Source organism: Mytilus californianus, unplaced genomic scaffold (assembly GCF_021869535.1).
Source record: "Mytilus californianus isolate M0D057914Y unplaced genomic scaffold, xbMytCali1.0.p SCAF_1, whole genome shotgun sequence".
Lineage (NCBI taxonomy): Eukaryota > Metazoa > Mollusca > Bivalvia > Mytilida > Mytilidae > Mytilus > Mytilus californianus.
In genome coordinates this window covers 118,858,860-118,960,963 of record NW_026262581.1, presented here as the reverse complement: position 1 = coordinate 118,960,963, position 102,104 = coordinate 118,858,860, and the positions used below count along the sequence as shown (strand labels likewise).

Genomic DNA, 102,104 nt, shown 5'->3' with positions numbered 1-102,104 from the left:
CATTATTAATGGCATATAAAACATATATTACTAGTTTGACGATTTCCCTTTCCATTCTGTTCAATACCATTAAATTGCAAATATTTATAAAAAAAAAAAAAACTGACAGAGTCTAAAATTGAAATATCAATATATATATATCAATATTTGCATCAATATTGCGAAATTTCCTACCTTTTGACAAAAACATAGAAATTTTACAGTAAGATTGGAAATGAAAAGAGAAAAAAGTATTGAAAAAAGTATGGTCAGAAAGAATATCAGACTAGCTATGAATATGACTGGATCACAACATCGACGATGCTTTGATTTATTTTTGAGGCAAGTTGTTTAACATTTAAATATACTCATCAATGAAAAAATCTCTTATCTTTGGACAATAGAATAAAAACAAAAATAGAAAGATTATGGAAACGAAATTTACCCTATGCCACCATACAGCCATTCATCTTCAATGTCATAGATTTTTGTTTGTCATAATCAATGAGCAATTCTGAGTTCGAAAAATAGTAAACACATGATACATATCAGAAACTAAAATGATAACCGTTTTTAGAGGAATCTTTATTCGGTAATTTCTTGGGTTTCAAAAAATGCAAACTTGAAACTGAACATATTTGATAAAAATGGTAGATAGCAATTTGAAATGGCAAAGCAGCGTGCTAGACTTGAAAAAGAAAACGTTGATAGCCATTCCACATGAGTTAAAACTGTGAGATCCGTGATACAAATTAGAATTAAAAAAAACCTGAATGGGTCTATGAATACTCGTGCTACATCCAAATCATTTAATGTTGCTAAGCAACTGTCCTAGTTCCATGACAAATATGTTGTTCCCCCAGATAAAGTCCCGAACAACATCGTGTTTGTGTGAAAATCACATTATTAGCTGCTTCATAACGTATTGACAATTCACTTGGAAACCCACTACCCTGACAAAATTGGACATCCTGAACCATCATGGTCTATCTTGTGTTCCTTTGCAATTTCAACTATAGGTGAATAACTGGATCTTCCTTCATTGTACTGAATACCAAATTACATAAGTGTCCTTAAAAATAACGTTATAATGTTGTGTCTACCAAGTGCTCCATGAAACATCTTTCCACATTATTAAGAGTAATCACAGTCGTATTTCAGAATTACTGTGAAAGTACCTACTTTTGGGGCGGTGTAAATAAGATGCAGATACTAAACAATTTAAAAGATCCGTTAGAGCACATACAATTAAAGTCTCTTTCATCTTGCAATAGTATAAAAAAAAACCATCTGACTTCTACACATTACATATATATTCCCTATTTCAAACACAAAGACAAATTGAAAGAATTGGAATTATTTTGTTTCATAAGAAAGAATGGCCAACGCAAATACAAATATCTTGTTTAAGGGAGGCCAATCATACTTTGTATAATAACACTCTGATACAAATAAGACATAAAACATACTCTGAAACAGACATTATCAAGATGCATGATTTCTTGATTGACAACCATTTTTAAGATTGGAGGACGTTTTTTTTTCAACAAACAGTCGGTATTCCCATGGGAACCAATTATGTTCCGTGGGAATCGAATCCAGATTTTACTTCCCCACGGTACTGTTACACATTGTTCATTAATTGCTCCTCGGGATTCGGATAGGTTTTCTCGATTATTGCATACTTACTCGTATATGTTTGCGCCGGACCTCTTCGGTTATTCACAGTAGATGTATATGTCCGAATAAGGTCTGTATGATTTTACATTTGTGACTTAAATTCGTAAGCGTTAATCTTTGCTGCATGTTATTCAGTTTTTTTTAATAAATATAGCTAGTAGAAAAAAATGAGTCTGATTCTTTATGGCACTTTGTTCAAATCAAAACATTTGAAATGAAACACAAAATTGCTGCTTTTCTATTTTAAAGAAAGCGATAACATTACACTTGTTAAGTGAAAGCCATGCTTTCTGTTATTTGTTTCCATTATCACCCTTTACCAAAATGTGTTCTGGCAAATTTAACGTCTAATCCATTTGTAAAAAAAAATCTGCGGAGGCGGAAATCGAAGAGAGAGCAACAAAACCGTGAAAAAAAACGACCAAAGAAACAGTCTACAAACACTACATAAGAAACATCACTGATCAGCAAAAACCGGAGGGGTTCTCAAGTGTTCCGGTAGGAAAAAATTAAATTTATTGTAAATAATACGATAAAATATTTTTAATTTTAATACATCTTGCTAGTTTTCGTGTATCTAGCGGCCTCGGTGTCCAAATTGTCTTAGTAGTTCTTCTATTGTATCACTAGTCTGTCAATACTAAGATTGTGAGTTCGAACACCACACGTGGCAGGTGCGTTCTACTCCAGTCTAGTATTATTAGTTTTCCTCAACTAATAAAAACTTACCGCCAATAGTGCTGCAAACGGCGTTATATTTATATATATTTAAATGTGAAATGTTTTGTAGATATGTGTCTCATAAGCCAATCTTATGGCTGGGTACTGATTGTTTTAATGTATATTTTTATTATGTCATTGTATAATGTTCAATCAGTATGTGACACAATAATAAAATAAAATTTATTATATAGTTAAACACCAACAATCAATTAAACTATCAAAGTACCAATTAATTTTTTTTACAATATTTAAAATGTACCTTTTCTATGAAACATGTACGCAGAGACATATATATATATATATACATGAAGTATATATGTTTCTGATGTATGGAATATGTTCGTAACCCAATAATATAGAATAACCGAGGTGTCAGTCCGAAAATGTGGAACCAATTACTTTTAGTAGTCAAACTTGTTTAGCATGGGGGAAAGTCACGGCGAAAAAAATCAATCAAAGATCGCTAGGTATTATTCAAATTTCCGATCTTAGTATGAACTGCCTAAAACTACTTTGTGTATATTTTATTATTTTTTTTACTTTGGATGCCATCTACGAAGGAAACCTAGGTCGGTTGTAGAGGAACCATTTTATCATATGTAGAACAGGTGCTCTCTTTATATACAATGATATATATCGTATTGATATTGACAGCTACATTATCCATAAAATGACTCGGCAATCTGCGAAGACGGTAATAATTAAGGTGGCTATCGAATCTTTGATAGCTGATTTGGACAGTCAAACACAAAGTCGATTCGATAAACGTAGCAAATAAATAAACAGTATTCTAGTTAGAGAAACGTAACAATTCCGATCAGTACAACACCATAATACTTATACTAATTTTCGTGGATACAGTGGCGGATCCAGAGGGGGTGTTCCGGGGGTTGGAACCCCCCTTTTTTCTTGACGATTAATGCATTTGAATGGGGACATATAGTTGGAACCCCCCCCCTTTATCCTGGGTTGGGAACCCCCCTTTTAAAAAATGCTGGATCCGCCCCTGGAATACTACCATGCATACATTCGTAACCAACAAAGGAAATTCAAGGCCACTGTGACGTGAAATCACCACCAACAGAGACAATAAAGACTGTCGCGGCGTATTATAGAATTGATTTTACAACTTATTCACTTTACAGTTATACTATTTAGTTGAGTTTTTTTATAATTACCTTGAAATATTAGTTGCTAAAGTAAATAAGTAAGAAAGTAATTAAGTGATCTTTATTAAAACTCTGCCCGGGTTTTCATATATACAATCACAACATAGAACATGAGCTCTTTACAGCTTTTTAACCGACTGATATATATAATAATATAACCGGATCAATATTTAAATAGTAACATATACATTTACAGCACATACAAACAATTCAAGCAGCACATATGAATAAATACAGAGTACATGCACCATATAAAGCAAAGCAACATATATTTAACACACACGGGCATTAAAAGCATCAATACAGACAAAGCACATGTAATGTAAAGAGAAGATAATCATATTCACACTAAACACAAGCAATAAAAACATAAGATATCAACAGCCAGGGGCGGATTCAGCCATTTTTAAAAGGTGGTTCCAACTCGGGATAAAAAAGGGGGGTTCCAACTATATGTCCCCATTCAAAAACATTGATCGTAAAAAAAAGGGGTGTTTTGCCACTGAACAGCCATCACACATGCAAAAACAATAAAATAAAGCACTAGTAGAAACAGAAGCATATGAATGTAAGCAACTAAAGCACAGTTTAAGCATACGCACAATAAGACGGCTTATTATTTATAGCTAAAGACAGCAACCAATTTTATATCAAGTTAAAATATAAAAAGATAAATAAGTATAAATAAATCTCAAGCAGGTTTAAAAAAAATAGTTCTGAGGCAGCAAGAGATGTCATTACCTACATGAGCTACAGGTACAATTTTGAGAAAAAAAATCAAGTGGAAATAAAATTTTCAGTTGAACTGGCCAAAGGTTGATAGTTTGATCCGGACTGGATTTATTTACTATTTTATATGCCTCTAATGTTATGGTTGTCATCCTTCTGATGTTTAGTGCTGGTAGTTTAGACTGTTCCAGTAGAGTGTTATAAGAGTGGTATAAGAGCTTTTGTCATGTTTGTAGTCGTGAATAAATCTGAGTGCTCCTGCGTTCTTGTATTTTTTCGATTCTTTTCTGTATCTTTTGGTGTTTTGTTCACTGCAAAAGTGCCATGTAAGTGGACTATAGATAAGGTTTAAAAGGATGAGGGGGTGATAAATGGCAAGTTTAGATAGTCTAGTAGATGATTCCTAATTCAATGCTGAGATTTCCGGCATTTACTGTTCTTTCTAACTTTTGTAAAATACAATAAGCGGTTTGGTTTTAGTTGCATAATTAGAAATTCCTTATTTTAATATCTAAAAAAAATCCAGTACCCCATATTCCAACGATTTAGGTGATACGGTATGTCAAATAATAATTCCAAAGTATCAAAATTACGCCCGTTTTCTCTTATAAAAGATAAACTATTTTTACGGTATTTCGATCAACCAAAAATTCGTTGTCTCCCTTGGTCAGCTTCCGCCCATACTTTCCACAACCATGGCACTGTTTCGGCAAGTTTTTAGAAGTACAAACTTACTAAGGCAGTGTAGCAGAGTAGCTGCTGCCCATCAACAACACAGAGGATATGCTGAAATGGCATTAACTTTTGCATGTCCGTCTGAAGTAAGTATTCAATGAAATTGAGTGCTAAATTTTTAACCTTGAACCGGCTAAAGTAAATGTCAATAAATCTGATTTAATTAATTATATAAACAGTTGCCACCTATAAGTACATGTGAGTTAATTACAAGTGAGAAAATATATGTTTTTGCGTGCGAGATGATTTAAAGTACCATCCCGTGTCAAGAGCGATACCTAATCCCTTTAGTTTAGGGATTCTGTGTCGAGCGTTTTTCTGACTTAATTGGCTGCCCTATTATTATTAACTTTACTTGGGTAAAATTTTAATAAACTACCTCACCTTGATCCGGTGCATTTCACACCTATAGCACCATTCTGTACACCCAAAGCAGGTAAGAATTAAAAGAAGACATCAGCATTTCTGAATCAGTTTAAATTTTGAAAATACCTTACGTTAAACCAGGGTTTCCCCTGGGTCAATTTTCTTTTTAGCCACCTCTTTCGCCAAAAAAGTATATTTTATGCCACTTTCAATTTTTTTTCGCCAACTAACATGACTAACTTAAACATTTTTCGTTTAAAATTTTCCTTCTTTCTAACAAAAAATATCAGTTTGCAGCCTTGTTGTCTATTATATTTCTACATTTCTATTTTTTAATCTACATAAATTAAATAAACACTCAGTAATGACAAACATTTACTTTTTAAAAGTTACTGTAAATTGCAATATAAATCATGAAATCATCATTTTTGACTTTTGGAAACATGGGATTCATCTTCAATAAGTTGATCAGATACTTCCCATCTAGTTGGAGGATAAAGACTAAAGTTGAAATTTATCGTTGTAACAACAGTTCTTTCCCAGGCCATCGACATTGTTAAAAGAAAAAGAGGAGACGTAAAACTATGCTTTAAACACGTGCGTTGCTAAAACAGTTGTGAAGTATCCACTTCAAAACTATCATTCATAGTTGTAAAAAAAAAATCCTGAAAGTGACATGTGATGCCATTTAACCACATCATTTCATTATACAATACAATCAGCACCTTTGTAAATTGGTCCATTGTTGCCGATAGCTATAAAATGCAATCAGCTGATTATTGACTTTCTGTCAAAATCGTAACGAGTTCAAAGTGTTCTCCCAGTATTGTCTGATAAGGGATTAAGACAGAGAAAAAGTAAACAAGATGGACGAAGTTGAATGTTATATTTCTTTCGCCAATAAGGAATTTTAATCGCCACAATTTAAATTTTTTGCAAAATGCAAAAATGGCGACAGCCAGCAGAAACCCTGCCTTAAATGATAATTATCGATCCATTTTGTCAAAAATATAATTACATCATACCATAGACAGCCATATTGTTTTGTCTCTGACCTGTGATGTTTTATTGGTCGTATATTGGTATCACGTTGTCGTCGTCGTCAGCGTCGTCCGAAGACAGATGGTTTACGGATAATAACTTTAGTATAAGTAAATAGAAATCAATAAAATTTTAAGAGAAGGTTTATAACCACTAAAGGAAGGTTGGGATTGATTTTGGGGGTTATGGTCCCAACTGTTTAGGAATTAGGGGCCAAAAAAGGGGCCCAAATAAGCATTTTTGTAGTTTCCAGACAATAACTTGTGTTAAAGTGTATGAATCTCTCTGAAATTATACCACAAGTTTCCATACTACAAAGGGATGGTTAGGATTGACTTTGGGGGGTTATGGCTCAAACCATTTAGGAATTAGGGGCAAAAAAAGGGGAAAAACAAGGGTTTTTCTGGTTAAAGGACAATTGAGACGATTTAAAAGCAGTGTAAGGGAGGTAATCCAAATCAATTTAAATAACAACGTTTGATTACCTCCCTTACACTGCTTGTAAATTATGTAATAAGAAATGATGATTGTCTGAGATACTGACCATAACTTGAGGGAAAGCATTATTTTTTTGACCCCAACTTTTCAGGGTTGGACATCTGCAGTCGTATCCAGCTGCGCTCAGCAAAGTAATTTATTCTAATTTGTATACGAAGAAAACTAAATGAAAAATTGTAAAGGATTAAAGCAACACTTATAGATGGAGTTGTCTCTCCTTGTCCAAATCTAGCTGGATATCCTCAATATAAAAAAAAGAAATATATACACTAATGTTTACATTTTTTTTTCTTTCTATATTTTTAATGATTGAGTTAAAAGTGTGTTTTTTTCATACAATCAATACAATTATTACTCTAATGAACCATTATTGTTTAGTTTGTTTATTATGTTATGAATAATTACATTGTGATTAATCTGCCCTTCAAAGGGCACCTTTATTGTTTAGTTTGTTTATTATGTTATGAATAATTACATTGTGATTAATCTGCCCTTCAAAGGGCACCTTGATTGGTTAATAAAATTATCTGTATATGTATAGATAACAGATAACAAATCTTATTTTTAGCTCACCTGGCCAAAAAGGACCTAGTGAGCTTTTCTCATCTCTTGGTGTCCGTCGTCGTCCGTTAACCTTTACAAAAATCTTCTCCTCTGAAACAACTGGGCCAAATAAAACCAAACTTGGCCTAAATCATCCTTAGGGTATCTAGTTTAAGAAATGTATCCGATGACCCCGCCTATCAACCAAGATGGCCGCCATGGCTAAAAATAGAACATGGGGGTAAAATGCAGTTTTTGGCTTATATCTCTGAAACAAAAGCATTTAAAGCAAATCTGTCATGGGGTAAAAATATTCATCAGGTAAGGATCTATCTGCCCTGAAATTTTCAGACGCATCAGACAACCTGTTGTTGGGTTGATGCCCCTGAATTGGTAATTTTAAGGAAATTTTGCAGTGTTTGGTTATTATCTTGAATATTATAATAGATAGAGATAAACTGTCAACAGCAAAATTGTTCAGCAAAGTAAGATCTAAAAATAAGTCAACATGATCAAAATTGTCAATTGACCCCATAAGGAGTTATTGCCCTTGAAAGTCAATTTTTCGTAAATTTTTGTAATCTTTTACAAAAATCTTCTCCTCTGAAACTACTGGGCCAAATTAAACCAAACTTGGCCTAAATCATCCTTACGGTATCTAGTTTAAAAAATGTATCCGATGACCCCGCCCATTAACCAAGATGGCCACCATGGCTAAAAATAGAACATGGGGATCAAATGCAGTTTTTGGCTTATATCTCTGAAACTAAAGCATTTAGAGCAAATCTGACACGGTGAAAATGTTCATCAGGTCAAAATCTATCTGCCATGAAATTTTCAGACGCATCAGACAACCCGTTGTTGGGTTGCTGCCCTGAATTGGTAATTTAAAGGAAATTTTGCAGTTTTTGGTTATCTTGAATATTATACCTTGTTTTGTAATAGATAGAGATAAACTGTAGACAGCAAAATTGTTCAGCAAAGTAAGATCTAAAAATAAGTCAACATGATCAAAATTGTCAATTGACCCCATAAGGAGTTATTGTCCTTTAAAGTCAGTTTTTCACAATTTTTCGTAAATTTTTGTAATCTTTTACAAAAATCTTCTCCTCTGAAACTACTGGGCCAAATTAAACCAAACTTGGCCTAAATCATCCTTAGGGTATCTAGTTTAAAAAATGTATCTGATGACCCCGCACATCAATCAAGATGGCCGCCATGGCTAAAATTAGAACATAGGGGTTTACGATAAAAGTTTGTGGGAAAATTGTAAAAAAACAAATTTCAAATGGTCACAACTTGAAAATTAATTTAAATAATGATAAAGGGTCTTCAGTAACTATTGTAAGACTACAATGGGATGACCTGCTTTTAATTTAACTACTGGGATAAATTAAACCAAACTTGGTCTCAATCATTATTAGGGTATCTAATACTATTTATTATGATTTGAACCTTATTTTACATGATTTCCAAAACCACAAAAGATACAGGTGATCGACACAGGCTCTTGAGGGCCTTTAGTTTAAGATTGGAAGGAATTGAAAAATATTGCTGTGTTCACACCACAAAATTTACTCTGACTACAGACATACCTGTTCTCCTGAAAAAGTGTTAAGGCATGGCATGAACTAGATAAACAAGTTTGAAATGCATTTTATAAGGTGCCAAAATTAACAAATGCTCAATTTCATTTGATACGTCCTCTCATTTACACAGTTTTAATCACCTTTATATGGTTGTGCAGATATCCATTGTCCATCTATTGTACATATCAATCAAAACAACTAACTAATATTAATCCTTAGGGGAACATTTTTCAAAAGCATTTTTCAAAACTTAGTTTATTTTGGCACCTTCTGAGGGAACAAAAAATAAGGACATTAAAATGTCAATAAAGCTCATGAATGTCAGGCGCCGATCCAGCCATTTTTAAAAGGGGGTTCCAACACATGCAAGTCATATAAAAAGGGGGTGGTTCCAACCATATATGGTTACAAGAGCGCAATTATTTGTTTTCATTTTACCAGCAAGGTTTTTACCCCAAGATGGTACTCAGAATAGAATCCTGTACGGCTTCTCATTGGATGATACAGAATTGGAATTACTTTTAATCGAAAGCTAATCCAATTAGGTTTAAAAAATTCAGAAAATCAAATTCACATCTTGCAAAGTATAGAAAATATCTTCCATTTCTGCATGTCGGGGCCATTTAAAATATGCCTTTTTCATTAAGCGAAAAAAGTAGACGATCTTTTTCAACTGCATTTTAAGTCAATTTTTGCCGCATGACCATATATATTTTTTTGGTTGTAATGCAACACTGGCATTTCTAGTAACAGGAACTGCTACCTGTTTTTCCCTAGTTTGTGTAGCCTTCAAGAAAAAAAATACGGAACACCACTGGTACCCTGTGGAAAATGCATTACGAATAATTGCACTCAAGATTGTAACCTATAGGAAAATGACATTTTTTTTTAATAAGGCTTTGAAAAATGTTAAAAATAGTCATTTTGCTTGGAAAAAATGTGAAACGGTAATTAATGGGGTCAAATGGACTTTTCATCAATGTGCATTCAAGCTATAGTCTGTTTCCTATTTGTATAGAATTCCATATTTGAAACTATGGTGGGCTCAAATGTCGACACAGTATAAAGAGAATAGAACCTTTTTGTGATATCTACTGTTTTTATTGGGAAAAGCATGTATATATCTTGAATTTGGAGATACATTTTGGTTTTTAAACATAATGATCGTGGCTCAGTTGCTATTCTAGCAAAAAGCAAATTTGGTGAAAATTGGCAAAAAATGCCCCTAAGCAAACACCAACGATTTAGTTAAATTGTAAAGTAGAAAAATTAATCTTGGCATTGAATATTGAAGTTCAAGAATAGTTTTTCTTGCCAAAGTATTAATAATATCATATATTTGAAATCTGGAAAAACTATAGTCTGTTTCAAAAACGTATTTTTTCAAGAAATGATTTCATTTAAAGCCATTCTTCAAAATTCTATGTAGCTTTTCTATATCAGAACGGTTTTGTCGGCAATATGATAAGTGCTGGATGACCTTTGAAAAATTAGGGCAGTAAATAAACATTATCTTCATGTCTTTTTTAACAGTACCTTATTTGGTAAAAAAATCAGTTCAAATTTTTTGCACTTAATTTTAGAAAATTTTTTTGCATTACTGTATAGGTTACAAGAGCGCAATTATTTGTTTACATTTTACCAGCAAGTTTTTTACCCCAAGATGGTACTCAGAATAGAATCCTCTACGGCTTCTGATTGGATGATACAGAATTGGAATTACTTTTAATTGAAAGCTTATCCAATTAGGTTTCAAAAATCCAGAAAATCAAATTCACATTTTGCAAAGTATAGAAAATATCTTCCATTTCTGCATGTCAGGGCCATTTAAAATATGCCTTTTTCATTAAGCGAAAAAAATAGACGATCTTTTTCAACTGCATTTTAAGTCAATTTTTGCCGCATGACCATATATATTTTTTTGCTTGTAATGCAACACTGGCATTTCGAGTAACCATGGTAACAGGAACTGCTACTCGTTTTTCCCTAGTTTGTGTAGTCTTCGAGAAAAAAAATACAGAACACTGGTACCCTATGGAAAATGCATTACTAATAATTGCGCTCTTGTAACCATATCCCCATACAAAAGCATTAGTTGTCAAACAAAAAGGTGGGGTTTCAATTCCCGGAACACCCCCTGGATCCGCTACTGATATTGCATTTTTTGTGCTATTTCAATATGCTAAACAATGAAAATCCCAACCCCTAAACAAATTTATATTATAAATCACAATCTGCACTCAAAAACAAGAGTATTTCAACCTTTTCACCTCATTTTAAGTGGAATGGTAAAACCTATTATACCAAATATCACTCACCACCTCGGCCAGTTCCTAAGTATTAGTGATTATCATATATAAAATTGGGTTCAATTAAAATTTGAAAAAATAAAAAAATTTAATCAAAAAATCTGGATGCTAATGGAGAAAACTAAGATGGTTATCCTGATCAATGCATACTACTGATAAAACAACAAATCCAAATTATTGTTATCATTTATGTGTTTCAGTTGTACTATGCCAATGCCAATATACAACAAGTAGATGTACCAGCTACTAATCAAAGTTTTGGAATTCTTGCAAACCATGTACCAACAATAGCAGTGCTCCAACCAGGAGTTGTTATTGTCACTGAGGAAAATGGAGAGAAAAAGAAATTCTTTGGTTTGTTGATTTTTTTACTGGCATACAACTAACATTAAATCATATAAATTCCAAGTACATTTGCATGAAAGCAATATTAAAGTTGGAATATCTGGTTCTTGGTTCTATAAGTAAATTCTCACTTTTGGACAGATGCCTTGTCATCAAATGCTATGTGCGCTAAGATTCAATCTGAATATGTGTCTTAACTTTACATCATTTGGTGAAGATCTAGACATATTCAGCGTTTAGTGAAAGTTTCTTATATGGCTTATATTTGTTGCAGAATGTTAGAAATGGTCAAAAATAAATTCATCTGGGATGGATAATTAGTTAAAATTTCTTAGGTCAACTATACAAAAATATACAAGGGAAATAACTCAAACTCATATTACATAATATCGAAACCTATCTCTTAATTCCATTATTTTTATTTTTCAAAATCTTACTGGTGTTTGAATTACTAGAATTTGAAGCTTGTGTAAACATTTAAAAGCGTTACCAGTTCTTCCTGTAGAATTTAATTTAATTTTCTTGTCTTGAACAAAAAGTTATTTTAAGTTTATTCAGAAATTCAAAAATTCCTTAAATTCAAAAATATTTTGAAAGCTGATACAATTTTGGATAAAGGGTCAAGTGAGCTATTCTCATCACTTGGCCTCTGTTGTCTGTTGTCGTCTTTGAACTTTTAGAAAAATCTCCTCCTCTGAAACTACTGGGCCAATTGGAACCAAACTTGGCCACAATCATCATTGGGCATCTAAATTGAAAAAAAAATGTTTCTGATAATCATTATAAAAATAAGACGCTGTAGTATAATTAGAACAAGTTTTGTTTATTATCAAGAAAACCACTAAGGATAGAGAAAACCTGACAGGAGCAGAAATATACAGATTGTTGAAATCTACCTACATGTACTGTGCATTAACATCAAAACTGTGAGACAACTTCTAATAGGAGTAATTACCTTTAAATCATGAAATTTATCTTTGCCTGTTATCTTTCAAATTATACTCTTTAGAGCCTCTAGTTTATTTTTATAACAATTGCTCGTTACATGAGTTTTGATAGATTTTAGCAAAATCTTGTATTAATACTTTTGTTTAGAGTCTTGTTACTTAACATGTTTTTGTTATATTAACATTGAGTTGTGGTTGACATGTTTTTGTTATATTAACATTGAGTTGTGGTTGACATGTTTTTTGTTATATTAACATTGAGTTGTGGTTGACATGTTTTTTGTTATATTAACATTGAGTTGTGGTTGACATGTTTTGGTTATATTAACATTGAGTTGTGGTTGACATGTTTTGGTTATATTAACATTGAGTTGTGGTTGACATGTTTTTTGTTATATTAACATTGAGTTGTGGTTGACATGTTTTTTGTTATATTAACATTGAGTTGTGGTTGACATGTTTTTTGTTATATTAACATTGAGTTGTGGTTGACATGTTTTGGTTATATTAACATTGAGTTGTGGTTGACATGTTTTGGTTATATTAACATTGAGTTGTGGTTGACATGTTTTTGTTATATTAACATTGAGTTGTGGTTGACATGTTTTTGTTATATTAACATTGAGTTGTGGTTGACATGTTTTGGTTATATTAACATTGAGTTGTGGTTGACATGTTTTGGTTATATTAACATTGAGTTGTGGTTGACATGTTTTTGTTATATTAACATTGAGTTGTGGTTGACATGTTTTTGTTATATTAACATTGAGTTGTGGTTGACATGTTTTTGTTATATTAACATTGAGTTGTGGTTGACATGTTTTGGTTATATTAACATTGAGTTGTGGTTGACATGTTTTGGTTATATTAACATTGAGTTGTGGTTGACATGTTTTGGTTATATTAACATTGAGTTGTGGTTGACATGTTTTTGTTATATTAACATTGAGTTGTGGTTGACATGTTTTGGTTATATTAACATTGAGTTGTGGTTGACATGTTTTTGTTATATTAACATTGAGTTGTGGTTGACATGTTTTTTGTTATATTAACATTGAGTTGTGGTTGACATGTTTTTTTGTTATATTAACATTGAGTTGTGGTTGACATGTTTTTTTGTTATATTAACATTGAGTTGTGGTTGACATGTTTTTTTTTTGTTATATTAACATTGAGATGTGGTTGACATGTTTTGGTTATATTAACATTGAGTTGTGGTTGACATGTTTTTTTGTTATATTTACAGTGAGTAGTGGTTCAGTAACAGTAAACAAAGACTCATCAGTACAGGTTCTAGCAGAAGAAGCTCATCCTATAGACAGATTTGATAGAGACGTTAGTAATCTTTACCAACTGTGTTATATAAGACTTTTCTTGATTCATTTTTATTTTTGAATGCTCAGAACCCCAAAAAAATAATTCACAACATAGTTAATTTTCTTTATCATGAAAGGGACCTAAAAAGAGTAGCTAACTTGTTTTCACTACCAGTGATGTATATTTTGACATTTATCTTCTGTTTAAGATTGTAGGTTGGTCCATAAATATATTTTTTATTTGCCTCAAGAAAGTTGAAGAGGCTATTGGAGAACCCCTTGGGCAAATGTGCATGTCCAAACCACTTCTCAGAAACTAAAACCCATAAAACAATATTATTTGGTTTGAAGATGCATCTTTAAGAGACTAACCATGTGCTAAGATGAAGTTCACAACAATCATATTCATCATTCGTTGGCTTTAACATGTTATTAAGATTAAAACTTTCTTAAGTTTTATTTCTAAGGTCAGTTCTTAGTTTTGAAGAGAGATAATATAAGTAGGTTTATGATGAGAAGTATGACAGCTTTACATTTTAAAGTTGGTCATTCTGAACTATAATATACACTTAATTGACTCAATTGAAATTTTCGTCCAAGTTGAGATCTTGTAATACAAGGAATCATTTTGGGATATTTAGCAGCATTCACCAAATTAGATTACTCGCACTTGCATTTTATACCTCATTGACTAAGTTAAATACAAGTGTGGGACATGACATCCTTGATTTTGTTAAACTTACCATTTTCAATTGAAGCAGTATTTTAAAGGGGCACTAGCTGTCAAATTCATGTTCACCGATTGGACTCAAACTCTCACATTTGATTTATAACAACGTAAAACATTCATCCAAATTATAAAAAGTCTAAAAAAACAATTAACAGGGCATGGGCACAAGAATATGTAGCTTCGTTTCGTGTGTATTTTAGTCTAGACGCCATCTAATTAACTATCGATTTGTCCTCCGAAGACCTCTGATGGTCATATAAGTGATATAAACATAAATAAAGATATAAATAGATATAGCGAACTCGTGCAATTGGATTCTTCTAGGTCTGTTTAATTTCATATTATAGATTAAAAATATATGTTAATCATCGTTTTTACCTATATAAGAATGATTTTTTTTGGATCGAACCAGTCAATTAAATGATTTACCTTTGTTTCACTTTCAATGTTGACATTCTTTTCCTTTAAATAACTATACACGCACAATTCATGTGTTATTTATCTCTAGCTAAGGGGTTAAATTGAAGTTCACATGAATGCGGATTCAATGAGGTCAAATTATTCACTTGCAAGTGAATAATTCATCATCAATGTTTTTAGCTTATTGTGACAAAATTGAACCATACTGGCTGCTAAAAGCGAATTATTATTTCACTATTTCACTTTCATTAATGATTGAACAAAAAAAAATCATATTTTAGATTTTTTAGATATCTCATAGCTAGTGCCCCTTTAAGCTTGCAAATAATTCCATATTACTGCCAATACAATACTATCTAACTTGTTGATTTCAAGTAACTTGAGTTTTATTACAAGATCAAATCTATATAAACTGTTAACAGAGATATGTCTCGCCTTTTTGTTATTTTGATAGTAAAATGCAAGTGTTACAATAGCAATACTTGAACATGTAAGTTATGAAAAATATTCAAATTCAATGAACCATGACTGCGGGGGTAGGGCCAAATATATTCTATGGAAATAAGATGTGCCAATGCTTATACAACTGCATGCCAAATATCATTGACCTACCACAAGTGGTTCCCCATAAACTGACCTAATCACAAACTAATACATGTAAACTAAACAAAAGTTTAAAAGTCAAAAGACCATGACTGGAGGGGTGGGGCCAAATAATCTCCATGGAAATGAGATGTGCCAATGCTTATACAACTACATACTAAATATCATTGACGTACCACTAGTGGTTCCCAATAAACTGACCTAATCACAATCTAATACATGTAAACTAAGCAAAAGTTTCAAAGTCAGTAGACAATGACTGAGGGGGCATGGCCAAATAATCTCCATGGAAATGAGATATGCCAATGCTTATACAACTGCATACCAAATATCATTGACCTACCACTAGTGGTTCCCCTGAAACTGACCTAATCACAAACTAATACATGTAAACTAAGCAAAGGTTTGAAAGTCAATAGACCAAGACTGAGGGGGTTGGGCCAAATAATCTCCATACTAATGAGATGTGCCAATGCTAATATAACTGCATACCAAATATCATTGACCTACCACTGGTGGTTCACCATAAACTAGACCTAATCACAAACTGATGCATTGTTGACAGCGCCGCCTATGCCGGAAACAGCATACCTATGTCTCGTTTTTTGACTCCGTCAAGGAAAAGACAAAAAGAAAGAAGTTTTCTGAATTAATAACAACAGTATTTTGGATTCATTTGATGTACACAACTTTTACTTTTTGCTTTTGATATAAAAAATGTTCAATTGAAGTGGTGGACAATTTTGTCATGTAGTAAATAGATTGACAAGTGAGGATGACTGTTCCTTTTACCAATAAAATACCACAAAAATAGTCACACCAGTTACAGGCTTTCCTTGAAATTAAGAGGATTTGAAGATCAAGACAATGATGCTGAACCTAACATTTTGGAAACCATTCATATATGACAAAAATATTTCCATATAGAGTTTCTGTAAAACAGTATTGGAGAAAAAACTTAATTTTTTTTAGGTAACTGTTCATAGACCAGTAATTATTTAAAACATACAACTTCTTGAATATTTGTTTCTGTAATAGCTATAAAGCACTTTTAAATGTTTTCAAATTATGAAATTGAAGATGACTATTGTATATTTTGTAGGCTGTTAGAGATGGATTACATAAAGCTCAGGCAGATTTAGCAGCAGCTTCAACAGAGGTTGGTAAAGCTGAAGCCCAAGTTGCTATAGACTGTTACACAGCTGTACAGAAAGCAATGGAATAAGACATTTAAATTCATTGTTTATACTGGAGTGCTGTTTATAGATTATTAAATATGACCAATATTTCTGACTTCACTTCTTGTTCCTCAAAACCTTTATATAATTTTTCAAAGATTAGTCATTGTGGAGTGTGTGTATTTGAGTATTAAGCATATATATGTATATTATATTATTCTACACCCAATTACATTGTACGAGGTGTACTATATTCACCTTGTCTGTCAACCTGTCAGTATGGTGTTTCTTTCCAAACCTATTAAATCAGATTATATTTTAAAAGGAATTAATTGATACTATGTCTGGAACTTCCAATTGTTGAGTTTGCACCATGTAAGCAGTTCTCAGATCTTCCTAGTAGTCACTTTCGAATGGGGTATATATATCTTGCATAACATTGCATACATTGAATATAGAACAAGCTAAAAGTGAATTATTAATGTGATATCCAATTATAGTATGGAAGCAATTTAAAACAAGAAATGATTGTAACAGGATGCTGTTACGAAGTCTCCCAAACGAAGCTCCCATAATTCGTAATTCCCAGTGTCGCCTGACATTGGACAAAGTCCAGTGAAAATTGGTTTGGTCCTGTAAAGTTAATGCATTAGTGATGCCTGGGGACTAACCCTGTATATCATTCAAATCATCTTGGCATGACAACCCAGAATATATATGGTTTAGGGGTGGGGATCTCGACCATTTACAAGATACTAGAACATTGGGGGTGGGGGGAACCCCTGGGGACTGACCCTATACGTCATTCAAATGTTAGAGAAACGACGAACAGGAATATATATGGTCTAGGGGTGGGGATCTCAACCATTTGCAAGATATTAGAACATTGGGGGTGGGGGGAACCCAGTGGGGACTGACCGTACACATCATTCAAATGTTTGAGAAATGGTGAACAGGAATATATATGGTTTAGGGGTGGGGATCTCAACCATTTACAAGATATTAGAACTTTCTCAAATCGCAGGAGGTCGGGATGACTCCTGGGGACTAACCCTGTATATAATTCAAACCATCTTGGTATGACAAACCAGAATATATATGGTTTAGGGGTGGGGATCTTGACCACTTACAAGATATTAGAACTTTCTTAAATAGCAGGGGGTGGGGTGACCCCTGGGGACTAACCCTGTATATCATTCAAACCATCTTGGTATGACAAACCAGAATATATATGGTTTAGGGGTGGGGATCTTGACCACTTACAAGATATTAGAACTTTCTTAAATAGAAGGGGCTGGGGGTGACCCCTGGGGACTAACCCTGTATATCATTCAAACCAACTTCGCATGACAAACCAGAATATATATGGTTTAGGGGTGGGGATCTTGACCACTTACAAGATATTAGAACTTTCTTAAATGGCAGGGGGTGGGGGTGACCCCTGGGGACTAACCCTGTATTTCATTTGATGTGCTTTATCATGACAAACCAGAATATATATGGTTTAGGGGTGGGGATCTCGACCATTTACAAGATATTAGAACTTTCTCAAATGGCAGGAGGTCGGGATGACCCCTGGGGACTAACCCTGTATATCATTCAAACCATCTTGGTATGACAAACCAGAATATATATGGTTTAGGGGTGGGGATCTTGACCACTTACAAGATATTAGAACTTTCTTAAATAGCAGGGGGTGGGGGTGACCCCTGGGGACTAACCCTGTATATCATTCAAACCATCTTGGTATGACAAACCAGAATATATATGGTTTAGGGGTGGGGACCTTGACCACTTACAAGATATTAGAACTTTCTTAAATAGAAGGGGCTGGGGGTGACCCCTGGGGACTAACCCTGTATATCATTCAAACCATCTTCGCATGACAAACCAGAATATATATGGTTTAGGGGTGGGGATCTTGACCACTTTCAAGATATTAGAACTTTCTCAAATGGCAGGGGGTCGGGATGACCCCTGGGGACTAACCCTGTATATCATTCAAACCATCTTAGCATGACAAACCAGAATATATATGGTTTAGGGGTGGGGATCTTGACCACTTACAAGATATTAGAACTTTCTTAAATGGCATGGGGTGGGGGTGACCCCTGGGGACTAACCCTGTATTTCATTTCATGTGCTTTTATCATGACAAACCAGAATATATATGGTTTAGGGGTGGGGATCTCGACCATTTAAAGATATCAGAACTTTCTCAAATGGCAGGGGGTCGGGATGACCCCTGGGGACTAACCCTGTATATCATTCAAACCATCTTAGCATGACAAACCAGAATATATATGGTTTAGGGGTGGGGATCTTGACCACTTACAAGGTATTAGAACTTTCATTAATGGCAGGGGGTGGGGATGACCCCTGGGGACTAACCCTGTATTTCATTTAATGGGTTTTATCATTTAGAACATTTTCAATTAAAAAGATTGTGTCTATCACAAACGGTTTTCAATTTATAATCATTTGAAAATTTTAAAAAATAAAATCCCATAGGGTTCTATAGTAAAACCCTCTTTTCTTTTTGCCCCTCAAAGTACCCCTTTATAAACCCCATTGCACAAACAAAACCCTGATTGCACCACTAGACATGTTAGTCTAACATATTGTGAAACCCTAAGTTAATCTGACAAGCGGTTTTGGAGAACGGGTGCAGACAAGTTCAAATTTAAAAGCGGCGGAAGAGGAAGAGGAAGAGGAAGAAGAATAATAATAATAACAAGAAATGATTGTAACAGGATGCTGTTACGAAGTCTCCCAAACGAAGCTCCCATAATTCGTAATTCCCAGGGTCGCCTGACATTGGGCAAAGTCCAGTGAAAATTAGTTTGGTCCAGTAAAGTTATATGCATTAGTGATGCCTGGGGACTAACCCTGTATATCATTCAAATCATCTTGGCATGACAAACCAGAATATATATGGTTTAGGGGTGGGGATCTCGACCATTTACAAGATATAAGAACTTTTTCAAATGGCAGGGGGTCAGGATGACCCCTGGGGACTAACCCTGTATATCATTCAAACCATCTTAGCATGACAAACCAGAATATATATGGTTTAGGGGTGGGGATCTTGACCACTTACAAGATATTAGAACTTTCTTAAATGGCATAGGGTGGGGATGACCCCTGGGGACTAACCCTGTATTTAATTTGATTTGCTTTATCATGACAAACCAGAATATATATGGTTTAGGGGTGGGGATCTCGACCATTTACAAGATATTAGAACTTTCTCAAATGGCAGGGGGTCGGGATGACCCCTGGGGACTAACCCTGTATATCATTCAAATCATCTTAGCATGACAAACCAGAATATATATGATTTAGGGGTGGGGATCTTGACCACTTACAAGATATTAGAACTTTCTTAAATGGCATAGGGTGGGGATGACCCCTGGGGACTAACCCTGTATTTCATTTGATTTGCTTTATCATGACAAACAGAATATATATGGTTTAGGGGTGGGGATCTCAACCATTTACAAGATATTAGAACTTTCTCAAATGGCAGGGGGTCGGGATGACCCCTGGGGACTAACCCTGTATATCATTCAAATCATCTTAGCATGACAAACCAGAATATATATGGTTTAGGGGTGGGGATCTTGACCACTTACAAGATATTAGAACTTTCTTAAATGGCATGGGGTGGGGGTGACCCCTGGGGACTAACCCTGTATTTCATTTCATGTGCTTTGTCATGACAAACCAGAATATATATGGTTTAGGGGTTGGGATCTCGACCATTTACAAGATATTAGAACTTTCTCAAATGGCAGAGGGTCGGGATGACCCCTGGGGACTAACCCTGTATATCATTCAAACCATCTTAGCATGACAAACCAGAATATATATGGTTTAGGGGTGGGGATCTTGACCACTTACCAGATAATAGAACTTTCTCAAATGGCAGGGGGTCGGGATGACCCCTGGGGACTAACCCTGTATATCATTCAAACCATCTTCGCATGACAAACCAGAATATATATGGTTTAGGGGTGGGGATCTCGACCATTTACAAGATATTAGAACTTTCTCAAATGGCAGGGGGTCGGGATGACCCCTGGGGACTAACCCTGTATATCATTCAAACCATCTTAGCATGACAAACCAGAATATATATGGTTTAGGGGTGGGGATCTTGACCACTTACAAGGTATTAGAACTTTCTTAAATGGCAGGGGGTGGGGATGACCCCTGGGGACTAACCCTGTATTTCATTTAATGGGTTTTATCATTTAGAACATTTTCAATTAAAAAGATTGTGTCTATTACAAACGGTTTTCAATTTATAATCATTTGAAAATTTAAAAAAATAAAATCCCATAGGGTTCTATAGTAAAACCCTCTTTTCTTTTTGCCCCTCAAAGTACCCCTTAATAAACCCCATTGCACAAACAAAACCCTGATTGCACCACTAGACATGTTAGTCTAACATATTGTGAAACCCCAAGTTAATCTGACAAGCGGTTTTGGAGAACGGGTGCGGACAAGTTCAAATTTAAAAGCGGCGGAAGAGGAAGAGGAAGAGGAAGAAGAATAATAATAATAATAAGAACTGAGCAAAAACAATAAGTCTTCCCAAACTTCGTTTGGGAGACTTAATAAGAACTGAGCAAAAACAATAAGTCTTCCCAAACTTCGTTTGGGAGACTTAATTAGTCACATGGTTTTTCAGAATTTTATTTTAGAAACAATAGTGGCCATATTTGAAGGTGTTAAGGGTCATCAATGATAATTTTTAAAAAGGATCACAAATGTACATCCCATTGCAATCAACTGAACAATTTTAATTTATATAGCTTGTACTTTTCCGTCTTTACGATCAGGTATTCGTAGCTATGTTAAGGATTCAGTGAATTTTCAGTGACCTTATTCTCTATTTCTTAAAGTGAACTCTAACCTATACTGGTATATTTAAAAGTAATGGATATTTATGATGGTATATAAAGGACCTTATTAATGTTTTTATTGTTTATTAAATTGACACATTATATTTATGGGAATTAAGACATAAAGAACTGAATTCATTATTAGCGTGGGTACCAATTTTCATGGATATTTGATTTCATGGTTTTGCGAGAGTCTGTATAAAAGCCCATCAACATTTTGCACTTCGTTGGACATTAAAATTCATGGTTCACCTATAATCACAAAAGTAAATGAATCCACAGTGTATTTGATTTTGAATAACTTTAGTTTTAAATAAGTTTCTTAAAGGTTGTGATAACTTGGTGCTGTGGAATATTTTAACTAAGGGAAACTTACCATGTGTCAAACACTCAAATCTTTGTTTGTCCATCCCATTGGCAACCCAAAGACAGCCACACTTAAATGACAACTCAAATATCCAAATTGAAGTTATCTTAGGAATGTGTGTGTGAGGGTGATCCTTTTAAACTGGTTTACTACATATTTGATAAATATCTGAATTATGTCCACTTAATTATACACAAAACTAAAAGGGGCAACAAAAATGATTCAGCATATGCAATGTTTATATGAAAAGTTATTTTCCAGTGTATATACCCAAGTTGCCCACAAGACTTGACAGACCAACCAACAAAAAATGCATGTTTTATTAAATGACAAGATAAATTTCTATCCTTTTATTTTCTTAAGATTTTTTAGGTTTTATTACAACAATAGGATAACACATACAACAAAGCAACATCATATACATATATCCTGCACCAGACATTATAGCACTATCAAACATAAATATACAAACACTTTTGTTCTTAATATCTCTCTAACTCCTGAGATTGGAAAAAAATATGTTAATTTCAAAGGAAAAGATCTTAAAAGTATTGATGATTCTTAGTTTCTTATTGTTATACCTTTTTATGCAATTGACCTTTTGCTGTCATTAGGAAAAAGGTGTTGAATTGTGAATACATAGTGCAGTTACATAGACGTTTTGTACTTGCAAAATCATGAGGAAATTTGTGTGACTGAATTGAAAGTACATTTTCAAATGTGCTTTAAAATAATTTTAATCCCAAGAACTAACTATAGATTAAGATTAAAACATTATTTTTTAAATATTCTTTTTTTCTGGCCTTTCCAAATTGAAATTATAAATTAAATATCAACATTTTTGAATTGTTAAAATTCACATCTTGGTTAAAGCAGAAGAATACACTACACATTTCTTCTACCTGTTATCTTATGGCTTCAGGTATTACAGGACATGTATCACAAGTCAGATTTTAACATGTTCTTAGTTTGACTGATGGAATGAAAATATTTTTAAGCTCTTCCTGTGTTGCAATTGTCAATATAAACATCATCTGAGATTAAACTATTTTTTTTCCTGAACTAACATACACAAAATTCTTCTTTCCTACTACACCCAGGAGAACAAAACATGAGCTTTATGAATGATAAAACATAATGCAGAAGGAGATTGACTACCATAGAAACTAAGCTTCTATTGATTACCGTACATATGTTACTGGTAGTCTAAGTCTGTAAGAGTTGCCTAGCAACAAAATCTTAAGTAAAGTTTAAATAATGCCCTAAATTATTTCAACTTCAAGCTTCATTATTTTATTTCAATGATTATCTAATTATTAATTTCTAATAGTGCTTAATAAGACAAGTAAAAGTCTGTAGGTATATACATACTATAAAAAAGTATATTCATAAATATTTCCTTTTAGATCTTAAAATAGCATAGTTAATGGAAAAACTAATAAACCATTTTCCCAATATTTTATGTCCAATACTAACATAATTTTACTAATTGCTCCCTTTAGGAATTGCTTCACAATTATTTTACAAAATTTAGCTCGATCTTTTGATGAAGAAAACTTATATTAATCAAAAGTGCCTGCTTTTATGATTTACATGAATATTTGTAAAAAAAAATTGCTTATAAATAGCAAGGAATTTTATACATTTAAGAGCCTTGTACCTTGTTTTATTTTAAAATTCTATCACTGAATATTAAATATATGTTAAGACTCAGATCGACGTCTTATTTCTTATTATCTCTAATCATCAAATCCAAGTCTTATTTTAACATCATGTATGAATGAAGTCTGACACAGTCTAATCTTATCAACACCAAATTCATAAACATATGTTTAAAGTTCTGAATTGATTTTTTGTTATTGTTTTATTTTGCCTGAATAGACAACATGTAATATGGTGACTGAAGAAGACTCGTGAAAAAGACCCAGCAAAAATGAACAACAAAGTAAAATGACAAAATATGGGGTAAATAAACTCATCATAGATAACAGATAAATGACAACAAGACAAGAAGAATATATGGACCTTAAGATTATGCATATTGAAAAAGTTGATCCAGTCAACCTACAAAGTTGCACCATTCCATGAATATTCATAGTTTTGAAAATATGTCCTGTGTTTATGATGTCATTTTTGTTTCTACAATGTATTACATATCAATACCAGGTAGACACCTTATCCCGGTCAAAGCCTAGAGCTCAGATTACATATTAATACCAGGAAGACACCTTATCCAAGTCAAAGCCTAGAGCTCAGATTACATATTAATACCAGGTAGACACCTTATCCAAGTCAATGCCTAGAGCTCAGATTACATATCAATTCCAGGTAGACACCATATCCAAGTCAAAGCCTAGAGCTAAAGATTACATATAAATACCAGGTAGACACCTTATCCAAGTCAAAGTCTAGAGCTCAGATTACATATTAATACCAGGTAGACACCTTATCCAAGTCAAAGCCTAGAGCTCAGATTACATATCAATACCAGGTAGACACCTTATCCAAGTCAGAGTCTAGAGCTCAGATTACATATTAATACCAGGTAGACACCTTATCCCGGTCAAAGCCTAGAGCTCAGATTACATATCTATACTAGGTAGACACCTTATCCCAGTCAAAGCCTAGAGCTCAGATTACATATCTATACCAGGACGTAAGACACCTTATCCAAGTCAAAACCTAGAGCTCAGATTACATATCTATACCAGGTAGACACCTTATCCAAGTCAAAGCCTAGAGCTTATATTACATATTAATACCAGGTAGACACCTAATCCAAGTCGAAACCTAGAGCTCAGATTACATATTAATACAAAGTAGACACCTTATCCAAGTCAAAGGCTAGAGCTCAGATTACATATTAATACCAGGTAGACACCTTATCCAAGTCAAAACCTAGAGCTCAGATTACATATCTATACCAGGTAGACACCTTATCCAAGTCAAAGCCTAGAGCTCAGATTACATATTAATACCAGGTACACACCTTATCCAAGTCAAAACCTAGAGCTCAGATTACATATCTATACCAGGTAGACACCTTATCCAAGTCAAAGCCTAGAGCTCAGATTACATATCTATACCAGGTAAGACACCTTGTCCAAGTTAAAACCTAGAGCTCAGATTACATATCTATACCAGGTAACGTGAAGGTACCCAAATTGCACCTATTGTGACAGTTTTTTAGCCTACTTTTTTTATGATCCTGACAAAAGTTTCCATTTTATGTTTATTTTGAAGATGTATCCTTATTAATTATATAGTAACATCAATTTAATTTTGAAACCATATTGAATCATAGACAAATGGGTTTGAACCGACCTCCAAACGATCCAGGATTCCGTAATGAGGAGTACCCAAATTGCATCCATGCTTAAATTCACACCCTTAAAAATTGAATAACAAGATGTTTTGTTCCATTTCTTCAAATATTTAGAACAACTTGACATTAGTCCATGCTTACTATTCATTTATTAAGAAATGGATGCTTGTAACATATTTAATTTTCTAATTTTTAACAGATGACTTTTTGAGAACGTCGCATGGTGACGTTTCCGTAGATTTACTTTTTCAAGTGAATGCTTCATTTGTTGATATTAACTGTGAACGTTTTGTGTATATTTAAATATATTCAGCTATGTTGAAATACATGTAAAATGTCAACTCATAAAAATACAAATTGTTTAGTCTCAAAGAAATCTTGTAAGATTTCCGCAGCTATTTCTGTTGAATAGGTGCAATTTGGGTACTCGGTGCAATTTGGGTACTGTGACTTTAGACACCTTATCCAAGTCAAAACCTAGAGCTCAGATTACATATTAATACCAGATAGACAACTCATCCAAGTCAAAGCCTAGAGCTCAGATTACATATCTATACCAGGACGTAAGACACCTTATCCAAGTTAAAGCCTAGAGCTCAGATTACATATCTATACCAGGTAGACACCTTATCCAAGTCAAAACCTAGAGCTCAGATTACATATTAATACCAGGTAGACACCTTATCCAAGTCACAACCTAGAGCTCAGATTACATATCTATACCAGGTAAGACACCTCATCCAAGTCAAAGTCTAGAGTGCTGAGGATCATTGGTTGCTGCTTCTCTGCAAAATATGCAACATTAAGAAGTACCACCATAGACATGTCAGTTAAAAATATCATGTCTTAGTAAGGTAATAGGTTTTCTTTTTACAAAAAGTTAAACAAGTCAAAATTGAAAATCAACAAGCATTCTGTGTGTATTGCCTGGCAATACATAGTCCCCTACCGGTTAAAAATTTGTTGTACTGGAACAAAATGCTAACTTGATCTATAACTTGTCATGGTGTAAACTATATAACAAATATCAAATCAATATCTTCAAGCATGACAAAAAAAACAACTTAATCTGTAACTTGTCATGATTAAACAATAAATCAAATAAAATGCTTCGCTGAGTGGACAAAATATTCAAGCTTGATACTGTCTGAATTTGGATTGTGATCAAATTTTTGACATAATATAGGTTTCGGACACAAAATAAATGTGGTCAAAGATCTTAAAAATTTGAAATGGGACATTTAATTTACCTAGAATGGTCTGATATCCAAAATCTAACAACATGGTTAGATTCAGCATTTAAAGAACACCAGTAATTTAATTTTAGTTGAAATCAAACAAAGTTTAATTTGGGATCCTTCAAACCTTAATATGAACTAATTTGAAAACAGGGCCCAAAATAAAAATCTAAATGCACAATAAGATTCAGCAAATCATACAGCCGCAATAATTCAGTTTTTGATGAAATCAAACAAAGTTTAATTTTGGACCCTTTTGACCTCAATGTAGACTAATTTAAAAATGGAGCCCAATATCAAAAAAATTATTCAAGGTTAGAATCCCAAAAATTAAAGACTTAATTAATCCTATCGAAATTGGTTAAAACATTTGTATTTGTTTTCAATTGAAGATTTCTTGCTATTGTGCAATACTGTGCTAATGCCCAATACTATGTAATTGAAGATTTCTTGCTATTGCGCAATACTGTGCAATTGAAATTTTTTTTGCTATTTCGCAATACTGTGCAATTGCAGATTTCTTGCTATTGCGCAATACTGTGCAGTTGAAGATTTCTTGCTATTGTGCAATACTGTGCTATTGTGCAATTGAAGATTTCTTGCTATTGCGCAATACTGTGATATTGCACAATACTGTGCTATTGCGCAATACTGTGCAATTGAAAATTTCTTGCTTTTGCCCAATACTGTGCTATTGAGCAATACTATGCAATTGAATATTTCTTGCTATTGCGCAATACTGTGCAATTGAAGATTTCAAAAATGACCCCCCCCCCCCCCAAAATTGGAAAAAAAATCCCCCCAAATTTTGGCAATTAACCCCAAACTCAATCCCAGCCTTCCCTTTGTGGAACCTTATGGTACAATTTCAGAGAGGTCCATACACTTACACACAAATTATTGTCCGGAAACTGCAAAAATGCTTGTTTTTGGACCCTTTTCTGCCCCTAATTTCTAAACTGTTGGTACCATCACCCCCAAAATCAATCCCAACCTTCCTTTTGTGGTATTGAACCTTCTGGTAAAAATTCATAGAGATCCATTCACTTAAACTAAGTTATTGTCCGGAAACCAAATGTGTCTTCTGACAACAACGACATCATAGCATTATACGATTTTGCGGTCATATAAAAACCAAATTTTTATTGGACAAACAGACATAAGAGAAATCTTACTTCATAATGACTTCAGATTGGACAGATTTGAGGAATAGACATCAATTTCAGACTGGACATCGACCTTAGTCCAACATATATAAAGAAAAATAATAGAAAATGACCCTGTGAAAGAATGAACTATTAAAAAATGATTTACAAAATCAACATTTACTTCTAGCAATAAAACAACTTTCATTCACACTGACCATTACATAGAAAAGATTTTTATTCTTATAAAATGAATACAAACTGGTTGTGTGTATGTGGTAATATAACCGTTCTTACCCTCACGGAGGATAAATTGTCACAGCCCTATTAGTTCTCCGTAAGTATCATATATATCATTATCTTACTTCTTTAAAAAATATACAAAATATCAACAAATCATAATAAAATATAACTGTACTTTCAACAAATTAGGACATACATTTAATGTTTAACATACCTCTGCTTATTATGATACATACAGTTGATTAGAAATGTGCACATGAAAAAAAATATAAATTACAATACAATGTAGGCTATTATGTCAAACATTCAAATTATTTAACAAGAGTTGACACACTACCAGTTTATGTCTCACCTGCTTTTATTTTGAATAGTGTAATGGTAAATCAAGGTCTACAAAAAAATTTGAATAACAAATGATAGTTGGTATGAGAAAGGTATTTCCTGCCATATAGTACCATGAAAGTCTTGCTCCCTTTAACTATTACTATTGTGAGGGGAGAAGAAATTTAACTACGAAAATGATGATCACCAAATTCATTTATAAATGTTAGATTACAATGTATTGTATTTCAACAAATCAAATTCATCCCCAAAAAGAATAGAAACCCATTGAAACTTTAATGAGATAAAGATATGTCTACTAACTTTTCAAAGTATAAATAATTTGTTTATCATACCTTAACTAGGAACTGAGAAAGTAAGAAGAAGACAACATATAAAATGACTATGTTTGATAATTATTCTTTGACCCTTTATTGTGAAAATATGGAGAACTTTCATAAATCTGTCCAGTTCACTAACCTTTCTTAATCTAATGCCCCTAATTCTTAACACTATCAATTTATGCAGTTTTAGGATGAAGTAAATACCAAATATACTTTTATTCATTTGCTTTATGGATATATTATCATAATCTCATACTGAAACCCTTTTATATAGCTGTTGAAAGATCAAAATGAATGGTCTGTATATCAGTCTTAAATGTTAAATTTGACATGAACAGCATGTCTTTACCTCTACCTATCTCAACTGTTAACTACTAGATAAAATAATGCACTTTTAAATTCACCTATTTGAAACTGCAAAACAATGTTTCTTGAATAATTACAGTACCTGTTACAGGTTGAAATAACAGAAGGATTTTATAAGCTTTAAGTTCATTTACCTTAAACTTAACTGCTGCAAAAAAAAATTCAGACAAAATGGCTTCATTTTCCCTTTCTGATACATACAAGCTGGCAAGATTAAAACAAATGGTCTTTTGAATTCAGTTTTTTAAGTAAATGTAATTGATGTATCTGCACATACTGTCAGCCTATGTATCAAAAACATATATAAATATCTGCACATATACACCAAGAAAAATACATGTAATATTTGACTAGATATTTAAACCTTTAAAACAAAGTGCTATGTAAAACCTAAACACAGTAGGCAATGACTTCAATGGATGTGTGATGTAAACATTTGTGGCTGGGATATATTACAAGATTTGAGAATGAATTACATTATTTAAAATTTCAATATTATGTAAAAAAAATTTATTGCAATCAAATCAGTACAGTTTGTTACACAACTTAAAAAACCTGCCAACTGCTAATATTAATTTAAAAATCAGGATGTGTGGTCTGACCAAAGACCAAAGGATATCAAAACAAATATGATAATTTTTCCTTATCCAAGATCGTGCCACAGAAATATGATTTTAATAAGTATCATTTTTGTTTAAACGGCTGCTGAAAAGAACAAGGATTTGATCATAAGAAACATAGGTGTAAAGTTTATAGTTATCTCAATATTAAGCTAAAACGGAAGCTGCATTAATAATAAATTTTTGTAAAAGCCTCACTTCTAGTCATATATTAAATAGCAATAAAAAAAAAACAGAACTTATCGTGGAATGATTATACACAAATTACAAGACATACCATTGTATTACTCATTATTGCTTAAAATGTAACTGACTTGAAGCTTGGCTCCTTATTTAACCCTTTACATGTTAAAATTGATTAACTTTTTAAATTAATCACAATCTTGTATAAAATCTCGAAAAAACTGTTCATAACAAAGTTCATCTCATTGCTAAATAAATATTTACATATTTCATTCAATAAAAACTTTTTGGCATTTATTACAATAAATATTGTCTGTACAAAATATCACAATAATGAATTTGTCTCTTCATACAAATCTCCTGAAGATATCACAAAAAAAAATAACACACTGGCCTTCTAATAGAAACATTTCTTTAGATTTCCATGTTATACCAGCTTAAAGAGATATACAAACTATAAGTCTCCAAGTAACATAACTTTCCCTTTTAACATGTAACCTGGTTATACAGATTTAACACTGTAATGTATAAAAGATAAATTTTATGATGACAGACAACAATCATTCGTGATTGTATCCATTTTGTGGTGAAATTTATCTTTTGATATTCTAAATCTAAAATGACCACCAGTCCTGGTATTTTAAATTTTACATTAAATTGAGAATTTTTTTTGCAGGTTTTATTATGTTGAAAAAAATGCCAGAGAATGAGTATCGTATTGATTAGAGCTGACATTCTATATTTGAAAGCATTATCTGTATGTAGCATTTCCTGCAATTGCATTAACTAATCAAGTGCATTTTTCTCAACTTTTCAACAGTCCCAAAAAGTAAATGCACAGAATTATTTTTAAATTGAAGAACAAACTCTGAATTGTCAGGACAGTAATCAGTAGGTAATTCATAGCAATTGATTTGTAGTTTAAACATCTTTTTATCAGAGATTGTGGTGATTTCTTTGGTTAGTTTTATCTTGTAGTTCTGAAATATTTTCTCAGCCACTGTTTTCTTTTCACCATTCCTACTTGGTTCATGTAAATGTTTTAATTAGAAATCTTTTTCCCAAACACTATCCAAGTTTTCTTGTCTCCCAACTCTCCTTGGGTCATGTATTTCTGCATTTACACCAAGTATTGATTTAGCCTCTTGCAATATCTGCAAAGTTAATTTTAACTGCATGTCAAAATGTTATATCAATTAAAAAATATTAGTCAATAATGTTTCAAATATCTGTATCTGGAGTATTATAATTACAACAGACAAAATGCCCACAATATTCAAAAAAGATGAGAGATGTCTAATTGTCTTTCACCAACAACTTATTGTAAAAGAACAACACACAGATACAGTGAACAGACAATTGCTTTTAAAAAGTTAGTAGAGTAATACAGAGTTCAGATATCAATATTAAGATGTAGACACGAAGAAATGGGGTGGTAAACAGCACTTACAATGGAATCCCCTGTGTCCGCATGGCTGGTGATATCGCACATTACCTGATTTTGTCATATCCACAATGTAACACAAACAGAATCGTTCTTGTTATTGTTTTAGTCTTCCATAGGGCCAATTAAGATTAAAATTGATAAATTCAAGCATAAGTTTATAATTTCAATCACATGATTAACAATATTTAGCCATTTTCCATAAAAAAAATAACATTATCAGATAAAAATTGGTTTTACAAACAAATTTTGCTCCGCATCCTTGGCAGTCTGTTTGGTTCAAACTGAACTATACTTCGTAGTATAAAATCTTTCCTGTATTCAAAATTAGCTATTTTTAGAAAGCATGCACAAAATCACCGGACATTTGAAGAACTGTCAAAACAGGGGTTTCCCCTAATTTTGGAAACACATTACATTAAATCCTAAGGGTGAAACCATACATAAAGAAAAATTCATGAAATTAAAGTATGTCGTGAATTTGTTCACACAATATTATCCGATTATTGGTTTTATGAGATTACCAAAGTGAATCCAAAAGATTTCGGTGCACGAATACTTCAGACTGCACCGTATTCTATTTCAGAACATACCTGATCCATATCAAACTCATCAAACAATTCCTGTATAAATCTTCTGGCAGTCAATCTAAAAGAACAAGTTCCTAAAATGTGTATAACCTCTGAGAAGAAACATAAGTCCTGAAAAGCTTTCGGCACTTTCTGCTTTAACCTGAAATACAAAATTATATGATGAAAGAAAAACTTCAAAGTCATATGATAATTTGACAATTAAAGGTAAACAAGGGTGATGGCACCTTGATAGAAGGAGTCCTAGTATTCAAACTTACATGTAATTGTTCTTTCCTCTTAAATAAGAAGACTATTAACAATGTACTTATCAGAAAGAAGTCTAAACATCCTGCACATCTTTGTTGAATTTGATATACACAATTGCCACATGGTAATAGATGATCTACATTAAACTTACAAAGGTCAATTTAAACATTTAGTATAGAGAATTCTGTCTAAAGTTAAACATTAACGGTAGTATCCAATAAAATTTTCAAAAAGCTTTTAAGACAAAGAAATTAATAAATCAAAATATTTTTTATATCTTAAACATTTTAAAGTAAGTTTGATTATCATACTTACGTTAACAAACCCTGTTCTGAAGACTTGACATTGATAAAACTACTGAGACTGACAACAAACTTCTTCACTTCTTTACGTAACATTGTTCTGCCATTGACACTTTCAAAGTCTATCTTCTTAGTTGCTAAAATAATACATTTATTCTTAAAGTCTTCAAACTTAGTAGTAATTCAGCAGGTTGTACAACATTAAAATGTTTATGTTATATTCAAAACAAGAATATTTCCAGCTAAAACGATCACGTTTCAGTTCAGTGAACCAAGAGACCAGAGTCAAACCTTAACTAAGCATAAATTTCAAAAAGTCCCCATTATAAGGAACATTTGTACTGAGTTTCAAGCTGATGTGATCACAATTATATGGTTTACAACCTAACTTTAATCAAAATGTTAATATGATATGGGACTGACTAAAGGAAATAAAATGCTCCGCAGGGCGCAGCTTGATATGACCGCAGAGGTCGAACCCTGAACAGTTGGGGCAAGTATGGACACATCATTCAAGCTTGATACAGCTCTGAATTTGGATTGTGATTAAATATTTGACACAGCATAGGTTTCTGACACAGAATGAATGTGGTCTAAGAACTTAAAAATTTTAAATTGGACATTCACCTATTATGGTCCAATATCCAAAATCTAAATACATGGTTAGATTCAGCATATCAAAGAACCCCAAGAATTCAATTTTTGATGAAATCAAACAAAGTTTCATTTTGGACCCTTTTGACCTCAATGTGGACAAAGTTGATAACGGGGCCCAAAAATCAAAAATCTAAATACATGGTTAGATTCAGCATATCAAAGAACCCCATATATTCAATTTTTGTTGAAATCAAACAAAGTTTAATTTTGGACCCCGATTTGGACCAACTTGAAAAATGGGCCCATAATCAAAAATCTAAATACATGTTTAGATTCAGCATATCAAAGAACCCTAAGAATCCAATTTTTGTTAAAATCAAACTTAGTTTAATTTTGGACCCTTTGGACCTTAATGTAGACCAATTTGAAAACGGAACCAAAAATTAAGAATCTAAATACACGGTTAGATTCGGAATATCAAAGAACCCCAATAATTCAATTTTTGATGAAATCAAACAAAGTTTAATTTTGGACCCTTTGGACCTCAATGTGGACCAATTTAAAAACGGGGCCCAAAATCCAAAAACTTAATACACGGTTAGATTCAGCATATTAAAGAACCCAAAGAATTCAAGAATAAAACCCCATTGAAATTGGTCAAGAAATAAGCAATTTATACGAAGTATCTTCTTTTGCAAAATACTGTGCAATTGAATATTTCTTGCTATTGCGCAATACTGCACAATTGACAATTTCTTGCTATTGCGCAATATTGTGCTATTGGATATTTCTTGCTATTGTGCAATACTGTGCAATTGAAGATTTCTTGCTATTGCGCAATACTGTGCAATTGAAAATTTCTTGCTTTTGCACAATACTTATTATATAATAATTTACACATCCTGTTTAGTGTGTATCTCCTACCATATCATTATTATTTGCTTTTAAATATAAATCAGAAATAACCAACTTAAAATAGAAAATTTTAAAAGAAAAAAAAAAGGAAAAAAAAAAAAAATCCCCCCCCCCCCAAATTTTTTGAACCCCCTTATGATTCCATCACCCCCAAACTCAATCCCAGCCTTCCCTTTGTAATATGGTACTTTGCAGTACAATTTCAGAGAGATCCATACACTTGAACACAAATTATTGTCTGGAAACTAGAAAAATGTGTTTTTTGGCCCCTTTTTGGCCCCCAATTCCTAAACGTTATGGGCAATTACCCCCAAACTCAATTCCAGCTTTCCCTTTGTGATATGGAACCTTGTAGTACAATTTCAGAAATATCCAAACACTTACACACAAGTTATTGTCATGAAACTAGAAAAATGCTTGTTTTTTGCCCCTTTTTTGGCCCCTAATTCCTAAAATTTTGAGGCAATTACCCCCAAAATCAATCCCAGCATTCCCTGTGTGATAGGGAACCTTGTGGTACAATTTCAGAGAGATCCATACACTTGAACACAAGTTATTGTCTGGAAACTAGAAAAATGCTTATTTTTGGCCCCTTTTTGGCCCCTTATTCCTAAACGTTTCGGGGATTAATTACCCCCAAACTCAATTCCAGCTTTCCCTTTGAGATATGAAACCTTGTAGTACAATTTCAGAAAGATCCATACACTTTCACACAAGTTATTGTCATGAAACTAGAAAAATGCTTGTTTTTTGCCCCTTTTTTGGCCCCTAATTCCTAATATTTTGAAACAATTACCCCCAAAATCAATCCCAGCATTCCCTTTGTGATATGGAACCTTGTGGTACAATGTCAGAGAGATCCATACACTAACACACAAGTTATGTCTGGAAGTTACAAAAATGCTTATTTTTGGCCCCTTTTTGGCCCCTTATTCCTTAACTGTTGGTACCATAACCCCCAAAATCAATCCCAACCTTCCTTTTGTGGTATTGAACCTTATGGTAAAATTTCATAGAGATCCATTCACTTAAACTAAAGTTAGAGTGCGAAAACCAATGTGTCTTCGGACGACGCCGGACGACGAAGACGACGACGACGACGCCAACGTCATACCAATATACGACCGCAAATGCGGTCGTATAAAAAGGTGGAAAAATTGACAGAAAAATGAAAAGACTTGAAAACAATATCCTCTTTCTATAGTTAGTGGTGCATTAAAAACAAAATCAGAATTTTAGATATTTTTGCTGTGGAATGAAGTCTTACTTTCAACGCAAGTCTTTGAACCAGACATTGTCCCCTATTGGATCATAAAAAATATGAATAAAACAATCAAGTAACATATTTTCAAATAACCAGTATCCTCCTTTAATCTACTAAACATGGTGTAGAACTGCAGAGAAGTACTAAACACGATTTAGTAGCATTACAGAGGAGTTTCAAATGACCAGTATTGTCCTTAAATCTATCAACCATTGTGTAGCATTACAGAGAACTTACATGATTCATTACTTGTCATACTAGTAACACTACCAGGTGTCGCTGATGATGGCTCGTTACAACTGTCCAGCCTCGTTCTCGTTTGTTTGTAGATGGAGGATAAAGATTTTGTTTCGTCAACTTCAGCCCTTGCTGCTTCTATTTCTTCACCTACAGCTGGAATTAATTCAAATGATACTGACAATAATTTCACTTTGTGTGTGTAAATCTGATAATCTGATAATTTCAGAATATCAAAATAAACAGAATAAATTTTCAATTTTTTGTGAAAAAAATCTACTGTGTGTACCACCTACTTTAAAACATTAATTTTCATGAAAGTAAACATTTGTAATACTGCTGTACATATTAAAGTTAAAAAATTGTATGAATAACTCAAAAGGGCACAAATCTTCCAATTTCCAATGTTTGTACCTTTGTTTTTACATAAACTGTAATTAAAAATGTATATCTTACCATCATCTTGTTCTTTGAGAGCATTGTAATCGTGTCGTAACTGATGACAAACTATACATATAGCTGTCTCGTGTTCATCTGTGTCGTACGTTGTGACTGAAGAGTGACGTGATGCACTACCAAAACCTACAAAATTTATTTAAAAAAACTTTATAAATATACATTCTGTTACTCAAAATGGCCAAAGTCATTGTATGATAAAAGCTCACAGTTGTCTGCTTAATTGATTATAACTTAATAATGGATTGAGTCTCTTTCTAAATGCATCCAGAAAATACTACATAATCAATAAAAATATGAATGAGGTCTACCTTATAAAAATTCTACAAACCAATTATAGTGTAAAAATTATTTATCATGAAAACTTAAGTTGACACTAGTTAGTCACTGATATATGAAAATGAAGCCAAAGACCAGGGATGTACGTCAGATAAACTCTCTATGCAAAAATATGTGTTAGCTAGCTCTTCTATTGTTTGAAATGCTGTATATTCATGTACTTTTGTGTGAACCAATTTAGTGGAATAAGGAAAATTTCTAATAAATTCAGCATACAAGACTATAGGAAGTTATTATCTCTTTGAACATTTAAAATTGTTCAGATACCTATGAAAATGAGCACACCACAAATAATTATGAATATACAGTATTAAACTTCATAAAATCTGTTCAAGCAGTTACTGTCTCAGCCCTGGATAACAATTCCTATATTCTGATACTTTACTTGCAGGCAAGATAATATTTCAATGTTATCATTTATGAGAAATATAAAAAAAGCAGAGCTGATTATTACAATACATAAAATGTGATTTTGCATTAATATCCATATAGACCAGGTTTAATTAATTAGTGAATTAATTAAATTAACTAACCTGATGACTTTCTGCTTTCTACCCCAGAATGTGATCTTTTATCTTCTCCTTCGTGAACCTACATTATAAGGTATCAAAGTTCATATATTTTCACTAAAAATTAATCAATATATCTATTGACTTGATTCTTGTGAAAACAGCTGTTTGTTAAACCCAAAAGACTGAATTGTTTTGCAAAGTCAGAGGCTAAGTCTGAGGTCAACAGCTGTTGTTGAAGAACATTTTATTACTGTACAAGAAGCATTTGTATGTAGGCAATATAAGTTGATAAATTGCAAGAAGGTTTTCAAGGTATCGCTGGAACAAGTTAATAACTAATAAACTGTTTTAGATTACTGTAGATCCAACATTACAAAACTGTCACCCTGGAACAGTCCTTTTAAAACGACTGTGTGAGGGCTATATAGCCAGTCAAGGTCGTTAAACACACCCATCAGTCCTTTTAAAACAGCCATTTCAGCAATAATTTCTAAAACAGCTGAAACAATGTTGTATGATACAAATTTGAGAAGATGTTTATCATTCTACCTATCAGGTACACACACTTTCCTGAGCCTAATTTTATTCTAATTAAGAGTCTAAAAAAAAAAAAACCCAAAAAACAACTTGGAAACTGTAAAATAATATTACATTTAAAACACTATATAAAGCTTTGTCCACTTTAATCAAAGTAGTAAAAAAGTTAATACTGTCCTGAGTGGTTAATAATTTATACTGTAATAAAATGCTCCGCAGGGCGCAGCTTGATACGACCGCAGAGGTCGAACCCTGAACAGTTGGGGGAAGTATGGACACAACATTCAAGCTTGATACAGCTTTGGATTTGGATTGTGATTAAATATTTGACACAGCATAGGTTTCTAACACAGATTGAATGTGGTCTAAGAACTTAAAAATTTTAAATTGGACATTCACCTATTATGGTCCAATATCCAAAATCTAAATACATGGTTAGATTCAGCATATCAAAGAACCCCAAGAATTCAATTTTTGATGAAATCAAACAAAGATTAATTTCGGACCCTTTTGACCTCAATGTGGACAAAGTTGATAACGGGGCCCAAAAATCAAAAATCTAAATACATGGTTAGATTCAGCATATCAAAGAACCCCATATATTCAATTTTTGTTGAAATCAAACAAAGTTTAATTTTGGACCCCGATTTGGACCAACTTGAAAACTGGGCCCATAATCAAAAATCTAAATACATGTTTAGATTCAGCATATCAAAGAACCCTAAGAATTCAATTTTTGTTAAAATCAAACTAAGTTTAATTTTGAACCCTTTGGACCTTAATGTAGACCAATTTGAAAACGGAACCAAAAATTAAGAATCTAAATACACGGTTAGATTCGGCATATCAAAGAACCCCAATAATTCAATTTTTGATGAAATCAAACAAAGTTTAATTTTGGACCCTTTTGACCTCAATGTGGACAAAGTTGATAACGGGGCCCAAAAATCAAAAATCTAAATACATGGTTAGATTCAGCATATCAAAGAACCCCATATATTCAATTTTTGTTGAAATCAAACAAAGTTTAATTTTGGACCCCGATTTGGACCAACTTGAAAACTGGGCCCATAATCAAAAATCTAAATACATGTTTAGATTCAGCATATCAAAGAACCCTAAGAATTCAATTTTTGTAAAAAATCAAACTAAGTTTAATTTTGGACCCTTTGGACCTTAATGTAGACCAATTTGAAAACGGAACCAAAATTTAAGAATCTAAATACACAGTTAGATTCGGCATATCAAAGAACCCCAATAATTCAATTTTTGATGAAATCAAACAAAGTTTAATTTTGGACCCTTTGGACCTCAATGTGGACCAATTTAAAAACGGGGCCCAAAATCCAAAAACTAAATACACGGTTATATTCAGCATATTAAAGAACCCCATGAAATCAAGAATAAAACCCCATTGAAATTGGTCAAGAAATAAGCAATTTATAGGAAGTATCTTCTTTTGCACAATCCTGTGCTATTAAATATTTCTTGCTATTGCGCAATACTGTACAATTGACAATTTCTTGCTATTGCGCAATATTGTGCTATTGGAAATTTCTTGCTATTGCGCAATACTGTGCAATTGAAGATTTCTTGCTATTGCGCAATACTGTGCAATTGAAGATTTCTTGCTATTGTGCAATACTGTGCAATTGAAAATTTCTTGCTATTGCACAATACTTATTATATAATAATTTACACATCCTGTTTGGTGTGTATCTCCTACCATATCATTATTATTTGATTTTAAATATAAATCAGAAATAACCAACTTAAAATGGAAAATTTTAAAAGAAACAAAAAAGGAAAAAAAGAAAAAAAAAGGAAAAAAAAAATAAATCCCCCCCCAAAATTTTTTGAACCCCCATTATGATTCATCACCCCCAAACTCAATCCCAGCCTTCCCTTTGTGGTATGGTACCTTGCAGTACAATTTCAGAGAGATCCATACACTTGAACACAAGTTATTGTCTGGAAACTAGAAAAAAATGTGTTTTTTGGCCCCTTTTTGGCCCCAAATTCCTAAACGTTTAGGGCAATTACCCCCAAACTCAAACCCAGCTTTCCCTTTGTGATATGGAACCTTGTCGTACAATTTCAGAAAGATCCATACACTTAAACACAAGTTATTGTCATGAAACTAGAAAAATGCTTGTTTTTTGCCCCTTTTTTGGCCCCTAATTCCTAAAATTTGGAGGCAATTACCCCCAAAATCAATCCCAGCATTCCTTTAGTGATATGGAACCTTGTGGTACAATGTCAGAGAGATCCATACACTAACACACAAGTAATGTCTGGAAGTTACAAAAATGCTTATTTTTGGCCCCTTTTTGGCCCCTAATTCCTTTACTGTTATTACCATAACCCCCAAAATAAATCCCAACCTTCCTTTTGTGGTATTGAACCTTGTGGTAAAATTTCATAAAGATCCATTCACTTAAACTAAAGTTAGAGTGCGAAAACCAATGTGTCTTCGGACGACGCCGGACGACGACAACGACGACGACGACAACGCCGGACGACGACGACGCCAACGTCATACCAATATACGACCACAAAAATTTTTTTGCGGTCGTATAAAAAATGCTGGAAATTCATAATCTGTTTATCATATCAATTTGAGAGTTATTTTCAATCAAATGCATGTTTTTTTTTTTAGTGTTTTGAAAATTACTGTGACAAGTTCATGTCAAACTTATTATAGAAGGGTCAAACTGTTTCGTCTCACATGACATTACACAAACAATAGGAGCTACAATAAGTTCTCACCTCAAATATCATATTGATATCAACAGGTAATGTAAGACCTAGGAACTCTGCCTTTCCTGTATGGGGTTTACGTTGTAACAATATGGCCTTCGGTGAAACAGAAAATGGACTAGATGGTCGATCTTGATCTTGTAGTGATACAGTACTAGAGTTTCTTGGTATAGTTGCACTGTAAAATAACATTCATATATACCTTAGTAAACCTTGTTTGTTGAAAATTTCCATTATATTTACTGCTAAAAATTTACATACATCACAAGTCTAAACGAGCATAGCCTGTTTATAGTGTTATTGGTAATTTGATATAAAGAGAATGAAATAATAGACAAATATATACTAATTTACAATTTTTCGAAATAGATATATTATATAACAAAGCTAAAAATTAGAGATTGACAACAAACAAAAAGCTGTTATTTTGTTATGACATCTGTTTAAAACTTATTATGTGCTGTAATTTGTGAAGAAAACATATATCTAAGTAAATGAACATCTAAATCTATTCAATATAAGTACTTTGTTTGTTTGTTTTGATATACTAACATTTGTATCTGTTTGATGTGTATGACTCCAAGTTATTTTAGAGTTACATAGTGCCTTTAAAAACAGTTTTCATAGCTATACTACTGAAAATAGTCGGAGTAACTGATCATTTGATCAAAAGACTTTTGACAAATTAAGTATAGATGCTTATTTCTGAGTATTTCATGTGACTGTTTTACAATGGATGTTCCCCCAAAGTCTTTTAAGTTACCTTAATCCCTTGAGAGCTAAATGATCAAATGACATCTTTGATTCTATGCTTGATTGCCTGCTAAGTGTACTGGAAGGCACATCCTCTCCATATAACATTCCAATACCTAATTCTGATTCCATATCGGAACTGTATGTTCTTTGCCGCCGTAATGACCTCCATGTTGAATAGCCTAATGCATCCTGGGTAGTTGTATACATAACTGCATTTTCAGCAGATATATTTTCAGACATTCGAGATGAAGGTAAAATGCCATATGCAGGACTAGCTTGTGATTTTCTGAGACTAGGAATACGGTTCAAGTTTAATGATCTCCTTCTGTTAATGGACGGATGAATACTTGACTTTTCTTGAGAGCTTTGTCTCATTATATTTTCTAATGATGAAGAACTTGCTATAGGGCTTAATGAAGCTATTTCACTAGATGCACCACAATGAGCTCCTGATTCTAACGATCCTATTCCACTGGTTGTAGAGTCAGTATTAAAACTGTCTGTTCTACTTTTACTTGTTTTTGAACTATCACTGCTGTTGCCTTTTGATTCCTTTAAATAAGATGGCAAGTTAAAACTTGCTTCTTTTATATGGTCTTTTTTCCTTTCTGGGACTTTGTGGTCTTCATCCTCCTCCTCATCTGAACCAATTCTAAAATTGCATTTTTTTACTGAAACAACAGGTTTCTCTGGTTCTACAGATATATGAATGGTTGTTGGCGGTGAACGATTTATAACCACACTGTCCTGATGTTCTAAGTCAATACTAGGTAATTTAATCACAGGTATGACTGATACATTCACGTTAAATGATCCACTATGGCGGTGAATATTTTCAGCACTTTTACTGTTGCTATTGTTTACATTGTCTTGTTTAGTACTCTCACTTGGAGGCACTGAGCCAACAGTCGCACTACGACCTCTCATTACAGAATCAAGTCTTGACCCTTTTAAAATCCCAATAAGTTCTAAATTTGATTTTTCTTTACTCTCCGTAGCAACTTTATCTGGTTCAATTGTTGCCTGTTTTTCAGGAACAAGTTTTGTTTTTTGTTCTGATTGAACTTTTACCATCAAATCTTCCTGAGAATGCAAAGTGGCATGTTTTTTCTCCATAAATCGTTTATCTGTATCATCACTTGAACTTCGTAGCCTATCTGAACGGACAGCAACACTTCTAATTGACTGTGGACGTAATGGTAATGTATTAGCTCGTCTAGAATCATGTGGCAGTGTTCTGACACGATTGTTTATCTTATGAGGAATGTAGGCAGATGAGTCAAAGTTTGAGTTTTTATCACAGCTTTGTTTTGAATCACAACCATTCTTCCCTTCCTCTTCAATAAAAAACAGACTCGATGATAAAGCACTTGGGGAATGAATCTTATTAATATCTATATCTCGTATGCTACCAGCCATGCTATAATTACTTTCACTTTTAACATCCTGAATGTCATGTAAATGATTGAAATCTAATAATTCTGTCTTATCCTCAACTACCGGCCACATTTCCTCTCTGGTTCTCCAACAGGATTCATAACCTAACTCACTCAACAGTTGAGCACCCTCTCTTGTACTGGCTAATAAACCAAGTACATAAAATGCTGTTCTGTAATGTAAATAATTGTTAAATGTAAACATTTTTTTCATAATTCATGCTACCATGTGAAAACCATTTCCAGATATTACTATTGTAATAGTATGATCCTAATATTTAACTTTTATTGTCATGCATTTCACATCTACATAATTATGTAGACAAAGGAAGGCTATTTTATAATGTTTTTATAGCTAACAGTACATATTATTTTCTTGTATCTTCATACTGATTACAAGACCACAGTTTTAAGAAATTTCACAAACTAATTTACATGGTCATCTCTAATAATGTCCTACTATTTTTTTTTATAATACTCTATCTGTTCATATAACTTTTGTTTAAGCAGCAATGTTTGAAATAAATTAACTGTTAGAACTTATTTATTCATTCAAAAAGAAGGGTTTTTCTACAACCACAAGTAACATGAAAAAAACCTACAAAAATCAAGGAACAACCATTTCATTGGTGTTTTTCATTATGACGTGTGTATTCATAAGTAAAGTTTTCTTTAGTATTTCAATTGTTTTTGTCATTCTTCATTTCTTTTCATACCATTGTAAAATTGTATACATCTGACAGCAAACTTAAAGTCGAAATCATAAAATTTAATCCAAACCAGGAGATAAAACATATCAAATACATTGTCTATAACTTAAAATACTTTGTATAAATTACCCTCTTAAAGAGAAAACACCACACTCTTCTGCCAGCTTAATAATCTCAGGTAGTAAACATTCCTCCTCCAACCATTGTATACCCCATGTAGAAGTTCCTATGTGACCCTGAAAATAAAATCATCCAGTCTCTCAAAACGTTTTCAATAATCTAGTAAAGGACAGAATATTTCAAAACGTTACATGCTTTTCTGGATTCTAAATTTTAGTTTTGTTTATCATGGATAAAAGGAGAATGTACCCATAGGACACAGATGATTCCCCTCTGGAATATAGCAATATAAAGGGACATAACTAGAGAACTGTAAAAGTAATACCACCCATAATCAAACTTGATCTGCGTTTTGTGGTAATAAGCATTGTGTATAAGTTTCATAACATTTGATTGAGGCAAACTAAAGTTAGAGAATGGTAATGAAAAATTTCAGCATTTTTCCATTTATAAAGGGGCATACAACCAGAACGGTAAAAGTGACGCCACCCAAATTCAAACTATGTCTTGTGGTTATAAGCATTGTGTATAAGTTGCATAACATTTGGTTGAGGCAAACTAAAGTTGAGGAATGGAAACCAATTTCCAGACGTGGAGACGGACATACCAACAGACAGACAAGAATAAACCTTAATGCCCCCTCTACTATGGCGGGTGGGGGCATAAAAAAGTATAGGTATGATAAGGCAACTAAATTTCAGATCTTTAAATTAATTTTTATGTTTGAGAAACGGCTTTATCCAAAACCTATTTGGCACTAGATGTGTTATGCAAAGATTTTGTTGTCAGTCAAATATAATTTTGGGTGTAAGAGGCGATCGCTCATATTTAATTTATCAAAAACAAAATGTAAAATGGCTGTTTTTGTAAAATTTGATGTGAATTGTGAAGGAAGGCCATTTGGTGACCCGTAATTGCTCACATCTTTGTCCTTTAGTTTTTAATGAATAGTTGTCTCATTGGCAATTATACATTCTTTATGTGCCTGTCCTAAGTCAGGAGCATGTAGTACATTTGTTGTCCTTGGTTCATGCCTGTCATATTTGTTTTTCATAAATTGTTTTGTTATAAATTAAGCAGTTAGTTTTCTTGTTTGAATTGTTTCACATTTTTCATGTCAGGGCCTTTTATAGCCGAATATACGGTATAGGTTTTTCTCATTGTTGAAGGCTGTACAGTGGCCTATAATTACTTACTACCACTTCCTTTTAACTCTAGTGGATACTTGTCTCATTGGCAATCACACCACATCTCCTTATTTTTATATACATCTTTTTTTTTACTGTAGTGAAGTGACCAGACTAAATCATCCCATTTATTTATAGATATAAAATTTAACAAAGTTCTGAAAAGTATTGAAATATTTGACTATTCTTGCAATTTCTGGAAACAAGTAATGACTTTCCATTATTTATATCTATTTAAAAGATATAGTAGAATACTGATTTGACCATATGTAATCCATTATCAAAAACAGGATAGGATTTTCTACTTTATTTACATGTTATAAAAAAAAGCCAAAATGGCATTTTCATAGTATTAAATTTGTTCCTTGTATTACACACCAATATTTTTATAAAATTTAATGTTAAATAAAAAGAGTCAAGTCATCAAAGCATACAACATTCTATACTTACCACAACCCATAAAGCAGTCTTAAGTTTGGTCTCATCTTCGTCTGTTATTAAATACTGGCATTTAACACACTCAAAATATTCTTCAATGTACTCCTTAAAATAATTAAGAAAAATATTATATTCAATATCAAAGAGCCTGCAATTGATTTTTCGAAGAGGGGAAGAACATCATAAAAAGAATAACTTGAATTACCAGTATAAACTTCCTGAAATTTTAGTAGGCATTTCAACTTCAAATAAACAGCTGTATGCCAGTCCACAAAATCAAAGCATGTAGATTTGAAACAGAATATTGAAAGAACAAAAAATGTTAAGAAAGGCTCACAAACATGTTTGTGGAGAGTTGTCTCACTGGCAATCATACCACATCTTTTTTTTTATATTTAGCACTGTCACATTCTTTATACGCCTGTCCAAAGTCTGTTATTCAGTGGTTTTCATTGGTTGTGGTCAGTTTTTTTTGTTTTTCACCGTTTTAGCATAAATCAGGCCAATGGTTTTCTTGTATGAATTGTTTCACATCTTGTCCTTGACCAAGAGGAGATGACTCTGTGGAAAACTTTCATTTGGTTTGCAATAATTTGACTACCGTAATTGTATATATACAGACCATCAGACCACTATTTTTTATAATTTGGTGAAACTTGATTTATAGCATTTGGTAAAATCCACTAAGTTTTATTTTTATACAATACTGCAACTAAAGACCAACTTTACCTGTTGTTTCAGAAGTTCAAATCCATCTTTATGTTGTACTAACTCTCCATACAAATGTACAGGGAGGAAAGCATCCTTCTTTGGTCTTCTGTTAAACAAACAGGAATAATTAGGAAATTGCTTTCTTACATAACATGTATTAGAATAATTTCTGTGAATAATTTATTTGACAAAGAATATAGTTTTAAGGCACAATGTATTTCATTTTCTGGAAGTTTAATACATGAACTAATATTGTAACATATAAGAAATTGAACCAACCTATTGTCAATAGACTCAATGGTATAGCAATAGACATTTCACAGATTTTATCAATATTGTAAATTAAATAAGTTTGTTTTATCTTACAACTGAAATGATTTTTCTATTTCTTTTTCTAAATAACTGCTTACGATTGACTAGATCTCCTGGTAAATGATCCTTCATACGTTTTCTCATACGTTGTCAAAGCTTCATTTAGTCGTTCTTCTACTATGTTCACATATTTGGCATTATACGTCTGGAAAATGTGCAACATAAATCACTATACGAATACAAATGTTTCATTTTGTTAGTATAAAAACTTTTAATTGGTTGTTTGTGTATTCAGATAAAATTTATGTGTTTTGGCGGCTACAGTTTATAGATATTGTTGTTTTTAGTGTTAATTCTTCAGTTTTAAGACATTGTTGTTTTTAGTGTTAATTCTTCAGTTTATAGACACTTGTTTTAGTGTCAATTCTACAGTTTATAGACATTGTTGTTTTTAGTGTTATTTCTACAGTTTATAGACATTGTTGTTTTTAGTGTTATTTCTACAGTTTATAGACATTGTTGTTTTTAGTGTTAATTCTACAGTTTATAGACCTTGTTGTTTTCAGTGTTAATTCTACAGTTTATAGACAATGCTGTTTTCAGTGTTAATTCTACAGTTTATAGACAATGCTGTTTTCAGTGTTAATTCTACAGTTTAACCTTGTTGTTTTCAGTGTTAATTCAACAGTTTATAGACCTTTTTGTTTTCAGTGTTAATTCTACAGTTTATAGACAATGCTGTTTTCAGTGTTAATTCTACAGTTTATAGACATTGTTGTTTTTAGTGTTAATTCTAGTTTATAGACATTGTTGTTTTCAGTGTTAATTCTACAGTTTATAGACATTGTTGTTTTTAATGTTAATTCTACAGTTTATAGACATTGTTGTTTTCAGTGTCAATTCTATAGTCTATTTATAATTGTTTTCGTGTTAATTCTACAGTTATATACATTAGGGCTATTCCAGAAAAAAATGTATGGGAGGGTTGGACGGCAGTTTATCTTTTTTTGCATGGGTTGTGGTGGTTGGAGCATGGGTTGTGGTGGTTGGAGCAAATGTAATTTTGTGGGTAGTTGTTCTTCTCCACAATTTAATTAGATGGGTGGTTGTACATTAACTTATTAAGATTTGGAAGCTTTTGTATATAAATAAAATAAAATATAGCTTTATAAAAGGTGATGAAACAGTAATGAATCTCGGAAAATTTTTATGTTTTTTTATTTTTTATGTGGAGTTATTTCCCCTTAAAATGGATTTTCTTTAAAATCAGTTTTACTGATTATTGAAATACACAAAAAATTTATTCTACTTTTCAACTGCAAGAAAATGATGTTTTAATGAAAAGGATTCCAGCTTTGAATTTTTTGTTTTAAAAAACTTCATTTTATTGAAAAAAAATTTCATAATAGACCACTATTTTAGATTTGAATATTGTAATTATAAGAAATATACCATCTTGCTCAAAATTCTTGATATACTATTCCCTGCAATGCCTTTGTAAATTATTTCATGGAATTTTTGTTAATTTGGTGGAGGGGAATTTTTACACAAAAGTGGTGATTTCTGGATTTTTGACTTAGAAACTCCTAACCCTTTTTACAGTTGAAAAAGCCATACCACAGTTGGAATCTACCCTTTATATTTTGATATAGATTATATAAAAGAACAAAAGGAGATCTGAAGATTGAAATTTTTCAGCCTTAGTATCCTAATTCTACAATGGTTGTGTTGAAAGTCATTAAGACATACATACTTAAAAAATATACTAGTTTTTAAGTAGACCATATCAATTTCTTACACTGCTGTATTGACTTTCTTTTTTTTTTGTTTGAATTAGATGGGTGGTGGTATCAAACCTCTATTTAATTGTTTGGGTTATGGGTCGCCAAAAAAATCAAATTGTATGGGTCATGGGCATTAAAAAAAAGTGCCTTCCAACCCCCCCCATACATTTTTTTCTGGAATAGCCCTTATTGTTTTAGTGATAATTCTAGTTTAAAGACATTGTTGTTTTTAGTATTAATTCTACAGTTTATGTTTAGGGCCCAGCTGAAGCCCGCCTCCAGGTGCAGGATTTTCTCGCTGTGTTGAAGACCCATTGGTGGCCTTGGGCTGTTTTCTGCTCTTTGGTCGGGTTGTTGTCTCTTTGACACATTCCCCATTTCCATTGTCAATTTTATTGTTGTCTTCAGTGTTAATTCTACAGTTTATAGACATAATTGTTTTTAGTGTTATTTCTAGTTTATAGACATTGTTGTTTTAGTGTTTTAAATTCTATAGTTTATAGGCATTGTTGTTTTCAGTGTTTGTGAATTCTACTATATCAAACCTTTCTCCATTTCAGTAGTTCACTGGTTACATAGTTAGCAGCCAATAACGTCTTAAAGCCTTTTGGTGTAGATAACAGTCTACATAGTAACAACACTCCTTTATCACCAAGATGTAAACATGATGGACGTAGCTTTAGAAGTGAATTTAGACATGTCTGAAAAAGGTTAATTATTGAAACTTTTGTGTTTGTACATATATTTAAGTCATACCTATTTCAACATATTTCGTGAAAACAAAATTTTGTCACAAATATTTACACAGAAATGCATATAATTTCAGTTATGACAAGAGAGTTTTTATGTATAATGAAAAAAGTACACATAATCTTAACTGAATAAAATAAGAACAAAAGTCACATAATATATAGATATAATCTTTATAATACAGAGAACATAAAAATATATACGGATACTGGTAACTGTGAACTTATTCACTGGATGATTTGAGACCTTTGGTAAAGATTTTTCACCTCACATGGATAAACAATAAAGAGCATTCCTTAAAATTTATTAAACACACATTGCTTACTCTAACTTGACTAAAAGTAAATTTCTAATTGATATTTAATTACTGCTTTTAGTTGCTGCTTAATAGAGCTCACATATAAAATACAGTAACTTTTTCAAATGACTTTTTTTCAGTGACTATACTAACAAAATATGAAATGAAAATGCCGAACTTACATCAACTTCACATGCTTCTTCCAAAAGAGCTATAGCAGCCATTGCTGTGCTTGTTGACTTGTCATACAGCTGAGTGACTATTAACTCCATTCCCCAAGTACTAAACCCTGGAACACGCGATCTTAGTAATACTCGTAAAAAATTTGTAGTGTATAGCCTTGATGTCTGAAATAAAAATTGTGTTTATCATGTATATAGACAAAATGACATTACATTTATTGTAGTGTGCCTTTTTAAATGGTGATGACAGAAGTCAAGACTAAATTCTTACCATTTCTATATGACTGCCATACAAGTGAGAGGTTAAGCTAGCTATAAAACTAGGTTTGATCTACCATTTTCTACATAAGAAAATGCCTGTACCAAGTCAGGAATATGACAGTTGTTTTCCAGTCGTTTGATGTGTCTGAGCTTTTGATTTTGCTATTTGAGAATGGACTTTCTGTTTTGAATTTTCCTTGGAGTTCGGTATTTTTGTTATATTACTTTTTACATTGTTTTCAATTAATGGATTACATATGAGGTTTAAAATGATATTATTACCTCAATAAATGATCTATGAGGTTTGAATATGATATTAGTACCTCACTAAATGATCTATGAATTTGATAAAGATATAAACAAGATATGTTTACCGCTGTGAATGGTTGATGAACCCTGACTAAGATATCATTACCTCTGTTGATGAGATATGAGCCCTGATTAAGATATTATTACCTCTGTTGATGAGATATGAGCCGTGGTTAAGATATTATTACCTCTACGGCTGATACCTCTGTGGATGAAATATGAGCCCTGGTTAAGATATTATTAACTCTGTGGATGATACCTCTGTGGATGAGATATGAGCCCTGGTTAAGATATTATAACCTCTGTGGATGATACCTCTGTGGATGAGATATGAGCCCTGGTTAAGATATTATTACCTCTGTGGATGATACCTCTGTGGATGAGATATGAGCCCTGGTTAAGATATTATTACCTCTGTGGATGATACCTCTGTGGATGAGATATGAGCCCTGGTTAAGATAATATTACCTCTGTGGATGAGATATGAGCCCTGGTTAAAATATTATTACCTCTGTGGCTGATACCTCTTTGAATGAGATATGATCCCTGGTTAAGATATTATTACCTCTGTGGATGAAACCTCTGTGGATGAGATATGAGCCCTGGTTAAGATATTATTACCTCTGTGGATGAGATATGAGCCCTGGTTAAGATATTATTACCTCTGTGGCTGATACCTCTGTGGATGAGACATGAGCCCTGGTTAAGATATTATCACCTCTGTGGCTGATACCTCTGTGGATGAGATATGAGCCCTGGTTAAGATATTATTAACTCTGTGGATGAGATATGAGCCCTGGTTAAGATATTATTACCTCTGTGGATGAGATATGAGCCCTGGTTAAGATATTATTACCTCTGTGGCTGATACCTCTGTGGATGAGATATGAACCCTGATTAAGATATTATTACCTCTGTGGATGATCTATGAGGTTGTTTTTTATAATATTGCCTCTATAAATGATCTATGAGCCATGATTCAGAAATTATTACCTCAATAGAAGAACTAAGAGCCTTGGCTAACACATGTCTTGTATTGTTATCCCTGCTGTAATTAAGGCTTGATACTGTCAACTTTACATAACTGTCCTGATTCACAGATGAGACAATGTCCATTAAACTGAAATACACACAGATTTCATGTAGTAAAATTCATAGGACGTGAAATAGTTAACTATATAAATAGACTGTCAAGTTGTTGTTTTTCCCCCCATAAATTTGATGAAATGGATAGATATCTTTTTTACATACTAGCTCAAAATGTACCATTTCAGAAGAAGAAATACCACATGCTGAAACACTATCTCAACTTGGAGCTCACCAGTCTCAACAATTTTAAATACTACATGTTTAGAAAAGAAAGAGCATATATACCAATATTAGAGTCATGGGATTGATCAGCCTAGGATCTAAACCCAATATCTCTTACACTCAAAAACCAGCACACTACCATGTGACAACTGTGATGAAGTAAACTTATAATTAGTAAAAAATTGTACTATGGAAGAAAAATAGATTCTGTAATGTACTGAGTACAGAATATTTAATGGAAGCCACTTAAATATAAACCAAGATCTGAAATTTTGTCATAAAACCGTTGTTGCTTGATTGCCAAGATACATGTAATATGGTAACCTGAGGACTAACAACTTCTCACAGACTAATTATAATAAATGAAGCACTTACTACTGATATATGCAAGTCTTTTCCAACAATCTATCTCCTTTTACAGAGCAGCTAAATCTACCAACCATTAAAAAATAATACTGACTACAGGTCTTCTGAATGTTTGATGGACTGAGTACAGATTCTGGAGCTAGATAATGACTTGATATCTGTTATCAGAAATATAAAAACTACATGTTATCTGAATGTTTGATGGACTGAGTACAGATTCTGGAGCTAGATAATGACTTGATATCTGTTATCAGAAATATAAAAACTACATGTTATCTGAATGTTTGATGGACTGAGTACAGATTCTGGAGCTAGATAATGACTTGATATCTGTTATCAGAAATATAAAAACTACATGTTATCTGAATGTTTGATGGACTGAGTACAGATTCTGGAGCTAGATAATGACTTGATATCTGTTATTACAAATATAAAAACTTCATGTTATCTGAATGTTTGATGGACTGAGTACAGATTCTGGAGCTAGATAATGACTTGATATCTGTTATTACAAATATAAAAACTACATGTTATCTGAATGTTTGATAGACTGAGTACAGATTCTGGAGCTAGATAATGACTTGATATCTGTTATTAGAAATATAAAAACTTCATGTTATCTGAATGTTTGATGGACTGAGTACAGATTCTGGAGCTAGATAATGACTTGATATCTGTTATTACAAATATAAAAACTACATGTTATCTGAATGTTTGATGGACTGAGTACAGATTCTGGAGCTAGATAATGACTTGATATCTGTTATTACAAATATAAAAACTACATGTTTTCTCTTCATCTACAATTTACATTTACAATATATATAAACAACATGTCTTTCATTTAATAATTCAGTATAATTAAACAAAATATAAATGTTTTCTTTAATATGACATGCTTGATGCTGAATTCCATGACAATGAAATATGAGAAGACTAAATTCAATCAGATACATATATGTGCTTTACATACAGTATATTCTTCTGCTACTGACTCTAATCTTTATTGACGAGGATGACAGGTTTTTCCAGGCACTCTGGCTTCCTCCACAGATAAAAACTGGCTGCCACGATATAGCCTATAGTGCTGAAAGTGGCATTAAACACCAACAATCAATCAATCAATCAATCTACTGCTACTGTCAATGCAAGGAAAGCAATTTATATAGAATGTCTTATTCTCAGACCTTTAATGTAAGTAAATCAAAGTGTATTAGCAAAAATAAAGTCTTACCTCTGAGAGACACTGTCCTATGTCATTTAGAAAGTCTATAACCTGTTTCTGAGCCTCATCCTGTAACAACATAAAAACTGATCTTAGTGAATTAAAATTAATTTTATCATAAGGTTAATCGGTATATATTAGTTAAAGGTGAAGACTGTTTCATTCTAATGTTTGCATCTGTTAAATGTTAATGAAAGGGAAAAAAAACATTGTATCTAAACAATTAGTTTTGATTCTAGTAATGTTTGAAATGACTTCACTTGGTTCAGTATTTATCTAATACAATGTCTGATATAAATAGTCTATATGTATTAATAATTACTGACTCCCTAAAGAAGAAGATATTACATTAATAAATTTTTAATGAGTCAGTTCACAAAATATGTGAAGTCTACTCACCTGATCACAAGATATAAGGAAATCTATTAATAGACATCCTACATGTGCTATCTTTTTAGATTTCCCATTCTTCAGTTCTTGTCGTGAAAATATATGATTTGTTGGTTTAAAGAAGTATACAAGACGTTTGATAAACCTAAAAAAAGAAAATTTGGATTAAAGTTTTTATGCAGTTGTACACTGTAACAGCATAGTAACAAGGATATATCAATAAATATGAATAAAGCAGCAATTATGGTGTCAAACTAATATAAGAAGGGGCAATTCAATCCCATTGAGTACTATGGAAGAAAAATTTCCCATATGAGATTGTATGATTTTGAAAAAAATACACAGTTGTTATAAAGGAATATAGCCACAAAGGCCTTAAATTTGCCCTCACAATCAAACTTTGTAATACCATATGTAAGAACCTATATTTACGATTTTAAATATGCAAATTTAGAAAATAAAGACATTTTTGTTGTCTGCTGTTCGTTTTAACAATATTGACATAAGTATGATATCTTCATAGTTTTTAGCTAAATTGCTAACAATAAATTAAGGTGGTCCTTGTACTGTATGTGGCCAATGTTGATTCAAGCAAAAACTATAAAAATTTATATAAAAATCAGTCATAACTATGATTTTTCTTTATTATAGTGCAAAATTATGATGTCATAATGACATTATAATTGTTCTCATGCATGTGTCAAAGCTTGTTGAATTTGCATTCGTCAGATTTTTTTTTACATATTTTGTCTTCAAATTAATATTTTTTTTTTTATTCAAGTTGAATTTCATGGAATTTTAGGGCCAATATGAACCCTTCGTGAACCTACTCCTTACCTTGACTGAATCTGATCGTCAACCCTCTTCATCTTTTCTTCTGGCCACTATAAAGAAAAAATATAACCAATTACTATACATTTGTAATGAAATACTGCAGCCACAATGCATATTCCCCATGCAAGTATCATGTTGAGAGCATTACATTGTGATAAAAAAATCAATTAAATACCGTAGAAAGGCTTGTATAGTTCGCAGTGGTACATAGTCCGCACCCCCTTCTCCCCACGAAATTTTAGGTAAAAAAACTTTTTGTAACTGTTAGAAAAGGTCTAATGAAACTCCAGTAATTTCAAATCCTTTGCGGTATTTTCTTGGAAAAACCTGTTTTCCATCATCAAACAGAAGCTGAAACTGCTTGTTAATGATTCTAGAACGCTTCATGATTGTTAAAATAAGTTTAATTCACTTAAAAAACAATTTAGAAACTTGTGTATGGTTAAACAGGAAGTTTAAAAAGCACGTGTAAAAGAAGAAATTAACCGGTGAGAGTCGAAATCCGTACATAACAGATATCACTATAATACGACTTTGAAAGTAAAACAGTTCCATCCTTTTGTAAAACAGTCTTTAATATATCTATCACATTAATGTTTGAAGGGTCTTAAGCTAATACAAACCATATGAGTCAGTATGAAACACCAAAACGGAACGAACAATAACCGATTTCGTTTTGTAGTTTACAAATTCTAAGCTGGTTTACGGTTGTCTTTTTCACTATGTTTGTATTGTTTCAATCGAGCAGATACCAGTTTACTTCAACCAATGCATTGAAAAGAAACGAGAAATTTGTAATGAAAGGTTTAGTTTTTATATTTATCAGTATTAATTTGATATTGAATAGAAATAACTTATTAATATGGATGAGTTAAAATTATTAGTTTGAAAAATGATAAGAGCGCCCTCTACAATAGAAATAACAAAGATGGCGGAACGTAAACAAACCACCTCGACCGCGAAATTGAAATTTTTCTCTTATTTCTTGCTTATTGTACTCTATAGTCCGCACCCCGTCTGGAAGGTCCAATTTTGGAGAATAAAACCGCGGACAATACAAGCCTTTCTACGGTAGATGTCTTTCTATTCTTAGTTTGCAACTTGAACCTTTAAAGCTATTTTTGAACTTATGAACTTTGTTGTCTTCCTTTTAAGCATCTAACATTTATGAAAGCTATTTTAAGTATCTTACATGCATGACATGTATCAACATAAAGAATTTCTATACATTTGACATTATATAGAGAAATTATATTCATCACCAATACACAATTGAACCAGCATCCAGGATCTTACCTTCAATATAGATGATATAAGATCCCAGTTCCACATGTTATTATTCTTAGTGCCTACCACCATAGAATCTCTCATCGCTTGTGTGATTATATCATCTGATGGAAACTAAAGTAAATGTAAAAATATATTAAAATATAACATTTTGATCTTAAAATGAGAGTAAGTAAACCTAGATAATTTGTCTTTTGACTATATTTTTTCTTTAAGTTTTAATTTTACTCCATTTTACCATTCTTTTAACTGTTGGTAAAATTCTGCGAGAAAGTGTTCTTTTTATAAAATCTATTATGCCAATACAACAATTTTGGGGGTATATATTTTGCGGAAGCAGATTGTACTTGATGTCATTTGTATTCATAAAAATGAAGAAAATTGGTATGTTAAAAGTGAACAGTTGTATTTGAAAAAGGCAAAATACAGATCAAATGAGATACAAATGGATCTAAAAGTGGACCATAACTGAAGGTGTACAAGAATAAAATGTAGGTCATGGTGATCCAAATGTAACAGAATTATTTTTGAACTACACAAGAGAACTGTAGCTGTGAATACAATTTTTATACCATAATGGGTTTTTGAGATATGAGCCTACATGTGAAATTGTAACCATAATACAAATGTATAAAATATGGGTCATACACAAGATAACAATGTGTGTAGAACAATGACAGAGGTTTGTAGTTGATGAAATATCACAACTAAATATTATTAATGATTTCTATGAGATTTTAAGGTTGTAGGGACCATATTGTACTTTACTCAGAATTGTAAAATTAATTTTCACTGATATATTATAAATTTGTCCTGAAAAATGAACATACACAAAAATCTACTATACTCAAACATGAAATGGAGGTCGAGTCAAGTCAAATACTGTGGATTCATTATTATTCGTTAGATACCAATTTTCGTGGATTTCGTGGTTATAGGTTAACCACGAAATTAAATGTTCAACGAATGGCAAATTTACTATAGGCTTGTATGCAGACATTGTCAAAAACCACGAAATTAGATATCCACGAACATGTAAGTTTTCCTTAATCCACGAAAATTGGTACCCACGAAAATAAATGAATCCACAGTATATAACAAGATTGACTTAGTGAAATATCTTTGATAAACCTTCACTGGTCCAAAGAAATGGAAATTTTATTACCTTTGCCAAATATAAGTCATACAGCTTGTCTTTTTGTAAGTGGAACTGTTTTTTATGTCCAGCATTTTTTCCACTGCTGTACTGAATTAGCTGGTCAAGGTATAAACTACATGGAACCACACCTTTCTTCTTCAGTGAATGAAATCTATCTAGGTAATATACTGCTTTCTGAGCTTGGCTAAAATATATCAAAATAGTATTCAGTGTAGACTAATGGCAGAACAGAAGCTTTATACACCACTCATGAATGAGAAGAAAACATATTTATATTCCTCCTCCCACTTGACAATTGGCTTCGTACAAAAAAATACAAATCATTTTCTTTTTCTTTTCCTTTTTAATTTCTTAACCCCATCTGATGTTCCGTAACTAGTATTTTCTTCTTGTTATGACTTAGATAGTTATACTGTTAACAATTAAGTATTTGTTAAATCAGTGGAAACTTTTAATCCAAAATTACACTTTTTCGTTCTGTAATTCAAATCTTTAAATAAGTTGAACATTCTACTACAAAATATACATAAAAATGTATAAAATGCAGTTAGTTAAAAAATCAATTTAAGGAAATATTTGAACTGGCATATAAAACACCGCTGAAATAAAAGTTGAAAACTAAATTGAATAAATGCCCCGTGTACACTTACTTTCTTTGGTCAGCCTGTACATCCATTGATGAAGCTATAGACAACAGAGAGGGTAAACAATGGTTATGGTAGCTACATTCATGTGGTAATAATGTACTCGCCTGAAAATAAAGGGACAAAACTATATAAAGTTGCACATATTTTATCTATCCAAGGTACAACGTCTCTAACTAAAAAAGCACTTTTTTTTTGTTCTTTAAAACTTTTTTTTAATATCTTAACCCTTAGACTGCTGCATTCATTTCTATTGTACTTCTGTGTATTGCTGAATAAAATTTTAATCACTGATGAAATAAACATGTTTACTTACAATTGCAATATCTTTGTAAATATTGAATATTCATCAATAAAAGTTACATAAAAAAGTATTGTTATATTCTGTATTTTTTATTTATTTTATTTTTGTGTGAGTCTCTGGTCATTTATTACCTGTACAGGTGCAAATAGAGGTAAACAAAGGTATTTTTTTTTCATGTTTTATTAACGCGAATCCATCAATGTAAAAACTTTTCAAAGGTATCCATGACTTCAGAATTGAACCAATATTGTTAAAAATCTCTTTTAAGAACTAGTTCCATTGCGATTATCAAAAGAAAAAAGTTTCTTCTCGGACCAACGTTTTTTTTTATGCAACTATTTTCCGGTATTTTTCCTTCCGACTTTCGACTTTTACTTCCATGTACAAATATGTTTTAACAACAAGTTCATTGATATAACTTTCGTCAATAAATAATCTTGACAAACATAATGTTTGAATCTATCGATGTCCTTGATCAATATTGATTCACAGTTGAAAGGCGCAATGATAAACATCGCAAATCCTGTTTCATGTGATCCATTTCGAAAGTACATCGTCTGGGGAATAATCCCCGTGGTTCCCGCTTTAAAAGTCTTCTGTTCGCAGTTTTGCAAGAATGTTTCTATTTCCATCTATTATATCTTCTGTTCTCGTCCAAATCATTTAAATTGGCCGCCGTTGTTTCATCGTTATCATTGAAATACTTCTGAACGTGTTGGTCATCACTCCAAACAATTTCCGCCATTTTGTTACTTTTTTCACTTTCGGTTTCATCGCTTATACCTGATTTAAAGTCAAAAGAAACTCGAAAGTACGCCGAATTTTAACCAATCAGAATCCATACAAGTCTAAACTGCCGCAATCTCATAAATATTGACTCCGCCCATTCCATGGTAACTGTGTAAATAAATGAGATACGGAAACGACAATAGTCGCGCATAGCAGTAGCAGACTGCTTTATCAGAACGACAATAGTCGCACGTAGCAGTCTAAGGGTTAAGAGAAATGAAGGCTTCAGAGCAAATGCAATGTGATTTCCATTATAATTTATATTTCCAAGGGGCATAACTCGTTCAAAATATTTGATAAGAACTTATTTTCAAAAGGGTCAAAGTAACCTATGATATAAGTTTCATAAAATTCTGGCAGAATTGAACACATGAAAGCAATAACATTGCAATTTCCATATAATCAATTTTTTCAAGGGGCATAACTCTTTGAAAAAGAATTGATCGGCATTGATTTTTGAACTCTTCAAGTACATTGATGATATAAACCTTTAATATAAATTTCATAAAAATCTGGCAAGAATTGTACACATTAGAGTGCTCATAAGGCAATTTTTCATATAATTAATATTTTCAAGGGGCATAACTCTTTTACAAATTATTGATCAGCACTGATTTTCAAATTCATCTAAGACATTGCTAATATAAACCCATGATTTAAGTTTCATAAAAATCTGGCAAGAATTGAACACATGAGAGCGCTAACAATGCAATTTTCTATTAAATTGATGTTTCCAAGGGGCATAACTCTTTTAAAACTAATTGATCAGCACTGATTTTCAAACTCGTCCAAGACATTGCTAAATTAAACCTATGATATCAGTTTCATAAAATTCTGGCAAGAATTGTACACATGAGAGCACTAATGATGCAATTTTCCATAAAATTAATGTGTCCAAGGGGCATAACTCTTTCAAAAATAATTGATGGGCACTGATTTGCGAACTCGTCCAAGATATTGCTGATATAAACCTATGATATAAGTTTCAAAAAAAAATCTGGCAAGAATTGTACACGTGAGAGTGCTAACAAGACTGGACAGACGGACAGACGCGTTACACTGCGAACAAAAAGTAGAGGTGGTAATAATGTAAAGTAGAGTGTAATCCTATGTCAATTCTTATGCTCACTGCTCAATTCATATCTTATTTTTTTTGCTAGCAGAATCCGGTGTTGACAGCAGATCTCTGATTTTTTTCTGTTTAATTTATTCCCAACTTTTATAGACTTGGGCCAATTCAGAGATTGACAAATTGTATAGACACCTGTCAATTATTTGAATAATTTATGTTGCCCTAAAAATGTCTTTTGGAAGTTTTTGACATTAGGTTTCTGTCTCATTGACATATATACCCATACCTCTTTTTATTGATATATATATATATATATATATATATCAATGAAGCAGCAAGCCTAACGCATGATAAAACAAGAAAAAATAATCTGTAAAAAAAATCCATGCAAAATGGTTTATAATTATTTCATGTATTCAGCTGAGGAATTTTGCTTTCAACAACATTCATTTTTGAAATAATAAATTACTGCATTTGAACTGAACTGACAACATGCACATGATGCAAGAACATGTGGACTAGATTAAGACAGGGTATAACTAAATGTACAGCTGAAGATGGTCATGTATGAATACTTACCAAATGTAACAGTTCTCCTAACAATATTGTTGCCCTAATAGATAACTTTGTACTACTGCTGATTATAACTTCAACTAAAGCCTAAAATAGACAATTTATTATTACAATAGACAATTTATTACTATAGTAGACAATTCATTATTACAATAGACAATTTATTATCATAGTAGACAATTTATTATTACAATAGACAATTTATTATCATAGTAGATAATTCATTATTACAATAGACAATTTATTATCATAGGAGACAATTTATTATTTTAATATATCAAGATATATCAATCATTTACATCTATTTTCTTCCTCAACCAGGAGTGTATGATATTGGTATATACTTCCTGAAAAAAGGGGGTTAAAGATATGGAAGATACAATTAATCTATCAATATGTGATAGAGTTTGGGAAAGATTTGTCAAAGGACACAATATACCCTAGGCACTCTGGTTTACTCAAGATCAAATATTATGAATAAATTGAATTATGTTGAGTCAATTTCAGAAATTCAAACATACACAGCCACTATAACAATAAGGTATGATGCACTGACTCAGATATCATGCATGTATATCAATTTGAGAAAATAAAAAGACGTGAAAACATTTGAGTTTTGACATGTGGTATAGATACCTGTTCATTTTTTAAGACTATGTTGACCTTTAGATGATTTTTTTTTGTGTCATTGGGCATTCTCATACCTTTTTTTCATTTTAGAATTAGTATGCAAGTATCTCAGTCAGTAATATGGTTATAAAGTATAAAAAAAAGTTCTCATGTAAACTAATGTAGACTTATATCAATGATTTGTAATTTGTCCAAGCATGTACTGGGTGAAACTAGTGTATTATTTTCAATTATTTTTCAAATATTTCCATGTCCTCCCTGCATAATTTACCATAATAATGTGTACAAGATTTCTTTTTTCTAAGATCTTTCTACAAAGATTTAAGCAAACTAACCTCTAGAATGCCAGCTCCTATCCAGGCAAATAGTATCAATGCTAAATGGTTTTCTACTAAATTAGGTCTGCAAAATAAACACAAATGTTAAAATTTATTAAATCCATTCAAGTGATATTGAAATATGGTGTAACATTCATCCTTCCAATATTTAATCCATCAATTGTAGTAAAAATGTCCCTTACTTATGCTAACAATTGTGTCAATTTCCATATCCTTGTCAGGAATAGATCATATTTACAAATTATCCATTCTTTACTGACTGTTTCCATATATTCTTACTTAATTTCAACAACAGTTAAAAATAGCTCAGCCAGAAAAACTGTGATCACTGACTTACCATACCTCTTGATCTAATTTTAGATAATGCTATATAAATTCTTTACTAGAAACTATCATCACTTTTAAGACCATTACCTAATTTTAGCCATATGAGGAAGTGAAGATTTTCCTTCCTCTGCAACAAATCCTTCTGTAAGTCTCCATGTATCCTTCATCACTGATTGATCTAGCAAAACAATAGTAACAATAGTTTTTATACATACATGTATATCATTTAAAATCAACATTTAAAAAATAGCATTTAAAAGTAACTTGTTTCAAGAAAAGGTAAAAGTATTGTCCTCAATTTCTAGACTGTTTACTCTGAGTATAATAAAACAAGGCAAATTCTAACAGCACTTTGAACTCAGCAAACATTATTTTTAATTTGTTTATAAAACAAAAGTAGTAGATGCATATTGCCTTTATCCCTATATCATAATAAAACAGGAAGTAAAATGGTACGTCACAATCTAGATATCTAACTAGTATTTATAGGAAATGTATATATCTAAGTAACCCACCAACGCTGAGAAGTGCCTCTGAGAAATTTTCTGTAAATTCTGGTACTTGTAGTCGAAATAAATCATATAAAATATCCAATATTCCTTGCTGTAAAATATCAAATACATACGACAGTAATGCATTATTTCAAAAAATGCTTCTGATTTATAATTGAAAAATACATAATGTTACTGTGCATTAGTGTAACAGGTCATCCAACATCAAATAAACCTGAGTTTTTCTCATTGTTGAAGGCCGTACGGTTGCCTATAATTGCTTACATCTGCTTCATTTGAACTTTGGTGGATAGTTGTCTCATTGGCAATCATACCACATCTCCTTATTTTTATATTGTGTTTTAGCTTTTTAAATATCATTGCTTTTTACTTCATTTGGACAATCTTTTTTTGGTCATTTGAGTCCTTTAATTTAGTAACATACATTCTGACATTAATAAGTCAACTTCTCAAAGTAATTCAATTATGTTCCTCATCAGTAATTTTATAACATTATACAAATGGTCAACTCCTTTCAATGCAATTTTACTGTGATATAAAAATTCTATACCATTCAATAAATTCATAATGAACCCATTATCACATCTTTGCAATGCAATTTGAATTATTTGACACTGATGATAGAATTTTATGACTTTATAAAAGGAAACAATTTCATACATTACAGGAAAGTAGATCTTTTACGATATGTTATTTTGGAATTTCAATTTTATTTTGAAGGTCAATGACATTACCAGCATTTCATTTTCTCAATTATGTTTTTTACAAGAGCTTTGAAATTATATCAATATAACTATTTCATCCCCCCAAAACATGTCTATTGTTTTTCAAAGTTTTCATAATCTAGCCAAATCACAATAAAATGCTTTGCTGAGCGCAGCATGATACGACTGCAGAGATCGAACCCTGAACAGTTGGTACAAATTTGGACACAATATTCAAGCTTGATACTGTCTGAATTTGGATTGTGATCAAATTTTTGACATAATATAGATTTCTGACACAAAATAAATGTGGTCAAAGATCTTACAAATCTATTGTGCAATACTGTGCAATTGAAGATTTCTTCTTGAAACTTTTCAAAAATTCAAAATTTGAAAAATTTTGAAAAAAATATGAATCCTCTAAAATAATTGGAAAAAAATCCCCCCCCCCCCCCCCCCCAACTTTTTGAAACCCCCCTTGGAGCAATAACCCCAAAACTCGATCCCAGCCTTTCCTTTGTAGTATGGAACCTTGTAGTACAATTTCAGAGAGATCCATACACTTAAACACAAGTTATTGTCTGGAAACTAGAAAAATGCTTGTTTTTGGCCCCTAATTCCTACATATTTGGGCAATTTACCCCAAACTCAATCCTAGCCTTCCCTTTGTGATATGGAACCTTGTGGTACAATGTCAGAGAGATCCATACACTTACACACAAGTTATTGTCTGAAACTAGAAAAATGCTTCTTTTTGGCCCCTTTTTGGCCCTTTATTCCTAAACTGTTGGCCCCATAACCCCTAAAATAAATCCCAACCTTCTACTTGTGGTATTAAACATTGTTGTACAATTTCAGAGCAAACAAAATACTTATACACAAGTTATTATCCTGAAACTAGAAAAATGCTTGTTTTGGGCACCTTTTGGACCCCTTATTCCTCAACGGTTGGGACAATCATCCCCAAATTCAATCCCAACCTTCCTTTTGTGGTATTGAACCTTCTTAAAAAATTTCATAGAGATCCATTCACTTAAACTAAAGTTATTGTCCAGAAACCAATGTGTCTCTGGATGACGACAACGCAGACAACGACGATGCAGACAATGACGACATCATACCATTATCTATCCCAAAAAATTTTTTGCGGTCGTATGAAAATTTTGAGAGTTGAGACTTATTTTCCTTGAAACTAGCATGCAACTTATATTTTATGTGATTTTCATTCTTTTGCTGTACAACAAATCACAAAATTATATAAATTATAAGACAATGTGCAACTGTACCAACTACTCTTAACTATGGTTTCATTGTGATAAGAAAATAATTCTAGAATTTCAGTGCAATGATTCATTGCTAAGCCATTTATTATCCTTACAGATTACAATAGCCTTTTCAGTTCAAAATTTATTTACTAGTAGAAGTATATAGATTTATAAATACTTACCCTAATTTCAGGAAAGGGAAGATATAAAATTCCGACAATAGATTGTAAACCACTACCATCAGGTCGACAAAATCTCAGTATACCTACAATGTAATCTTATGTTAAATTATGGACAATCTCAATATAAATTCACCTTAAGAACAGGAACATTGACTGAAATGTGATTCCTCACTTTCAAACATAAATTTGACAAGGGAAAACATTCATAAGTCAATTGTTATTTAATATGGTTGCCTCTGCTGTTGTTATTTAATATGGTTGCCTCTGCTGTTGTTATTTAATATGGTTGCCTCTGCTGTTGTTATTTAATATGGTTGCCTCTGCTGTTGTTATTTAATATGGTTGCCTCTGCTGTTGTTATTTAATATGGTTGCCTCTGCTGTTGTTATTTAATATGGTTGCCTCTGCTGAACATATTTTTTACATACATGCAGCCTATATGGAAAAAAATACTCCAATTTGGTTAATTTTCACAAAGTAAAGCAATACGGCATACACATATCTTTGCAAAAAATTATTCAAAACTCTTCTGAACTTTCATGTTCATAATTTTTGTATAAAACTGGTTCTCAATATATTTAATGTTAATTCTGGTATGGACAGACACATGATAAATAGTGATATAAAAGATGCAAGTATAGCTGCAAATATTTAAGCTAACCTTGTTTTTACATCTTTGAGAAAATATTTCAAAACAGGTAATAAGCACATCAATTGAAAGACTATTTCTTTTTTATACATGTATGACATATAACTTGTATTTCATAATATATATCTACCCTACATGGTCGTTTTTAGATGCTCACACCAATGTACATTTTTAGATGCTCACACCAATGTACATTTTTAGATGCTCACACCAATGTACATTTTTAGATGCTCACACCAATGTACATTTTTTAAACAGTTTGATTACAAATTCTGTATAGAAAACTTTCTGAAGTAAAGCAGTAAAACATAATGTGCACTCTTTAGTCTAAATGATCATTACTAACCTGGCCATGATTTCATTATAGCTATTACAGCCATCTTACTGGAGGCAAATCTATGTTCTTTATCTTCTCTAAAAATAAAAAACAAACATAAGATTTGGCAGAGTTAAGGTAGATGGGGTGTCAAAATTATAATCCATAGATTTTTTTAATAATTTGCCAAAATGTAGTTTATTTCATGCTTTTGTACAAAAAATAATAAAAAGAATGGGTCACTGGGCTTATTTTCACGCTACAGGTTGTGCAAAATTGACAGATTTTTGTATAGATTATGCATGCAAAACCCAATTTTATGCCATAAAACGAAAACTACACCATAGAATTTTGAGATAAAATATGAGAAGATAGCTCTAATATTATGCTTTCAGATAAGAAAAAGAAAAAAAATGGGGTCACGGGACCCGTTTTCTTGCTACATAATAAAATAGGTAAATTCCTAACACATTCTATTGTAAAAGTAACTTTATCTGAATTACTGATCTTACATTTGAGTTGCCTCCCCTTATGTGACAAAGTTGGAAAAAATTGAATCAAACAAAAGTATTCTGTTTTTTGTAAAATACAACCATAAATATGATAAAACATGTCATTTTCTATATTGAAATGAAAATTCTTACACATGAATTACCGACTACTCTCAAAATTTGCACATTTTATTGAAGATCTAGACTGATTGTTTTCTGATATTTCAAAATCCAAGATGGAGGAAGACACCCTATCTACATTAAGGGGATAGGGACTCACCAAAAACATTTCATCACAAAAAGGAGTGAAAACATTATTTTGGCTAAAAAAATATCAGTGTACATGTTATGTTGCACAATATAAGCAAGTTATTGTGTTTTAACATGTATGTATGAGTATATTAAATCTTTCTAAGTCTGAAAGTTTAATATATTTAAAGCAGTGTATCATTTTTTAACAATTTATGAAAACAACCCTTTTTCATGCATTTAAAAAATGTATGTGCACACCAAACCAAATTTGAAATCAACAGATGAATAAAGGTCAGACAAATATTACCAAAAAGAATATTTTTGGTCAGAGCATGCAACAAATGATAATGAAATTAAAAAAAAAAACTATTAAAAAATAGGCTAAAAAGGAGTACCGGTAACAAAATATGTTTTCTGATTAATAATATCAAATGCTAATATTATATTGAAATAAACATACTTACAAATGAAAATTGAACTTGACCTTTATTTAGTCACAGGAAACAACATATCTAAATTTGAAAGGATTTCGTCAAAGAGTTTTCATGTTAATGAACGGACACTGTTTGGCAGCAGCCCGGCCACCGTACATCCCCAAATCACAATGACCGATTTTTCCTTCGAAAATTCGGTTAAAAAGAAAATCAATATAAACCTACCCAGTAGATCCATCACTAGAATCTGCACTAAATCTATAATGACAGTCAGTGAATGGAGCTAACAATTGCTGAAAAATAAAAAAACAACCTTATAAAATAAATTGGTGGACATGACAAAAAGAAATAATTCTCTATGTAATCTACCATGTATGACAAATACTAGTTATTACCAGGAAGCAAAAATGGTTATAAATCATTTTATTACTGGACAAGGTTATAATCTTAAGGCATCAACTCCATGATTGATGCTATCTGAGTATTCTGTCATTCTACACATGCAAAATAAGTGATACTTATGATCACCCCTTCACAGTTGTATTAAAATTGAGATAACAACACTGTATTGTCATATTTATTGGCATATAATGTTTCACCAATAATACAATCATATGGTATCAATTTATCATTAATCCACTTTAAATAACACATAAATGAAATAATCAGGTACACCTAACACCAACAGCGTTTTAGCATTAACACTAAAATTATTTAAAGTACAATACATTTATCTTTTGCAAAAGAAAGAAATCATTTGGCTTCTGAAAAATTGTCCATAATGCTATTTTATTGGTATGTGGTATTATAAGATACATCCTATGATCTTGTACTAGTTTCCTATTATTTTACCTCTAAATCTGTGTTGAATTTAATCAGATGTCTTGTCCTAGGATGATTTAACAAATATAAAATGGTTGATACAAGTGACTCGTTGATCCTGGGATACTGATGACAGTCTAATGCTGCTCGTATGATTGTTGATATACCACCACATAATGCTAATAACTCAGGGTTCAGAAAAGCTGAAATAGCAATATTAAATCTGATAACACAATAATAAACTTGTCACAATGGTGGAATGTATTATGATTAAAGGTAAATTAACAGCTGGTAACATTAAATGTTTCTTATGATCTGATGTAGCAGTAATTAAATATTAATATTTGAGGAATAAAGAAATAAATTCAGATTCATTTCATTATACCAGTGGCCATAAAGAAGAGAAGTTAATATTACCACCTGTTCTTGCAAATCATATATGTGAATCGCATTTACCTTGAAGACTGATGTATGAAAATCAGCAAACTTTCAAATACTCAATTTTTTTTTTTTTGCAATGATATTTATTTGGTCATTGTGAACTGTATGTTTTAATCAAAAACTGCAAAAGCCTTCCAAAAGTTTGTACTTATAACATGAAATCTTCTTTGTTTGTGTTGATATCATCTGACAAAACTATTGTGGTTTGAAGAAAACTTAAGTCTGGAAAGGATTGCAGAAAGTTTAACGCTATCATCATGATCATATGGATAGAATATTTACAACTGGATGAATATTATAGTGACAGTTATTTTTATAATTTTGTGTGATAAATTGTCAAATTGTATTTTCTCTCAAAGAACTTTATGTATTCAGAAAAAATAATGTTTCCTTTAAGTAGCCTTTTAAAGCACCCAGCTCTTTCTCAGCAGAATATCCTGGTTAATGCTATTTTCAAATGATGCAATGGATTTTTATCTGAAAAATTCTCTTAAAAATTGTATATTGAGCAAGATTTAGATCTAAATGACATTAGTGTGCATCTTGATATGGTTTTACTCAGATATTGCTTTTGTATTGTGTCCTTTTCAGTGAGTTGCACATGTACATACTTTCAAGAGTTGTCAAAAGCACCAAACATTTCTAGAACAATCCCAATATCATATACATGTACATAATCTATTTACCTATTTCACAGATTGTAGCTAACGATATTCTGACCATTCTGTCTCTTTCATGGTTGCCATCATTACCAATAGCAACCAATGGATACACTAGAGATGAAGACAGTTTTTGAGGTGCTACATGTGCTATTTTTCTTATCAATTTAATGGCATGTATTCTTTCTACCTCATTGTCTAGACAAACATCCACTGATCTGAAAATTACACAAGTAGGAATTAATATACAGAAACATAAAAATAAGGAGATGTGTTATGATTACCAATGAGACAACTATCCACCAAAGTTCAAATGAAGTGGATGAATAGATGCCTATTGTACAGCATTAGAAGCACTTTTTTTTATTTACATTGATTAGAGACACCCATCATACCCATAGGAAAAACTGTAAAGGGGTAAATATTAGATTTACTTAAATTTTAAATAATTGTGCATTTTATAAAATGATAAGACTTTTGACTATTTCTTAAATATATCTTCTAAGTAGTCTTGAAACACCGATTTGTTGACTAGTTAGTGTATCCTTGGAGACATATAGTCCAAAAGCAGTGTGATACATTACCAATCAAAATAAATTGTCAGAACATCATAACTTACTAATATTATATCTAAGAAATTAATTTCATAACACCAAAATGTGTTTATATTTCAACCCTAAATTATAAAGCTTGACCAAATCCTGTTAGTGTAACAAAGAATACATAACATATTCTTCCTGGTACTATTAACCCCAATAAACCACTTTTTCTGTTTTCAAATTGAAAATGCATTATTAATTCAAATTGTCAGGAGAAAAAAGAGGAGAAATTGATGCTTAAATAAATTGCTTCACCCTGATATATATGTTCATATGCCAGTCACATGTGTTTATGGAATTTGTTGGACCTTTGATAGTTTCTGTTCAAGTCATTCACTACTTCTTTAGACGATTTAGAGCTTGACCATTGTTGAACTCTATGTTAATCTCCAGATGTAATGTTATTTTATTGTGATGTTTACTTAATGTCACATTGATGTATTCCCTTCATCACTTTTTCATAGATAAACACAGATTTACATACCTTACAATCAAATAATCTATCTGTAATGCATACACCAAGTCTATAGCTTCACCATCTTGTATAAAATATCGTAAAACTCTCAAGGTCGCTGCTCTTACTTCTTTTGCTTCATGAAACAAACTTATTCTCAAACTGAAAAATTAGCATCGAGAATTTTCAATCCAAAGCCATGACTTTAAATGGTAACTCAATTTACAACTAAATATGCATCCATAAGTGAAATGTAATCAGTCAAGTTTAAACCATGAATACTGTAGTCTCAGTACTGAAAGGATTTCTTAAGCTAAATATCAGTTTATATGTCAGTCAGGGGTACTACTTGTACAAGTAATTTTTATTTACTTGAAGAAGTAAATATTAATATACTTATATAAGTAAATTTGTAGGATACTTATACAAGTGTATTTTATTTACTTGTATAGGTAAAAAAAAATTGGGTTTAGTTATGTCCCTTAGACATTCAGATTTTTTTTACTTATGCAAGTAAAAAAATCACCCTATCTTCTTTTCTTGAATTCTTAGGACTTCTTTGCTCTAGTAGAATTTTTAATTGTCTGTCCTTTGCAGATGTCTTTACTAATCATTTAAGTGTAATGTCATGGACAATGAAAATCTCATTTGTCTGTTATCTTCAGAACACTGCTTATTTACAAGCCCCCAAGGGGCAATTTTTGAAGGCCTTGCGCAAATACTTAAGATCTTTGCGCAATCAGTTTCTTTGTTGAATTAATGAGATGAAACATTGAACTCTAATAAAAAAAATTGAGCTAACCTGAGAAAAATTGTTAAAGGCATGTTTTTACATCTCAAAACTTGAGAATTTTTGTGGGATTGTAAAAAAAATTACTTATACAAGTAAATTTTTTAGAAAATTAAGGGGAGATTATTCAAACATTATAATTAACTTATATAAGTATATTTTATTTACTTCTTCAAGTAAATAAAGATTACTTGTACAAGTAGTACCCCTGACTGTATGTACAATAATGTAATCAGCCTTATATCTACACTTAAAAACATTCAAAGACCGCTTACTGCTACTGTTATGCTGGGCCTATTTTTAGGAATGATTGTTGTATATATAATTGTAGTAAATATAATATCCACATTCAGTATAAAAGATCAAGTTTAGATAAAGCCTGTATGTACAGCAAGGTTCAAACTCCTCATTTTTCGCAGTGAAATATGTGATTTCTGTATACATATGTATTTACAAAAATTTTAATATGAGTGAGAAAAGTTTTTGCATTAATGAATTATTTACAAATATATATGTTAGCAATTGTAATCATGGTAATGGTTATTTCAGACTTTTCTTTTAATTACAGTTAACCCTCCTTGTCTCGAACTCGGTTCACTCGAAATTTTGGATGAGTCGAAGTTTTCCCCGTGGTCCCAAAATTTGTTCCATATAAATATATGTATTTCAACTCCTAATGAGTGGAAATTGGATGAGTCAAAATTTCGGTTGACTCTAACCAAGTTTACAGTCCCAAGATCAACAAAAGCATTCAAATTGCATCATTTATCTCGAACTAATATACATTTGTCAAAACATGACCTCTGGGATTTAAATAGATAGAAGAGTTCATCTGACAATACACATGTAATTAAATTTCCGGTCACTGACCACTGTATTGATTTATGACACTCCTTTTCCAGGAGTGTTTACCCAAGATTATCTTTGATCACCATGATAAATAATTAGTGATACATTGTTCTAGTTTATGAAAAATTATTTAAAATGTTTTAAAAACAATTAACTGTAATCATACATTAATGAGCTTGGTTGTGCATAAAGTAGTAATTAAGACTTAGTGATAAACTCAAAACTACTCAATCAGTGTCTTTAATCATTTTGTATTTTCTCTTGCAAATAAACGTTGAAATGAAAGAAAATGAAAAAAAATCTAAATTTTTCTAAAAATATTTGAATACGAGAATGAAAAATTTTGTCAACTTTAAATCACGATAAGATCGAATTATTCTCTCGGCTAAAGTAAAACCATAGGAAAAAATTGTAACTGTACAAAGAAATAGATTACAGACGAAAAATCATATAATTTTTATTTATAATACATGTAATAAAACACCATTACATACAGATACATCGATCTTAGACCAAAATATCGATCCCCTACCCATAATCATCATTATTTATCTTAGCTTTACCAAGCTAAACAAGAGGTGTGTCCCTTGGTCTGTCAAACTTCCAGTATTCGTTTTGAATCAAACCACGGGTATCTCTAAATATTTATCTGGTCTCGAGATAACGAGAGTCGACTGTATATATAAACTTGACAATTCATAAAAATATTTTGCCATCCAAACAGCATTTTAATATTATTATTCTTATCGCTTCAAGCTATTAAAACACCATTACACAGTCTTCACGGTAAACTTTAAAATCTACAGGCCCAAAGCTGAATTTTATGAAAATTTCAGTTAGATTCTATTGGCTTGTAGAGATGATTTTTTCAGGCACAACAGCATTTTTACAAGCCTGGGCTGTTGGGCCTGTGGTTGAACTGATTACATAATGTCACATTTCTTTTTTTTTCAAAATAAATAAACATGTAAAATGTACATAGATATAAGAAGATGTGGTATGAGTGCCAATGAGACAACTCTCCATCCAAGTCAAAATTTATAAAAGTAAACCATTAATATAAGTTAATTTTATAATCCATATGGACATTTTTAGTTCATTACCTTACATGACTGATAAGCATTTTGATAGATTTTGCAAAGAAAGAAGCAGTCTGATTTTAAAGTATTTTTTTTTACTTTGTGATGATATTTCTTCCTATTTTTTTCTATTCATTATGTTTTTTTATAAATCATAAGGACAGTATTTTCCTTAAAGGGTTTTTGAATGTTGGGGATCCCATGCATTAATTTAGCATCAAATGTTAAACATTCACCGAACGAGCGCTCAGATTCATCTACAATGAGTACAATAACTCATATGCACAATTACTTGAACAATCTAAACTACCAACACTTAAAATCAGACTCATGAGAACCATGGCATTAGAAACCTACAAAATTTTGACAAAATCCAGTCCAGAGTTCTAACACAATATATTAAATTTTAAAGATAACTCATATAATTTTAGATATAAACTCACAGTTGATTTACCACAACCTAGAACTAAAAGGTATGGCAAAAGGAGTTTTAGCTTTGAGACAGCAAAGTTGTGGAACTCCCTGCCAAACCATGCAAGGAGCCTCTCAACTTTGGAACAGTTCAAACATTTTATTTCAGCATGGTGTTCTTCAGAAAACTGCTTCTGTAGCTCATGTAGACAATAACTTTGCTGTCTCACAGCTGGAATCTTCTGGCCCTGTGTTCTGTTTATTGTTTGCTTTTGTTTTATTTATTTGCTTAGCTTTTGTCTTTGTGACAGTTAAAGCAAAATTTGCTTTTCTTTTCTTTTTCGCTTGCTTGCTTGCTTTGATTTATGCATGTTTGCTTAGCTATTATATTATGCATGTGTTTTTATTTGTATGTGTAGTTTGTCAAATGTGCTTATAATTTGTTATTTGTTTTTAAATATCAAGTCGGTTAAGAGCTCTACAGAGCTCATGTTTACCTTGTAGAATTGTACATATCATGCCCAACTCTAAATAAAATTACTTACTTACTTACTTACCGATCAATTAAATATTATGAAGTAGGATTTAAACAGTGTGGCATTGATGAATTTCATTGCTGAATTGTACATTTCATGCCCGACTCTAAATAAAATTACTTACTTACTTACCGATCAATTAAATATTATGAAATAGATTTAAACAGTGTGGCATTGATGAATTTCATTGAAAATTTTTCATCAAATATTAATTATGATTAGGATAATATCATACGGTTGCTAAAAAGTTAAACCCTAAAAATCAATGTGGTGGACTCCCTTCAAAGTTTTGTAAAATGATGTTACCATTCATTACTTACCAGCTTAAAATATCTCTCTTTGAATATCCAGTGATTTTTTCCTGCTTATATTTCTGTAGGAACTTAACAAAGGCATTTAAGTAACCAAGTTTACGTGATTTAGAAGTCTGTATTTGTGCAATAGTATTGACGAGTATTTCCTTCAAGTTATCTGTTGGGCCTAAAATGAAATAAAAGATTGATATATATCCGAGAACTGATATTTGTGAGTATTTCTTAAGTTATATATAGGACCTAAAATAAAATATGATTTATACATCTATCAATACTCGATAGCATAATAAACAAGTACTTTTGGTGAGTTATTTGCAGGGCTTTATAACAGAATCACAAGAGTGACAAGACTGCAGTTTGTATTGCCATCTGTAGGCAGTGTAGGGTCTACATACATGTACATCTTCGGTAAATTTAGATGTAGAATTGCAGCTAGGGTAAATTACAACCACAGATAAACAGTCATTAACAGATGTCTTTATATCTATAAAAAAAGCAATGACTCCTTCAAGTTATCTATATAAACTAATTGAAATAAGTCCTAACACAGTATACCAGACAAATACAATGTTTCTTAGAAGTCTACATTTATTCACTGTTTTTACAGACTCTATTTGAAAGATCAATAACTGTTAAGTGCCTTGGCGGCTGAGTGGTCTAAGTAGTTCATCTACTGTTTCACCAGCATGTTAACAATGAGGTTGTGAGTTCGACTCCAATCTTAATTGACCAGGATTGCTAGCTTTCTGGCAATCCAGATGAAACCACCAGTAAAAACAGGCCAATAATGCTGAAAGTGACATTAAACAACAAAAATCAATCACTCAATCTCTATGACTTATTCAAGTAATGAGTTGAGATAAAGAGTAAAGATATGTTTTCTAGTGTCAATAGTTCAATTTGTATTGTCAACCTGGTACAAGTATGTTAATTATGAAACATATTTTTTACATGATATATATATATTTCAATTATCATTATATTCAGATATATTTAACTTATCCACAAAAAAAAAACCGATTCAAGTGAACATTTCAATGATGTTTATAGAGATGATATATCTATAGAAGTTCTTGCAGAATGAAACAGAATCTGTGAGTCAGAGTTGAAATCATTCAACTTTCTTATTTAAATGCTGTTATCTGCATGGTAAAGTTCAAAGGTCTTTCAGTTTGTTTCATTTTTAACTCAGATAAAATGTGTTCAACAAGCATTATATTTCACTTGAACAAACATCAAAGAAATTTTCTGAAAACAAATTGATTGATGCAATATTACCTAAGGAAACTCCTTTGGATATGCCAAAAAAAAAACCAAAACACAACCAATTGGAATATCTGAATTAGTATATCAAATTTAAATGATTTTTATCTTCTGAATTTGTTTACTTTTTGCATAATTTATATTTAGTATTTTTCTTTGAGGAGACATTAGAAAATACTTGATTAAAATATGACTTTGAACTTGCTAAGTTCTGAGTCATTAGATACATATATTCATTGAAAACCTTCAATAATTTTAGGGTCCTCAGGCAATAACAAACAAAATTATTTTTAAGTCTGGTCTCAACTGTAGTCTCCCCCTCCGAGTATGGTAAACAGTCAAACAGGGTCTAGGAAGAAGACAGTGGGACACTTGAATTCCATTGTTGAACTAATGTCTAAAGGCAAGTGAAGAGGGTTGAAACTCTTACTCTAGATAGAGGAATTATACTGGAACAGCCAAGTCTCCTGAGATAAATTTTTTAGGTAACCAGTGGTAAATTTGTACACATGGCTTAGTTTGTATATTGGAGAGGGTGGGATGGAGGTTATCAAGATAAGAACAATCCACACTTAACTGGGCCCCCAATTTGTTGGGAACTCAATGTAATAAGTAAATTTAATAAGAACCTGTACCTGATCAGTTCCAAAAGTTTTAATTGATAACTGTCATTTATCAATTATACAAATTTGCTGGAAATCGTACGCTCCCTAGATACAAATTTGTAGGAAATGGAATGCTCCTCACTGCACTCAGACAGAAATTTGTGGGAAATCTTCTGCTCCTCAGATACAAATTTACCGTGATAGTACATACTTCAGATCAAAATTCTACCATTTCTGCTCAATTTGGCCTCATTTAACAGTAGACTGTCTTTCAAAGAGTCTGACTGAGGGGAAGGTTGTTATATTTTCTTTAATTGGTATACATGATATATATGATTATCCTCAATAAAATTGGTGTTATCATGATTATGTCTGTTTTTTTGGTTCTTAAACATGTAAAAACAAAGATAAAATGTGATATTTTGAGTTAATATCTAAGGCCCACCTTGAAGGGGGGCTATATTTAATCAAAGCACTGTAAGCGCTGTAGGCAGTTAACCAAAAACCAAGGCAAACGTAATTATGAAAACTGTGGCAGTGTTGCTTCAATTTCTTTTTAAGATTTGAAAGAACAAACATTAAACATTTGTATATTGTACATTTATGTTCATTAAATGAATTGATTATTAAGGCAAATTAATTAATATTTAATCAAGGTTTTCAAAAGCAACTCATATATCAATGCAAATGACCCCCATCTAAACCCCCAAGTGCATGATGTTACTCCATACCAAGTTTGGAATAAAATGACAGGTGATTATAAAACAGTTGGTCAAACATTCTCGGGCTTTACACTGCTTGAATGATTTATATGTTTTCTTTAAAATGAGCCATAAATGAAAATTATTATAGGCCCAGAAATAATTCAATAAATAATAAAAGTAAATTCAATTAACCTAGACTCATTTTTTGCATCAATAAAATTTTATAATAAACAAGAAATAATTGTAACAGGATGCCGTTACAAAGTCTCCCAAACAAAGCCCCCATAATTCGTCATTCCCATGGTCTCCTGACATTGGGCAAAGTCCAGTTCGTATTGGTTTGGTCTAGTAAAGTGATAAGCATATGTGACACCTAGGAGATTGACCCTGTATGTAATTCAAATCTTTTTGAAATGATGAACAGGAATAAATATGGTTTAGGTGTGGGTATCTCGACCGTTTACAAGTTCTCAAACAGGAGGGGGTGGGGTGACCCCAGGGACTCCCCTATATTTCATTTGATTTGTTATTTTGTCCCATACATGAATATATATGGTTTAGGGGTGGGGATCTCGACCATTTCCAAGTTCTCAAACAGGAGGGGGGTGGGTGACCCCAAGGACTCCCCAAATATTTCATTTAATTAGTCATATTGTCCGATACATGAATATATATGGTTTAGGGGTGGGGATCTTGACTGTTTACAAGTTCTCAAACAAGAGGGGGTGGGGTGTCCCCATGGACTCCCCCTATATTTCATTTGATTTTTTTTATTGTCCCATACATGAATATATATTGTTTAGGGGTGGGGATCTCGACCATTTCCAAGTTCTCAAACAGGAGGGGGTGGGGTGACCCAAGGAACTCCCCATATATTTCATTTGATTTGTTATATTGTCCCATACATGAATATATATGGTTTAGTGGTGAGGATCTTGACTGTTTACAAGTTCTCAAACAGGAGGGGGGGGGGGATGTCCCCAGGGACTTCCCATATATTTCATTTGATTTGTTTTATTGTCCCATACATGAATGTATATGGTTTAGGGGTGGGGATCTCAACCATTTCCAAGTTCTCAAACAGGAGGGGTTAGGGTGACCCCAGGGACTCCCCATATATTTCATTTGATTTGTTATATTGTCCCATACATGAATATATATGGTTTAGGGGAGGGGATCTCGACCGTTTACAAGTTCTCAAACAGGAGGGGGTGGGGTGTCCCCAGGGACTCCCCCTATATTTCATTTGATTTGTTATATTGTCCCATACATGAATATATATGGTTTAGGAGTGGGGATCTTGACTGTTTACAAGTTCTCAAACAGGAGGGGGTGGGGTGTCCCCAATGACTCACCATATAATTTCATTTGATTTGTTTTATTGTCCCATACATGAATGTATATGGTTTAGGGGTGGGGATCTCAACCATTTCCAAGTTCTCAAACAGGAGGGGTTGGGGTGACCCCAGGGACTCCCCCTATATTTAATTTGATTTGTTTTATTGTCCCATACATGAATATACCCTGGTATATGGTTCAGGGGTGGGGATCTCGACCATTTCCAAGTTCTCAAACAGGAGGGGGTGGGACGACACCGGGGACTCCCCCAACTTATTTTCATTTGATTTCTTTTATTGTCCCATACAAGTATATATATTGTTTACAGTGGCGGATCCAGAACTTTTCATAAGGGGGGGCCCGTTGACTGACCTAAGGGGGGGCCCGCTCCAGTCATGCTTCAGTGATTCCCTATATAATCAACCAAATTTTTCCCACGAAAGGGGCCCGGGCCCCCCAGGCCCCCCCCCCCCCCCCCTGGATCCGCCTATGGTTTAGGGGTGGGGATCGCGACGGTTTACAAGATAAAAGTACATTTTCTAATTGAAGGGCGTTGGGATGACCCCCAGGGACTCACCCTATATTTTGGTTAATTTTTTTTATTGTCCTGCTCTCATTACTGAAGATTGCATGTGTCTATCACTTCAGTACTGTTTTCGAGAAATAGTGATTTGAAAATTTAAAAAAATAAAATCCCATAGGATTCTATAGTAAACCCCTCCCTTCTTCAGGCCCTTCCAAATACCCCTAAATAGACCCCGATGCAAAAACAAAAGATTAATGACTCTGCTAGACATGTTAGTCTAATATTTTATGAAACCCTAAGTAAATTTGACAAACGGTCAAATTTGTCTTCTAAGGCGGTTTGAGTGGATTCGGTCCGACTTGTCTCGGGGACGAGTTGTCCACATTACTTAAAACATCCAATCAACGTCGATTTTCGCATCTGTTTCATGACCTCGTTTCATTCATAAAATAACAACAACCTTATTTGGCAAGATAAGTTAAAAATAAAATGCTTCGCTGGGCGCAGCTTGATACGACCGCAGAGGTCGAACCCTGAACAGTTGGGGCAAGTATGGACACAACATTCAAGCTTGATACAGCTCTGAATTTGGATTGTGATTAAATATTTGACACAGCATAGGTTTCTGACACAGAAAGAATGTGGTCTAAGAACTTCAATTTTTTTAATTTACCTATTATGGTCCAATGTCCAAAATCAAAATACATGGTTAGATTCAGCATATCAAAGAACCCCATATATTCAATTTTTGTTGAAATCAAACAAAGTTTAATTTTGGACCCCAACTTGGACAAACTTGAAAACTGGTCCCATAATCAAAAATCTAAACACATGTTTAGATTCAGCAAATCAAAGTACCTGAAGAATTCAATTTTTGTTAAAATCAAACTAAGTTTAATTTTGGACCCTTTGGACCTTAATGTAGACAAATTTAAAAAACAGGACCCTAAATTAAAAATCTAAAAACACAGTTAGATTTGGCATATCAAAGAACCCCAATAATTCAATTTTTGATGAAATCAAACAAAGTTTAATTTTGGACCCTTTTGACCTCAATATGAACCAATCTGATAGCGGGCCCACAAATAAAAAATCTAAATACATGGTAAGATTCAGCATATCAAAGAACCCCATATATTCAATTTTTGTTGAAATCAAACAAAGTTTAATTTTGGACCCCAATTTGGACCATCTTGAAAACTGGGCCAAAAATCTAAAATCTAAATACATGTTTAGATTCAGCATATCAAAGAACCCCATATATTCAATTTTTGTTGAAATCAAACAAAGTTTAATTTTGGACCCCAACTTGGACCAACTTGAAAACTGGTTCCATAATCAAAAATCTAAACACATGTTTAGATTCAGCATATCAAAGAACCCCAAAAATTCAATTTTTATTAAAATCAAACTAAGTTTAATTTTGGACCCTTTGGACCTTAATGTAGACAAATTTAAAAAACAGGACCCTAAATTAAAAATCTAAAAACACAGTTAGATTTGGCATATCAAAGAACCCCAATAATTCAATTTTTGATGAAATCAAACAAAGTTTAATTTTGGACCCTTTTGACCTCAATATGAACCAATCTGATAGCGGGCCCACAAATAAAAAATCTAAATACATGGTAAGATTCAGCATATCAAAGAACCCCATATATTCAATTTTTGTTGAAATCAAACAAAGTTTAATTTTGGACCCCAATTTGGACCATCTTGAAAACTGGGCCAAAAATCTAAAATCTAAATACATGTTTAGATTCAGCATATCAAAGAACCCCATATATTCAATTTTTGTTGAAATCAAACAAAGTTTAATTTTGGACCCCAACTTGAACCAACTTGAAAACTGGTTCCATAATCAAAAATCTAAACACATGTTTAGATTCAGCATATCAAAGAACCCCAAACATTCAATTTTTGTTAAAATCAAACTAAGTTTAATTTTGGACCCTTTGGACCTTAATGTAGAGTAATTTAAAAAACAGGACCCAAAATTAAAAATCTAAATACACAGTTAGATTTGGCATATCAAAGAACCCCAATAATTCAATTTTTGATGAAATCAAACAAAGTTTAATTTTGGACCCTTTTGACCTCAATATGAACCAATCTGATAGCGGGCCCACAAATAAAAAATCTAAATACATGGTAAGATTCAGCATATCAAAGAACCCCATATATTCAATTTTTGTTGAAATCAAACAAAGTTTAATTTTGGACCCCAATTTGGACCATCTTGAAAACTGGGCCAAAAATCTAAAATCTAAATACATGGTTAGATTCAGCATATCAAAGAACCCCATATATTCAATTTTTGTTGAAATCAAACAAAGTTTAATTTTGGACCCCAACTTGGACCAACTTGAAAACTGGGCCCATAATCAAAAATCTAAACACATGTTTAGATTCAGCATATCAAAGAACCCTAAGAATTCAATTTTTGTTAAAATCAAACTAAGTTTAATTTTGGACCCTTTGGACCTTAATGTAGACAAATTTAAAAAACGGGACCCAAAATTAAAAATCTAAATACACGGTTAGATTCGGCATATCAAAGAACCCCAATAATTCAATTTTTGATGAAATCAAACAAAGTTTAATTTTGGACCCTTTGGACCTCAATGTGGACCAATTTAAAAACGGGGCCCAAAATCCAAAAACTTAATACACGGTTAGATTCAGCATATTAAAGAACCCCAAGAATTCAAGAATAAAACCCCATTGAAATTGATCAAGAAATAAGCAATTTATACGAAGTATCTTCTTTTGCACAATACTGTGCAATTGAATATTTCTTGCTATTGCGCAATACTGTACAATTGACAATTTCTTGCTATTGTGCAATATTGTGCTATTGGATATTTCTTGCTATTGCGCAATACTGTTAAATTGAAGATTTCTTGCTATTGCGCAATACTGTGCAATTGAAGATTTCTTGCTATTGTGCAATACTGTGCAATTGAAAATTTCTTGCTATTGCACAATACTTATTATATAATAATTTACACATCCTGTTTGGTGTGTATCTCCTACCATATCATTATTATTTGCTTTTAAATATAAATCAGAAATAACCAACTTAAAATGGAAAATTTTAAAAGAAAAAAAAAAGGAAAAAAAGAAAAAAAAAAAAAAAAAATCCCCCCCCAAATTTTTTGAACCCCCTTATGATTCATCACCCCCAAACTCAATCCCAGCCTTCCCTTTGTGGTATGGTACCTTGCAGTACAATTTCAGAGAGATCCATACACTTGAACACAAGTTATTGTCTGGAAACTAAAAAAATGCTTATTTTTGGCCCCTTTTTGGCCCCCAATTCCTAAACGTTTCGGGCAATTACCCCCAAACTCAATTCCAGCTTTCCCTTTGTGATATGGAACCTTGTAGTACAATTTCAGAAATATCCAAACACTTACACACAAGTTATTGTCATGAAACTAGAAAAATGCTTGTTTTTTGCCCCTTTTTTGGCCCCTAATTCCTAAAATTTTGAGGCAATTACCCCCAAAATCAATTACAGCCTTCCCTTTGTGATATGGAACCTTGTGGTACAATGTCAGAGAGATCCATACACTTACACACAAGTTATTGTCTGAAAGTTACAAAAATGCTTATTTTTGGCCCCTTTTTGGCCCCTAATTCCTTAACTGTTGGTACCATAACCCCCAAAATCAATCCCAACCTTCCTTTTGTAGTATTGAACCTTATGGTGAAATTTCATGGAGATCCATTCACTTAAACTAAAGTTAGAGTGCGAAAACCAATGTGTCTTCGGACGACGACGACGACGACGACGACGACGCCAACGTCATACCAATATACGACCAAAAAATTTTTAATTTTTGCGGTCGTATAAAAATCTAAATACATGGTTAGATTCAGCATATCAAAGAACCCCATATATTCAATTTTTGTTGAAATCAAACAAAGTTTAATTTTGGACCCCGATTTGGACCAACTTGAAAACTGGGCCCATAATCAAAAATCTAAATACATGTTTAGATTCAGCATATCAAAGAACCCTAAAAATTCAATTTTTGTTAAAATCAAACTAAGTTTAATTTTGGACCCTTTTGACCTTAATGTAGACCAATTTGAAAACGGAACCAAAAATTAAGAATCTAAATACACAGTTAGATTTGGCATATCAAAGAACCCCAATTATTCAATTTTTGATGAAATCAAACAAAGTTAAATTTTGGACCCTTTGGACCTCAATGTGGACCAATTTACAAACGGGGCCCAAAATCCAAAAACTTATTACACGGTTAGATTCAGAATATTAAAGAACCCCAAGAATTCAAGAATAAAACCCCATTGAAATTGATCAAGAAATAAGCAATTTATACGAAGTATCTTCTTTTGCACAATACTGTGCAATTGAATATTTCTTGCTATTGTGCAATACTGTACAATTGACAATTTCTTGCTATTGCGCAATATTGTGCTATTGGATATTTCTTGCTATTGCGCAATACTGTGCAATTGAAGATTTCTTGCTATTGCGCAATACTGTGCAATTGAAGATTTCTTGCAATTGTGCAATACTGTGCAATTGAAAATTTCTTGCTATTGCACAATACTTATTATATAATAATTTACACATCCTGTTTGGTGTGTATCCCCTACCATATCATTATTATTTGCTTTTAAATATTAATCAGAAATAACCAACTTAAAATGGAAAATTTTAAAAGAAAAAAAAAAGGAAAAAAAGAAAAAAAAAGAAAAAAAAAAAATCCCCCCCAAATTTTTTGAACCCCCTTATGATTCATCACCCCCAAACTCAATCCCAGCCTTCCCTTTGTGGTATGGTACCTTGCAGTACAATTTCAGAGAGATCCATACACTTGAACACAAGTTATTGTCTGGAAACTAGAAAAATGCTTATTTTTGGCCCCTTTTTGGCCCCCAATTCCTAAACGTTTCGGGCAATTACCCCCAAACTCAATTCCAGCTTTCCCTTTGTGATATGGAACCTTGTAGTACAATTTCAGAAATATTCAAACACTTACACACAAGTTATTGTCATGAAACTAGAAAAATGCTTGTTTTTTGCCCCTTTTTTGGCCCCTAATTCCTAAAATTTTGAGGCAATTACCCCCAAAATCAATAACAGCCTTCCCTTTGTGATATGGAACCTTGTGGTACAATGTCAGAGAGATCCATACACTTACACACAAGTTATTGTCTGGAAGTTACAAAATGCTTATTTTTGGCCCCTTTTTGGCCCCTAATTCCTTAACTGTTGGTACCATAACCCCCAAAATCAATCCCAACCTTCCTTTTGTGGTATTGAACCTTATGGTAAAATTTCATGGAGATCCATTCACTTAAACTAAAGTTAGAGTGCGAAAACCAATGTGTCTTCGGACGACGCCGGACGACGCCAGACGACGACGACGACGACGACGACGACGACGACGACGACGACGACGACGACGACGACGCCAACGTCATACCAATATACGACCAAAAAATTTTCAATTTTTGCGGTCGTATAATTACCGCCCACTTATATAACTTTATTTCCTCTATCATAGAGATTTGTTCTACATGAACAATATTCCTGCGCATTTTGCCATTTGGGAAATATAAATGACTTGTAATTACCGATTTTCGACGATGAAATATTTCATACAATTGTTCTTTGACATCGTAGCCAAAAGCACAGGGGATAATAAACTACGTACGGATTTCTATTGAGCACTACTTCCTATGTGCAACTTCAAAAGTTTTGGGTAGTTCGACGATCATTTAAGGTTTTTCTGGTCATATTTTTTGTATTCCAGAAATAAAAGTATTGGAAAAATGTCCAATTAGTTATAAATAACATAATAGCCAGCTAGATAATAACAATGGCACGTATTTCAGCATTTATTGGGTAGAACACAAATCTAGGGTGCTCGCATAAGGCAGCTTAACTGCCTAATAAAACTAGGGGATTGTAGTATAGACAGGGTTAGTTTGATGACACTGACAGGACCAATCATTCAAGGTACAAAAATAATGTATCTATAGGCTATTTCTGGAATCATGTCTTTCACTGGAAAAGATCGTCAATTTCGCACGCCTTTATGGCGTCATTTACCAGAAAGAAGGTGCGCCTGTATCCCTGGTCTATCAAAGTTTCAAGCACTTTCAGAATCGTCATTCTGCAGGGTAGTCTAGAAATAATTTATGTACGTAATCTTAATTCCCGTAAAACTAAAGGGAGGGTGACAAACTTATTAGATTTTAATTTCCCAAATAATTTGTGCAGTACAAGATCAAACTTTTTCACCCGTTCACTCGACATGTGTTGAAAGTGACATGACAGATTCAACTAACTATCATATCTCAGAACTGGCGTATTGGCAATAGGCCACTTCATGGTTAGTTCGGCCAAATTGAATAGGGTAAAAAATTTTGGATAGGTGGAAATAGTTTGATAGTAAGGGAAATCCTATGCATGTTTCCAAGCAACTGTTCTTTTTTAATGATGTTTTCCCGTATTTTCAAACCAATTTTACCTCCAATATGAAAATCTGCCCCATATTCAACATGTCTGCACTAACCGTGAAGGGCCTATAAGACCATAAGAGCTAAGGCTCAGCAGCTGATGAAGTCCATGATAACAATACGTAACAAGATTCCAATTTTGATTAATGAACATATATATGCATGATGTCGATGAATGAACTGCCTAGGTTGACCTGAGGTCATTTGGGGGAACTCGTCATAGGACATTGTGACGTAAAGATATTAGCTCTGTAACGTCAATTTTATCCGGGTAACAACACCAATTGGTAGATCATGTATACTGTGATGGGCCTGCAATGTCCTGTCTGTACCCAACTCTGACAGGCAGATCTGCACAATTAAAATACACAGTAAATCAAATTTTATAAAATGACAGTTGTTGAGCAATGTTTTTCAGCTGTGAAAATATTGGTTTCCTTATACCAAGTTGTTTTTTGTAGCTTAAAAGTTGACATTTCATAAATAACAAACCTTTGGTAAAGTCCAATCGAAAAACTTCATCGCCACTGTCATTTCGAGCTGAAATTAGAAAAAAAAGACGCAGTTACAAATTTAAGTGTATGATTAAGATATGTAATGTAAATAGGATTTCATGAAAGATTTACATACATTTAAAACGCCCAGTTTTGTGTGACCGTATGCCCTGGCGAGCCCCAACGGCCGCCATATTTTTTACTTCCTATTTTTACGACTAGTCGTAAAATTATTCAGTAGCAAGATAAAATTGCCACTAAATTTCATCATAGACTTTTTTTCTTCAAATTCTTATACCAATTTGGGCAAATTTTATTGATGAAAGTAAATCAAAACTACTTTGTTTGCATTTAGTCTAATTTACGACAACCAATGCTACATTGACCATGGCAGACACAGTCACAGGTGCCCCTAAAATTTCGCAACCCGAATTTACGAAGATTGTAGACAAATTATTAGGGTCGGAAGGTCCAGTGTTTGATAAGAATGGAAACTTTTACATGGTTGCTCCTGAGGTTGAAAAAGATGGTGCGTTTGCAGGCCAGATCCTAAAGATTGATTTATCAACTTGTAAAGTATGTAAAGATACATGTAAAAAATCGAATCCATGACAAATCGCCCCACTGGCAAATCGCCCCACACCTAATCGCCCCACTTTTTCACCAACACGCCCCAATTCCTAAAAAATCGCCCCACTCTTGTTTACCAACTCGCCCCACTTATGAAAAGGGTAAAATCCCATTGAAAATAGGTTGGATAACTTGCCCCACTTATGAAAAGGGTTAAAATCCCGCTGAAATAAGGTCTGCCAACTCGCCCCACTCATGACAAATAGATAAACCACGATGAATTTAGTAATGCCAACTCGCTCCACTTATGGAAAAATCGCCCCACTCTTGTTTACCAACTCGCCCCACTTATGAAAAGGGTAAAATCCCATTAAAAATAGGTTGGATAACTTGCCCCACTTATGAAAAGGGTTAAAATCCCGCTGAAATAATGTCTGCCAACTCGACCCACTCATGACAAATAGATAAACCACGATGAATTTAGTAATGCCAACTCGCCCCACTTATGGAAAAAGATGCTATCCCGTTGTATATGTTCCTGCCACTTATAAATAAAATCAATACCTATGAAAACCTTAGATAAACATCTTTTGTAATTCTTTTCTTTTGTTTAAATAAAGCAGTAAGAAGTGAGTATCAGTATTTCGGTGACGTGAATGTCAACTCGCCCCACTTGTGAAAAATAGAAAAATCCTGATGAATTGAGTTATGCCAACTCGCCCCACTTATGAAAAATAGGAAAATCCTAATATTGAGTCATGCCAACAAATGAGTGGTAGGCCTTCCAATTTGCCCCACTTATGAAAACGTTAGAAATGCATCTTTTTTTTTGGTTGAAATAAAACAGAAAGAAAGTAGCATCAGCATTTATGTAACGTTTTTTTCCTGGTGAATATATTCAATGTTTTATAAGATAAGTCAAGAATCATGTGTGTTTACATAATTTTATTCTCAGATGATAGGTTTGCACATCTACGTAAGTATGCATAACAATAACATTTTAAACAAACATACATTAAATCAATTATGACAAGCACTGGCATGATAACATAAAAAGAAGTACTAGATGAAATGTCAGCACTAGAAACAAGAACATGAATACATGAATACATTGTCATTAGAAAGTTCAGTAGCTATCTGCTTCCACGACTGGACCGTTGACACGACCACAAAGGCGTAAGAGTCTGGTTGTAGATATGCTGCCTGTAACTTTATACACTGCTCCCACATGTTGAATAGGATGGCTTGGTTAGTGCGGGCTTGCTTGCACTGGTATTCTGTATTGATTAGTTTTCATTAAGTGGGGCGAGTTGGCAAACATGAAAATTATATATTCATCTAGATATTACCGTTTTTCATTAAGTGGGGCGAGTTGGCAGGATTAATATTAACAGGATTTAGCCCTTTTCACAACTGGGGCGATTTTTTAAAAAGTGGGGCGAGTTGGTAAACCAGTTTGGGGCTATTTTTTTAAAAGTGGGGTGAGTTGGTGAAAAAGTGGGGTGATTAGGTGTGGGGCGATTTGCCAGTGGGGCGATTTGTCCTGCTTCCTAAAAAATCAACCTGACATACCTTCGAAGATGGTAGGTCTTTTCACCACCGAACACCATCGCACACCGCCGAACACCACCGAACACATTAAAATACCATCTAACACACCTAAATATATTGTTTTCATCTTTATTTATATGATCTTATATATTTGACATACCTTCTGAACGAGGATGAATATGTTTATACATATACATACCCAAGTTAATGAGAAATGATAACAAGAGAACCAAAAAGAACAGTCTTAAAGGGCTGTTGTCAGAACAGTACACTTTCAAGTCTATCATTTTTTTAAATATAATTATTGTGATAATTTCACATTAAATAAAATATTTTAACTTATTTGAACAATTTATTTCTAATAATTGAAAAGTAAAGACCATAACATAATATACAATGAAATACAGACAATGTAAATCCGGAAAAATATTGCTGGAACCAGAAGCGTTTTTTTTTTTAATTTTGATTCTCAACTTTAACATCACTAATGCAGATAAAAATGTGAAAAACATGACAATAGGATTACATTTTACGTAATTTAATCGATTATATTGTTTTATTGTGTAACATTACTGTTTTTCTTAAGGGTTAGTGGTCTTTTTGGGTGTTCGGTGGTGAAAAGACCGACCCCCTTCAAAGAAACCCAAAATGCTAAATTTCCACACTTTTATATTTGCACATCCAGTGTTATTCAACAGATCACATAAGTTCATAATCTGGGACCAATAGATAAAACCACCTCAGTGGTGTTGTGGTAGCGTGCCATGAGTGCTGGAGGTCATGGGTTTAAACCCTGCCCGGTGTCAAACCAAAGACTTTAAATTGGTATTTGCTTCTTCTCAGCTAAGCACATGACATTAAGGAGTAAAGCAAAGACTGGTCGGCTCAGAGTCAGAATAATGTGTCCGGGTAAGGTGACATGTTTTACTGCGGAATGTTACCTTTTGAACTAGAAAGCTAACAATGCGGCTCAGCATGTCTGTCTAGTACAAAGTGGTTTAAAATATATTCATATTACATTAACATGTTCTCGTCTTGAACGCATATTAATTTGCCACTGGACATTAAGCAGCCATCCATCATCATCATCAATAGATAAATTTATGTATAATGTGGGTCCTTTGGTTAAGTCGAATCCATGAAAACTCACCCCATTGCCAAACTTTCTACCAACTCACCCAACTCATGGAAAAAAGTTTCATCACGTTTAATATGGGCCTACTAAATCGTCCCACTTATGAAATGTAGACTAATCCCGATGATTTTAGGCCTACCAACTCAACCATTTTTGAAAAGTAGTTTAATCCCAATGAATTAAGGTGTGCCAACCCCCCTACCCCCAATTATGAAAAAAGAATTAAATCTCACTGAATTAAGATATACCTTAAAGTCAACCCAAAAACAGTATTGACACCCTGAGGTTTAGAAGTTGTGAAAACATCACAAGAATCTCAGCTAAGGTTTTGAAGCTTGTATCATCAGTCAGGGGACATACTTAAATGAGTGATTTTCTAAATCACTGATTCAAGTAACATTATGTCCATAAAGGTTGGAAGTAAGAGTTGTCTTTCTTTAATAATCACTTATTTAAGTAGTACAAATTAATCACTAGACTAAGTGATTTAATTTTATTGTAGCTTTAAATATAGAATACTAATGATCCAGGGACTAATGTTGCTAAAATTATCAGAACCAACATCTGTGTTGATAGGAGGACCGGGTCATGTCAGGTGATGACCTTGTACTGAATCTAGGATAATGACAAAAAAATCACTTGTTTAAGTATCATACCTCAATTTCCTTCCAAAAAATCACTACTTTAAGTATCATTATTTTAATAACCCCCCACTAATTTCAACACCCCCGAACAGTGAAATTTTGATCGCGAACAGTAGAATTTTATTACATAATCTGTAAGATGAAACCTTGAATTTTACAGGAAAAATACTCCCACTGCTGGGAAAAATCTGTTAAGAAAGTATCAGTTCATTATGTAAAGCCATTATTATAGCATTTTTTCAACTAAAATAGAATTTGCAGCTAAATGATTTCATCAAAGGCATAAACCTTGCTATTTAAAAGAAGCAAAAAGTTCATTTTTTTTCAATTTTATTAATGATAAGATATTATCTAAACCTATGTGGTTTAAAATTTTGGTAAAACTACAAAATCACAATTTGTGACAAAACTTCGAATTTGCTACTTAAAAAAGTGATTTAAAAATCACTTATTTCAATAGGTCCCCTGACTGATCATATTCAATGTAACCTTCCATTAACAATTATGAAATCAATAACTAGAAATAGAACATGGTGTAAGTTTATCATCATCTTCAATGGTCTTGGTAATTACTAAGTATACAACTGATAATTTGAGCAAATGTTGATAATCTGGTTCTGTTCTGGTCCACTTCCAGGATTATTCCAGTGGTTCCCAAGACTTTTAGAAATCACACCAAACAGCAAGCTATAAAGGGCCCTAGTGTAAAACAATTCAAACAGGAAAACCAACGGTCTAATCTATATAAAAAATGGGAAACGAGAAACACTTATGAACCACACCAAAAAACGACAACCACTGAACAACAGGCTCCTGACTTAGAACAGGTGCATAAAAATGCAGCGGGTTTAAACGTTTTAACAGGTGCCAACCTTCACTCTAACCTGGAACAGTGGTATAACATTACAACATAAAAAGACACACAATAAAATATCAATTGAAATGGTTTAACTCAATCAAATAGACAATACACAAAAACAAGTAAATATACACTGAACGAATAAGTTTGATCTATGACACAATATAAATAAAAAAGATGTTTCAATGTCAAAAAGACAAACTTTAACCTAGGACAAAATGGCGTTAAATAAAGTAACGTACACAGGTAATTTTAAATATAATAATTTTGTTGTTAGTACAGAAACATTTTTTACAAAATAAATTTGTTATTAATAGTAGGAGTACGGAAGTGAAAATTTTTTAACCATTCTTTTTACATGTAACTGGACCAGACTCTTTTTTACAGGACATTTACACACATTGTTTGGACAAAATTAAAAATTTTACTAGTCATTTGGTCCAGTAATGCATATCAAACTATCTTTAACTGGCCTTTGCCCAATGTTTGGCAACCTTTGGAATGTCTAATTATTTGCATATGATATCAATATAAAACTATTCATTGATCATAAATTCAAGGTTTTAACCTTTCTTTTGAATAAGTTAGTCAGTATTGGCCCAATATTCATTTGAATCAAATTATTTTTTTAGGCAACAGTTATCTGTGAACCAGTAATTGATAGTAATGGGGGAGTACCAGCTGGTTGTCAGTGTGATAAAGATAATATTATATGGATTGCTGACATGAGGTTGGGAATTCTAACCATGGACCAGTCTGGCCAGTTTAAACAGGTACATAGTCAAACTTGGTTTTAATCAAGTATGTGATGATTATACAATGCAGATTCCCCTTGTAATATTGAACCTAAATTGAACATTGTAAAAAATAGAATGTAAACTATTTTTGCCCTAGTATTTTCTTAAAAACAAATAGTATTTCAAGACATGAACAAATGAAAGAGCTGATATTTTCTGTCTTTCAGTTTTGTAAAGTAGACAAAGATGGTAACGTTATGCAGGGTTGTAATGACTGTAGTTTTGATTACGATGGTAATTTATGGGTAACAGCACCAGCAGGGGAGATATCTCCACACCCTTTTAGAAGTTCAACTGAGGTAAGATTATTTTGCTCTGTGGTTTTCAAATAACAAGATTTACAGTTTGAATGCATTAGAATGCATTACATTAAGTACAATATCTACTTTAAAAAAAAATTAATACAAATTATCGTCATTTGTAAGTACCACATTATTTCAAGTATCACCCTTACAATCACACATGAATTTTTGATTTATTACCAGTAGTTCTAATGTCCCCAGCGTGTCACATATAGCAGTGTTCTCCCCAGGATTTTTGGATAGCACCAGGGTAACGCGTGTGGATTGCTTGGTGAAATGATTCATACAATCAGTTGTGTCATGTCACGTCGCTAAGCTATATTTCTAGTAACTGTAGTTTTTATGTCTCCTGTTTTGTTTTAATGCTGTGGTACTGTGTTATGTAGACATTGAAAATTATTGGTAAAAAAGAAGTAAATCAATAAACAGTTTGACATGTATACTTTAATATTTTTTAAAAATATATTAAACATGATACATTACAAAATATTCATCTAAATTTAAAGTTATTAAATTGTTTATATATCAATGATCAATAAGAATAAAATATCATTCAAAAGAGAACAAAAATGTTCAATTTAAAAAACTTTCTTATTTCTAGAATAAAAGCTGTTGTATTGTGAAAGGATTCCTGTCATAAGGAGATATAAAATTAACAAGAATAAATATTGTATTATTATTTGAACAAGTTTCTATCTTAAATTTTAATAAAAAGAAATTTTTCATAAATTTCAAACATTTTGCCTTAGATTTCATGTAAATATTAACTTTTCTTGTCTTTAGTGTCAGATAATCAAACATAGATACAGACTTAATACTGCACTGAAATCTAAATCTTTTTTTGTCATGATCCATTTAAATAGAATTCCTAAATGTATAAATTTATCCTAGATCTATAGATCTATAAGTAACCCTATTCAATGTCAACAACTAAGTCTCCCTATTTTCCCGCCTAAATGACAGGAAGTAGATAAAAGTAGATTTAACATGTGCTTATGGATAAAATTTGCAAATCACTTCTGTTATTCATTAATTATCATATGGATCTAAATATTCAGTTTGAAGGTACAGTCATGCATTTTATTTATAAAATAGAATAAATTGCAGTTAATTGTAAATAATCTTGGGTATCAGTGGCGGATGCAGAACTTTTCATAAGGGGGGCCCGCTCCAGTCATGCTTCAGTGATTCCCTATATAATCAACCAAATTTTTCCCACAAAAGGGGGGCCCGGGCCCCCCTGGATCCGCCTATGGGTATTCTATGTGAACTAACTGGGTCATGTGAACCGTCCCCTTTGAATTACTTGTTGACAGATACTATGATAGTTTGAAACCGGAATATCATGCAATATAAACAATGTCAAAATTAAAGATAATTTGGCCATGGTTTAATCAGAGACATATAATACTATTATATAAGTATTGAGAAGTGTATAATGGTCAATTATACGTAATGAGCCAACTTTATAATGTACAAAATATGTACCGTCGTGTGTACAACTATTGGGTCAACACGGTTTGTGTACAGAGTATTTGCCGACTTGTCAGGTGGTGAATGAAGCCATAAAATAGTTATCTACGATGATAAAGTTATGATCTCTTAATTAAAACACAAAAGAATCATTTTACAAGTGTTAAATACATCGATTAAATCCAATCAACAAAGGTTAACCTCATAAAGGTAAATCGATCATGTGGTGTAAACAATCTGAACTGGTTTAAACTGGTCAAATTTCACCTGGAATTTTATACCGCACGGAAAAGATTTTTAACACAAGTCGTTTAAAACCTTTACCGATTTTTTCGATTTTTTAACTAAAAATTTTAGCACCACGAAGAAATATAATACATCGCGGTTAGAATGATACCACCACGGTAAAAAATTATACATCGCGGGCCCGCGGTCCTTTAAGGCCCTGGGGAGAACACTGTATATGTTATCTGTCCAAAGACAATAACTAAACATTTTTTTCTTCAAATAAAGCCATTGGATATGAAATAGCGCTTTTCTCCCAAAAATATATCACCACATTAAAGTACATTCTATCATAAAATCCATGCACAGAGCACCATGGTAAAATATGGTGCTAAATGGCCCTAGAGACCTGATCAGATATATTAATAAAAAATTAATTAAAGAAATGCACATAAACAACTTATTTGCTAAAAAGCATCTAACTGTATTTGACTAATCTATAAATAGAATGAGAATTATTGTCTTGTTACCAGTTACTGCTATTATACAACTTCAGCTACTAACTTTTTTATTTGCTCCAATCCATAGTAACATTTTCAACTATGCAAGTAATGTCTACCTCTTACAATGTCAGGAATGGTGAATTTAACACTCCAACTGTTTACAGACAGTCAGATTAAAATAAAAACAACAGGTCTGAAGCTTATTTTAAAAATATAAGCTGGACAGAGAAATGTGTCACATGAGAAAAATAATTAATGACTTAATTCTTTGGCAGCAAGGTTTATTTACTAAAGAAAAACTATATTAATAATACATAAAAAGGAGAACAAAAATATCTAGAATATTACACAATACAACAAACCACACCAACAATCACCAACCGATTACCCCAAGAAAAACAATGAACAGCACATGTTCCATAGAGTCTGATTTGGTACAGGCATAAAATGTATATATAATTGTTATACATAGAAAGAAAATAATCTTTTTTGCAGATAATAAAAAAAGAAAGATAAAAGTTGTCTGCATATCATTTAAATATCATTAGAGAAACGGATTCTACCACTGATTCTTGGGAGATATGATTATTCTCTTATTTTGACAGTTATGCTCAGCAATCTTTGAGTTTTAAAATTGAAAATTTAACTGTTTTGAGAAAAGAAATATTGTATGACACTTGTTGCAGTGGTATAACCTGTATAGATCAGTAGTATTATAGGTCACAAATTGTAAAATGTATTTTTATTATTGTATGACTATAGGAGCCTTTTGGATCAGTCTATTGTGTGACTAACAAGAAAGAAGTGATAAAGGTCGATACAGGGTACAAGTTCTCTAATGGTATAGCTGTACAACATAAACAAGATGGTAAACCATGGAAGGTGATAGTAGCTGAGACATTTACCAAATCACTGTGGGCATATGATATCCTAGGTTCTGGCAAAGTAGGACAGAAGACATTGTGGGGAAAGTTACCAGGTAGTCAAACAATAAGATTTAAACTCACTTCAAGTGATGTTTTTCATAATTTTTATATTGCATATCAGATTAGATTAAGAAACTATTTAAAAAATCTGCTGACAAATTGCTTGAGGAAACGGTTGCTAACATAAGACCGTGGTGATTTTTTTCAAGGACATAAAAAAGAGACCATAATTGATAATAAACACGTATAACTATTCAAGGTAAAATTTTTATGCCCCCGCAGTAGCGGAGGGGGCATTAAGTTTTACCCTTGTCCGTCTGTCCGTACGTACGAACGTACGTACATACGTCCCAAAATTGGTTTCCATTCTCTACTTTTAGTTTGCCTCAACCAAATGTTATGAAACTTATACACAATGTTTATTACCACAAAACACAGATCAAGTTTGAATTTTGGTGGCGTCACTTTTACCGTTCTAGAGTTATGCTCCTTTACAAATGGAAAAATTGCTGAATTTATCGTTTCCGTTCTCTAACTTTAGTTTGCCTCAACCAAATGTTATGAAACTTTTACACAATGCTTATTACCACAAAACACAGATCAAGTTTGAATTTTGGTGGCGTCACTTATACCGTTCTAGAGTTATGCCCCTTTACAAATGGAAAAATTGCTGAATTTTTTGTTTCCGTTCTCTAACTTAAGTTTGCCACAACCAAATGTTATGAAACTTATACACAATGCTTATTACCACGAAACACAGATCAAGTTTGAATTTTGGTGGCATCACTTATACCATTCTAGAGTTATGCCCCTTTACAAATGGAAAAATTGCTGAATTTTTTGTTTCCGTTCTCTAACTTAAGTTTGCCACAACCAAATGTTATGAAACTTATACACAATGCTTATTACCACGAAACACAGATCAAGTTTGAATTTTGGTGGCATCATTTGTACCGTTCTAGAGTTATGCCCCTTTACAAATAGAAAAATTGCAGAATTTATCGTTTCCGTTCTCTAATTTTAGTTTGCCTTAACCAAATGTTATGAAACTTATACACAGTGCCTTTTACCACAAAACACAGATCAAGTTTGAATTTTGGTGGCGTCACTTTAACCGTTCTAGAGTTATGCCCCTTTATAAATGGAAAAATTGCAAAATTTTTATTTTCTTCTAAATATTAAGTAATTTTTAAATTGGAGTTATCTTCCTTTGTCAATGATTATAGTTGAAGCAACTACAATCAATGCATTAAACAATGCAATGTTTAATTTTGACTTCCACTGATAAAACACAGATCAAGTTGAATTTAGGTAGTGTCACTTTAACCATTATTGAGTTATGCACCTTTATAAATCGAAAGATTGCAAAATTTTTAGTTTCTATTCTGTTACTTAAGTTTGCCCCAACCAAACATTATGAAACCTATACACAATATTCATTACCACAAAACTAAGATCAAGTACAAATTTTTTGTTTCCTTTTTCTTACTTTAGTTTGCCTCAACCAAATGTTATGAAACTTATACACAATGCTTATTACTACATAATACAGATTGAGTACGAAATTTGGTGGCGACACTTTTACCATTCTTGAGTTATGTCCCTTTATAAACACAAAAATTGCTGAATTTTTCGTTTCCGTTCTCGAACTTTAGTTTGTCTCAACCAAATGTTATAAAACTTATACACAACCGTTCTAGAGTTATGCGTGTTTACAAATAGAAAAATTGCTGAATTTTTAGTTTCTGTTCTCTACTTAAGTTAGCCTCAACCAAATGTTATGAGACTTGCACACAATGCTTATTACCACAAAACTCAGATCAAGTTCAAATTTGGGTAGCGTCACTTTTACCGTTCTTGAGTTATGTCCCTTTATAACTATATGATATGCAAGCGGGGGCATCATCTGTGTCCACATGTGGACACTATCCACATTTATTTCATAAATTATTGATCTATTACCATATTCTTCACTTGGTATGTGTTCTATGTAAATGCTTAAGTAGTTTCCAAACCTCCCCTTTTGTATGGCAGTCATTCAGTTCCAATTTACTATGATTCGTTATGTCATTTAATTATTATGGCAGTCTTTATTGCAGGTAAGACTGCCAGGATATCTAAGTGAAAAAATGATATACATGTATATGTAATGATAAGTCAAAAGCATATTTACTTTGTTCGTGTTATAGCTCTTTTCATTCCTCAGATTTATTTATTTATCTAGTTAATTGATTTAGAACTAGATGTGTCGGAACAACACGAGAGGCCCTGTTTCAAAAAGTTGAAAAATCTGCAATTTTAACAACACATGTGGACACAAACATGCATGGATAGTATCCAGCTCTCAAGACCAATACTAGTTTGATGAAAAATTTCCTTGATCAATGAGTAGTTAAATTTCAAACTATCAGCAAACAGGAAGTGGATGTACTGAAGATGTGTTGAAACGACATGAAAATCAGCATATCGGAACGAAACATAAACTTGATCTGTAACTCATCATTGTAGACTCACATATCAAAAATCAGCGTTAAATCTGAAGGCGTATAGAAAAAAAGTCTGTATAACTGTGATTTTCAACCATTTATCAAAGTCCAAATCCCGTAATTTCAGAAAAATTAGCAGAGCGGAACGAAACTTAAACTTGAACTGTAACTCATCATGGTTAACTCACATACCAAAAATCAGCCCAATATCTAAAGGCGTTTAGAAAAAAAGTCTGTATTGTATAACTGTGATTTTCAACAATTTATCAAAGTCCAAAGCCTGTAATTTGGCAAAAAATTAGCAGAGCAGAATGAAACTTAAACTTGATATGTAACTCATCATGGTTAACTCACATACCAAAAATCAGCCCAATATCTGAAGGCGTTTAGAAAAAAAAGTCCATATAACTGTGATTTTCAACAATTTATCAAAGTCCAAAGCCCGTAATTTCAGCAAAAATTAGCAGAGTGGAATGAAACTTAAACTTGATCTGTAACTCATCATGGTTAACTCACATACCAAAAATCAGCACGATATCTGAAGGCGTTTAGAAAAAAAGTCTGTATAATGGTTTTTGCAGAATGACGGAATTACAGAATGACGGAATGATGGAATGACAGAATGACGGACAAGGGTAAAACTATATGGCCCCAACAACTTTGTTGAGGGGCCATAAAAATGATAAGTTTTGATATTGATAATGGCAATGATAAAAAAAATTTTTATCATATGTTAAGAAATATGTAATTTAATTCAAATTAAAAATATACTATAATTGTTTTTTTTTTTTTTAAGGAGATTTAGAAGGTGGCCCTGATGGCATGGACTTTGACGAAGCAGGTAACTTAATTGTAGCCCATTGGGGCTCAAGTCATCTAGAAGTATTTGGTCCAGATGGAGGAAGCCCTCATACAAGAATCAAATGTCCTTTCTCTAAGCCAAGTAATGTTCACTTCCAACCAGGAACAAGTACTGTTTATGTAACAGAACATGAATTCCATGGATTATGGAAATTCCAATGGGAACACCCAGGAAAACCTCAGTATTGCGATGTTTAATAATTGGTCTAGGGTTTTAACTAACTATATCTATGCAGTAAAAAAATCTGTTTACAATCAAACATATCTATTTTTGGTAATCTAAAAATATTTTGGTAATTTATATATTAAAAATGATTATTTATGATGATTTAAGATATCTGTAAAGTATATATTATTTTTTACAAATTAATCTAATCAAAAAGATGTAATATTTCATCTATTTATATTTTCTTTATTTTATAAAAGATCAGTATTTATTACTTTGAAAATTTATATATATATATGCTAGCACAGAGTTGAGTAGATGAAAACATTCCATATAATATTAATTTTCTTGTCTAGGAAAGATTTATCCACAATTATTAAAACAATTCCATGTTTTCAAGAAAGTATTTTAGTTGCTTTATGCATCGAAAAGTATTTCTAATAAAGCCAATCATCTGATTTAGGATTGAACAGATTAAATAAATCTCTTATCCTGGTTTTGAAGGAGTTTGTTATTGTAATTGTTGAACAAGTACAAATGTGTTAAAACAAAAAGGCAGCATTTAAGGTGAATGTACACAAAGGGATATGAATTATTCATGCAACCAGTTTTTTTTTTTTTTTTTACTTTTTTTTTTTAATTTTGTGCCATAAATTTTATTTGGAATTCAAGAATTTAAGAAATTTGCCACTGACAATAACTAACTTAGTCTTTTGCTTTTGCTCAAAATGATTCATGTTAATCCTCATATGTTGGTCAAAACATTTTATTTTTAGTAGCTTAGAAATTTACACTTTTTGATGAACATCTTTTAAGTCAAGATTTTAGTGGATTAATATGCGAGTCTTATAATCAATTTCAGGTACAAATTTGTATTTTATTTAGAGTGTTCTTATATATATATTTGGTTGTGTAATATTCAAAAACAAACTAGTAAAACAATATTAAAGCATTTTATATGAGTTTTTCTCATTGTTGAAGGCCATACCGTTGCCTATTAATGCTAACATCCACTTCATTTGAACTTTGGTGGAAAGTTGTCTCCTAGGCAATCATACCGCATTATTTTTATAAAGTAAAATTTACTTTATAGATTGGAAGCTTATTTGATTTACCAAATATCTTCTTTTTTTCTTTTTAGAGGATTTATATATGCTTTTGGAAAAAAATTGGTTGAAATGATAGGTTGTCTTAAAGTTATTGGTGTTCAGGAATTTTACAGAAATTATTTTAATGATAACAGCTTTGGTTCAATTTTTGTTTTTTCTCGCCTCAAACAAGTCTCAGAGGCTGTTTTCTGTGGCAGCTGTGCTGTTATCAATTTGTTAAAGTTTGTAATTAGGTCAGTTGAGGGTGGACCACTAATGGTAAGGTGATGATATTCAGCATTTTTGCAGAAAATATGATACATGTACATGTATATATATTATATGTGTGTGTATTTAAGAGAATTGAAAAAGTTTATAATTTATAGATATTTTCAAGTTATAATAGTAATTTCATTAGCTCCACTCTTGAAAATTTTCTTAGGTTATCCCTCATATTATATGAAAGTTCAGTGTAAAAAGGTTTTCAGAACACGTTTTTGTTTAGTCTTGGGTTAGTTTGGTATTATCTTTGATTTTACATTTAATCGTGACTTTAGTAATATAATTTTTCTACATTATGATGGTGTTTTGTTAATTTTTAGTCAAGTATGAAATTTGTTCAGACAAAACTGAAAAATTGTTATTGTTATTAATGTTAATTTTTATATTTTCAATAATAAATGAATAATCAAGTTTGCAGTTGTTGTGTTGTCATGTCTTCCTCATAAGTTTGAATTGGAAGTATTCTTTATTACTTCCCCCTTGCCATTTCTCTACTCTTACAGATCTTGTACATCTTCATATTCACGTTTGATAGATTTTTCCTAATACAGGGAATGCAATGGTATTCATGTATATTAATTTGTATTTTTCAGCATTTTGTGTTAAAAAGAACAGAATCAACGAATTCCTGAATAATAATACTTTCATTGAATTTATAACTTAATAATGCATGGGCCTGATAATGGAGGCCTAAGTTTGTGTTTAAATAATGTTAGGGAGTGATAACCCAAACCAATTACCTTTGACTTTTTGATATTATACATACTATTTATGCACAATAACAGATAACCTATCTGTATTCTCAATGATCAGTAAAACTTCCATAGGAATGTTAGTAGGTCAGTAGTCTGGGAAATAAAGTTTTTTTCTAATCTTCTAATTGACACTTCACTAGCTTTTATGATAGTTCATTTCCTGAACTATATTCATTTGATTTCACTTGATCGGACCAGGTGTAATTGTCAAAGAAATTGAGAGATAATCAAGAGTGTCAATCCTTCCAGGCCAGGGTCTGGAAAAATATGATCTTGTATCAACGATTTTGCAGCTTAACTACATGAAATCTCTAACCTTTATAAAAATGTTTCATAGGGAATTTTGGAATGCAGCGTTTTAAAAATTAAAATAATTTCAATGACCTTATAGCTACATATAACAAAAAAATGCAATTTCTGAACAAAAGGCTTTGAAAATATCCAATGTTGATAAATTTTAGAATTAAATTTGACAAAAAATTGAAATTTCATTTCAGTCGTTAGGATTTGAAATCAGTAAATACTGACAAATATGACCTGACCTCTTGGTGCCTTATGGTAATTTAAGGACCTGGCAGTAAAGTTTAAATAAGGTATCCAAAGGTATTTCAAAATGGCTGTCAAATATAAATTAAAATTTTTTTATTGATAGAAATAATTAATAAATCAAACCATAAGTTATTTCCTTTTAATATGAAAATAAGAAGATGTGGTATGATTGCCAATGAAACAAACTATCCACATATATCCCTCGTCTATAGCTCTGATTTCTTGTTGAGTTTGGCATACTTGTTCATCATTTTTGGTGTTATATGCTCTTTAATGTTTGTATAAGGTTTTGGATATTCAAATATGTGGGCCCCAGCATCACTAAAGAGACATTAATTTGTTTCTGTAAATTGGTTTAGTTAATGTTATTACTACCACTGGGAGGATACCTCTATTTGTGGTATCTAAGTCGCAGAGAGTGTCACCAGCCTAGTAGCCAATACTTTGGTACTGACATGAAAATATAGATATTGTTTTATTGTCCTGCTAAAAAATCAAAGAATGCCAGATAGGGATAGCAGTGACAGCTGTGTTGTAAACTATTTATTTAAAGCTTTATATTTCAGGAGGTAGAAGACCTGGATGCATTATACCTTCCATATAGATGTGTTATGGTTACTCTGTTTCCTGCTATCATATGTCCACTATCTATGACCTCATTTTCCTCATTCAGCTACTGCTTTAAAAAACTGAATAGTTTTGTCTCGCCTGCGATGAAGGTCACAGAAGGCGAGACAAGTGTTGCTTTTCCACCGTCTTCGTTGTCGGTGCCAACAATTGTTAAGTTTTATGCTGAAGTTAGTTTAATGGGAACTACTTGTGATAGATCAATGATATTTTGTATGAAGTTGAATTTCTCACTTATTATGAGAATAGGATAACTATATTTGGTATATGGGATTCTTACAAGGTCTACATGTCTGTCAGAGAGGGTTCACTCAACCTCATTTTTTATGGATCAGTCATCAAGGGTAAGTTTTCACTATGTTCAAGGCCTGTATCTCAGATACTAAATGCAGAGGGTCAAATATATTAGGGGTATGAAATGATTATAAGGTGAACATGTCTCTCTGGCAGTTTTCAGCTGACCTTGATCTCTTTTTGAAGGTTTATTGGTCAAAGAACTTTTTGTGTTCAAGTTCGTTTCTCAGATACTATAAGCAATATGTCAACTAAATTTGGTATATGGAATAATTATAAGTTGTACGAGTCGGTCTAGCAGAGTTCATCTGACCTAGACCTCATTTTCATTGTTCATAATTCAATGTAATGGTTTCATGGTTAGCTCTATTTCTTACTATTAGCCATAGGTCAACTCTATTTATTGTATGACATGATTGGGAGTTGGGCAGATTCGTCTGACCTTGACCTCATTTTCAAAAGTTAGGTTATGTTTTTATGGTTTAGTCCATTTCTCAGATACTATAAGCGATAGGTTAACTATATGTGGCGTATGGAATGAGTGCAAGATATACATGTCTGTCTAGCAGATTTCGTCTAACTTTGACTTCATTCTCATGTTTCATTGGTTAAAAATTTAGTTTTCTAGGTAAGGTTTGTGTCTTGTATACTATAAGCAATAGGTTAACTATATTTTGTGTATGGAATGATTAAAAAGCGTACATGCCCATCTGACAGAGTTCGTTTGATCTTTACCTCATTTACATGGAATTGATAATATTAATTTTATGTTATACTTGGTGTATAAATTATATCATAATCAGTCAAGCAGGCGAGACCTTTCAGTTTGTACATTCTTGTTGAAATTTATTTTCTGTTATCAATATTTTTTTTGAATGTATCTCCCTAATGCATAGCTCTGATTCGTTGTCCCTACTTGGCAAACATTTTGTTCCTTTTGGATTTTCAAATATTTAGGCCTCGATCATCACTGAAGAGACATTAATTATTGGTGCAGTAAAAGTGGTATCGTTTATAATATTATATCCACCAGAGACCAGAGACAATATCCAAAAAAAACTAGAATTTAGATATGCAAAGACCAAATGACGAGGCTGTAAACATCAATAGGTTACAGTACGGCCTTCAACAATGAGCAAAACCCATACAAAATAGTAAGCTATAAAAGTCATGACAAAATGTAAGCTATAAAAGGCATAACAAAATGTGAAACAATTCAAAATATGAAACCAACGTTAAAGGCAAAAGACAATAAACGAAAACAATAGCAAAAAATATAAAAAATAGATAATAATGGGGTGCACAAGTATAAATAATAGTTGCGGAAAATAAAATAATTAGGTTATACAATACTGATTACAGAAATGAAGGATCTACAGAATAAAGAAACCATCTAATTACAGAAAATTTATTATGAAATCATTTTCAAGAGAAATCAACAGAATAAGGTTATTTTTAAAGATAAAGAAACTGATTGCCATAATTTCGTTTAAAGAATACAGAAATTAATGACCATCACTTAGCCCTGTTTCTACGCTGAGATTACTAAATAAAACGTGTTATAGTAGTCTCAGTTCTAAGGTACAGTCATATGTATTCCTGTTATGTGATGTTATTAATGACACCTTCAATATCATTGACATTGAAAAGAAGCATTTCAGTTGAGTAGATTTCTTGCTTCAACAATCAATTGGACATATTGAATGGAAGATTAGGACAGAAACCAGACAGCTAGATAAAAGGATATCAAAACAAGAAAAACAATGATTGGTGAGGATGGAAAAACTTGACTACAAAATATCCCCAGAAACCTAAAAAATATAAAAATATAATCTTTCAATCAGTTTAATTGAGGTCTGGGGCTGGCATGTAAGTATCTGCTAGTAGTCTTTTGTTAATTTGTGTTGATTATTGTCATTTTGCTTAGCTTCTTCTGTTACCTATTCTAACATCAGACTAGGACTTCTTTTTACTGTGCGTATTGCTGTGTGTTTGTTTATTCCACATTGGCTAGACGTATTAGGGCGGGGGGGGGGGGGGGGGGGGGGGGGTGTTGAGATCTTACAAAACATCTTTAACCCCGCCGCATTTTTGCGCCTGTCTCGAGTCAGGAACCTCTAGCCTTTGTTAGTCTTGTAGTCTTGTGTGGCT

General features: G+C 32.4%; 3 protein-coding genes and 2 long non-coding RNA genes across 20 annotated transcripts; 2 read left to right on the top strand and 3 right to left on the bottom strand.

Moving 5' to 3' along the window:
• The first annotated feature begins 4,930 nt into the window (after nt 1–4,930).
• Nucleotides 4,931–17,008, top strand: LOC127732276 (ATP synthase subunit delta, mitochondrial-like). The gene is made up of 4 exons (XM_052241355.1): nt 4,931–5,101; nt 11,562–11,715; nt 13,900–13,988; nt 16,825–17,008. The coding sequence occupies exons 1-4, from the start codon at nt 4,976–4,978 to the stop codon at nt 16,945–16,947; spliced, it is 492 nt and encodes a 163-aa protein (XP_052097315.1). The 5' UTR covers nt 4,931–4,975; the 3' UTR covers nt 16,948–17,008.
• A 933-nt stretch (nt 17,009–17,941) lies between these two features.
• LOC127732268 (uncharacterized) lies at nt 17,942–20,630 on the bottom strand. Its single transcript, XR_007996155.1, has 3 exons — nt 20,532–20,630; nt 18,687–19,995; nt 17,942–18,552 (listed from the first exon to the last, which is right to left on the bottom strand). It is a non-coding gene; the product is annotated as an uncharacterized LOC127732268 (long non-coding RNA).
• Nucleotides 20,631–24,175: 3,545 nt separating this feature from the next.
• Nucleotides 24,176–26,555, bottom strand: LOC127732214 (uncharacterized). 16 transcript variants are annotated; one of them, XR_007996133.1, is made up of 6 exons: nt 26,129–26,555; nt 25,167–25,275; nt 25,076–25,112; nt 24,785–24,913; nt 24,569–24,676; nt 24,176–24,351 (listed from the first exon to the last, which is right to left on the bottom strand). It is a non-coding gene; the product is annotated as an uncharacterized LOC127732214 (long non-coding RNA). The 16 variants fall into 16 exon arrangements; XR_007996141.1 differs by having other exon boundaries at nt 25,076–25,129; nt 25,184–25,275; XR_007996146.1 differs by having other exon boundaries at nt 25,076–25,275; nt 26,075–26,145; nt 26,200–26,247.
• Nucleotides 26,556–28,044: 1,489 nt separating this feature from the next.
• LOC127732206 (rapamycin-insensitive companion of mTOR-like) lies at nt 28,045–84,057 on the bottom strand. Its single transcript, XM_052241291.1, has 35 exons — nt 83,997–84,057; nt 83,859–83,906; nt 72,433–72,592; nt 68,478–68,609; nt 67,422–67,612; nt 66,325–66,497; nt 65,698–65,765; nt 64,326–64,393; nt 63,331–63,413; nt 61,183–61,270; nt 60,755–60,845; nt 60,338–60,404; nt 59,379–59,459; nt 56,641–56,741; nt 55,997–56,174; nt 54,841–54,945; nt 53,548–53,594; nt 52,720–52,855; nt 52,330–52,389; nt 51,105–51,253; nt 50,412–50,538; nt 48,849–49,013; nt 48,164–48,319; nt 45,933–46,039; nt 45,541–45,628; nt 44,824–44,916; nt 43,196–43,302; nt 40,928–42,529; nt 40,174–40,342; nt 36,889–36,946; nt 36,017–36,142; nt 35,561–35,716; nt 32,561–32,684; nt 32,000–32,138; nt 28,045–31,116 (listed from the first exon to the last, which is right to left on the bottom strand). Exons 1-35 carry the CDS (start codon nt 84,052–84,054, stop codon nt 31,009–31,011), a joined length of 5,409 nt encoding a protein of 1,802 aa, XP_052097251.1. The 5' UTR covers nt 84,055–84,057; the 3' UTR covers nt 28,045–31,008.
• A 166-nt stretch (nt 84,058–84,223) lies between these two features.
• Nucleotides 84,224–98,141, top strand: LOC127732200 (diisopropyl-fluorophosphatase-like). The gene is made up of 5 exons (XM_052241279.1): nt 84,224–84,436; nt 89,252–89,392; nt 89,584–89,715; nt 92,682–92,898; nt 96,128–98,141. The coding sequence occupies exons 1-5, from the start codon at nt 84,248–84,250 to the stop codon at nt 96,388–96,390; spliced, it is 942 nt and encodes a 313-aa protein (XP_052097239.1). The 5' UTR covers nt 84,224–84,247; the 3' UTR covers nt 96,391–98,141.
• The last annotated feature ends 3,963 nt before the right edge of the window (nt 98,142–102,104 follow it).

What these genes read in the sequence shown, in the direction of transcription:
- LOC127732276 (XM_052241355.1), top strand. Translation starts at nt 4,976, where the DNA reads ATGGCACTGTTTCGGCAAGTTTTTAGAAGTACAAACTTACTAAGGCAG. An exon ending in CTTTTGCATGTCCGTCTGAA is followed by an intron (nt 5,102 to 11,561) that starts GTAAGTATTCAA and finishes TATGTGTTTCAG; the next exon opens with TTGTACTATGCCAATGCCAA. An exon ending in AGAGAAAAAGAAATTCTTTG is followed by an intron (nt 11,716 to 13,899) that starts GTTTGTTGATTT and finishes TTATATTTACAG; the next exon opens with TGAGTAGTGGTTCAGTAACA.
- LOC127732206 (XM_052241291.1), bottom strand. Translation starts at nt 84,054, where the DNA reads ATGGCGGCCGTTGGGGCTCGCCAGGGCATACGGTCACACAAAACTGGG. An exon ending in AATTCAACACAGATTTAGAG is followed by an intron (nt 65,766 to 66,324) that starts GTAAAATAATAG and finishes TTTATTTTTCAG; the next exon opens with CAATTGTTAGCTCCATTCAC. An exon ending in ATGAGTTTGATATGGATCAG is followed by an intron (nt 31,117 to 31,999) that starts GTATGTTCTGAA and finishes TTAACTTTGCAG; the next exon opens with ATATTGCAAGAGGCTAAATC.
- LOC127732200 (XM_052241279.1), top strand. Translation starts at nt 84,248, where the DNA reads ATGGCAGACACAGTCACAGGTGCCCCTAAAATTTCGCAACCCGAATTT. An exon ending in TTGATTTATCAACTTGTAAA is followed by an intron (nt 84,437 to 89,251) that starts GTATGTAAAGAT and finishes TTATTTTTTTAG; the next exon opens with GCAACAGTTATCTGTGAACC. An exon ending in ATTGTGGGGAAAGTTACCAG is followed by an intron (nt 92,899 to 96,127) that starts GTAGTCAAACAA and finishes TTTTTTTTTAAG; the next exon opens with GAGATTTAGAAGGTGGCCCT.